Source organism: Nematolebias whitei, chromosome 11, assembly GCF_014905685.2.
Source record: "Nematolebias whitei isolate Nwh7 chromosome 11, NemWhi1, whole genome shotgun sequence".
Taxonomy (NCBI): Eukaryota; Metazoa; Chordata; class Actinopteri; order Cyprinodontiformes; family Rivulidae; genus Nematolebias; species Nematolebias whitei.
Genome location: NC_056508.1, coordinates 28,765,121 through 28,872,285, shown reverse-complemented (window position 1 = coordinate 28,872,285; position 107,165 = coordinate 28,765,121). Strand labels below are relative to the sequence as shown.

Here is a 107,165-nt window from a genome sequence, read left to right as displayed (position 1 = left end):
GGGGGGGTTGTCAGCAGCTCAGGGGCCGGAAAGCCAGCAATTAAAGTCATTATGTAAATAAACCAAATTTTACAATGATCTGTTACCTTTTAATTGTGTTTGTTGTATTGCATTGACTCATAAATGCAATAAATACAATAAACAGAGCCCAAAACCAAAACCCAGAACCCCCGCCCCCACCCCCCAATAAATATTTTTTAATGAACTCATTGGTGGGCTGGACTGAAGTCACGTGGCCACTTCCAGCCCACAGGCTGCCAGTTGAATGAACAGACTAACACAGGGCTGTGTTAGTCTGTTCATCACCAGATCAAACAAGAAGGTGCTCAGAGCTGATCCTTGATGAATCCCACCTCCACCTTGAAGCTATCTGTCACTCCTACAGCACATCTCATCACTGTCCTGCTGTCCTCATACATGTCCTGTACCACTCTAACACACTTCTCTGCCACTCCAGATTTCCTCATGCAATACCACACCTCCTCCCTCAGCACCCTGTCATGTTTTTTTCTAAATCCACAAAGACACAATGGAGTTCTTTCTGAACATCTCTGTATTTCTCCATCAGTATCCTCAAAGAAAAGATGGCATATTTGGTGTTCCTTCTCAGCATGAAACCATACTGCTGCTCACAAATCGTCACCTCTCATCTAAGTCTTGCTTCCACAACTCTCTCCCAGATCTTCATCGTGTGTCTCATCAACCTAATTCCCCTCTAGTTGCTACAACTCTGTACATCACCCTTGTTTTTTTTTTAATGGCACCAGCAGACTTCTCCATTCCTCAGGCATTTTCTCCCCCTTAGAAATGCCATTGAATATTTGAGTCAACAACCTCACTGCCATCTCTTCTGACTGGTATGTCATCAGGTCCTACTGCCTTCCCCATCTTCATTATTTTCAGAGCTTTCTGAACTTCACCCTTACTAACCTTTCCCACTTCTTGGTCCATAGCTCTATGACCTCTACTCTACTTTTTTCTTTCATTCTCTTCATTTGTTAGCAATACTCTTTTCATCTTCTCGTGATGGTCTCCTCACTTGTAAGCCTAACCTGTTGCACATCCTTTCCAGCCTGATCCCTCTGTCTCGCCAAATGGTACAAGTCTTCCTCAATCTCTTTAGTGTACAGCCTCCCATACAACTCATCATATGTCTTCTGCTTTGCCTTAGTCACCTCGCTCTTGCTCTATGTTGCATCTCCTTATTTTCCTGTCTGCTCTCTTCAGTCCTCTCACTCTCATATTTTGTCTTGGCTAACCTCTTTCTTTGACTAGCTTCCTGCACTTCACTATTCCACCACCAGATTCCCTCCATCTATTCTCTGTACAGATGACACACCAAGTGCCTTCCTACCTGTCTCTCTAATTATTGTTAAAATAATATCCCAGTAATCTGGAAGCTCTTTCTTACCACCCAGAGCCTTAAACAGCTCCTTTCTGAATGCCTCACAACATTCTTCCTTCCTCAGCTTCCACCATTTGGTCTTCTTCTCAAATTTTACACTTTTTGTCTTCTTCACCATGACAGTTATTCACACAACCATCCAATGCTGTCTGGCCACACTCTTCCCTGCCACAACCTTACAATCCCCAATCTCCCTCAAGTTTCCTCTTCTATACAGAATGTAGTCTACCTGAGTACTCCTGCCTACACTCTTATAGGTCACTCTATGTTCTTCCCTTTTTTAGAAATAAGTGTAGAGACTTTTTCATTCTCTGGGCAAAATCCACCAGCATCTGTACTTCCTGGTTTCTTTCCTTGACACCAAACCTACCCATCATTTCCTCATCCCATCTGTTTCCTTCACCATGTCCATTCAGGTCTGCTCCACTCACTACTCCTTCCTCTCTGAGAATAGTCTATAACTTTATCTACTGTAGATCCTTCCAATAATTTCTCTTTCTCTTCTATGTCACATTCAACCTGTGGAGCATAACCACTGATAACATTTAGCATTAGATCTTGTATTTCTACCTTCAGACACATCATCTTATGTGACATTTTTTTCCACCTCTACTACAGTCATTGCTACCTCCTCTTTCAGGACTACCTTACTCAATTTATTTCTGTCCACACCATGGTAAAACGGTTTAAAATCTGCTGCAATCCGATGCATTGGAGCAGCATATGGTACCGCCACCATCTGCTGCTCCAAGGCCCTTAAACCCCTAAGAGCCTTGCTCAAGGGACTGGAGTGGGGCAAATGAGGGTGTAGGCAGGTGTGGGTGCTTCACCTTGCCCACGCACATTATGATGTTGTTGGTCCAGGGATTTGAACCGGCGACCTTCCTATCACAAGCTTGCCATCTCTAAACTCCACGCCACCACTGAAAAGCCTGAAGCCCCTGAGGATCTGTGCTTTTGTTTTTAAACAGAATCTTTGGCAACATGATTTATTAACAGGAGCACTGCCCATGGCTTTTTATTATTATTTTTTTACATCTTTCTTCAGTCGATAAAGCAGTTATGGCTCACGACATGATGCATTCCACATTCCCTGCTGAGGATTTTATTGACCAATAATTTTTTTTCCCATACAGTCAATAAGATCCTCTGTACACTGAGTGAACTTCAGCACTCAGCACTCAGTCATTGCATCTACAGTAAGTTGGAGCTGTGACTTATCTATTGTATCATCTCAGCCATAATCATACAATCTGTAAGCAAGGAAATAAAATGGTGTAAGTGAAGGAATGATGCAGAAGTAGGGAGATTTTTCAAGTTTGTTTTGTTGGTCACTAGCTAAAGAAAGTGGTAAAGGAAACAATGTTGTACAGGGGAGAAATAAGAGCCAGGTCAGTTTGTATGCATGTGTGTGTACGCATACAATCTGAGGTGTGGATTGAGCCTCTCAATTGAAGTCTAGGATTTCTAGAGAGGCACTCTGTGCTGTGTGTCTAAAGGCCACGTTTGGCCACAAAAGGAATGAATTAATGGAGTCGTGATCAATGGAGATGCACACAAATGCATTTACTCTTGTATGAGTGCACACACACATGCAAATGGACAGGGAGAAATAAGGTTTAATTTATTCCCCTGAGAATAAAGATGAGTCCAGTGGCTAAACATGTGTATGTGTGCACTTGTGTATGTGAGTGTGTGTAGCGTGGCTTGTGGGTTGGTACATTAGTGCGTCTGGATGTGTGTTGCTGGTGCAAATGTAGGTGTGTGTGTGTGTACAATAGGGAAACTGAGAGCTTTCTCCACATAAGTGTCTCCAGAAGTGGATTAAGTGTAACCAAAAGTGCCCCCAAACACACTCAGAAATTGAGTTGGCTGGTAATAGAAGCACCGGTTCTCGGCCCTGAAGGAACTAGCATCTCAAGTTATTGATACATTGTGAAGCAAAGAATGGTCTGTTTTCCTCCCCCTGAACCCCTGCACACAACAGTACATTTGTAATACACACTCCTTTACACACAAAGCCAGGCATAGCTATCAGCATCCTGTTTTACTTTCTCAGAACATTGCAGCTTATTTTGATTGATCTCGAACTTCTGCATCAATAGCAACAAAGCCTCCTTCTCTTTTGACTTTTGTGTAAGCTCTCATATTTCTAGAAAGCCTTTGTGTTGCTTTCTGAAAGGTGAGTGCAGCTTAGAACAGCTATTTAGGTTGGCGATTTTTAGGTTTGAATCGTGAGCCATGTGTGACCAGTCTGTGTCTGCCTGGCAGGGCAATATTTTTCTGCACTACAAAACCTGCATGCATGAGTGATGCCACAAATAGGGTTGTTGTTTATTGTTGTTGATGTTTGACTTGTGAGGGATTTGGAACTAAATAGCCTCAAGAGGAGCGCTAAGTCGTATTGTTCTAGTCACACTGGGAAACACTGCTCAGACGAAAATGCAGTTAGAAGATCAAGAAGAAATGTCTGCCGAGTTGCATAGCAACACCTAACAAAAGATTTAAGCATGTGTCAAACACTTTTATCATTACATCACAACACCTCCTCAAAGCTGGCAAAAAAAAGAGGTCCCACTCTCCACTTTGTCACTGGAAAGGGGAGCGTACATTTGTTATACAATTTATTTGGGGGTGGATGAGTGATTCAGTAGTTAATTGCTAATTAAATTTTTAAAAATTGGCTATTGAAATTTAACGTTGGTTTATCTATTCAATTTTTTTTCAATAATCTTATTGCAAAAAAAATATACATAAAATCTAACTAAAGACAAGGTTCAAGATTCAAGGCTACTTATTGTCATTCGCATCACATGTGGTACATGAGGTGGAACGAAATTGTGTTCACAGGGTCCCAGTTACACCCAAAAATAACAAAAATGTAAAGTGTGAAAAGAAACACTATATATGGATCTAAGATATACGCAAAACACTAATAATGTAAAATAATACAGTCTATTAAATGGTATATTAAACAGCAGCCCGAACATGAGTCTGTAGTGAGCAGATGGGTATGAATACAATTCAAATCAATTCAGATTATTTATAATATAGTATAGTATAGTGTCAAGTCACAACATAAGTCATATCAGGGCACTGAACAAAAATATTCATATAAAAAAATAAGTTAACAGAAACATTCCTATTTAAAAATAATCATTTAACATTATTTATCTGAGGAACAGACTGCTTTGAAATTAACTCCATCACAGAACTCTCATCTTGACCAAACACAAAGGCAACTGTGGAAAATGGTAATAGTGGAAAAGCAAAACTCCCTCATGAGGAAGAAACCTTTAGCAGAACCAGGCTCAGGACAAGCGGCAAACTGCTTCGACCGGCTGGGTTTGAGAGGACAGGAAGGAGGAACAGATACACAATGGCAGGTCAAGATTCATGTTAAGATAGAAATAGTATCAAATTAAAACTATTCAATTTTAGCAAATCATTTAAGGAAATTAGATCATTTTGTCCTCTAGTAGTGTAAGCCTATGGCAGCATAACAAGCCAACCCTATACAGCAACTGAAAGGCAAGAAATCAGCAGCACAGATAACCATATCACCAATTAAAGTGGTATTACAATGATTTTTCTTTTTTTTTTTTTTTTCTTACAGTGATTTTACTGGTTAGTGATTTATGAGTCTAACAGCTTCAGGGTAGAAGCTGTTCCTCAGTCTAGTGGTTCTACACTTAATGCTCTTCAATCTCCTGCCTGAGGGGAGCGGGGCAAAAAGTGTGTGTGCTGGGTGAGTGGAGTCCTTCATGATGCAGGTGGCCCTCTTCCTGCATCTGGAGGTGTAGATGTCTGTGATGGTGGGGAAGCTGACTCCAACCATCTTCTGTGCAGCATTCACCACTCTCTGCAGAGTTTTCCTTTCTGCAGCTGTGCAGCCTCCATGTCACACGTTGATACTGGAGCACAGGATGCTCTCCACTGCACACCTGTAGAAGGAGGTGAGGACTGAGCTTCCCAGTCCAGCTCACCTCAGCCTCATGAGGAAGTAGAGTCTCTGATGAGTTTTCTCAATCAGACTGGTAGTGTTGTTGCCCCAGCTGAGGTTGTAATTCAGGTGCACACCCAAGTACTTTTAACTGAGGACCACTTCTACTGCAGATCCTCCTATGTTCATGGGGTGTACGTGTGTTTGCTCCTTCTGATATCCACAACCATCTCCTTTGTCTTCTTCACACTGATGTGAAAGTTGTTCTTCCTTCTCCAGCTCTCCAGGTGTTCCACCTTTTGCCTGTAACTGGACAGATCATTGTTTGTGATGCATCCAACCACTGCTGCATTGTCTGCAAACTTTACAATATGGCAACCTGGATGGGTATTTGCACAGTCATACATGAGCAGAGTGAACAGGAGAGGACTCAACACACAGCCCTGAGGGGAGCCAGTGCTGAGGGTTATGGTGGAGGACGAGAAGTTGTGGATCCTCACAGATTGCGGTCTGTTGGTTAAGAAATCCAGGACCTTGTTACATAGAGAGGGGCTTAGTCAGTGTGATTAGTTTGTAGTAGTTTGTGAGTACTACTGTGAGTATTAGTAGTTTACAAATAAAATATACAGAGAAAAAATAAGTAAATGCCTGGTAATTAAACATTTGTACATATACAGTACCTGTGTTTCAGGTGTGATAGTGTAAGTCTGACAAATGCATATTGTGATATAGTCTAGAAACTCTGTATCTCACAATAAAATCTATTTTAAAGCTCAAGTAAGGAAAATATATTTCAATACAGTATGATACAAACTTAAATGGCAAAACGAGATACAAGGACATGTTTATTATGCTGACAGAAATTTAGATCAAACAGTGTAATGTATATTTGGCTCATAACTTGTACTTATATCAGAATGTAAAGAAAACAAGAAACTTTTCAACGTTATACATTAAACTGTAAAAATTAAACCTCTATGCTATCACACATGCACAAGCACACCATCAACCCACCCATCATCCTTAGCAACATAGTAGTGGGACTCTTAAAAACCACCTTGGAACAGCTCAAAAATACATAAGAACAAATCTTTTATATTGAATGATCTGATGGTGTCTGAGGAAAGGAAAAACAAATCACAGGGACCAAAAGATCTACTGCTGACATTCCTGGACCAGGATCCATCTGCAAATAACTATATGTCAAACATATCTGGAAATTATGCATAATCAATTTGCTCAATTCATTATGCTATGTACACTGCTGTCACTTTGAAAAATATAGTCTATATTGATCGGCCTGACGTGTCTGATAATCTACTCTAGCAAAGATCATAAATTTTTCATATTCCCATGGGGCTAGTTTTGGTAGTAGTTGGAGTATGAACTATTGTTGGTTTACATATATTATATTTATATATATTATTACTTTTTTTTGGTTTTGGAGGATCACCTTCATATTGTTTATGCAGTTGTCATTTCAAAAATATAAGGAGTAAAGGAGCATTTTTTTAATGCAACACGTCTGAAAGCATTAGAGCCGTTTTGTCCTTCATCCAAAGGACTTCTTCAATCTGAGGAGCCACCAAACCAAACTGATTCTCACAAACAGCATACTCCATAGTGGAAAAAAAAAACAATTTGCTGGTGCTCAGATGGCCTCCGTGGCCTGCCCCCTCCCCCGTCAACTCCTCTGAGACAGTCATGCCAAAATGGTTCAAAACACCAAAGTTCATGCTCAGTAATTTTGATGGCTCCTCAGATTGAAGAAGACCTTTGGATGAAGGATGAAACGTCTCAGCAACAAAATAAACTTTCCAGATGACCTGAGTGAACTTTGATGGATTTCTACCTGGATTACTGAGCATGAACTTTGGTGTTTTGAACCACTTTGACATGACTGTCTCAGAGGAGTTGACGGGGGAGAGGGCGGGCCCCGGAGGCCATCTGAGCACCAGCAAACTTTTTTTTTCCACTATAGAGTATGTTGTTTGTGGGAATTAGTTTGTTTTGGTGGCTCCTCGGATTGAACAAGTCCTCTGGATGAAGAACGAAACGAGACCATCCAGATGATCTGACTGAACATTGTTGGATTTCTACTTGGATTATTGAGCATGAACGTTGTTGTCTTTTTAGTCTTTTACTAACTTCAGGCAAAAGAAAATACAAAGTAAAAAGTTTATTATGGCTTCTGACCAAAAAATGTTTAGTTTTTTTTTACTCAAAATTTTATGTCAGAGACCATGCTGGTAAGAAAAGTTATGATAAGTGATCCCCCCCCCCTCATCACCACCACCACCACCACCACCACCACCACCACACACACAAACACCACACACACACCAGTCATTAAGTACTGGTATGTTTGCAGATTGCAATACTGTTTTTCAGTTCAATGCATACAGTGTGTATTTGTTTGTTTGTTGTTGTTATTTGTTTGTTTGCTTGTTTGTTTGTTTTGTGGGGGGTGTCAGAAAGTGTTCCACATCAAGATAGACAAAGTAATACAAGCACATAAATAAAATCTCATAGAAATTAAAAGAAGTGAAAGAGCGAACTCATGCTGTTCTTCATAATATATTTTTCACAGTTTGCCTCTTGTGAGACTGAAAAACCATACACTTGTAAATGGAGCTTCATGTTTTATGCAACATACTTGGATAATATATTCATGATTGTTGCTTTTATTTCCTGCTTATGATCTTCTGCTTACCTCCCAAAACCTCTCACTTGGTGTCATGTGAAAATCTTTTTATTACAGTAATTTTGACTTATCCTTAAAAATAAAACAATAAATAAATAAATAATAATAAAACTTGCCTATAACCGATTCTTCTGGGTAACAACCACACACAAGAACCTGGCAGTGGGAACTGTGCCCATTCAAATGTGTATGCAACTCATCTACAGTTTCTGTTTCAGTCAAAATGTTATTTATATGAAAACACACTTGCAGGGGGAATATATATATATATATCACTATGAGTGTGCATGCAGTGAGTGTGTGTATGCCTGCTGGTACTGCCTCAGGCTATTCTGGTGTCAGAAAGAGCAAGTCTGACAGTCAGATACTGTATCCTTCTATGTAAGCTATATGGAAACACTCTGTTTCTCTTTCTAACACACACACACACACACCTGAGCACGCACACACACACACACACACACACAATTTAGTAGAAATGCACTCTTTGGTCCCTGTCCCTAAGGATGCACTTACCGTACTGTGTAAGACTTGCACATGTCCAGCCTCTAATGAGGGGACATGAACAGAGGACAAACATGGAAGGTGGTAATAAAAGGTGTGGAGGGATTGTTGCTTACAGTTCTGCAATGTTTAGAAACTGATGAATCGCATAATTCTGAGGTAGGTACTGTGAGTTGTGTTTGTGCTGCGTGTCTGTGGAACTGCTTCGTGAACTGGTAGATTTCATATGTGAAAAGGGGTTGCATTCTCTAGCTCTCTCTGGGCAGATGTGATGAATTTTCATTAGAAAGTTTCCTTTTTAAGCCTGTTTCTGGCCATGTGTGTGCCTTGCAGACATACACACGTGCACACACAGGCCTTAGATGAGAGCCACTCTTTGAGCAATGAGGGAATATGTGTTTCCAACAAGCTTGAAGAAGACCACATACTGGCTATTCTGCAGAGGAAACTAATCACACACACACATACATGCACACAAGCTATTAATATACTTTCTTGCTATGCATTCCTTACAATATGATAAATATTGATATTTAAAATAACAATCCATTCATGTTTTTTAACATCCTCTACACTTATCCTGCACAGTAATCATGTTAATTGATCCTTCATTTCCTTCTCCTTTCATCTCTATTTCCTCCCTACTTGTCTGCCATGTACGCACAATGCTTTCATTTGTCCCACTTTTATGCTGCAGCATCCTCATAAGGCCTGGGACCAACATCAAGCTGCCACGTGCGCCTCTCCAAATGGAGCACGCGGCAGCTCGTCTACTCAGGCAATGAGACCAATGTGGGGAAAAAAGGGCTTTTTTTCTGTTTAATGGCATTACATTGTCACTGGAGATGTTATTTGTAGGCCAAATTGATATTAATGATAGTACAGAAGTGCTTCCAGCATTGTTTAGAATATTCATTGGGTTATTACTTTCTAATTACACCAGGTGCAATTCTTACATAATGTCATGTATCTTGTGAAATTTCCTTTGAAGGATTTTAAACCCTAGGCAATCCTAATCACAGAATGTTAGTTTCAGTCACGTTTGATATTTTTTATTTCTGTTTTAAAGGGAAAGTTCAGATCTTTGGAAGTGTAGTATTGTAGAAAGGTCATGTACATTAGCATCCTACTTGTTGTAGTTATATTTTTGAATGACCTCCATTTGAACCTTTGAACCTCCCTTTCATTCACACACATTCTGCAAGCTTCTCATTTCTCTACTTCCAAAGCATACCTCCACCTCTCCATGCTCTCTTCAAACCTGCTCCCTACTCTCACTACAGATTTTAATGTCATCTGCAAGCATCATAGTAGCCCATGAAGACTCCTGCCTGACATCATCTATCAACCTGTCCATCACTCCAGCAAACAAGAATGGGCTTAGAGCTCATTCTTGATCGTACCACATCTTGATCTGTTTCTACTACTGCACGTCTTACCCCTGCCCCAATATCCTAGCATGTCCTGTACTTCTTTTGCTCACAGCTCTGCCACACCTGACTTCCTTATGCAGTGCTGCAATTCCTCTCTTTATGCTTTTTCAACACTCAAAGCAAACATTAAATTTCTAGTGCTATTTCTTGGCATAAAACTATACTGCTGCTCATTGATCATCACTTTACCTTATAAACTGAGTTTTCAACAGCTGTTTCCTGTATCTTTATGGCATGGCTCATCAACTTATCCCTGTAATCAGTGTTTCCACTACTGTTGTCCAAGGAGGGCACCACATTAACTTTTTATGAAGGGGACACGCTCCCCTAACATTAAAAAAATATATATTTGTTTGGACCTGGCTCCTCCATGAAACAGCAACGTTTCAACAATGTAGCTGTCTGCCACATACACCAAGATAGACTTGATCAGGTGGACATGAAGGAGATGTTCCAGACTTTTGTCTGTAAATGACAGAAAGGTGGCACATTTTTGGAAGCTTTGTCTAATCTGAGCAGGAATAACTTGTTTTGTCTCCTCTTTGCCCTAACTGATGGTGCTATGTAGATTAGAACACCTTAAAGGAGAAATATCATGCTAGTAAGAAAGAACCTAAGTAACACATGTTTTCTGGAAAGTAAAATTGGGAAAAATCAGTGTATGGGGAAGGAATAGTGGAAAGAAAAAGAAGGCAGATGGATGTTATTCCAGGTGGATTGTGAAGGAAAGGAGAATAAAAGTTATCTAGTGGTAGAAACTGTGGCTGCACCAAGGTAGGAAGAAACCTGTAAACATATTTTGTTTTAATAATGACATGCAGGTTGACAAAATTGATTTAAAAGTTTTTTTTATTTTGTGTCACTATTGCTTGGCACAGTGTAATTTTGTGTTGCAATGCATGATGCCATGCCATTTTTTTCTTATGAGTAGTCCTATCACTAAATCAGAAACAAGTAAAATGTCTCCCTAAATTCACAGTTGGTTATCAAAATTTCACCTGTTATTGGGTAAAAATATTCTTATTTTTAAACATGCAGTTCAGTGTCACCATTGCTTATCTACTATCTACTAAAATAGTTGATGATCAAGTGTTAGGTAAAACTAGATGTTTAACAACCTGTTAAAATACATCAGAATGCAGAAAATGGCAACTGTTTTATTCAGAATTTTCTGGGGGAGGACACCCACACCACCCACCAGTGTGTTCCCCCAACATTGCAAATGCTTCTGACGCAGCACCAAAGAGACGAGCGCCCTGCAAGTGACCTAGAGGAAACACTGCAGTGTAACCACAGAACTGCACCAACCCTTTGTCCTTCTAGTAAACAAGTGATACACTGATGTCTGCCTGTTGCTGAATGTTTGCAGTTTGGGAAAAGTGATTTTTCTAAACTGGAACTAAATGGGGAATGCAAGTAAACCTTAATGCTTTTGGTGCAAGATATTCTAGTGTGGAGGAGTTATACGGTGTACAAGAATAGAGATAGATTTTATATTTTTGTCTTTGTTTTTTTCTGGGTTTTTTTTTTTTTTTTGCTTGTCCAAGATGGTGCAGAGTGACAGATCCTGGCAAGTTAAGGGAGCAATTTTGTCTACCATCAGGTGCAATGGCAGAGCCAGGGGGTGTCCAATGGTGGCTTTTACCGTCATAGGTTAATCTTCAGCTATCACGAGGGTCACTTCAATTATTTGAGCAACCTATACTTTTGTAATATGTTATGTCCACCATGAGCTTAACACATTAAGGAGGACATGGGATACAAATATGGAGAATCAAACATTCAATTTATTTAAAAGGCTGCTACTTCCTGGAAAAAAAAAAGAAAAGGAAAAAGACCAGGAACCCCAGTTCCAGTGTCCACCAAATCACACACAAAAAAACTCAAAGTAACAACTCAAAGCTGGACCTGGTGAGCCGGCCAAACCAAACAAAAAGGTACAGCAGCAGGCCAACCCTATACAGGGCCGTCGAAGCTGCTGCTGATACCAGACTAAAGCTACAAAAAAACAACAACTAAAAAACACCTATTACAAAAGAAAGAGCAAAAACGGGACTACCGGTCCCACCAGGCCAAAATCACTACAAAAAACATTTTAAAAAGTTAACAAAAATTACCTGTGGTGGCTGATGCCGTCGGCAGCTGGCCACAGCTCCAGGATGAAGAAAAAAAAACAAAGACCCCAGAAAAAGAAAAAATAAATACAAGGGCAGCAAAAAAATAAAAAATAAAAATCTAACCAGAGGAGTCCAAAAACAGAGTTAATCTGTGAGGGAGCCTGCACGAAAGGCAGCTCAAAAGTGTGGGAGCCAGAGAGGAGCAAAGAGAGAGAGAGAGAGAGAGGGAGGGAAGGGAAAGGGGAGAAGAGCTCCCTGGGACCAGCCTATTTAATAGGTGGGGCTGAAAAGTCCACAGCCCAAAACAATTAAAGGCTAATCAGCCAACCCAAAACCCAAGACATGTCCCAAGGACAAAACAATAAGGCCAATGTGCCCCAGGCGCATAACACACAACATAAAAACTAGAAAGCATAGCTGTCTCAAATGATAGGGGAGCTGAGGCAAGCCACTTTTTGAAACAAACCTTTCTTATGCCTAGATGTAGCCACACATCAAAATTGAGATCGGTACTTGGCTTATTTTTCAAAGTATCATGTTTATAACAAGGTATTTCCAATTCCCCCTTTTTGTTTTGTGATGGGGGACAACAACCTCTTCATTCCTCAGGAATCTTTTCACTCTAGGATTGTGATAAATATTTTTGAAAAGTTTGAAAAGTCCATTTGCTTCTCTTCCACACAGCAACATTCATCCTTAGGTTTGTCAACTGGACCGATCTCTTTTCTTCACTTCAAACTCTTCATGGCTGCCCTTATTCCCTCTTTTCTGACGCTTTGCACATACCGATTCACTAACTGCTCTCCAGCTATCCTCTCACCCAAAAACCAACTTTTAAACAAATGTGAACTTTCCTTTTAGGTCAAACAGATCATGGGGGATCTCAACTGATCATTAAGGAGCAGAATGATGCTGTTACTCCTTGTAACTGATTCACATGCGAGAAATGTACAACTACATATCAAAGTGAAGACATCTTGCTAATCTTAATAAAAGACTGGAACTGGATGCTAATGTTGCGCTTAATTACAGATTTAAGGGCTTTTGGGACATAGACAATTTTCTTCTGTAATCCACTTGGTGTGTGCATTTGTTTAATTATTTCCCTCTCACACACAAACACAGTATTACAGAAATAGTTGGAAAAGACAAACTTATCTCCGAGTTCTCTGCGTTCCTGTCCGTGTTAAAACTGAAAGGGCCCATGCAGCTGTGAACCCTGGTGCCCCTCTCCGCTCCCTCAGTCAGAATGTGCCATGAATTTGCCGCAGAGTTCTGCTAAGTCAGGGTTTAGTAAAAGATGAAAGAGGTACCGACTCGAGGAAGGAAAAAGGTGAAAGAAAAGACAGCAAGAGAGGCAGGGCAAGACAAGAAGCTTTCATATAAAAGGATGATCCCACCATCTGTAATGACACACCTGTGTCCACAGCTATGACCCAGGTGGAGTGACTGGTAAAAAAAATAACTTTAATGAGGGGCTGATACAGTCGGTGTGCTTCTATGGAGGAAGCGAGGTGCATGTATCGTGTTTTCAAATGTGTGTTTGCATGCAACAAGGTTGTTAGTGCTGACATGGAGCCTGACATGTCAGGCCTGTCATCTCCTGTTCATGCAGACAGAAGCAGCTTCTAACCCTTCTCCCGAGGCAAACACTGACATACATGTAAATTACTTTTATACGCACACACACACACAAATCTTGTTATAGCCTGAGTCTGCAGTCACATCTAAACAAATCCACAGCTGCATCTCTGAATCACATTCTGTAGATAGCAGCCTTTATTATCAAATGAAGTTGAAAATAATTATGTTGCTTTATAAATATCACTGTGAAACTTCTGTCTTTGCAGAGGATGAAAAGTTTTCATACCACACATTTACATTTATTGACAGTTTTCTGAAGAGGAAACCCAGTGCAATTAAAGAAACAATGTACACCCTTGAAAACAAGCTGCCTTTTCCATTCTTCTGTGTGCTTTGAGCTATCTCAGATGCAGCAGTACAGGTAAGATGGAAAGTTTAAGAAAATATAAAATGCCTAAAGATCTGAGTGCCAATGAACAGAAGACATCCTTGAAGCTAAGAATTTTTAAAACACGTTCCATCTTAGCTGATAAAAAAAATTCCTTGTTCCACTTGAGTCATTGCTGCAGTCGATGCATAACACCTGTGAACAATGCAAAGACGTGCACAACGTATTTCATTTGAGGCATTGACGATGAAGTGTGATTATGCAGATAGCTCAAACGGCTCCACATCTTTGTGGGAGCCTGCGTGCATTCATGGGCTTGCACTTGAAAGGCATGATCAAATTGTGCATCAAACTATACAATTGTAATAATTCTTCATTTAAAAAATGCATGGCCCACTTCCTGTAGTCTTATTCATAACATAGTAAATTTAAGATCTGGGCAAAATATCGGAATTGAGCGTTAAGTTCTGCAGTGTGAACGTAGCCTTGGTTTCCTCATCCCATTTACTTCCTGTCACAGTTGGGGATTTTGTTTTGCTAGTTTAATGTACTATGTGTTTCCCAGTTTTGGTTTCCAAGATCTTTGCACTTTCAGTTATTCATCAGTGTGTTTTTGTATTGTTTTCTGTCAAAGTTTTTTGTTTCTTAACCATTTGTGTTTTCCTCTCACCTGTCAGTTTTAGGTTTTGGTTTTTGTTCCATGATCCTAGTTCTCTGCTCGCCTGTAATACCAATTTCTCTCTCACACACACACACACACCTGTGTCTCGTCTACAACTGTTCTTGCTCACTAATCACCCCTCCCAGCAGGTACAAGCTCAGTTTTCACTCTTTCTTTGTCAAATCCTCATATTTATGTCCCTACTATTTAAGTGGTTTGTTGATCCTGGTTAGTTCCTGGTATTTTTTACATACACAAGTTTGCACATTTAGATTTCCACCCTCCTGCGTATTGTTACCTGCTCCCTGCACTCTTGGGTCCACCTCACTCTCACCTCATTCTTTACATTTTCCTGCATTTTGCCTGTTGTTTTGATCCATTTTGATGTGTTCCTAAAAAACTGTTGTAAATGGGCTTCTTTATCTATTTATTTGAACAAAAGTTATAAAATAGCCAGTTCTGAAGCACTTAACATACTGCCATTATGACAAGTCAGCTGTTTCAGCCTTCAAACCTGGCTGTATGCCTCACTCTCTGTCTAACAGTTGCTCAGTGCTGACAAGTTTGGTGATAGTTAGCTTGCTTTCAAATGCTTTCAAACTTTGGACACTTTTCATGTCATCATGCATCACACAATCCACTATCAATGTCCTGTAGATACACTCTCAAATCCACCCACATACTGTATGCATTTACCAGCTCACCTTTAAAAAAAAAACTCCACACAGCTGTGGAGCTGCAAGGCTGATAGGTACCCTCAACCTGCCTCTGCTATTCTGCGTTTAACACTTTGTTCTTGTCTCACACAGTTTTCCTCCAACCACATGCTCACCCGGTCATAGTTCACTTCTCTTTCCCTGCCTTTTTGTTCCTTTATTCCACACTTCTTACCTCATCTTCCATATTATTCACTCCTTCTCTCTCATCTCATTTTCTTTTGAATCCTCCCATATGTCCTCCTACTCTTTGCCAGCTTCAAGGCTCACACTGACTCAGTATTCTGTGTGTGTTTTTTCCATGGATTCTGTAAAAAGATTTCACATGGAGTAATCATTTGAAAGTTCAACTAAAGTTAAACACTACCACACCACTAAAGTAGCGTGGCTTGAGGGAATCTACTGTATATGTATCACCCAAAACTTTGTACACCCAATTTTAAACTAAGACCTTATGTGAGGGTGGCATGGTGGCTATGTTGGTAGAGCTGTTGCCACGCTGTGAGAAGATCGCCAGTTCAAATCTCGGACAGGGGCCTTTCTGGGTGGAGTTTGCATATTCTCTGCAGGTGTGGGTTTTCTCTGAGTACTCTGGTTTCTTCCCACAGACCAAAAACTTGCATGTTATACTGATTGGTAACTCTAAATTGTTCCTAGGTGTGAGTGAGAGACTGAATGGTTGTTTGTCTCGTTTGTCTCTATGTGTGTCCCTGTGATGGACTGGAGACCTGTCCAGGGTGTACCCTGCCTCCCGCACAGTGACTACTGGACATGGGCACCAGTGACCCCAGTGCTCTGAAAAGGAAAAAGCGGGTAAAGATTATGGATGTGGATAGATTATGTGATTTGTTAGTGCTTGACTTACATGACTCGGACGACCTTCAGCTATTATAATACCAAGGTCTAGCTCAATATCTGCAAAACTGACTGAGTTATAGTCATTTTTTGTGTTTGCTAAGGTTTATTAGCTGTGGTGGCCATCTTTAATTAGTTGTAGATGCCCATCGCTTTTTGAGAGTTTCATTAAAATGTGTCCAGTGAGATATTTTACTAATGGACCAACAACTGACACAGACAGCTGCACAATTGTCCACCCTTCGTGTCTGTTGTTGATCAAACCAGATTAGTAAAGGAGAGAAATGATGGGTAACTGGTGTGGGCAGCACTCGCAGGTCTTTCTGTCTACACTAGTTTAAACTTTTCTCATCAAATCCTGTTTGGTTCTTGATGTGGCTGACATAGGCCTAATCAGTGCCAGAATGTCACATCAGAGCTTGTCATGATGTCCAGCTTTTAAATAGCTTAGCATGTTTTTTTTCTTCTTCTTCTAAATTTACTGTCAAAGACAAGTAAATAAATAGTTGTATCTGCAAAGCTGATAGTAAGAACACCTAAAAAGATGTCACAGTCCAAAAATGACTACCAACATGCCTCTACTCTCAAAGTTCTCTGCAAGAAGGCTGTTATTCTTTGACAGCCTAGAGATGGAGTGATGAACTTCTCCCCATCAGGGCCACAGATGGCGTAGGTCTTAAAATGACTGCTGAAGCCACACATCACTCTGTCAACATCAGCAACGCTTATCTGGATGAAGGCATACAATTACTTTGTTACTAGCAGATGATTTGTGTGGGACATGAAGGCATTGCTTTAAGGTTTCTGCAGGTCAACGATGAAATGCTGGCAACAAATGAGCTGAAGGTCTTTTTTTATGAAAACAAATCAGTGTTCATCATCATGTGAAATGAAAACACTGTTATATGAAGTTTGCTCCCAGCAAAAGGTGTTAAATTTGTTTTTATTTTTTTAAGTCAGACAAATCTTCAGGAGCCTGATGACAGAATGATATAGTTGGTATAGACTAAATGAGTTATGTGTCAGAGTTCAGGTTTTTGGATTCAGAATTCAGCCAGACAACAAGAGTGTAAAAACAAGAAAACAGATTTATTGATATTCAGCTGCTGGAGTGAGTCAGGACTCGGGATCCAGCTGCGGTGACAGGTCCTCACAAGCAGGAGGGAGAGAGCCACCTGTCAGAGTTTCTCAAGCAGGTGAGATGAGGGCCACCTGTTGGAGCTGGGCACTATCACTCGGTGAAATGCAGCTGCAAGGCAGAGCTGAGGAGAGTGTGGTCGGAGGAGAAAAATCCAAGAACAAGTTCCAGAACACAGGTGGAGATCATACACAGGGAGTCAGAGTGCCAATAACAAGTCCAAAAGGGTCAGAAATTTGTAGGAAGAAGAAGTACTTGAAACCAGGGTCAGATGGGCAGACACAATCAGGCGAGGAGCAGGCAGAGCAGTAAATCCTAATGATGAGGCGTGAGGTCGAAATCCAAAGATCAAGGCGTGAACGTCAGGCGTGAACAAGAACAAGAGCAAGATGGCTGGATAATCAGAAATATGAAGTGTACGATAATCTGGCAGGGAATTAGAGTGAGCATGGGTCTTATATAGGGCAGGTAACAGATGTCCGGCATGAGCGCTGATTAGGCTGAACGTAGAGAGTAGGCGTGGTTGGATGACAGGAGCAGAAAACATGACATGAAGGGCTGTGAGCGAGGCAGGGGACAGAGGATGTGATCATGACTTTATTTTTAAGAATATAAAACATTGTTCTCAAAGGCAGCAGGACACTAATGTTTTGCTCGTGTATCTGTGTTAATTTGACTGTAGCATGAGCAGGTATCTCATGAACAAGATGGCAGATTTCAATAAAACTCTCAGAAAGTAATCATTGGAAGTAGGGATGCATGATATTGGATTTTTGGCCAATATTCGATATGACAATATGTTAAAACTTAGTTGGCCAATAACCGATACCAATGCCGATTTTAAAAAATCACTAGACCTACCTACAGAGAATACATAGCTTTCTCTGCTGTGGAATTAAAATACTACATTATTCTGCATGGTCTTTGTCAAATTGGCCTGCTACCAAATGCAGATGCCAAAAAAAGGGTCTGAAAATGATGTAACACTTTATAAATATATAATATATATATATTTATTTTTTTTAAACCAGTGCCTTTTATATTGGTGAATTATTTTTGATGAAATGGCCAATGTCCTATGTTTAGCTCTATCGCTAATATCGGCTGATACCAATACCATGCCGATAATATCATGCATCTCTAATTAGAAGCTCATCTACAGCTGACTAACGTTTGGAAACACCCAACTCAAGATGGCCGCCTTAGCTAAGTAGTCTTGGCAAACACAAAAATGGTAATAACTATGCCAATTTTACAGATATTGAGCTAAAATTTAGTGAGGTCGTAACTGAAGAGTCATTGCCAACACACAGTAGGAGCACTACGCTTTATGGAACATCTGTGCTTAAACTTTGGCAGTAACTGTCAGTCGGCCCTCTCTGTTAGCAATTTATCTCATAAAACACTGAACAAGTTTTGATAAAACATCCTCCACATACTCCAACTATATGTATCTACGTAGATTTTGCTAAATTGTATGACATTGTGCATAACGTCATTTTCATGGGTTGCCATAAGAGCTACTACTCTGTTATTTCTCATCATAAAATGGTCTTGGTCTAAAACTCTGGCAAGAAAAGCTGCATGCAATATGTATTCCTTCAAGAAATTTGAGGCCTTCAGTTTGTGACATCTTTCCCCATTTTGCACCTTATCAGCCGTTGTACTCCATACACTATGTTACCACATGAATGGATGTGATCCTTTTCCACAATGCCAGCATCACCTTCACTGAACTGGACTTTGTCATGGGAATATTGTTGTTTTTACATAAACTTCAGCAGAAACTAGATCTTTTCAATCCACCGCTATGACCATCACATGGAAGCATCATGCACGGACACGCATATGGACACACAAGCATGCACCCTTCTGCTCTCACTCACATTTGCACATGTCACACATTTGAAACAACCTTTGCACTTGTTTAGTCACACACTCTCATACACAAGCGCATACACACACAGTGTATCCCAGCACTCTGGATTAGGGGTACAGATTAGAGATTAGGGCCAGCGGTTGGATTATACAGCACTCTCCCTCCCCTCCTCCACCTCAGGCACCGTCGGCCCTATCATATACACTAGAAATGCAACACATACCCTGACAAACACACACAATCAGGATTTTATATCACTAATGTCCATTTTTTAAAAGGCATCCTTAAAACGATGCCAACTTTTAAGATTTTTCACTTTTCTATCATTCATCCTTGGGGGTAAGTAGACTCCATTTTAAATTCTCCACTTTTTCCCCCTTCAGTTTCCCTCTCCTTCAGTAAAATACAAAAGCAAAACTATTTTTATGTTATCACTATCTCCTGATGCATTTTCTCTCCTGGCATACTCTTCCTCTCTTAACACCTCATTTGCAGCTACTATCACATCATTTTTTTTCAATTGCCCAGTTTTGTCTGGACGTCGCCCCTAAGCCCCATATGGGCAGAATATAAACAATATCCATCAACGAGATGCGAGTGAAATGAAAACATACAACGGGAATGGGTAAAGTCAGGTGTTTGGAGCTGCAGAAGGACCTTGAGGATAGATGACTGTATCTTACAAGCGATCTGCTTCCTACAGTAGATGGAGTGTTTAGAAGATGTGGGTGAGGAGTGCCTGAGGACTGTGCTGAAATGGTTTATTGATTGCTGATTCACTATCTTGATTCCTGGATTTCTACCTGGATGGTTGGAACCTCCTGTAGGGTCACACTCTATTTCAGGGTGAACATGATAAAAACAAAGTGTGTTTTCAAAATGCATAACCTAACATGCACAAGAAGTATGAAAAGATCTCCAAGGATTACAGTCTTTGTACTGTATAGTATTACATAAAGTGTGCAGCATTAACAGCGGGAATCAAACAAAAAGATTAACTCGTAGGAACGCTTGCAGCAAGTTTTAGATGTAAATCACATAACAATTTGTCATCAAATATCAGGAACTGTCAGCATTTCCTGCCACACCAGTGACGCCTAAATAAACCAGTATGGTGTGTGCAAGTGTGCATGAGTGTGTGTTTTTCAACAATGCCATTTATAGATAAAGTTTAATGTCAACTCAACAGACGTCGAACAGAATCTACAGACTTTAGCAGAGCATAGAGAAGCTTAGCGTGAAGCTTAGTATCTGTTGACATTGCTGGCACGCAACGAGGCTGCCAAAGGCATGGTATCTAGATTAGTCAAGAAACTGACTTGGTTGTAGCTTCGTTTTATCAGCATATAAAACAATAATGGCACTAATAACTACTCGCTTTCCTGCATTGATTTTGCAATGAAACTCTTAAGTATTTATAGGATGCACACCTACAACTAATTAACTTTTGTGGTCAGCCTGATTCACGGACTGCCACGACCAAGTGACTTTAAAAAACAAAAAAAATGACCATAACTGAGTCGGTTATAAAGGTATAGACCCAAAATTTGGTGCGGCAATAGCTGAGACTGATTTCTAACATATTCTGAGCATTAACAGATTGCACAAACATTTTGTTTTACATTATGCTGACAACTATGTCAACTTTGTCTTTCAGCAAAATACCTCAACTACTTGACAGATTTTATTAAATCTTTGAGGAAAAGTTTTTCTTGAATTTACCTCTACAATTCATTAATTGTTAAAGCCAACCCAATTCCCATGTTCCCATGTTGTTTGGACTGCTGTTTAACTGTTTACTTAATTAGTGTTTTAGCGTTTATCTTATATCTCTAACGTATTGTTTAGCATTCATTTAGCGTATTATTACTTATATACTGCTTCTTTTGTACTTTATATTTTTGCTATTTTTGGGTGTAACTGGGACCTTGAGTACGCAGATTCATTCCACCTCATGGCCATATTTGGTGCAAGTGACAATAAAGATACTTGAATTTTGAACCTTGAATTCAAGATAAATGCCACAGCAGCCGAACTTCGAAAACACAAATCTGGCAATAACTCAATAAAAGTTACATATAATGAGCTAAAATTGAATGTGAGTGGAATCAACAATCATTTACACTTTTTCTTTTTCTTCTTTTTGTTAGGTGAATGCCGTGATGCCATTTGGATGCCTTGCCCTGCGAGATGGGCGAACCTATTGCAACATATCTGACGTCACAGACAAATATGAGTTTGGACAAGTCCTTCGAGCGTAAGTGTCTTAAAACTTCATGCATGCGTTTCAGATTTTCTGTTCTGGCACCCCTATTTACAAATAATTTATTAGTTTTAAATTTTCAAGTGCTTTATTAACTTTGCAAATTGTGTAAAATTAATCTGAACTCTTTTCCCTGCACTTATTGTTTAGCTTTTCTTGAAAATAGCGTTGTTGGTTGTTTTTTTCCCCATTTAATAGTCATTTTTTAATAATAATCTACATCGCTTGATCATGTCTGTCCATTTAATACAATTTCCAAGGCGTTTGTTTCTTTTTCGCAGTTTTTAACATTTTTAATACAATTTTCATGCAGAGGTCTGTGATAACCATCATTGCTGGGTGAAAATGTATAATTTCTTTCTCCAGAACACCACAGCTCAAAAGACACACACATGCACACACAGACCATATGCACAAATACCAATTGGTGTAAGAGGCCATATGGCAACAACAACATCTGGCCTCAGAGGTTTTTGCTAAGAATTTACATAACACACACACACACAATGAAGAAAACATGAGATCAGAAAAAAAGTACAAACATTCATCTCTCACGTGCACTTCTTCAACAATTATTGAAGGTGTTACAGCTGCAGCGAAGTAAATAAAAAATGATTAACTATGTGTGTAAAAAAGCTTCCTGATCTTTTTTCTGTGCTGTAAGTGTTTTAACATTAATGAAACAAGCCAGTTTAAATGAAAAATATTAATGCTGGACAATAAAAAATCACTAATTATACATTTTTTTTGTAAGTATATTTGTTCATTAAGAAATATTTCTGTGTAACCTTTCTTAATACTGATTCTTTAAATCCATTTGCATGAAGTACAATTTGCCTCAGAGGCTAAAGAAGCTGATGACGCCCCGTAGATTTTTATTTACAGTCTATTTATTCAACCCAGCCGCTCACCTTCCAATTAAATTCTTTCACTATATTTCACCAGCCCAGCCAGTGTTCTGAATCTTCCTAATTTGAATATTATTCCTCATCTCTCTTGGGTCATTCTTGTCAGATGTGATTAAAAAAAACAGCCAAGCATGGTTTTTATGCTTCACTTAAACACACAGTTACCTTTTCATCCGTCATCTGACACATTATTTATCTTTTTTCCTCTCAGTCTGTCTATTTTCTTTTTTATTTCTTTCTGTGTAGGAAGGAGTTCTGCGAGCTGTGCCTGGCAAAGGACAGACAAACACAAAAGGTGTTTGTCTGCAAGAAATTCCTCAAGAAAGATGGCAAGAAAGTCCGCAAGGCTGCCAAGAACGAAATCATGATCTTGAAACTGTACGTAATTGGCCCGTAAACATTTGGAGAAATGAAAAAGTCTGAAAATAGAACAATAAAAAAAAAATGATGTATTCAAATTTCTAAATTTGAAAGGAACTGTAACAAATTTGCATGTGAAACCCTGTAGTCTGAAAAATCTGAATAATTTCTGCTCCAGGCTCAATCACCCAAACATCCTCCAGCTGATAGACACATTTGAGACCCGGAAAGAATACTTCATCATCCAGGAACTGTGAGTGTAGTTTTTTTATTTATTTTTTTTACATTTCCCTTTTCTGTAAAATCATTCTTTGACAATGCATATATTTGTGCCTCTGTGCATCTTAACACTCACACAAATAAACCCATCATTTCAGAGGTGGGAATTGAATCTTTCCACTTATTACTGTGTGCTCTGGTTCTCCCCTCAGCAACAGAGGAAGGTGTTAGGTTTGATGAGATATTTGCTCTCAGTAACACTCAACATTACTCAGTGGCCCTGAAGCATTGCTTTGCAATGGGAGACCTGGAACGAGGAGCTTGAAATCGATTTGCCGGAGCACGGCAAATATGCATCGCTTGTGACTCGTGCAATTCAACATTTGTAACTTTGTTTAAAAGCAATAACATGGACAAAAACGATGAGCACAAAGCATTTCCATTACTGAAACACCGGGAAGAGAACTTTACTCAAAGTGACGGCAGTCGTCAGGCGGCTAACGTGTAGCTCACAGCTCGGCCTGGGCAATAGTCATTCTATTGAGAGCAATATATGTGATAATCGCTCCCGTTGTTTGTCTCCAAAGTCAACGAAGTCTTAAAGAGTAATACCCAGCGCACTTTCTTTAACTGATCAGCTGTGCTAGGACTGGGGCAGTGAAAGCAACACACAAACAAACAAAAGAGCAACAACTTTGATGCAACAAGAAATTTTGTCGTGTTAAAAAATAACACTGACATACAGTGTGCAATTATGTGCAGCGCCACAGGAGGAGATGTGTTCGACTGGATTCTAGACCAAGGGAACTACACAGAGAGAGACGCTTCCAATGTGATCAAACAAGTTCTTGAGGCCGTGGCGTACTTACACTCCCTCAACATTGTTCACAGGAACCTTAAGGTACAACTGCACTGACTATCCACCACCACATCATATTAGGTGTGTGTATGCAAATATGTTTCACCTGGAAAGTACAAACTGGGGAGTTCATTAAAACAAATAAATAAAACTGTGTTAATCCCAAAGGGAAATGAAATGTTATTGTAACTCATTATCCTCGTTTCATTAAGAAATGTCATCGATACTGATGGCTGTAGGCAGGAAGGATCTCTCGTAAAGGTCCGTCCACAGCGGATCCAAAGAAACTGGCTGCAGATGCTGTCTGATCCATCCACCCAGACTCAGCTGACCTCTCGGTTCCTCCAGTCAGCAGGACCAACTGAATGCCGTGCAGAACTCCTCCCAGAGCGATGGTCGCTCCTCCCAGCAGCCTGCCGAGCTCCTTGTCGCTGCGAACAGCTGTCTGCAGATGCCAGGGGATGATCCCAGTCCTTCTGCTGTCACAAACTGTGGTTCCTGCTAGTTCCAGGATCTCAGTGGTCAGACAATTGAGCACATCCGGCAAGGAGACGGGAATGCATCTGCGGCACCTCCTTTTAAACTCATTTGAGATTTGGGGCTGTGGCTGATATATTATTTGAGCTTTTAAGATGTTAATCAGCTGCTCCTGGTTGTTAAAAAAAACACCTTGTTGTCATGGTTACGCATCATAACAAATGTCCAAAACTAGAAAAGTTTCAGTAAAAATCCTTCCAGCTACACAGCATCTGATGCCAGAGGAAATAATCATCTAAAAAAAATGTGATTTACATCCAGCAAAAGATGAATTAAAGTTTCCAAAAGCAATATCTCAGAATAGATGTAACGTACTCCAACATGCAGCCACTCCGAGCGGCGCAATTCAAGAACATCTCCCACAGAGACGTGAAGTTCTCGTGGCTAGACTTTTTTATGTTTAAGACTTGGAGTCATGGTAGAGCAGGGAGAAAGAAAAGGTGTTATTTTGAAGAAGTACAGTAATCCCTATGCGGATAAGAGACGAGGTGTGGCACCTACGTTTGTGCTTTTGTGTGTATACACTAAAATGTGTGTCTTTGTGGTGAGATTTGAATAAACTAATGGCCTACCTGTAGAATTATAAAAGGAAGAGAAATAAACAACTTTTTACTGTGACTTCACCTCTTCATCATCCCTTCCCAGAGAGCAATATTGAACATTTAGTCCACAGATTCTCTGTGGAGTGTGGAGACATATGGAAGCATTTCTCTGCTATCTGAATTATTAACTGAGTACTTGACTTTTACTTTGGGAGTAAACATGGTCTTAATGGCTTGGAACAATCTATGATACTCATGCTTGCAAACAAATGTATAAGTTTATCCCTCATTCTGAATCCATTAAAAGGGAACAACAGTATAACTTTGCCTTCAGACTCCACCTGCTGGTAGAAGGTAGAAATACATAGGATGGGACTTGTACAGCTTGTCCTAAAAACTTCAGTTACAGTCAGAGTCAGAGTCAGAGTTTCTTTATTGTCATTCGCACCTCATGTGGTACATGTGGTGGAGCGAAATTATGTACACAGGGTCCCAGTTACATCCAACAATAAAATGTATAAGAAAAACAGTAATAACATCTAAGATATGAACTAAGAAAAACATCAACTAAATATACACTAAGCACTCATAACATAAAAACATTGAACATCAGCACAAACATGAACATGAGTCTGTGAGCAGATGTGCACGCATGAACACATCAACATTGAAACAGATCAGCAGCAACATGAAACAGATCAGCAGCAACATGATATGGTTTTTCACAGTGATTATTCTGGTTAGAGATTCATGAGTCTAACAGCCTCAGGGTAGAAGCTGTTCCTCAGTCTAGTGGTTCTACATTTAATGCTCCTTAACCTCCTTCCTGAGGGGAGTGGGGCAAAAAGTGTGTGTGCTGGGTGAGTGGGGTCCTTCATGATGCTGGTGGCCCTCTTCCTGCATCTGGAGGTGTAGATGTCTGTGATGGTGGGGAGGCTGATTCCAACAGATTTCTGTGCAGCCTTCACCACTCTCTGCAAAGCTTTTCTTTCTGCAGCTGTGCAGCCTCCATGCCACACATTGATGCTCGAGCACAGGATGCTCTCCACTGCACACCTGTAGAAGGAGGTGAGGACTGAGCTTCCCAGACCAGCTCGCCTCAGCCGTCTGAGGAAGTAGAGTCTCTTACAGTGACACATACTGTGAGATTTGGGTTCAGTTCAAGAGGTTCCTAGATAAAAAGACAATTGTACTGCTTTGTTTTCATCACTAACCTACATGGTTTAACAGTAATTTAGCAATAGGATATTCAATAGTGCCACAATTATCAACCTGAACATGATTACAGTGTATTAGCTATGGTATGGTTTGCTTACTGTGTGTGCTAGGTTTAAAATATTTTAATCATCTATGACATTGTATATTAAAATAATTTGTTCTTCTCTATCAACGTATTGATGCAAAATATAAATCTGTCAAGAAAGTTCATTTTATTTACATGTTTAAGAATTAATAGACTCCAACATGAAACACTTCAATATGTTTGAACATGCATAATAGCATCAAGAAATGACATTCCATATAAAAGGTATTTTTGACTTATGCGTCATTAAAAAAAGAACATTTGACAGTGAATCTATCTGTATGGATGAAAGTTTTGATTTTTACAGCTATTTGTCTAGCAAAAAATGAAATTGTGGCTTATTCTCAGGAGATAGTTGTTCTTAAATTATTCTGTAAAAATCACTTGGATCAGGCATTTCAGGACTCTCTTGTAAATAAGTCCCCATGGCTCAGTGGAACTAACCTGTACAAATAAAGGTGGAATTAATTTTTTTTTTTCATAATTATCAGTCAGGTTTTGATATTGTTTTGCCAAAATTATTTATCATTATTCTATCTTTCTCCAGCTGCTAGACTGTTCAAAAATTTTGTGCATATTCCATCTGTTGAGAAACCTTACAGCATTTAAAAGCAACAATATTTTAAATTTTTTTTTACCATTTCTATTTCCATTTTACTTTTCAAAAAGAAAAAAAATACAATATGAAAATTAAGGACTGAAATCTTAAATATCCTATTAACTGTGTGGCAATGTCTGTTTTGTTCAAATAAAAGTGATAACTGGCTGCAGTTTTCATATGTTATTTTGCCAATCCGTATCAATTAATTTCTATAAATCTTTTTATCACGTTTGTAACAAATGTTTTTTTTTCTTCCTTTTTTCTTTTCCCTTTAGCTTGAAAACCTGATGTACTACACAGAAAACAATCACAACAGAGTAGTTCTGCGAGACTTTTACCTCTCCAGGTTTGAGAACGGCCCGATTACAGAGCCCTGCGGAACACCCGAATACTTAGGTGGGTTACACTTCATCTATGTGGGCTTTTGGTTTTCATTCATTTAGCATTTCTTATAGTTTCTTGCATTTTACTAATACTTTCACTTTCTGTTGTGCATCTAAACTCAGGGCAATATTTTGCCTTTTTGATGTCTGTACTTTTTGTGCTCTTGAAGATGACAATCTGACAAAAACTCTTACAGTGAAACATAAAGCCCTGAAAAACATAAATAGGACTGAAAGCATTCAGCACTTGCCCTGCGCCTCCTGTTTATCCTCTCTTTTCATCTGCTCTTTGATTCTGTGTATTGCCTCAGTCCTCTCTGTCTTTCTGAGGTTTATGTGAGGGCAATCTGAAGTGCAGAGCTGTGCTTTGGCCATGGTTCTCTGCAGTTTAAGACCAGTGCAATCATTCATAATGCTGGGCTAGGTAATGAAATCAGTAAATAATGAAAAGGAATAGAGTCACTGATGGGAAGAGGGAGGAGAAGCTAAAATGAGAGCTTCAGATGAAAGTTGTCCGAGTAGTTTTATATTCTATGCTGTGAAAGTGTCTATTAAAACCAAGAATTTATTTGTATTTCACATATTCAGGAGCATTTCACATATACAGTGTGGCTGTGGCTGAGTGGTTAGAGCAGCCAGCCTCCAATACAAAAGCTGGGGGTTCGATTCCACCAGCAGTCCGTGCCAAAGTGTCCATGGGCAAGACACCGAACCCCTCATTGCCTCTGATGTGTGTTCCATCGGTGTAGGGGAGTGGTGGTGCAGAGGTTAGAGAAGATGGGCCTGTGATAGGAAAGTCACAGGTTCAACACTGACAATATCAGAATGTGGGTGGGATAGGTGAAGCACCCACACCAGCCTCCACCCTCTTTTGCCCCACTCTGAGCCCTTGAGCAAAGCCCTTAGGCCCCACCATTTGCTCCCAAAAACAGGTTTCTCTTGAAAATGAGTTCTCGTGACTCATTGAGACTACCTGTATAAATAAAGGGTAAATGAAAAAAAAAGAATGTGATGAAGCACTGATTATTCTTTGTACAGAAATAGTAGAGTCCTGTATGAATGGGTAAATGAGGGCACAGATTGTAGTGTAAAGCACTTTGAGTGTCTTGATAAGATAGAAAAGCGATATAGAAGTGCAATCCATTTACATATATTTCTTTTTGTTGCATCGACTGAACTCTTTGCCATCAGCTCCAGAAGTGGTGGCTCGACACCGATACGGTCGTCCGGTGGACTGCTGGGCTGTGGGTGTGATCATGTACATACTGTGAGTGTCCACATTTAATTTCAAAAACTACATTTCAGCTAACAGTACAATATGTTCTAAGCTGCTTAAAACTTACAACGTAACAGATTCATGCATACAAAGTACATAATTTCTAGAAGTGTGCTTTGTGTTAATATAATCACCCTTTTATTTTTTGTGCTTCGTTTTTTATTTGTTTGTTTTGCAGCTTATCGGGTAATCCTCCTTTTTATGATGAAACTGAAGAAGAGAACACAGATCTACATAATCGCATCATCTTTTGTCGCATTGTTGCTGGAGACTTTGAGTTTGACTCTCCTTACTGGGATGACATTTCCCCTGCAGGTGTTTCTCTCCACCACTCGATGGCACTAAACACCCACTGCTACTTTCTGACATTAAAATTTTATTTCACTGCCTGATTCATTGTGTTTATATAACATCCCTCTCATTTTTAATTTATTTAAAAAAATTAAGCATCTGTTTATTTATCACCATAAATGACATCTTTTACTTTTTGTGCTCTTTGTCTTTCAGCTAAGGAGCTTGTGTGTCGACTTATGGAAGTGGACCAGATGCTGAGAGTCACAGCACAAGATGCACTTCAACATGAATGGTAGTTGTGTGTATATATTCACAACTTGTTGCACACACCTGGGCTTTTCTTTACTGTCCCACTGTCTTTGACCAGGATTGCAGGGAATGGTGCATCAGAGAAGAACTTAAAGGACGGTGTGTGTGCCCAATTTGAAAAGAACTTTGCCAAGGCCAAATGGCGGGTATGAGCTCTTTTTATTTCTTGCAGCACAATGAAATTTAGTAAATGCACTGAAATGAGCAGCAAAGTAAATGGAGGAGCAAGCTTTTTGCTTGGAAATTAATGTAATTGAAGCTTATTGCACAACTCTGCAGAGGTATGATTTAAATTAGCAAGCGATGCAATTAAATGCATAACGGGATAGACAATATTGACAATTAGGAAGAAGAAAAAAGATGCTGATCTTCAGTGAGAGTAACAGATGTAAACCTCTTCTCTCTTTCTCCATGTGATCCCAGGAGTTGAAGGTATTGTTGTTTTGTTATGAGTGAGAATGAAAGGACAGAGCATGAGATTAAAAACTCTCATTCAGTCTGGCATGATTAAACCACACATTTGTTTTAAATAAGGAACAATATTTTTTATTTAAATAGGGGTTCTTATTGGTAAAGTTAGCAAATCAGAATCGCTGACAACTTTGAAGTGCATCGATCATGGCGAGGCTGTTCAGGTTCTTCTCAAGCTCTGTTCCAGCTCATTGTCACTCTGTCTGTCTCAAACAGAGATCCATCTACTCCGTCCCACTTTTCTTCATTGGATTAGATCCAGATGATCAACGTGGCCTGCTCTGCACCTTTCTTTCTCCTCATCTGCACTAGTTTCTGTAACTCGACTAACAGAAAACATATAACAATTAGCAAGAGGAACCAAGTGCTGTTCTGTATTTGCATCAGTGTAGATAAGGAGAAGGAGAAATGGAAAGGAAATGAAGGCTGTTGGCCACTGTTGACTGTTGAACTGCAGTGATTTGGACTGTAAGGCCCTCTAGCATTCCTCTTACACAAATCCTGGCTCATTGTCCCATACTGTTGTTGCATTCAGCTCACACAAATAGAAGCTCTTCAGTTAAGCCATTGTGTATTTAGTGGGTTTCATTTTCAGTGAATTCAAGGGAATTCAACTCCCTGGTTTAGAAACAATTGCCAAGCTCTCACATCTCTATAACTCCTCCAGTGCTTGTAGACTAAAAGTAATCAGATTACTGTAACTCAAACAGGACATCCACATGTACAGTATATGTTTATCTTTTGCAATCAGCAAGTAGTCAAGGAGTTCCTGGAGAACAGTGAGTCTTGAGATTGATTTAAACCAGGGTATATAATATATTATACTCTCCTGATGGTAAACAACTGACACTAACATTTCTTTGCTCCACAGAAATTGCACCTCAGTGCTTGTGGTGCTAAACCATGGTGCTTGAACATGCAATTTGTCCAACACTTGTCTCTAAAGTTTGTTCATTATGTATACTGCATTAACTCTGTCGTCTTTACCTTGTTTTTGCTTTATCTCCTAATTACAGAAAGCAATCCGTGTAACCACCTTCATGCAACGACTGAAGAACTCTGAGGCACTAAATGACAGCTCAGCTGAAGTTCAGGGCATTGAAGGACGCATTTCACAGTGGACAAGTGATGAGGGAGAAAAAGGCACAACTGATGAGGGGGTCACATCAAGCAGCGTGTCTTTAGAGGTTACTGTTGAAAGTGCACAAGTGGGTACATACCAGGATGAGAGCACCATTAAAGTAGAGGAAATACCAGAAGAAGTAAACAAGGCTACAGGCCCATCTGTAGGAATTTCTCCATCAGATATTCAGGAGCCTCTCAGCCAATCAAATTCAGCCCCTAGACCTGCACAAGAGGAGCTTGGTAAGCCAAGTGTAAAAAAGGGAGCAGGGGATGGAACCAGAAGAATGGCTGCCAATTTAGGTCAAAATAAAGAAATACCAGAGGCCAAACATACCCCCGAACACTCAAAGCTGTTAGAAAGCTCTTCAGGCACAGATGTGAATAAAAAACATGCATTCACTTCTCCTGAGCCCAAAAGCAAACAGAAGATGGCTGCAACCCTTCACAGTCCTCCCTCTGCATCGTCTGTTATTGCAACATGCTCGCCAGAGAAAAGACCAGCTACCAAAAGTCTACAGAAGGATGAAACCGATGGAAGCTGGTGTCAGACACAAGTGCCTGAAGAAATGGCAGAAAGGTCAGTGGGAGCTCCAGTTACTTCAGCAGTGGAGCAGGAGACTGGGGTGGAAACAGGAATGGGAGTTAGGTTAAGGGGTGATGCTAGCCCTGTAAGTAGAAGAGATAGGAATGTCAAAAGAACAGACAGGCACAGTGCTGAGGTAAGCATGACCAGAACAGCTGTTTCTCCAGGACCAGGGTGTTATACAGCAGGCAGCTCTGCTAGTTTGGGTCGTCATGCCACACCGTACAATCCAGAATCAGTGACTGTGGGGATGGGGATAGCAGGGAGCTATGGGAGTCCATATAGTTCTTTGTATACAAGCGGAGGAGGGGTAGGGATGTATGGGACTGGTCTACATCACGGAGGAGGTGGGAGCAGTGCTGCAAGTGACTGGCAAATGGACAGTGTGATTGAACAGATTGAAAAGCAAATGGTTGCAGTGCTTGAGAAGATTGAAGGAGACATGCCATCGCTGCTTGAGCAAATAAGTGACTGTCCTGCTGAACCAATGCGTGCCAGGAGCGCACATGCCTCTCCTGCCACCTCTCGCGCACGTCCAACTCAACACTCCTCTATTTCGACGACGCCTCCACCACTTCCCACTTCTCCAAGGCCTGTTCTTCCATCTTTCCCTCACCTTGGCATACCGCCTCCGTCGTATCCCCCACCGTCTCCCCCCTCACAGGCCTCACCTCAGACCCTCAGAGAGCGGGAAGACAAGGATGGACAGAGAGGTGCTGCTCATTCAGTGCAGTCACCAAAAGCTGGAATGGGCAAGGGGTTATAAGGCTAGTGTGCATGAGGCGATAAACATGCAAAACACATAAAACTCTGGATTTATCATTAAAGTAAAGAGTTTATTGACACTGTTTTGCTAAACTTTACTTGATACCCCAAATGGAGAATTATACATTATTTAATTTGAATCAGATTTTATATCAAATAACTGAGAACTCTAGACAAGTAAAAGTAAAGTGCTATCTCTGAGTGACAACAACAAACCCTGATCGTGTCCCTCAGTATCAGCCACACAATCAATCCATTTGGACACGTCCAAGCACTCAGCAGATGTTGCAATTAGCCAACACAAGTAAGAATAGTAGGATAAAGTAACAGCTAATTACAACTGTTCATAAAAAAAATGTGTTTGCATTATTGCCTACAAACTGTAAATACATACAAAAAGCTAGTTTCCTAATGAATATTTTGATCCCAAGATGTTCTTCATGTTCTGATCACCTGTTTTTAGGAAGCTTATTCCATTTTGGTAATTTTAATTTCCTTTATTTATGTAGCTGTTCGTTTTGTTTCTAAGGGTCAGAGTCATGCAGTTGTCTCGGGGTATGTGAAACTGAACTGGTCAAGTATTTACACTGGTTGCTGGAAGTTTGTTTCATGTGAAATAGATAAAATGAAACTGTCAATCAAAGTTTTGGGAAATCCTTTGCAACTGTTGAAAAGCTGGCGAAAACTGGTTTAGATGCTAGATGTTATATAAAGGCATTTAAATATTTCACAAACTTTTTTCTTTTAAATTTTTCCAAAGATCTAGCTTACGAACATTATTTTTTTCCCCCCACTGTACATACATAGGTAATGCTAATTAAAAAGTACTCTCTATTTGCTCCTTTTTATTATGTAAAAAGTTGGATTCTGTTTCATTGTTTTTGGTGTAAGTGCTATTCCAGGTTTTGTGCTCCCCCCATACTAAGAAATCATATTCACCATCTATGTAAAATGTGCTCTGTTTGCAAAGACTTCAATAAAAGTATTTAAATTAAAAAAGTGTTGAAGTTATTTTTCTTTTCCATGTTCAGGCACCACAGGTACATTCTCATAAAAAAAATACTACAAGTCCCACAAAGCTCTGCGTCAGTTTTGGATTAGTCCATCCTTGTTAGTGGACTATCTTAAACTGCTTACATTTAAAGAAACACCGTAGTAGTAGGAAACTAAATACAAATTATCTTTGAGGTATTGTTAGCGAATGTTAAAAAATAATAATTTAAGCTCCTACGGATAATAAATTCATTGTAGATATCGTTCTTCGACTCCTGTGGATCTGAGACTTGGTTCCGCTTGTAACGTGCACATGTTGCTGCTTTGCTTTGCTTTTTCACTGAAATAGAGTGAGGGGGAAACGATCTGGGAACAGCCGGGCAGGGAGACGTTCAGTGGAAAAAACTCACACAGAGAGCCCGCCAGCTCAACCAGACACACTTTTTTGTTCGCTGTCAGCGGCTTTGTAGACTTGTCACTTTGTTTCCTTGATTTCTCGTTGAAACAGATTTTTAATATTACAAATCAGGCCGAGTAATATCGGATGTGGTAAGTTCTGCATACTTGTGTTGTGTAAGCTCTCGTCTTGATAACGTTAGCCCCAGCTAGTCGGCTAATGTTAGCCGGGTAGCTAACGTAGCGGCACAAGAAGGGGGGAAAAGTCGTTGAGTGGTTGGTTAGCATAAGAGCTAACTGGACACATGCTAACAACTACGCAGTCTTTCGATCTACGTTGATGGTACACGTTAACGTCTTATGCGGTTAGCAAACTGAACCTTTTCAGCTACCAGCTCTGCTAACCAACGCTATCAAGGCACTGTCACGTAACTGTTAAATTAGCATTTACATGTTTTGTGTGCACGAAACAGTTGGTTTTTTTTTAACACCGTGTGACAAATGGCAGCCGGAAAGCTATGATTGCTGCCAAGATTAGATGCTTTCCATTTTAGCGGACGTACTGGCCTCCCAGATCACGATATTTATTATGTTTTGTACGGATAACATTACGATAGCGTGACTTATCGGTGTTAACCATAGTGTGGTCAGTTTAGCGTGTCAGGCTAGGCAGCCTGTTATCCTGACCTCATTGTTTCAGGGCTAGCAGAATAACGGAAAATAGCTTTTGTCTCATCATTTTGTATTAAAAGCATGAAATTTGGGGATCCCCTCGACACGTGTACCCAAGATTATGCGGCCCAGTCTTTTCCAGGGCCTTTGTCATTTTGCTGGGCACCCCCTCCCCCAATACTCATCTGTAAGGAATGCTCACCCCTACCCTCAACCTCAGTGCCCAGAGGCGCAGCATCCATTCATTTTTCCACTAGTCCACCCAATGTACCTGTTTAATTCACCGCTGCACCTATATAACGCTTAATAGTAATTGCTCAATTCAATATGAGGATGGCACACTGCATTTTCGAACCTCAAGCTATGTTAAAGTAGGGTTTTGTATCTTTTTTTTATTTTGTATCTTTTTTTTATGTCTTTTAATAGCATTTTGGAGTCTAGGAAGATTGTTGTGCAGTCTAGCTCAACAACAGGGTGACATCTCTATAGAGTGTTAGTTAAACAAATGTTTTTTGTTGGATTCTTATCGGTAGAGTAAGCCTTTTAACTTTATGTGGAAAGATCCTAAATTTGTTTTTCATGCACTTGTTTGACATACTAGAGATTTGTGTGTGTGTTTGTGTGTATATGCATTTGTAAGCTGTTTCTTACACTGTTGGATGCACATCAGTTCATTGTACAGTATTGTACATAGCGTATATGCGTCCCCAGGAATCGGGGGCGGGTCGATGCGCTTTAATAGCCAATCAGATGAGAGCATGGCAGATCAGTGCGCTAACACTGTATGGAAAGCGAGTTTATCATATAACAATCAAACGAGTTACATTATTCATACCTCAGTGCTTGTCAATATTAATATTTCACTTGTCCAGACAACATTCTTGATGTTCATAATCAACATTTTTATTTTCTGAAAACGTAATCTTAGAAGTAAATGCATTATATTATAAGTTCATGTGTATTGGTCATTCAGCTGTGGCTGAGTGGTTAAAGCAGTCGTCCTCCAATGTGAGATTTAGGGGTTCGATTGCACCAGCAGTCACAGGCTGAAGTGTCCTTGGGCAAGACACTGAACCCCTCAATGCCTCTGATGTGTGTCCCATCGGTGTATGAATGTGATAAAGCACTTTGTTCTTTGTATAGATCTAGTATGAATGGATAAATGAGGGCACAGGTTGTGTTGTAAAGCACTTTGAGTATCTTTATAAGATAGGAAGGGGCTACGTAAGTACAAATATGTTTTTGTCCCACATGATTTTTGACTGTCAGTTTACTAGTTGGAAAAAAATGAAATTATTCAAATCAAGTAAAATCTGATAATTTTAGTAATTTAAGAGATCCCCAAATTAAACAAGAAATTTACTTGCAGTTTAATTAATGATTTGATTACTTTTAAAGTGTAACAAGATAGACAAGATGAATATGTCCAGATGACCTGACTTAACCTTGTTAGATTTTTCTACCTGGATTATTGAGCAAGCATAAGGATACTTTTAAAGTGCTTTAAAAGTTATTTAGACAACATGCAGGATGATCACAAGCTAGAATGTATTCACAAGCTTTTAAAATATAATAATATATATTATGGGGAGATAATGAGAATTTGACCAGATGGTATTTGTAACGTAAAATAGATAAAAAATTAAAATACTTCTAGTAATAAATATTGTAAAAATGCTATTTGAAATGCAAGTTTATCTTAAGTTAAAGTCCATGCATTATCGTTACCCACATTTTCCTTTTAGGGTCACGGGTCAGTGGTGCGCATATCCAGCAATCACTGAGAGACGGGGTACACCCTGGACAGGTCGCAAGTCCATCACAGGGACACATAGACACAAACGAGACAACCATTCACACTCTCACTCACACTTAGGGACAACTAATCAGCCTAATGTACATGTTCTTGGCCTGTGGGAGGAAACCGGAGCACCAGGAGAAAACCCACACATGCACGGAGAGGACATGCAAACTCCACCAGAAAGGTCCTGGGCCGGGATTCGATCTGGCGACCTCGCTGAGAAGCGACAGCTCTTCTAACTGAGCTACTGTTAAAATTGTATTTAGGATATTAGCCATGTGAAGTAAAGATTTTTCTCCAATACATTAGTAAGGTGTGAAGCTTCAAACATTTTTCTTAAAAAAAAATGTTGACATATGTTTTCAATTGCAACTACCGGTCTTTAGAATGTAATTTTAGACTTTAAATGTGATCAATGTGGATATGAAGGCGGTATGACTAAATGTTACAACGATCTGCCTTCGGTCGACCGTTTCCTGTTGAATACTTTACCGAGACGTCACAACTCCGCCGCCCCTTTCTCCCCATCTGCCATTTTGGTTTTGTTCCCGTCTGCAGTCGCAAAGCCAGCAGCGCAACTGCATAGGAGAGGCTTTTCTGTTCAACGACATAGTGACTCGACAATATAGAGCACTCCGACCCAAACCCACGTCTCGTTTCTTTACTTGATAAAAATCGTCGAATTTGCCATCACTGTTGCTGACTTTCACACACTGCGGGAGAGGAGCGGGTTCGCTTAGGGAAGGGACCGGGAAGGATTATTGGTAAGAACACAGAAATCAATGAAGCACGAGTGTAGTGAGCTTGTCTTTTTATTTCGCTTACTTTATTCCGTTCATTGATCGAGTGAAATGAATTTTTCGTGTAGAAATGAAGAAGTAGTCGTGCTGGTGCTGTGCTCGTTGGCTGTCAAATCGCTCCTGTTTGCGAGGGTTGTGTTAAATAGCCACAGCTGCTAGCTTGTAAAGTTGTGTTCCGCACTGTGGGCCAGGCCTACACCGAGCTGCTAATGGACGGGCTGGCAGGCTGGTGTTTTCTTGCCTTTAACTTATTAATGTTCGTCCATCTTCCAAACCACTTAACTGATTATTGGCTCGCCACATGACTAATCGCTTTCCTTTTCGAGGTGTTTGACCCAAAGTCGATGTTTATTTCTTGAACGTCCAAAGCTTTAAATCGATTGCTAGCAGCGAAGGTGTTGTGAGGTTTTGAAACTACGGTAACAGCCGGTGACTTTGCTGTATCATGCTGGACGCTTTCGTTTTCAACCAGGATTGTTCTGTCTAGTTGGTTCTAATTGTTGAAGGTTTTACTCCGCGTGTTCAATCGATCTGAAGCTTTAAACCTTTTCTAGACGATGGCTCGTTTATCTGCATTTGATGCGGAAACTGGCTGAGTGTTCGTTGTGAGGTCAGTGAAGCTTTTAATTTGACATCCTACGGCCTTTTTTCATTTTAATATTGAACTACTTTGTCCAAATTGAGTAAGCACACCATGAACTAAACTTGTATATTTTTCGCTGTTAAGCCTGTCGTTGTTTAATTTGAGGTAGTTGGAGCAGCACAGCATGGGACTTGCCTTTACCGCATTGAAATTTTAATGATTCAGCTGTTTCTGTTGAAACATTTATGTCAGCTAGCGTATAGTCATACAATAAACAATAGAAGTACATAAACCAGTGTTGTTAAGGGATGTGAAAAGGACGCATAATGCTGCCATTCATGTCTCTTCTTGGGCTCAGTTTTTCTAGCAGATTGGCGTTTGGCCTGCACCATACCCATCTGCTCTCTAGACTAAATTTCCTCCACCTTCAGCTTGGACTCGCATCATTATAGAAACCTTAGAATTCATTCATAAACATGATTTGAATTTATTGTATCTTAAAAACGTTTCATTGCATGCACATCTTTTTTTTATACTCCTATATTTGTGCTTAATCATCTCCTAGCTTTAAGATTGAGGTCAAAAGAAAAATGTCAGCATTATTTGGCTGATTAGCCCTAAATTATTATTCTTTTTCTCCTAATAAATATTGTTTGCCATTTTGCAGATGTCCAGCTCGCCGCTGTCCAAGAAGCGCCGCTTGTCAGGAACAGAGACGAAGACGGGATCCCACTGCTCCTCCTCTAACTCTGTCAGAACTGATCTATCCCACACACCTGCAAACGTAAGTGAAAATGGCTGTCAGTAGATAAAACAGTAGATAAAACTTATAAGATGAACTGATTGCATCACTTGCTGTTTCTCCTCAGGGCATGGCTAAGAATGGCAATGATGCTGAGATTGATGAGGGCCTGTACTCCAGACAACTGTAAGATGTCTTTACAGATCTATACAAGTGGTCGCTGGTTTCTGTCAGTGCATTGTTGTTCTAATTGTATTTCTTCTCCAGTTATGTTTTGGGCCATGACGCGATGAAGCGCATGCAGAACTCCAACGTCCTTATTTCTGGCATGAGAGGTCTAGGTGTTGAGATTGCCAAGAATGTCATCCTGGGTGGAGTTAGAAGTGTCACTGTGCATGACCAAGGAGTTGCAGAATGGAGAGACCTCTCATCTCAGGTATTTGGAAAATGTTTTCCTTGTTGTTGTGGAAAGTTGGTACACTTTTATATAGATGTCATCCCTGGCATACACATCCTTAATTTCCTTTAATCATCTTTAATTAGGTTTATTGTTTAAATCACAATGAGTCATGTGCATTGTTGCCTTTTTCATTCATTCATTCATTTATACAGATTAGTCTCATTGAGTCACAAGGACTCATTTTCAAGAGAGACCTGTTTTAGATAAACAACATATAAAGTCCAGACAACAATATAAAACAATAAAAAGCTATTAATAATATAAATAGAAAATGACACTGACCCCCATTCTACAAAAACATTGGCTGACCCAGATAGATGGCCTCTTCCAGGGTGATAATCGGAGAGCAGCTGAAGCCTCTGAGAGGACATATCCCATCAGCTTGGACCACTATTTTGGGTTCTGTTTTAGACCAAGCAGCAGAACATTCAAGTAGATTCTGCAGGTTTAAATTCAAGTTGCAGGTTCAACTCCCGGTACAGTCAACATCAAAATGTAGGTGGAAAAGGTGAAACATCCACACCTGCCTCCACCCTCATTTGCCCCACTCTGGGCCCCTGAGCAAAGCCCTTAACCTCCACCATCTGCTCCCAAAAAAGAAGTCTCTCTTGAAAATGAGTTTGTGTGACTCAATGAGACTACCTGTATAAATACAGGGTAAATTGGGGGTGGGGGGGTGGGGGGTTGTATTAGAGATGTCTTTGACAGTTATCAAATATTTCTAATTCAGGCAACTGGTACACATTGTTTCCCAATGTACTTATAAATGAATAAATTAAACTGTATTTTATTTTTTGCCAGTTTTTATTCTATTGAGTAATACAATCTCATTTTCACCCCTTCATGCTGTTTCGGTTGGCATTTGAAAACAGTTTGCGCTCAATAACTCATGAAGTTACAGAAGAACCCTTTATAGTCTAAAATGGCATGAACTAAATGCAAAGATTTTTAACAATTCATATGTCCAAAAGCTGCTTTATCCTGACCACATTGTTTCTGAACTAGTGCGCATGAACCATTTTGTTTCTCGTCTGTGATACCGTGTGTTGTTGTGTGGTCAGTTTTACCTTCGAGAGGAGGACCTGGAGAAGAATAGAGCTGAGGTGAGTCAGCCCCGTTTGGCTGAACTCAACAGCTATGTTCCTGTGACTGCCTATACTGGAGCACTAACTGAAGACTACCTTACAAAGTTTCAGGTAAACTGTAAAAAAATAATTAAACAGCCCCTGTTATCATTTATTTAGTAATGAGGAAAGTAGTTTTTAATCTGAAAAAATTAAATGATTTTTTTAACAAGGTGGTTGTACTGACCAACTCGACTGTAGAAGAGCAGAAACATTTGGGGGAGTTCTGCCACAACAAAGGAATCAAGCTGATAATTGCAGACACACGTGGCTTGTTTGGGTAAGATTCACAGTCTTCTTGTAGCATTCTCTTAAGTGCACGGTCAATTTTATATCAGCATCTTACTTGAATTTTTTGTACATTTATATCCTTTTGTAGTCAACTTTTCTGTGACTTTGGAGAGGAAATGATTGTATTTGACACCAATGGAGAGCAGCCACTGAGCGCTATGATTTCCATGATTACCAAGGTTAGCCTATTCACGTGTTCTCTGGAGCTAAATAATATTAATAAAAAATAAATAAATCATGTTTTTTCAAAATACTAATTCTGATGAGGTACTTACTTTTTTTAAGGACAATCCAGGTGTTGTTACGTGTCTTGATGAGGCTCGGCATGGGTTTGAGAATGGAGACTATGTCACTTTCACAGAGGTTCAGGGCATGACGGAGCTCAATGGCTGTCAGCCGGTGGAAATTAAAGTTCTAGGTAAAGTTTTGCTTATTTTGTTTTGTTTCCTGTCTGCCAGTTTTTATTTTATTTTATTTTTTACTATTTTCGTGGGGTGTTTGTTCTAGGTCCGTACACCTTCAGCATCTGTGATACAGCTGGCTTTTCAGACTATGTAAGAGGAGGTATAGTCACTCAAGTTAAGATGCCCAAGAAGATCAGTTTTGTAAGTAGTTTATGTTATATGAACTTATCTTGACCTAAATGTGTAGTTAAAGAAAATATACAGCTGTCTCGTTGTAGTTCCTCTGGCCTTTTTTTTCTTTCTGTTGTAAAATGTCTACTTAACATTTAAAGATTTCTGTAACCACTGCTTCACCAGTGGAAATGTTTAAACATAGAGTTCATCCTCACAAACATGCATGTTTTTCCCCATGCAGAAATCAATTTCCTCTTCAATGGCTGAGCCAGAGTTCATGTTGACAGATTTTGCCAAATTTGATCGTCCAGGACAAATGCATTTAGGCTTCCAGGCTATCCATGCCTTTCAGAAAAAACACAACCGCCTTCCTGCACCTTGGAACCAGGTATGTAACATGGCGTGTATTCAGTTTCATCAAGTTTTAGTTATGGGCAGCACGATGGCTTAGTGGTTAACACTGTTACCTCACATCTAAAGGTCTCGGTTTCAATCACTGGGTTGGATCTGGGGTCTTCTCTGTGGAGTCTGCATGTTTTTGACTTTTCTCCGGGTATTCAGGTTTCCTCTCACAGTCCAAAAACATGCATGTTAGACTTGTCTTCAGGTCCAGGCCTCCTTTACAAAAGAGACTTGTGATTTTAATTGGATTTGCCTGGTTAAATAAAGGTTAATAATAGTAAGTATGATCCTGGATAAACTCCGACATATTTTGATTTATATGGAACATTTCTTGTCTTGAAGCCTCTAATAAATTTGCAGAAACTGAAATCACTGCAGATTTGAATTGAAATGTCCCAAAGCATAGCAAACTTTGTAAGCAGTGCATGTCCGCATTTTATTTAGGACTGTTGTTAAAGTGCTGAGCTCTGTGTTTTTCAGGCTGATGGGGATGAACTACTGACTTTGGCCAAGGAGCTGAACTCTGCCCAGACAGGATCTGCCAAAGTGGAGGAGCTGGATGAAGCTCTTATCAAAAAGATGTCATATGTTGCTGCTGGTGACCTTTCCCCTGTTAATGCCTTCATTGGGGGTGTGGCTGCACAAGAAGTAATGAAGGTTGGTGAAAAGCAGAATAAAAATTCAAACTACTGGTAGTAGCATACAGATGGCATTAAAAAAAAACGTATTACTAATCAAGTTTGTTTTTAGAAGGAAATTGTAAAATGAACAGTTCACTGTCATCAGCAATGATTCGTGTTTGTACTCTTTCATCATGTTTTGATCTTTGTTGCATGATTCTATTTTTAGGCCTCCACTGGAAAATTTATGCCTGTAATGCAGTGGCTGTACTTTGATGCTCTGGAGTGTCTGCATGAAGAAGGAGCCATGCTCACAGAGGCAGAGTGCAAACCTGTAGGTGTTGAGATCATTTAAATACATTTTTACTGAACTTTACATTACAGCATCCAAACTGGGTGTGGACCTTATTTTTTATTTTGTTCTGTCTGCAGAGGAGCTGTCGTTATGATGGGCAGATTGCAGTGTTTGGCTCGAAGCTACAGGATGTTCTCGCTAACCAGCGTTATTTCCTGGTGAGTCAGTTAATGGACTTTAACCTCTAGGGGGTTGTTCTGCGTCATGAGGTTTGGTTATTGTTGTTGGTAATTTTTTTTTTTTTTTTTATGTGAATCCTGACAGATTGTTGGTACTGCATACTAAAACTTTTTTTATACATCTTCTTCCCATCTGCTTTAGAGGTTACTCGCACAAATACAAATTAAACAAACTTGAGTCAGGGATCCTTTGCTCTAGTTTTACTAATATCACTTTGTAAAATCAATGAGGGAGGAAACATCAAGTGTGTTGGTAGTGGAAAAACCAGAATGTCAACCATTTGTTTTCTTACATTTTGTGATACACAGTAAAATCTAGAAATATTGTAGCTTGTTAGCTACTCTGCGCTTAATCTGGATTTTTATTTTTTTTTTTCCCCAGGTGGGAGCTGGTGCTATTGGCTGTGAGCTGTTGAAAAACTTTGCTATGATTGGACTGGCTAGTGGGAATGGTGAAGTCATTGTGACTGACATGGACACCATAGAAAAATCCAATCTCAACAGGCAGTTCCTCTTCAGACCCTCTGATGTCACGGTCAGTATCATCAACTTTGCCCAGTAGATTGAAATATAAACGAAAAATCCTTTTAGTTTTATTGTGTTTAAGCTTTGCCAATTCACAAGCCCACATATTGTCAACAAAGTTGAGAGGCATTCAAAAAATATTTGACTATTCAATTGAAAACAGCTTTAGCTTGAAATTCTCCTCCCTAGATTATATTCGGGATTATCCTATTAAGGTGAGGTTGTGGAAAATTATTTTGTCAAATGTAGACTGAACACCAATAAGGTAATTGTACTTCACCAGGAAGGTGAAGCACAATTACTGAGGTTCCAGTTTGTACTGTTCAATGTTTTATTTATTTTGACAATATACACAGAAACAACAGGTCTTGCAAGTTTGAGGCTGCATTTCTGAACTGGCTGATCAAGAAAAAAATAGAAAATATGAAGAAGAAGAAAAATCTCTATCCCTGCCCCTTTTTAAAATCAAATGATACTAATAATTTTTACTTTGGTAATTCAAAGTGGGGAAATTCTTTCTCTGCCTTTTCCCCAGTACACAGATCAGAGGAGGGTTAAGGGCCTTGCTCAAGAGCCCACAGTGGGCCAAATAAGAGTGGAGGCAGATGTGGGTGCTTCACCTTTCCAACCCAAATTTTATGTGCTGGTTTGGGGATTTGAACTTGCGACATCCTGATCACATGCTCATCTTCTGACATTTTACACAATTAAAATGATGCATTATAAACATCTCATTGGACAATGGTTTGTCTTGAGGCTACGTTTAAATAGGACTCTATTAAGGATGCTCACAGCAGAGGAATCAAATGACTTTTTGTACCCATTTTTCTTTCTTAGAGGGACCATCAGCCTTCTGCCAGATGGTACCAACCTGAATAGTGGTAGCAGTGGATAAGTTGGGTCATTGTAAACCTGGATTGCCCTTTTTTCCCCCCAGAATTTGATTATACAGATCTGGAAGATTTATTTGTTGACCAATTATTTTACTACCTAGTTTGACCACCTTGGACCACTTGTTCCTGTTTCTGGCTTAGAGTTGCACTCTGGTCCAAATAATCCGACCCGGCCCCAGCCCGTAGCCGTCATCTCCGAACCTCACCCGATCCGACGAATGAACAGTAATTACAGGTCTGAATCCTGTGGGGAGGGGGGGGAATACATTTTTAATTAAGCTTTGACTGCTTATACCACCGACTATTAACGGTTGGCAGATGCGCGCAACTGAGGGGGCAGAAGATCAGAGCTGAAGAGCCGTCAAAGCGCATTAAATGCTTCTACCTGCATCCTGCTCTGACATGTCGGATATTTTGTGATCTCACCTGTTTGAGTCGACGGCTGCGTGCGTCCGCTGAGTGCAGCGGCTGAATGAACGTCCATTTGGGCTGATGGATCACTGGCAGTAGTCCATCTGAAGCTTAACTGAACTTTTTACCTCTTTTCAACCAGCCCGTCAGCGCGTGGTCAAATAGCCATGTGCTGCAGGTGCAGTATGGCAAGCCATGTTTGCATATATTGGATCGTCAGCCGCACGCATTCCTGACACAATAAAAAGCCCGACACCGACCCAGCCCACACATTAAGCACATTATTATGGCCCGGTTCGAATCCAGGTGGGGCAGCTCTGGGTTCGGGTTAGAAATGACAGCTCTACTCTGGCTAGGAGGATATTATACCATGAAATGCTGTTAAAGGAAACAGCACTTTCAACCAGTGACCTGAACACCAGTTGTAAAGTGTGTTTGCTTGTGTTGAAACTCCTTCGCTTCCATAGAAGGTGGAGATGATGTCTGGCTTTTTATAACAGAAAGCCTGAATACAGGTCTGGTACTGGCTGCACTCAATCTGCAGACACAACTTTTTAAAAGTATCAGAAGGCATAGAGGAAAAATTGAGTCAAAAGTTTTTTTGGGGTTTTTTTTTTTTTGGGGGGGTGGTGTTCTGCCCGATTTTTGACTGTTTTCTTTGTAATAGGTAAAATATCATTCCTTTACAGTTTTTAATTAATCTTGTTTATGTGTTTTGTGCTTGAACTTATTCAAAATGTATGTATATTTTGTGTGTGGCAACAGAAAATGAAGAGTGACACAGCTGCTGCTGCAGTGAAGCAGATGAACCCCTCCATCAAGATCACAGGTCATCAGAACAGGGTAGGCCCTGAAACAGAGAAGGTCTATGATGACGACTTCTTTGAGAGCCTTGATGGGGTTGCCAATGCACTGGACAATGTTGACGCACGTAAGACAGTGACATTTAAATTGAATCAAGTAGCATTTATTGTGTTATGGTGGTTATGTTTCAGGTAATGTTACAGCAAATTGTTGGTACAAATCGTGACTTAATGTTTCAAACGTTTAGGTATGTACATGGATCGGAGGTGTGTCTACTACCGTAAGCCCTTACTGGAGTCAGGCACATTGGGCACCAAAGGAAATGTCCAGGTTGTGATCCCCTTTCTCACAGAGTCATACAGCTCCAGCCAAGACCCACCTGAGAAGTCCATACCCATCTGCACTTTGAAGAATTTCCCAAATGCGATTGAACACACACTGCAGGTCAGTAGAAGCACAAACAGTTTTACATGTCTTGGAAAGTACCACTGTTTTTGCCTTACAGTAGACATTAGTCATTTGAATAACTAGCACAATGGCTTAGTGGTTAGCACTGTGACCTCACCGCAAGAAAGTCCTGGATTCAATCCCTGGTTTGGACCTGGTGTCTTTCTGTGTGGAGTTTGTGTGTTTTGTCCAGGTGCTGCAGTTTCCTCCCATCATTTAAAACATACCTGTTAGGCTGCCTTCAAGCCCAGGCCTCCCTTGCAAAAGAGATGTATGATCTCAATGGGATTTGCCTGGTTAAATTATTATTTATTAACTTTTTATTTAACCAGACAAATCCCATTGAGATCACAGATCTCTTTTGCAAGGGAGGCCTGGGCTTGAAGGCAGACTTAACATGCATGTTTTTGTTCTGTGGGAGGAAACCGGAGTACCCACGCAAGCAAGAACGTGCAAACTTCACATAGAAAGACCCCAGGTCCAACCGGGGATTGAACCCAGGACCTTCTTGCTGTGAGGCAGCTGTACTATAATGTATAATATAATAATAATAATTTTATTTAAAAAGCGCCTTTCAGGACACCCAAGGACACTTTACAGTAAGAAACATATCAGAAAGATTGTGTAAAAACCAACAACAAGCACAGTTCAAAGATCAACAGGAATAAATTGATATATTAAATACATAAAGAATATAAAATACATAGAGCAAAGTTAAGGATAAGCGAGTCTAAAGAGATGTGTTTTCAGAGCAGTCTTGAATAGAGAAAGAGAGGTGGTGTTTTGTAAGTCGGGGGGTAGAGAGTTCCGGAGATGAGGGGCAGAGCAGGTGAAGGCCCTGCTCCCCATGGTGGAGAGGCGGGCAGAGGGCACATGGAGGTGTAGTGAAGAGGAGGATCTGAGCGAGCGAGAGGGGATGGAGATGTGTAGGAGGTCAGATAGGTACGGAGGGGCAAGGTTGTGGATAGCTTTGAAAGTGAGAAGAAGAATTTTGAAGACGAAGCGTGATTTAACGTGGAGCTGCTGCAGGACAGGAGTGATGTGGTTATAGGAGGAGGTTTGAGTGATGACACGGGCAGCTGAGTTCTGGACCATCTGTAGCTTCTGAAGAGATTTGTTGGGGAGGCCATAAAGAAGGGAGTTGCAGTAGTCAATCTGGGAAGTCACAAGACTGAACAAGGATGGCTGTGGAGCGGGGTGTGAGAGAAGGGCGGAGACGGTTAATATTTCTGAGATGGAAATAGGCAGACCGAGTGACATTGTTGATGTGTGAAGTGAAGGAGAGAGTGGTGTCGAGGATGACACCAAGACTCTTGACCTGAGGCGAGGGGGAGAGCAGAGAGTTGTTGAGGGGGATGAGAAGATGTTCTGATTTTGAAAGAGTTTTTGGTTCCAACAAGAATGATTTCTGTTTTGTCACTGTTTAGTTGTAGGAAATTGTTTTGAAAACCAATGATTTAGCTCACTGAGACAGTCTGTGAGGATGGAGGGTGGGTGGATGGGTGGATGGAGTTTGGTTTTGTTGTCAAGTAAAGCTGTGTGTCATCAGCATAACAGTGACGATGGACACCAAATTCATAATGGTAATAATGGCATAACATTTTGATGAATGTATACAGTTGGAGAAATGTCAGCCTTCTTCAATGTAAGAATTTGTTATGTCCAGAAGGTTATCAAATGGAACATTCTTTGATGAACTCCACCTTGATATTCTTGATTTGATCTGCACCACACGTCTGTCTGTTTATTTATATTTCCAATTCAGGTAATGACGTTTTGTCTGAGACTTGTCAGATTATGTAGTCACTCAAAAACACTTGTTTTTTTTTATTTTGTAATTCTCTAAATTGAGTTTAATGCTGATCAAACATTCTTTCTCTGTTCAGTGGGCCCGAGATGAGTTTGAGGGACTCTTCAAACAGTCTCCAGAAAATGCTATGCAGTACCTTACGTAAGTTTCCTCCATTTTTTTGTTTCACTGCTTAGTAGGCTAGCAATCCCTCCAAACATGTTGGGGTTTTTTTTTGTTTGTTTTTTTTTTGGCCAAACTTTGCTGCTGTCAAACTGTTTTTGGATTCTAATAAATTATGAATACAGTGCGTACAGTTGATATTTTATAATGGTGATCCTACAGAGATTCAAAGTTCATGGAGCGTACTCTGAAGCTTCCAGGAGCTCAGCCTGTAGAGGTGCTGGACGCTGTATACAAGACGATGGTGACAGACTGTCCGCACAGCTGGGCTGACTGTGTAGCCTGGGCTCGCAACCACTGGCAGTGCCAATACAGCAACAACATCCGTCAACTATTGCACAACTTCCCCCCAAATCAGGTAAGCTCTGAGATTACCTCAAAATATTAAAGAGTTGCTTGATTGAAGTCTTTAGCTTTTTCTCGTTTGCTTTTTGGCAAGTCGATCTCAAACTGCAGAAATGCAGATTATAGAGGAGAAGGAAAATAAAATAATTTAACAAATCTTATAACTCAAACCACTTACATTTTGAACATGTTTAAAGAGGTCACAGTTTACATTCATTTGTTGTTACACACTGAATGTGTAACTTGTACTTAATAAAAAATCTACAAATGCACATTAACACCAGTGCTCGCATCGATGTTTATACTGTTCTGTCGCTTCGTTACTGTATTTTATTTAATACTTTGTTGTTTATGCAGAAACTGTAGTTCAAAGTTATATAAAATGAATTCAATTACAAGAGCTCTTATTGTCTTATTATAAGGTGCACATATGATGTAAATGTGCTTTTCCACCTAACATTCACACTTGTGCAGTCTACAGTAGGACTTCAGGTAAATTAATTTAATCTTTCAGAAAAAAGTTGTTTTTTCAGAAGTTTGCTGAGCCCTTTTCATCATTCATCCAACTATACTGGAATTTTCTGACCCACTCTGCAGCACTTTAAAACATTATTTCTTGTCCTTGAAAATGAATGTGTTGAATGATCCCAACATGCCACAGCACTTTAATATAAAAATTTTTTCTTCCTTTTACCAATTTGACAGCGTTTAATCCTCTTAAATCTATAAATTTGGAGAACAGTAAAAATGCATCAGATTCTCAATCCTTGATGTTGCCAAACTGCAGTTGACTTTTTTCCCTCTCTTCAGCTCACCAGCTCGGGCGCCCCCTTCTGGTCCGGCCCAAAGAGGTGTCCTCACCCTTTAGAATTCAGCACTAGCAATGTAAGTGTATTCTCTGTTTCAGTACCTATACTTGGCAGCAATCTGTTCATAATTGATACATTGAAACCTGAATGCATTATTGATTTTGATCCTTAGGACCTTCACATGGATTACGTAATGGCAGGTGCCAACCTGTTTGCTCAGACATACGGCCTGCAGGGCAGCACCGATCGTGCTGGTGTGGTCAAGATTTTGCAGGAGGTCAAGGTGCCAATTTTTACCCCTCGCTCAGGAGTAAAAATCCATGTCTCTGATCAGGAACTACAAAATAGCAATTCTTCTGTTGGTAAGACATGCAAATCTACTTCTAGGAGCAGTTAGGCATTTAAAGTCACTGTTTTTCAGGAGTTGATTCTTACCTGAATCTCTTAATTGACAGATGACACCAAACTGGAAGAACTGAAGTCCCATTTACCATCAGTAGAAACGTTCAAGTACACACTCAGTCCCATTGATTTTGAAAAGGTACTCTATTTTTTTGTGCGTTTTCCTCTGGAAGCAGTTGTGAGTTCGTACTGGTAGTTCATGGAGTACGCTCCATGAACTATGTATGAGCTTCTACTGACCTGCAGTGTGTGTGTGTTTTAGTCCCTGCGCATTGTTACTTGCTTCTGCCCCTCATATGTTGGTCAAATTATGAATGAGGATTAAACGGTGCTTTGTGTGTGAGTTTATACAGTGGTGGGGTGGGGGTATTTGATACACTGCCAATTTTACATGTTTTCTCATCTACAAAGAATGTAGAGGTCTGTAATGTTTATTAACGTAGGTACACTTCAACTGAGAGAGACAGAATCTACGAAAAAAATCCAGAAAATCACATTGTATGGTTTTTAAATTATTACTTTGCATTCTATTGCATGAAATAAGTATTTGACCACCTAACAACCAGCAAGAATTATGGCTCTCACAGACCTGTTAGTTTTTAGAAGCCCTCCTATTCTGCACTCATTAGCTGTATTTATTGCACCTTTGAACTCATTATCTGTATAAAAGACACCTGTCCACCCACTCCAACCTCTCCACCATGGTCAAGACCAAATAGCTGTCTAAGGAAACCAGGGACAAACTTGTAGACCTGCACAAGGCTGGCATGGACTACTGGACAATATGCAAGCAGCTTGGTGAGAAGGCAACAACTGTTGGCACAGATATTAGAAAATGAAAGAAACTCAAGATGACTCTTGTTTTTCCGAGACGAGTCTCAAAGAGGACAATTAGTAACACACTACACCCTCATGGTTTAAGATTTTGCAGGGCGCGCAAGGTCCCCCTGCTCACGCCAGCACATGTCCAGGCCTGTTTGAAGTTCGCCAATGACCATCTGGATGATCCATAGGAGGCATGGGAAGGTCATGTGATCAGATGAAACCAAAATAGAGCTTTTTGGTATCAACTCCACTTGTCGTGTTTGGAGGAAGAAGGATTGAGTACAACCCCAAGAACACCATCCCAATAGTGAAGCATGGGGGTGGAAACCTCATAATTTGGTGGTGCTGTTCTGCAAAGGGGACAGCACGACTGCACCATATTGAAGGGAGGATGGATGGGGTCATGTATCGCAAGATTTTAACCAAGCACCTCCTTCCCTCAGTAAGGGCATTGAAGACGGGTGGTGGCTGGGTCTTCCAGCATGACAGTGACCTGAAACACACAGCCAGGGCAACTAAGGAGTGGCTCCGTAAGAAACATTTCAAGGTCCTGGAGGGGCCTAGCCAGTCTCCACACCTGAACCCAATAGGAAGTCTTTGTAGGGGGCTGAAACTCAATGTTGCCCAGCAACAGCCCTGAATCCTGACGGATCTGGAGAAGATCTGTTTGGGGGAGTGGGCCAAATCCCTGCTGCACTGTGTTCACACCTGGTCAGAAACTACAGGAAACATCTGACCTCTAACTCCAAGCAAATGTTACTGTACCAAATATTCATTTCTGTTTTTCTATTGTATCAAATACTTATTTCATGCAATAAAATGCAAATTATTTAAAAATCATCCAATGTGATTTTCTGATGATTTTTTTCTTAAGCGTCTGTCGTTCACAGTTGAAGTAGGATAGGATACACCTAGGATAAAAATTAGACCTTTTTATGTAGGTGGGAAAAATCTTGCAAAATTGGCAATGTATCAAATACATATTTTCCCCATGTGAATATATCTCAATATTAAGCCCAGATATTCTTAATAGAAAAATATACAATAATTGATTTTTTTTTTTAAGGCAACTCATGTTAGAACTAATAAATGCACTGCTCCAACATTGCATTTGATAGACTGTTGACAGAAACCCATTTGAATCAATTACCTTAAACAAATCTCATTTCAAACTAACGTCCACTCCTTCTGTGACTTTATCCTGCTTTATGTGATCGTTGTCCGTGTTTCAACAGGATGACGATACAAACTTCCACATGGACTTCATCGTGGCTTCCTCCAATCTGAGAGCTGAGAACTACGACATTCCCCCTGCTGACAGACACAAGGTAAGGCCGCATTAGTTTTAGGGTATGCATGTTCTCTTTTTAAACAAACTTCTCATCCCTCTTATGTAGAACTTGTTTGTGATAATTGTGTTCTTTGAGTACATCTGCTTGTGTATAAAGGCAGTCGTGCTAATTTCACAACTTCAGAGTGATTCAGATCACAACAGTAATTCTACAAGTTTTCTACATTCGCCTAAGAATCTAGCTGTTTTTTGTTACCTTTTTCTTTTAGACATCCTATTTGTTTAAAAAAAAAAAAACTGTAGTATGACTTTTATAACTGTTTATTGTTATCGTTCTTTGTTGAAATCAGGTCTCTCTTGTAAATGAGTCCTCGAGGCTCAATGGGATTTACCTGTCTAAATAAAGGTTGAATGAATTCAGGACAAAACATCAGACTTCAGTTTGTGTAACATTTAAATATATGCAAATGACTTTTTCTGTTTATTCTTGCATTTGTCTCTACAATCAAGAGCAAACTGATTGCTGGCAAGATCATTCCTGCTATTGCCACTACTACGGCTGCAGTGGTTGGTCTGGTGTGCTTGGAGCTCATCAAGATCGTCCAAGGACACAAGAAGCTGGAGTCGTACAAAAATGGCTTCATGAACTTGGCTCTGCCTTTCTTTGCTTTCTCTGAGCCCATTGCTGCTCCTAAACACAAGGTGAGTGCATCTGTCCTATTTTGAGGTGTAATGTATAATAATACACTGTTGTTGTAGGAAAATGATTATATTCCAACATGTTGGCAATCTCCAGTGATGATACAGCCATGCTAATACTGATGCATTAGGCAGATGTACTGAGTCTGCCTGGGTGCATGTGAGTTCAACTCACCTTCTCACACTGATTGTGTCAGTGTGTGCTGAGGAGAAATATGACAAGTACAGTAGTCCCTCTTTTCTTGTGGTGGATCCGTACCCTGAAGCCCCGCGATAAGTGGAAAAACTGCGAAGTAGGGATACAGTAGTTTAAGTTCAAATACATAAAATTTTATATTAAGGCTTTAGAAACCCCACATTCTTGGAATGTTGTAAACGCTTAAACCTATGACTTTTTAATGACATGTTACTAAATTTTGCTTACTAGCTCTGCAACAGCTCTGGTTCTGGTCTAACTCTGTTTTATTCCAACTAGTTTGTTTCTGCAGACCTATCCTGCAGCAATGAAGCCCACAAATCAGTCCTCTAAACTCTTAAACCTACTAATTTTAACAACATTCAGTACTTGTATGTACAGGAGCTACCACATTTTACTTACCAGGTTCTGCAGAACAGAAGCGGCTCGGTTCCAGTCCGACCGGATGAAAAAGTCTCGGTACAGCATGACTGAAGCCCACCGCTCCATCCAGCTTGATGAGTGCATGCTGCTGCCCAGGATTTAATCTACCACCTCTGGCCCAGTCCGGACCAGCACCATGCAACCTGAACCTGACTGAACCCTGCAGCCGTCTGTCGTCTGCAGCTCCCAGGATCCGGGTCACACTGAGTCCAGATCAGCTGCAGCCCAGCTACTCTGTAGTTAAGATGCAACTTGAAGGATGAGGTCATCTTCAGAATTATTTGTGACTTTCCTGCCAGTCGTGAGCTTATCCTTACAGAACTTCTGACTTTGCATTGCAAAACTGTTCCCTCCGTTTGCAACAAGCAGTGGTTGAAAGAGCTGTGTTGACTTCTGGGAAGTGAACTGATGGCTTCTGGGTAGTGTAGTTCTTTAGACTGGCAAAACAGTGAAGGCTTGTCATTCCCCTATCTGTTACGGATGCATGATCCGTAGTGTACTTCCGGATCGCATGGATGCCGTTGTTTATGAATAAAAACTGTCTTAATTTAATTAAAGTATGTGCTCTATCTCCACCAACCTTCATGTAGCTAATTTATGCCACTTGTATTTCCGTTACAAATCATTGGTTAAGATGATATGCGATGCATTATTCCTGACTCCCAAACTGCAGGTCCCAAACATATCATTTAAACCATGACGTCAATATGTCAATGATTTGAACAGAAATAGGAGTGGAGTAAATTAGCAACATCGACATGAAAATAAACAGAGATAAAGCACATACTTTTCTAAGTAAATTAAGACGGTTCTTATTCATAAATGGAATTATACTAGTACATTTTCCTTAATCTACTATATTTAATGGTGATCCGTGTGACCCGGAAGCATTCCTTTTAGCGCATGCGCAAATGAGCAACACTACGGATCGTGCTTCCATAACAGATATCGTAATGACAAGGTTTAATGAAGGAAAACTACAAAATGGCAGCATATTTTTATTTTTTGAAAATATTATGTACATCTACAGTACTTAAACCCACGATAGAGCGAGTCCGCAAAAAACGAGCCGCAAATTATTAAGGGACTCCTGTACTGTTTTGTTACAGACATTTTAGGCATCTTGATGCATTTTAGAAAAAGGCAGTAGCTATGGTATAATTGATTTGTCTTACAGTTTTTACTAAGAACTAACATTATTTATTTGCAGTACTATGAAATTGATTGGACGCTTTGGGATCGCTTTGAGGTCACAGGGCTGCAGTCCAATGGGGAAGAAATGACACTCCGACAGTTCCTGGACTACTTCAAAGTACGTTGAACTAATCTTATGTTGCACCAACAGTTTTAGTTTTTTTTTTCCCATTCTTTTGTTCACCACCGTTTGTTTTTCTCCAGAATGAGCACAAGTTGGAGATCACCATGCTTTCTCAGGGAGTGTCCATGCTCTATTCATTTTTCATGCCTGCTGCCAAACTCAAAGAGAGACTGGACCTACCGTGAGTATATATATCAACTACATTTCCTTCATAACGGGTATTTAATGTTCTTTGTCTCAGTGGTTTCCCTCTTTGTTCCACAGGATGACCGAAATTGTGACTAAGGTGTCGAAAAAGAAGTTGGGCAAACATGTTAGAGCCCTGGTGTTCGAGCTTTGCTGTAACGACTTGTCAGATGAAGACGTGGAAGTGCCCTATGTCAGATACACCATACGCTGAGCTCTGTACTCAGCCCACCCACAGCAGGGTGGGAGGCAAGGGAAGGGGGTGTTTTAAGTGGGTCGCTGGGCTCTACTGGATCAATCAGTTTCTTCTTTTTATGTTTTTTTTTTTTTTTTTTAGGCCTGTGGTTTTGTGTAAACCTGTGCCTGATGTACATAGCCCCAGTAAGCTGACTACAGGATACCTGTGTGTGCGCAGAGGGATCCAGGTGGTGCTTTGTTGTAGGAACATGGGTGTCGTTGGAGGAAAGGAGCATGTGTTCTGGACATTCTGATGTTTCGCATTTGTAGAATATCTAAACCTAAACAAGCCTGTGTTTTTTTTGGGTAAACCAGAGCCCAAATAAAGTCCCTGTGTAAAGTTAACATCCTCTTTAGCAGTAAACAGTGGGTTTCTTAAATCCAGCTTGGCACCTGTATGGGCTCATCACTCCTCGTCTTGACCTGGTTCCACATGACTTCAGTTTTTGTTTTCCCTTTGTTTCTTTTGAAGATGTACCACATTCATTAAACCAGTCTGACTCAGAAAACTGATAACTTGTCAACCTTCTTCTCTGAATATAAACACAAATGTATCACAGTTTGAAAATGCCCTTTCCACTTTTAGACACCCCTACCCCCTCACTTTAAGTGTTCTGTGGCTTCTGAGGGCTTCTTGCACATGACATGTTTTTGTTCTTCTCTTTTTATTTAGTTTTTGTTATATTCTATTTTATTTCTGGGGGGGCGGGGGGGTTGAACAAGTTTGACACATCTGCTAGATCATACATCGTCTTTCTACTTTAACTTCAAACGACATAACGGCTTAAGAGCAAGGCAACAGGGATGTATCTTGAAATGGGAGCACTTAGTGTGATAGTGAATAAACATGTAAAAGATGCACTGGCTGTGAGTGGTTATTTGATTATTGCGCAGTGTTTTTATCAGTGTATTCGTGTAACATGAAAAGGTTTGACGGTGTCTCAGACTCGTGTTTTTCCTGTTTTGAACCGATCATATTTCACTACAGAGCACATCTGGAACGCTCTGCCTCTTATCTAAACACCAACCTACTAATTCGGTGGAAAATCCCTTACTGCATTCTAGTTTTATATACTTAAATCAATAGGTATAACGTTTTAACTGTACCTGTAGCAAATGCACTTGCGATACAGGAGCACATTTAATCACTTCCTCATGTGTCTGCTGTTCAATGTCAGGGTTTTTTTTTTTTTATCCCATCAGGTTTTCTTAAAGCTTAGAAAATCCAAATGACGGGTTTTGGTGAGACGTTTCACCTCAAGTTTAAAACGCTCTATAAGAACGGATACGCGATTATGTGCAACCGTAAAGGATGTGGTCTGCTGCAAGATGAGGAAGAGCGCGAGGAGGAAGAAGAGCACTGAACTTTTAAAAGGGCTCAATGCAAACGGCTCGCTGCCTGAGCTGATATCGTTTAACGCGTGTCTCGAATTTGGATTATTTCTCCTTTTGAGAATCTACGTTTATGATTCTGTGAAGATGCATTGAAGAGGGAAAAGATGGAAGTGGAGGAGACTGGTGAAACGAGGAGTTCCTGGTATGATGGCTCGTGCATTATGCTGCTTTCTTGTTTTTATGGTCCTACTGATGAAAATGGGGACAGTCAGAAAAGAGATGGATGCTTTGCAAATGTCTGACTTGGGGTGAAAAACATTTAATACATCCTGATGCAACAAAGCTGTTTTATCCACAATGCTGTCATTTAATGTACTATTGTGAATGATTTGTACTTGAAAATGATTTGTCCTTTTTAGGTCAGGAGAGACGCACACTGTCCTCTGTGATCATGCCGGGGTAAGCTATTTGGATTATTATGCATTTAAATAATCCAGGAAACTAACTTTTTTATAAATTCTTTATTTTAGAAGAAGAGAAAACAAGACCCGGCTCCTGAACCTGTGATAAGAATCATAGAGGTGAGTAATCTGAAATGCACCAGAGTCATTTCTGCTGTTTTTCCTCAGCAACTAGCGGAAGTTGGTCAACCTTACCTTTGTGACCACAATGCTGAGAGCAGAACTAATGAGAAATGAACATTATGCTTGAATATATTCTTGCTGATGGGATGTTTTGATTCTAATTTCCACATTTTTACATATTTTTTTTTTTTGCCATCTTGTCACATTAAATTAACAGATGTGGTTAGTGGAGGTAAAACCAGGCCGACATCTTGTATTTAGCTATACCGAGGCACAGTTTCAACCTTCTTCCTCTTTGAAAGACTCACACAGGAAATGAGAGATCTGCACCATGCAACATCTCTCACCCCCCTCTCAAACTCTCTCGCTGTCTTTGCAATTTTTTTCCCCCAAAACTTTTCCATTTCAAGTTGGCTTACAGTTGTGTCTGACCCTCAGGATGAAGAGGAAGAAGAGGAGGGTGAAATGATGCCGGGGCACATGAAGGATTCGGAGGTCAGGTGTTTGGTAACTTGACGGCCCTGATCAGCTTGTGAACAATCTTGATTATTAAATTTCACTGTTCTTTTTTTTTTAGGAGCCAAGTAACAAACGTGTTAAGCCTGTATTGAAGTCCAACAGCCTGACGGGGGTCATAACCCCAGTGAAGACCCCCGCCCTGAAACGCATAGGCCAGTCTATTTCGGTACTACACCTTAAAGCGCTGTGCTTAGTGACACAAAACCTAATGCCACTTATTTTGCAGATGATCGACCCCTCCTGTCTTTTTCACAGCGGTCTATAAGCTTTCGCACAGATGCTCGACCTTTGCCCCCTGCTCCTCTGCGCAACCGCACCAAGGCCTCATCGTTTCCACGTAGACGCAACAGCCAGTGTTGGAGTGACACGGTGGAGAGTCACGACCTCACCGCCAAGGAAATCAAACGACAAGAGGTGGGATGGACGATGCCCAAAACACACCTTAAAATGTTAATATTTTTAAAACTATATATTTAACCTAGTGGGGGCCGTGAGGGGTTGAAATGTGGATGGGATGACTGGCTCGGTGTTTCTCTGAAGCTGCGCTGCAGGGTATTATGAAAGAGGATGTGAGCTGGCACCAGAGGCTCAACTTCCTTTATTGAACAATCAGCTGTGAAAGCTGGCCCCTGCACTCTTTCTGTGCACTTGGTGTGCAAGATAAATTTATTTATTCATTTCGAACAGACAATAAAAAGTAAAAACAAAGAAAGACAAAATTAATAATAATAAAAACGTATCGTCATGCCAACTGACGTGCAATTTGTTCGAGACGGAGCAGGTAGAAGATAAAGATCTTATGATTTCCTGTCTCTGTCATACACATCACACTCATTTTAGTCTCCTCACACCAAATGCACCTTATATTAAATGACGCTGTACACACATTTTAGATAATTTACACATTATTAATATCAACAATAGCATTTTTGGCCTTTGAGACACCCATCCTATACAACCTATTTTTCAATAAGCTCATTTTTATACAGTTTTTTTTAAGCTGGTTTATATTTGTGCTTTATTTTAGCTCATCATTTAATCCATTCCATAGATCTACCCCACACACTAATGTACAAAAACACTCTTTGGTTGTTCTGATATATTGTTTGTTAAAATTCCCTTCTCTTAAATTATAATCCCCTTCTCTGCCATCAAACATTTTTTGAATGTTGACGGTTTCTTACTTTACTTTAACATAAATTGTGCAGTTTTGAATTTTACAAGGTCCCAAAATTTCAGTACATTTGATAAAAAAAATTTAAAAAAAGGATTTGTATGTTCCCAATATCCCACTTTATGCAATATTCTGATTGTTTTTATTTTGTATTGTGTACAGCGACTGCACGTTTTTGTATGTATTGTTCCAAACTTCCACACTAACTCAAATATGGTACAATGAGATTATTCTATAAAATAAACAGATTTGCAGAACAAATCTTAATCTCCTCAAAACAGCAACACTTTTAGCTAATTTAGATTTTACTTTGCAGATCTGTGGTTTCCAGCAAAATTTATCTTCCACTATGACACCCAGAAGTCTGATTTCATGAACTTGTTCTAAATCAGCACTGTCAATAGTTATTTTGATTGCATTGTTTTCATGTTTATTGTGGTTTCCAAATATCGTGAATTTTGTTTTATCTGAATTTAGTGATAATTTATAATGTTTGAACCAATCTTTTTTTTTCTTTTTATTTTCATTTGCGTTGTGATCACCTCAGAGAGTTGTTGGATGTTTTCTGCAGTGCAGAAAATGCTATTTTCTGCAAATAGAATGTATTTTAGCTGGTTTGATTTTGAAATTGTCTTTATTTTCATGAAAACATTTGAGCACCTGTGTTGAACCTTTCTACAGGTCATCTATGAGCTCACTCAGGGAGAGAAACAACTTATAGAAGACCTCAGTTTGGTCAAGAAGGTACTTACTCGCCTGGATGCAGCATGTTTTGTCTGTTGCATCATTTTGTTTGTTTGAAACGCTCATGTTCCCTCCCTTTGCTGCCAGGTGTACTACGAGCCCATGCTAAAGTTGGACATAATGACGGAGAGCGAGCTCGGACAAATCTTCGGTACTTTGGACTCACTCATTCCTCTGCATGAAGGTAAATTCTTTAAACTTTCTTTTCTCCACCTCTCAACTCAGTCCAATTATATTTCAACATGCCTCTTCATTTCCTGTTCAAGTCCGTGCAATAAATAATGCCTTTAAACAACAGACCTGAAGACTTGAGTACAAACAGGAGGGTTGAAATGTATTTAACTAATAAAAACATGTTAAATGTACTTACAGTGCCTTGCGAAAGCATTTGGCCCCCTTGAACTTTTTAACCTTTTGCCACATTTCAGGCTTCAAACATAAAGATATAAAATTTTAATTTTTTGTGAAGAATCAACAACAAGTGGGACACAATCGAGAAGTGGAATGAAATTTATTGGATGTGTCAAACTTTTTTAACAAATAAAAAACTGAAAAGTGGGGCGTGCAATATTATTCGGCCCTTTACTTTCAGTGCAGCAAACTCACTCCAGAAGTTCAGTGAGGATCTATGAATGATCCAATGTTGTCCCAAATGACTGATGATGTTAACTAGAATCCACCCGTGTGTAATCAAGTCTCTGTATAAATACACCTGCTCTGTCATAGTCTCAGGGTTCTGTTCAAAGCGCAGAGAGCATCATGAAGACCAAGGAACACACCAGGCAGGTCCGAGATACTGTTGTGGAGAAGTTTAAAGCCGATTTGGATACAAAAAGATTTCCCAAGCTTTAAACATCCCAAGGAGCACTGTGCAAGCAATCATATTGAAATGGAAGGAGTATCAGACCACTGCAAATCTACCAAGACCCGGCCGTCCCTCTAAACTTTCATCTGGAACAAGGAGAAGACTGATCAGAGATGCAGCCAAGAGGCCCATGATCACTCTGGATGAACTGCAGAGATCTACAGCTGAGGTGGGAGAGTCTGTCCATAGGACAACAATCAGCCGTACACTGCACAAATCTGGCCTTTATGGAAGAGTGGCAAGAAGAAAGCCATTTCTCAAAGATATCCATAAAAAGTGTTGTAGTTTGCCACCAGCACCTGGGAGACACACCAAACATGTGGAAGAAGGTGCTCTGGTCAGATGAAACCAAAATCAAACTGTTTGGCCACAATGCAAAATGATATGTTTGGCGTAAAAGCAACACAGCTCATCACCCTGAAAACACCATCCTCACTGTCAAACATGGTGGTGGCAGCATCATGGTTTGGGCCTGCTTTTCATCAGCAGGGACAGGGAAGATGGTCAGAATTGATGGCAAGATGGATGGGGCCAAATACAGGACCATTCTGGAAGAAAACCTGTTTGAGTCTACAAGAGACCTGAGACTGGGACGGAGATTTATCTTCCAACAAGACAATGATCCAAAACATAAAGCCAAATCTACAATGGAATGGTTCACAAATAAACGTATCCAGGTGTTGGAATGGCCAAGTCAAAGTCCAGACCTGAATCCAATCGAGAATCTGTGGAAAGAGCTGAAGACTGCTGTTCACAAACACTCTCCATCCAACCTCACTGAGCTCGAGTCGTTTTGCAGAAAGAATGGGCAAGAATTTCAGAGTCTCCATGTGTAAAACTGATGGAGACATACCCCAAGAGACAGTAGCTGGAACTGCAGCAAAAGGCGGCGCTACAAAGTATTAACGCAAGGGGGCCGAATAATCTTGCACGCCGCACTTTTCAGTTTTATTTGTTAAAAAAGTTTGACACATCCAATAAATTTCATTCCACTTCACGATTGTGTCCCACTTGTTTTTGATTCTTCACAAAAATTAAAATGTTATATCTTTATGTTTGAAGCCTGAAATGTGGCAAAAGGTTGAAAAGTTCAAGGGGGCCGAATACTTTCGCAAGGCACTGTATTTATTTGTGAATATAATGTGTATGGCATACATTATGCATTTAATAGTGGCATTTAGGTTGCTGTTAACTACACGTTAAAGCAGTGGGTATCAAACCCACTTACAAAAGGGGCCAAAATTAAAACCTTTTTCAAACTAAGGGCCAGTTTCAGAATCTACATTAACTCAAGTTAGATACCCAACATCTTTTCTTGTTGCAAGTTCCTGAACAAGAATTTGATTGGACTCATTTGACGTTCTTTGTTGCACTTTTGACATCATAATCAAAGATTACTGAAAAAGTTAAAGTGATAAAGTATTTTACATTTAAAATAACATCTTGGAGGCTAGATAAGATGTCAAGGAGGGCCACATTTGGCCCACGGGCATTGAGTTTGACACATATGCATTAAAGTATACACTGTAAAGCTAGAGCTGACATACTACAGCTCCTAATTTATTTTTTCAGGCCTGTAATTTGACTATCTTAAATATCTAACTGCTAAAATAACACAAAATTCAAGCTTCTTTATTGTCATTTGCATCACATGTTGTACAAACAAAATTATGTACTCAGGGTCCCAGTTACACCTAAAAATAGCAAAAATAGAAAGTATAAAAAGAAACGGTATGTAAGGATCTAAGATATACACTAAACAATAATAATGTCAAATAATACAGTATATTAAACAGCAGCCCGAACAGGAGTCTGTAGTGAGCAGATGGGTATAAAGTGTCCTGTTTATATTTCAAACCAGATCTGCTGGATCGTCTCGAGCGGCTGAGGGGATCGGAGAAGACGGTTGGAGAGGTGGGGCCTACTCTCTTGAACTGGGTGAGTATCTCCATGGAAACCGAGGACCGGCCATCGTTTTAGTTCTGAGAGAATCTCTGCCTCCGGCTCTGCGTTTCTCTTAAAGCTCCTGTTCGTTCCTCCTCGCAGTTCCCGTGCTTGGGAGCCTATGTCACGTATTGCTGCAACCAGGTGGGGGCCAAAGCCCTGCTGGACCAGAAGAAGCACGAGAAACGAGTGGAGCACTTCCTGCGCCTGTGTCAGGAGTCTTCATTTAGCAGGAAATTGGACTTGTGGAACTTTCTGGACCTCCCTCGGAGCCGTCTGGTCAAATACCCTCTGTTGTTGAAGGAGATACAGAAGTGCACACCTCCGGAGCACCCGGATGAGGACACGATTCCTGAAGCTGTGAGTTGTGTTACTCTGTTTACATTGACAGTTTGTACGTACACACGTTCAAATACTCACCTGCTAAATTTCAGACTTTGAACTTGTATTGTGGTGCATCTATACGCTCATTTTCACTATAATCACACTCAAAAGTTCACTCATCACCACATCAGAAATAATCATTGGTTGTTTTAAGTGAGCCACTATCTTTATTATTAGCGGCAAATCTTCAGTTAGTTGATTTTTACGTCTGTTTCATTGATATAAACTCAGATGGAGGCTCGTGTTTTATTCTAGAAGCGACCTGCAGACTCCTGAGTTTCTTTCAAACTGTATAAGAACCACAAAAACACTGCTGGGCTGCACGATATTACGAAGGTTTAATACTGCAATATTACCGCCGAGTGTTGAGAATATCAGTTGCAACTAATTCACATTTCCGTCACTCTTTCTCTTCCGTCGTCGTACTTCCAACACTCTGGGTGGTTTAGCATCTTGGCAGCTATAATCTGAATCAGGTGAAATTTAACAGCCTGCCCAAAATAAGATGTTACTGTCTAAAATAACTGTGCATACCACATAAGATCAAAATATAATTGTGACCTAAAAAGGTTATTGAAAATCCCTTGTGTCTGATAACTTGAAGGCACTGGAACTAAACAGATGTTCTGTTTGTGCTACTATTTTTGTTTTCTGCTTTGGATATTTGTCAGTCTTAAAGTGAGAGGGATGTCTTTGTTGTCTTAAGCTGGACATGATTCATGCCATCGTGGCCGAAGTGAACAAGAAGACGGGGGAAGCAGAGTGCCAGTTCTACCGGCGAGGTCTCATCTACCTCGAGGAGAGTCAGAGACTCTCAGAGATCCAGCAGTCTCGCTTCCTGTACTGCCACGGAGAGCTCAAGAACAATAAGGGACAGGTAGGTTTAGCACCACTAACCTGACGGTGACGCTTTTACAGAGCCATCCGTGAGTTTTAGACTCGATGTCCCTTTGAAACATTAGTTTGTCTGCAACACACACTGTTTTTATTAATTGGGGACTGCCTAGTTAGAGGCAGCACCTATTATTATCCACCTGACAGGGTTTTTTAACTTTATTTCTTACTCTTCCGTAAACTTCAAAGCAGCCCGAACTGCAATGTGTACCCCCACAAATGTTATATCAAAACGACTGACTCGGCACCGTGATGTCCGCTATTACTTTTACTGGCGTTTCGAGTTACCATGGTGACATAATTTGCAGGCAAAGATGCCGTTTTTTCCCCATACAGAACGCCTGATGGAACACTTGTCACTAACTGCGCAGTGGTTCCCAAACCTGGTCCCTGAGGAACACCATCCCGCATGTTTTAATTATTTCTCTATTCCAACACAACTGATTTGAATGAACAGGTGATTAACCGGCTTCTGTTGAACTTAAGGAAGTAATTAACCCACTGAATCAGGTGTGTTGGAGCAGAGAAACAACTAAAACGTGCAGGATGGTGTTCCTCAAGGAACAGTGCTGGGAACCACTGACTTAGTGTACAGCTCCCTGGAAAAAAAAACTCTTTAAAAAGTCATTTTTGGATTTGTTTGAAACTCACAAAAAGTAATCAGATGTATCTCTAGAACTGATTAACGTTTGGAGCCATTTTGATTCAAGATGGCTGCCACAGCTACCTCAGCAAACACAAAATTGACTATAACTCAGTCATTCTTTGAGCTATTGAGCTGAAATTTGTGTTGGTCGTTGCTGACAGCGAGTTGTTATACATTCCTAATGCAAATCAAATATCCAAGATGGCTGCCTTAGCTAAAAGGGAAAAAACATGATAACTCAGCCATTTATAGAGCTATTCAGCTAAAATTTGGTGTTTTGGTACTTGACAGCAATGCCCATTAAATACTGAATTTAAATCTAAAAATTCAAGATGGCCATCAGAGTTCCATTTAAATAGCTTTAACTGAGCTATTTTTACACATAGAGAGCAGAAATTTGGTGAGGTTATAACTGAGAACGTTCCTCATCGCTTACTGAATCCAAATCAAAAATCCAAGATGGCCACGTTAGCTAAAAGGGGGGGGGGGGGGGATACGATAACTCAGACATTTTTTGAGCTATTCAGCTGAAATTTGGTGTGCTGGTAGCTGAGAGCTAAATCCCAACACATAGTACTATCAAATCAAAATGTTAAATTGGCAGCAGCGTGGCAGTCCCCGTCAAATGTTTCTCCAGGAACGTTCTAGTTTCTTTTTTAAAATTGATCTCTTACGTGTGCCCCTTTGTCAGCGGCTGCATGTGTTCCTGTTTGAGCTGGCTTTGGTCCTGACCAGACCGGGGGAGGACAGAGATCTCGGGCAGGTGTTTCATGTGTACCGACAGCCGCTGCGCAACGCTTTGATAAATCTGGAGGAGATCCCGGATGGTGAGGCTGCGGGGGGAGGAACCTTCAGAGGAGCGTTCACCGGGGGAAATGATAAAGGTAGCACATCGCAAGAGTACCTTAATTACTTAAATGTGAATACATTTATGTTGTCAAACTTGAAATATTGTATTCTTCAGCCCACATACAATGTGCAGCAACAAAAGCAACACCACTCTCTTGTTTTTTTCTCTTCTTTTGTGGAACTGAAACCTACAATTCTGCTTTCACTCAACTTCCTTCCTCTTTCTGTCATCTGGTAGTGAAGAACTGTTTCCGCGTGAGCAGCAGAGGGCGCTCCAAGGTCAACCCTTACTGCCTGCAGGCCAACGACTCCTTCAGCAAGCAGCAGTGGATCACCTGCCTGCGCCAGGCCATCGTGCAGTCCCGGGACAGGACGGCCCAGACCAGCCAGTCGCAGCTCCCTCTGCCCCCCGATCCCGCCCTGTGTCACATAGCCGACCTGAGTCTGAGCTCAGACACAGACATGGCGGATCACAGCACCTGCTGACCGTTGGACTGATCGCCAGGAGGAGAAACTAAACAGAACTGCTTGTGGAAAAAGAAGGCGCATATTATTTTTATACCTTTTTTTTTTATTATTATTATTATTATTATTATTATTGCTTTTTGTGAATGATATGACAGTACATACTGGGAAACAGCATTCTTGAATGTGAATTTGAAGTGGAAAAAAGTTGACGTTCTGCTTTCTTTTTTTAATAAACTGACAGTTGAAATATTTGTTGGGCTGCTTGGACACCACGACACCTCTGTTAGCCAACACAATCCACAGAGAAAAGATTAGAGATGATTATCCTCCCTCCCCGCTCTCCGTTTGTCACTCTCGCTGCCTCTCGGTCTTTCTTTCTCTCCCTCTCTCTTTGACACTAGTGACAGGACGGACGAAGAGAGGTAGACTTTCACTTCTAGCACACAAACAGTGAAACCGTAGACGTCCCCTTATGCATTTTTAACAGCTCAGCAGACGATGGGAACAGTTGGGTTCGGACACTTTGTCCACAGATAGAGAGGCGCTCAGGTGAGTCCAAATCGCTCTGATCTCTTAATGCTGCAGATTTGTCAGAAATAGTTTGTAAAATAATATGCATTGCTTAAAGGTTACTTTAACCTGCTTAAATGTGGACATTAGTTGGATAAATGGATGTGTGGTGCTCTCTAGCTTCAAGGTTACATAACGATAAGTATGTTTAAGTGTGTTCAGTTAAATCAATGACCGCTGAGTGCAAGATCATCAAATATTTTTTTTTTGTTTTCAGTGGCAGGTGTTAATATTTTGATTTGTTAATCTCCTTTAGACTCAACTTTACACGTGATAAATGTGAGGTGAAGTCATCTCAGTTTAGTCAAAAGGATTTGTTCTTTTCCTTGCAGCTGTGATTGTCACCTCTTTGACTTTCACCTGGAAGAGTATGAGAAAGTTGAACAAAGGAAGCGTTTCTCTTGGGTTCATGCACGGCCTCTGCATCCTGCTCACCTTTCACCTTGCAAGTGAAAAGAATTAGGAGATACAGCTCAGCCAATGTAAGGCTTTTTTTTTTTTTTTTGAATACTTTCCGTCAGGGGCTGCCCTTCAGAGGTTAGGTAATACAGGATGCCTGGCTCCAGTGGCGTCAATGTGGAGGGTTCCTGTGAGGCCCTGTGTCGAACCCTCGTGTCTCAGAACGGCCTACAGAGAGAGACCACCGACATCTCCCAGTCTGTGCTCTACACGTCGCTGATGGGCCTGCTTCTGGTCGCTGACGACGAGGTGTGGACACGCAAAACTTCAGTTTGTGGGTTGAAATGGAAACCATTGAGATGGGAGAAATCATGTAACGGCATTTAGACATCGGTTCGCACGTGTTTACTCACCCGTCGGTACTCCTTGTGTTCTCTAATTGGATGGACTCTTCAGACTGACCTCGTTTGAGTAGCTCCTGTTGTGCTAACGAGATAAGAAGGCTAAATCTGTCCAGCCAAAGTTAAACACAGGCCAGCATGGCAGGGTTAAAAAAAGACACTGCCACATGAAGCACGGGTACAGCCAGGGGTCAAATAGGACGCGTGGCATACCAATTACACAACACGATGCAGTTGTTTGGATCTAGTTTTACTTTACGTGTTTCTTGAAATTATTATCTTTTTTAGAAAGAGCCACTTGCTTTGGGAAGTGGAAGGCTTGGCCTCAGAAACATCGGAAACACAGTAGGTGTTCAGATGAAGCCATTAAAAAGATTTATTTACAAAAAACGAGAATCTTTTTTGCTTCAGCTCATCGCTCTGTTTCTGTTGTGTTAGTGTTTCCTGAACGCTGTGGTCCAGTGTTTGTCTCACACACGTGTCCTGCGAAACTATTGTCTCCTCAAGTCTTACAAGCATGAGAAATACTCCAAAGAGGAGGCCAAGCTCATGGACGGTGTGCTGCTTTCTCTTCTTTTGCTATTCATTAATCCTATTTAAAACTTTCACTCCCTCATATTGATCATTTCTTTTTCCATACCAGCTTTTTCTCAGGTGCTTTCAGGTCTCTGGGACGTGCCTGAAGGTGACACGGTTGTAAATCCTCGAGAGTTTTATAGTATTTTCAAAGAAGCAGTGCCTTACTTCAACAGTTACAGGTAAAAGTATTCCCCCCTTTTTTTTACAATGTTTATATCAGCAAAAACTTTTACACATTCAGCATGAGGTGTTAGGACAGTGTGCTCCGTCACCCAGGACAGGGTAAATTCAAAAAGGTTTACGACAAAAACAACTGGACTTTATCTTGTAACGGAAGACATTTCGCTTCTCATCTGAGGAGCTTTCTCATTTCAAAGAACTGATTGTGTGGGATTTGAGTTCTAAAGCTAATGTAAGATAAATACATATTCGGATTGCCCTATCACTCCTCGCAATCAGGGTTCATTTTTTTCATTCATTCATTCATTCATTCATTCAACCTTTATTTATACAGGCTAGTCTCATTGAGCCATGAGGACTCATTTACAAGAGAGACCTGTTCCAGACAGAACATGTAAAGTACAGACAACAATAACGGTAAACTACAGTAAAATGCAGTTAAAAATAAAAGTAGTGTTGTAAAACAATCAATCAAAGTGCCATAGAACAGGGTGAAATGCTAAAAACAAAAACGTATTTGCTTTGATTTTTCTATTGACATCATCAAATGCTTAAAATCCCCTAAATAAGTCAAGGAGGACAACTTCAGTTCCTGTTGCAAGGTGTTGCAGGAGCAAAGTAAGAAAAGGCCTTTTTTGCCAAGTTCAGTCCACACTGAGGGAACACTGCAGGTAACGATGGACAGAGAGCGCATGTTGTAACTGCACTGATGGTGTGACATGTGGTAGGAGATATAAGAAAGTAGCAGACCAAGGAGTGATTTCTAGATGAAAATGAACCAATGTGAGAGCCTACATGTAGAAAATGACCAACTGACCAAGGAGTACAGAGTACAGTGATGAGTACAGTAGTTGCAACCAGTTATGAATCTTAGCGTGCCATGGTAGACAGCATCCAACATCTGCAAGGAGCTGGCAGGGGCATCCATGTTAGTGATGTCACCACAGTCGATGGCTGGTAAGAAGGTAGTGGTACAAGGTGTTTTCTCGCATTCAGAGTTGAGCAAGATCTATTTCTGAAAAAGAAACCCAATTTTAATTTCAGTTTCTTTCTGGGGCAGCTGTGGCTGCGTGGTTAGAGCAGTCGTCCTCCAATGCGAGAGTTGGGGGTTCGAATCCACCAGCAGTCACATGCTGAAGTGTCCCTGTGCAAGACACTGAACCCCTCATAGACTCTGATGTGTGTCCCATAAGTGTATGAATGTGATCTAAAGCACTGATTAGTCTCTTTTTTTTTTTCAATTAGCTTTGTATAGATCTAGTAGAGTGCTGTATGAATGGGTAAATGAGGACACAGATTGTAGTTTAAAGCGCTTTGAGTATCTTGAAATAAGATAGAAAGGTGCTATATAAGTACAGTCCATTTACCATTTCTTTATCAAGTTTTTGATATGTGGTTTAAAATAGAGATGTGCATTGACCAAAATTCCTAAGTTTTTTTTTTTTCATTTAGCCTTTATTTATCCAGGTTAGTCTCATTGAGCCACGAGAACTCATTTTCAAGAGAGACCTGTTTAGGGAGCACATGGTGGGGTTAAGGACCTTTCTCATGGGCCCAGAGTGGGGCGAATGAGGGTGGGGGCAAGTGTGGGTGTTTCACCTACCCCACCCACAATTTTTTTGATGTTGTCGGGGCCGGGACGTGAACCGGCGATCTTCGGATCACAAGCCCACCTCTCTAACCTCTGCGCCACCACTCCCCACAAGATGTGCATTGACCAAAATTCCTAAGTATTTGTAAGAATCTACGAACACCATGCATGGATGAGATAGGAGGAAGAGTTGCTGGCACGGACTTCCTGTTGGAAAACAACATCCCTTTGGTTTTTTCAGCATTTAGCACCAGCTTGAGATGGAATAAATCTGACTGAATGATGTCAAATGCAGACTGTAGAAGATGGAACACCTTGGCAACCGTGTTAGCTCAGCAATAAGCAACTGTGTCATTGGCATAGAGATGCAAGAATGTGTCAGGAAAGTTTTGACCTACATTATTTTTATAAATTGTAAAAAGAGTGGGACTTAAAACTGAGCCTTGTGGCACACCATTATTGATCGTTAGGTAGCTAGATGAGGTACCGTTAGCTCAAACACATTGCCTTCAACCTGAGAGATATTTTGAGAACCAGCCAACAGTGTGATCTGAGAAACCAACATCTGAGAGCTTGTTGTATAAGATGTCATGATCTACAGTATTGGGGTCATTAAGGTCTTTGTTAGTCTGACTCATGTTAGGACAGTGCTACCAAACAACCTAGGAAACGCAGCACAGCATTCATTTTATGTCAGTTTTTTTAAAATAAGTTCATAAATGCTTTTTGTGCTTTTTGTGTCTGACACATAACTAAAAGTTTTGAATGAATACATATCACCTGCTGCAGAGGTTCAGACTTAGTTCAGAGAAAGTATGGAGTCATAAATTTTTTGGAATGTTATTTTCAATCTTATGTGCTGTAAATGACTCAAATACTACCACTTCATATTTTAGCACAGTATCTGTAAAGCTGCCTGAGTTATAGCCATTTTGTGTTGGCTGATGATGAATAACTGTGGTGTCCATTTTGAGTTGACTCCAAATGTTTATCAGTTGAAGATGTACATCTAATGAATTTCTGGGAGTTTCATTCAAATTTGTCCAGTGGTTCATGAGATTTTTGGCCATAGGCACACAAGGACACTGGCAGGACTTCAGCGGCGGGTGATGATAGTGAGTTTGTGTCTCTTTGCAGTCAACAGGACGCTCAGGAGTTCCTCAGGTTTCTGCTGGACAAGCTCCACACTGAAATAAACCGCAGACCAAATGTTAGGAGAATGGTGAAGGAGCCCGAGCAAAAATATGGCCGATTTAGGTGCGTGGCGGGGGTGGGGGGGTGAATGACCTCTGTTCTTCTCTTGTTTCCTGTGAGAACGTATTTTGCTCTTTTTTTCATTTTTGTGAAGAATTTCGGAGGAGGCAGCAGCCGTGTGGAAGAAGCACTTGGAGAGAGATGACAGTGTGATCGTAGGTAAGGAGGGTTGTTGGTTCACTGTCCTCCATCAGGTTCGTTTGAGGAATCAACTCAGTCTTGTCTCTTCTCCGTCACAGAGCTGTTCTCTGGCCAGCTGCGGAGCTCGCTTCACTGCTCGGTTTGCTCGCACTACTCCACCACGTTCGATGTGTTCTGTGACCTGTCGCTGCCTATCCCCAAAAGGAGCTCTGGGGGGAAGGTCACTCTGCGGGAGTGCCTGGACCTCTTCTCTCAGGAGGAAAAACTCGATAAAGAAAACTCACCCGTAAGACATCACTAATCCCTACTGATGCTTTATTTTAACTCTACTCCAAAGAATACTCTGGAGAAAACCCAAGCTGTTTGTTTCTGCATTTTCCAGATGTGTGAGAGGTGTAGCAGGCGGACGGAGTGCACCAAGAGGCTGTCCATCCACAGGTTTCCTCAGGTCATAGTGATCCGTATCCTTGGCAACACTTCCTGTGGAGACAAAACCAAAAGTGGTGGTTATGTACAGAAATGTTTGACTTAACACTCTCAAACAGACCTCAATCGTTTTACAACATCCCGGTGGTCGATCAGTAAAAGCACAGTGTATGTGTCTTTCCCCCTCACAAACCTGGACCTTGGACGCTACGGACCCATCGACTGTGGTAACTGTTTTTTCATCTTTGATTAATAAGCAAACTCACCAAGTGCGAGTGTTTGTAACAGTATAGAGTAAATGCTGCTGGAAAGGTTGCACAAACTTTCTGACATTGATGGAGTAGAGAAATTAAAATGTTCGAAATTTGTGTGAAGGTATTTGATTTAAAGAAGGGGTGGGGGGAGTCAAGGCTTCCAGCTGGACCACAGTTATACTTCAAACCAAGAAGAACTACCATAACTATTTTTTCTGATAGATTTGATTGATGTTTCATTTAAGCATGATCAATATTTGACCAACAAACGATGAGGGCATTTAATTGGTAATACAATTGACTATTCACATAGAAAAGCTAAAATTCAATGAAATACACAATTCTTTGGCTTCTATTCTGCTGCTTTTCAAAGCAAATGTGTACCTTGTAATTTTGAAGCCCACAGTTGTTTAGTTGTGAAACCAGAACATATTTTTCTGAGCAGAAGTGGCAACAAAGGTGAGGACAAAACCGTTTCGTACAGACCGAACAACAAAAACTAAGACGGAAGATGATTCTTGCAGTGAACTGGTCCTATATGAACAAACTGAATCAATGATAAAAGCCAGGCCACATGCAGAGCAGCATCCACTGGACAGATGAGCATGAACATTTGTTCAGATCCAGACTAAGCTTACATGACTGTTTTTGTTTCTATGTAAATCAAACATTGTTTTATCGTAGCCAAGTAAATCAACTAGTCTCAGCTCCACTGAGCTCAACTGCACTTGCTGATTACAAGAGTTTTAAAAAAGAACCAACGCAGAGGTGCACATAGAAAGAAACAGACTGCTGACTTCAGCAAAAGATTCTCTAACCCACAGACCTTCAATTCTCAATATTTAATTTGAATATCCTCAGTTTTAAAATAAGAGTTTGTGCTTGGTTCATGTTGCAACATGAACATGTAAACAGCTAAAATTGTTTGTGTCCAAATCTTCTGAGCTTAACTTTAGTTCTGGTTGAAGTCCCTGTATCTTTTACCTCCACAGGTTCTGTTCTGTATGACTTGTATGCAATATGTAACCATGCTGGGACCGTAAACATGGGCCATTACACAGCCTGCTGTTTAGACGACAATGGTTGGTGCTTCTACAATGACTCCAGGTGGGACGTGTCCTGCTGCAGAATGGGTTCTGGACTTTTACTCAGCGGTGCTTTGCATATCAGTTATATGTCGGGGCATCTTTTCTGTGATTCTGAACCTGTTTCTTATCATTTCCCTTCATTTATTCCCTTACAGTGTGACCCTGCTCACAGAGAACCAGCTTCAGACCAATCAAGCTTATGTGCTGTTCTACCAGCGCAGCAACAGCACCGCCGTCAGCAGGAAATAGTCCTGCGAATGAACGACTGAGCCAGGCAGCCAATCAGAACGTCTTTCCTGTGTCCATAGAAACTAATAAAAGCTGCAGTGTTGTTACCTGGACATCTACAGTAAAAACGTCTCAAATCTCAATGAGCACAACTTGTGACTACAAGGAAGAGACAGAGGTCACGCTCAAGGTCACGTGGACTGGATCTGAGAAGGAACACGGAGAGCTCAGACTGTAGCCTCGTGTCTAACTCCCTAATTCTCAGGCAGGAGAGAGTCGTGAAGCTGTGATGCACCTCATGGAGAGCTCCTGTATCTCGTACAGTGATCATGATGTATGCACAATAAAATGTTCAGAGACATGATTCATGCTCGCTAATCTGAGCATAAATACTAACGTTGAACTAAGTAGAACAAAGTGTATGAAAAGGTCATATTTGTGCAAAGACTATTTTAAAGCCGACTTATTTTAAAAATTAAAAGATTTTATTAGAAAAATGTCAAGACACTGTAATTTCTGTTTTTTGCCAAAGTTAAACACTGAAAGATACAATTTCAGGTAAATGTGCACATTTTGCTGAGAGGCTAAAGATTTTTTTTTTTACTTTCAAGGCAAATGGTTGTCAGGAGAGAGGCGAACGCTGATGCACGAAAGCAATAAACATTGAACAGATCAAGCCTTGCCTCATCAGTCACTGTCTGAAGTATGAAAATGAAAGTCAAAAGGACAAAATTCATCCATCCATCCATCCATTTTCTTTACCCGCTTATTCCATTTTGGGTCACGGGGGTCGCTGGTGCCCATGTCCAGCAATCACTGTGCGAGGGGCGGGGTACACCCTGGACGGGTCGCAAGTCCATCACAGGGCCACATAGAGACAAACGAGACAAACAACCATTCACTCTCTCACTCACACCTAGGGACAATTTAGAGTTACCAATCAGCCTAACATGCATGTTTTTTGGACTGTGGGAGGAAACCGGAGCACCCGGAGAAAACCCACGCATGCACGGAGAGAACATGCAAACTCCACCCAGAAAGGCCCCTGGACCGGGGTTTGAACCAGGGACCTGCTCGCTGAGAGGCAGCAGCTCTACCAGTTGTGCCACCGTGCTGCCCGGACAAAATTCACCTTTATAGAAATGAGAGCCATGAATGGGAGTCATTTATTTATTTGGTTGCACTGAAATTTGCAGCCGTCACAAATTCAGACAAGAAATCAACAATAAACACCCCAAAAAGAAAGAAAGAAAACCTGTGACATCTATGACTTGAACATACAGTAGATAATGAAAATGAAAGTCTGCCTGCATGACAGACCTGAAAATGTATTGTTTTTTTGTATAAGGAGGTGTAAAAAAGGGGGGGGGAAACAAAAAATATTCAAAAATCTGTTAGAATGGGTATATTTAAGGTATACTAAGTAAATGGACTGTACTTGTATAGCAGCTTTCTATCTTATCAAGACACTCAAAGCTCTTTACAACAATCTGTGCCTCATTTACCCATTCATACAGCACTCTACTAGATCTCTACAAAGCTAGTTGAGCAAATCATTCTAAAGAGACTAATCAGTGCTTTATCACATTCATACACCGATGGGACACATCAGAGGCAATGAGTGGTTCAGTGTGTCTTGCCCAGGGACACTTCGGCATGTGACTGCTGGTGGATTTGAACCCCTAACTCTTGCATTGGAGGACGACTTTTCTAACCACTCAGCCACAGCTGCTCAAGTAGGTCACTGCTCCATACTGCAAATACAAAAATAATTTTGTTCAGGCCCTGAACCTTCTGAGCATTCGGTTAATGAGTAAAGTGGTTGTTTAAAGTTAAATATGTAATTGTTACACACAATGAGCTAGTTTTGTGAAAAGGTGCAATCACTGCTGCAATTGCAATATCCAGGTTTATTTTCATGTCTTGCTGTTGCCCCTATTTGACGCAAGTTTTAGATCAAACTCAAAGCCCGGGGGCCAAATGTGGCCCTCGTTAAATCTTATCTGGCCCCCAAGATGATATTTTAAATGTAAAATACTTTTATCACTTACATTTTTTCTGTAATCTTTTATTGTGATGTCAAAAGCACAACAGAGAGCATCAAATGAGACCAATCAAACTCTTGTTGAGGAACCTGCAACCAAGAAAAGATGTTGGGTATCTGATTTGGGTTCATGTAGATTTTGAAACTGACCCTTAGTTTGAAAAAGGTTTTAATTTTGGCCCCCTTTCGTAGGTGAGTTTGACACCCCTGCTTTTGATATTTTCTACTCGTTACACAACAGTTTTACCTTACAACACATGTGACCCAAGTCTGTGTTTGTAGTAACTTATAAAACTGTTCAGATTACAGTATATTTGAGATAAATTGTATGTTAACCTTAAAAAAAATATGTAGTGTTTGGATTGTCAACAGATTAACAAAGGTTTGAGACTTGAATTGAACCCAAGACAAACGATGCTGAACACGAGTGCATGCGTGCTAGAGATGTGCGGAGAAACAGTCAAATGGGCAACAGGTGAGAAAGTCTGCCAGCCTGCTGCACAGCTGAGAGCTAAAAGAGATTAAATGTGACTTGTGAAGTTCTCAAGTGTTGAGAATATTAATTGTGAATCTTATGTAATATCCTGATGCATGCTCAATAAATCTAACAAGGTTAAGTCAGATCCTCTGGATGGATTCTTGTAGAATTCGTCCAGGCGACATGACTTAACCTTGTTAAATCTTATGTTGTAAAACAAAAAGATTTCAGTGTGAGGAAATGGCCCTGTGATGGACTTGCGACCCGTCCAGGGTGTACCCCGCCCCTCGCACAGTGATTGCTGGACATGGGCACCAGCGACCCCCGTGACCCAAAATGGAATTAACGGGTAAAGATAATGGATGGATGGATGGATGTGAGGAAATGCTTTCAGCTCAAGGCAACATTTATTAAATATTTTTACTAGTTGGATCAAGACCAGAACTGAGGATCAGTTTAATTGAACAAGAAACTAACTTGCACGCAGACTTGGCAATTGTCTTTACAGCAGATGCCCTTCCTGACACAACCACAGACCCCCGAGCTACCACAGCCCTCTGTGGAGCAGAGAGCTGCCATCTAGGGTGCCCGTGGGAGCAGATAGTGGGATTACAGACCTTGCTCAAGGGCCCAGAGTGGAGCAAATGAGGGTAGAGGCAGATGTGCTTCATCTTTCCCACAGACATTTTGATGATGTGGGGTCAACCCAGCAACCTGCCGATCACAGATTGTTGCTAGTATCACTCAGCTCTCTGTGAATAGCAAGCAGCCATCAGGGCACTAAGGTTGTTGGGCTGATCCTCCTTTTGCATGTGAACAACTAGTTTTGGATGTCACCAGCAAACAGGTTGATCCACTATGAGAAGGTGCTGTTTATAAGACTGAGTTTGTTGCAGCTCCTCATACTGAAGAAGCATTTTGGTTAAAAGATTAAACGTTTCAACTAAGAAGAACCCGTCCAGAGGACCTGACTCAACCTTGTTAGACCTGAGAAACACTAGTCAATATTTATTGATTGTATTTGAAACATAAATTAATATCAGTTGTAAATTACTACTTTTTTTTTTTTTTTCATTTTTCCCTAGAAAATGTTCCTGAAAAGTGGAATCCTGAAGTGAACTTTTACCCAAATGTTCCCCTTATCCTGTTTGGGAACAAAATCAATTTTCTTAATAATGAGCACACCAGATGAGAACTTGCCAAAATAAAGCAGGCATTAATAGTGCACCCCACTTCTTTAATTTGTTCAAAATTGTTCATTATTTGTGCTCTGCCAAAACCAAAGATGGTGTGAGGGAACTCTTTGACATGGCAACTGCAGCAGGCATTATGTAACATTGCACTGCATTGAGTGTCACTGTGACTATACAAGTTAATTTAATTAGGAAAAATACGACGATCCCAGTTAAATGATAAATTTTAATTTATGGGCTTAGATGTAATGAATGCTAAATGATCACAAAGCAAAGTTGACTGCATAGAAACAGACTGTGTTCAACATTTATTTCTGTTTAGAGTAGGTCTTGGATGGGCAATAAAAAATAACTAAGCATGGTTAAATTGCACCAGACTAACTGAACAAAATACATTTCCAAACATTTTGGAAACCATAACGCTTATAACTTAAAATGTATGACAAAAAATAAAAATCCAGGTTCGACTCTTTGAGTTCACGTATTTGTTTCGTCCAATCATCTTTTACGTAACATACATTCAACTGACAACCAATCAGTCTTCAGAGCTTCGTGTTTTGGCCCCGCCCACTTGTATATTTCACTGTGGCCATTTTACGCTAATTTTACACAAAATTAAACGCTTCACTCACCTGGATTTTAACGTGACATTTCCGGGAGGATTGTCGGTTTCACGCGTTGCTGGTAAATGTTGCTCCAATTCTGCTAAAGGCTCTTTGTATTTTAACAATGACAGCTGTGTGCGTATTGTTTATCTAGCTTAGGCTTGCTAGCTAGCCGCAGGCTAAAAGAGATAGCTTGGCAGCTAACAGAGAGATGACCGCCATGCGACATTGTTAAAAACTCACAGTTAAAGAGTAAAAAATTACGTATGCATTGCGTACGCATCCTATTGATTACTTATAATCAATATAAATAATGCTACGGCACTTTTTGCTAAGTTTTGTTTAGTACTGTAATTTGGTTAGCATCGATAGTTGTAGAAGTCTGCATCGTGCAGCGTTTATTTGTACTATGCCTCTTATTTTAGGAGGTTAATTTTAAAATATTGTTTCTCATCTAACAGTGTGAACAGAAAAAGAACAGAGTCTTGAAGCTGAATTATTGGGTCGATATGGACTATGAACTGAGGTAAGTAGAAGTTTTTATTTTAAATTGTCTTATTTGGTTGCAGAAAAGGATCACGCAATATATATAGTATCTATATATTTTTATCAACAGAGGCGGGCGAGGTGATCGCATAGGTCGCTATGGCAACATGAACAATGACCACAACTTTCGGGACATGGACTATCGAGATTATGAAGAGGATGAGGAGGCAGGAGCAGAGGATGATGGAGTATACAGCCACCACGAGGGGCCACCGGGTGTACCTGATTTCTCAGCTGGTTTTCCCCAAGATGGTGTACGATTTCACCACCGAGGGAATGGCAGAGGCAACATCAGGAGGGATAGGAAAGGCCACATGTGGCCCCCTTTTGCTCATTCACACCCTGCTGTGGCCCATCTCATCCACCAGAGAGAGAGTGGACCGAGGTCTGAGCCACCACATGTGTTTTTTCATGAAAGGGGTCGACAAAAAGGTGGAAGAGGCTTTTTGGAAAAAAATGCTTCACGCTCAGAAGGTAGGATGGGCAACTGGGATCCCGCTGATACCCATCCTGAGCAGATGGAGTTTGGCGCAGGTAGACGGAGGGAGGAGGACAGGTTCTTACGTGGAGCTGGACGGAGGAGGGTAAGACATAGATGCATGGTCTGCAACATATTTTACTGTTCTAGTTCGATCATTAATAGTTATACAATCAATTCATAGACTTTCCCAGTGACAGCAGAGGAGCATGGATGTGGAAATATGATCCAAGACCTGTCAGCTGAGGATCTGGATCCAAGGGACCAGGACTACCGTATCGATTTGGATCACAACGAGAGGCCCAGTAACATTATCATGCTTCGCATGCTTCCACACAGTGCTACAGCCAATGAGGTGCATTTTATTTGAACAAGACTGTGTTGATAATTGGATTTTCTTCTTTTTTATTGTTGTTGATTTTAAATCTAAACTTTTTTTTGTTTGTTTCTATTTAAAGATCCGAACACAACTCCAGGAGCAGGGAATCCAGCCAAGAGAGGTTCGGCTTATGAGGAATAAATCTTCAGGTGAGGACATGTCCACAGGCCGAGAGTTTTACTCCGTTTCTTTCCTCCTTGTGTCAGTGTCATTGACTACCAGCTTTGTCAGTTTTACAGCTCTTAATGTTGACTTTGACCTGCCTCTTAAATCTACGTCGTGTTAGGAGTGAGCATCTTCACTTTCCATTTTTTATTCTTATTCTTGCTGTTGCAGTCTTTCATAAAACTTGAGCTTCTGGCTTAACGGCTTGTGCAAAGCAAGAAAACTTACAGGTTTATGCTCGTATACAGAGCAAACCTTCGCTTAGTTTCCCAGTTTTATTACGTTGGTTTTCTGGTTTCTGTACCTGTGCTACGGTTACCAGGGCAACATCCACGCAGTCTTAAAGAAGCATCCTAATAATTTAGGTTTTCACGTTAAAATGCAGGCATACAACAAAGTTCATTTCATAGCTTCGATTTTTTTTTTTTTTCCTTTGTTGCTCACATTGTCTTTACCCTTTTGTGATTCTGCTTACCATCCTGAAGTTAGTTATGTATGAGAAGTTACCGTAAATTCACAAACTAAATGTGTCAGATCAGAAGTTAGCATTTCAAGCGAAGTGTGTTTGTGTCATTGTAGTTACGTTTGGGTGTGTGAGCAGCTGAATTCAAACATCGCAGCTAATGCTTGGCTACATGGGTGTCATTACTATTCAATTTCTTTTCTCTAATATTTTTTCAATTAAGGTCACTGTACAGTAATACTGGTCTCTCACAATGCTAACTTCCTGGTTGTCTATAAGTTGTGCTTCTCTGACGCTGGCACTCTTACACTCCCCAACACTACACTCCTTTTTTCTACGTTAGTCATTCTCTGTTTTTAAGCCTCAGTAGTGCGGTTGTATAGGTTTTAGTTTTTTTAATTCATTTTGTTTATATATATATATATAGATTACTGTTTTTAATGAAAGATGCTAGCTAAATATGTTGTACAATGTTATCAGTCATGTATATTCATTCATCACAGTTGTAGCCCGGCAGACGATTTTTCAGAAATGTATGTGTGTATTTGTTTGTGTGTGTATTTTGTTGGTGCCTGAGTGCTTCATCATTCAAATCCAAAGATCTCAGACCCAAATTGATGAGTGGGTAGGCTTCTCTCTCATTCCTTTATCCTGATGAGTAACGTAACGTTGCATCCTCCCACCTTGTGCGGGCTACTTGAGGGAGAGGAGATGTAATGATGAATTTTATTAGAGCTGATTTAGGGTCTCTCTTTTTCTCTCTCTTTATCTCCTCTGTACATGAAGCACTAACCCAAACACTGCGTTGTTGTTATGTTGTTGTTCGGTTGCTGTGGCGCTGGGCGGTGTCCAGGTCAGAGCCGAGGATTCGCCTTCGTCGAGTTTAATCTCATACAGGAGGCCACGCGCTGGATGGAGACCAACCAGGTCACTCTCTCCAACACAGACACAAATACACATTCAATAGATTAATTCTGAGGGACAGTAGTTATTATGATACACAAGCCACAACACGCCATAAAGTTTTCCAGTGAAATGTAGAAACTCACTGGAAAATGATAACTGCCTGAGGTAGGTTGGATTTCATATAGAGTATATATTTTATCTTTTTTTTTTGTTTTTTATATTCATACAAATTCCACAAACAGGCAAATTTATGTATGCATTGTGCTTAAGCTTGTCTGTCAGTTTATGAAGCCCTAGTCACCTTTTTTTTCCAGTATAACCTCCTCTTTTAACAGAGGACCCCCACTTTCTTTGACTTTTTTTTTTTTTTATGTCTGTGTCCAGATTTTACAATACCACCTCTAGAATAGTGTGCCAATTTGTCACAAGGTCTTTTTTTATATATATAAAAACAGAAACAGTGTTTCATTTTATTTTATTTTTTTATTTTTACTGGGTTTGTTTTCCAGTCATAAGAAAATTAGGTCAAAGCTACTGTCTCTGAGGGGTGAAGGTGATGACACTTGTATGACGTGTTGTATACTGTGGAAGGTTTCCCCTTAAGGGGGGAGGGATAACAATTGATCAAAAACACGGGTGTCCTTAAAAATGGATGTCCACGTCACTACACGCACACCATCTCAGTCCGTCCGAATTTTCTAAAGCTGAAGGTTGCAGTTCTCTTGTTCTTTCTTTCAACCTCGGCTATCCCCTCTTCCTCTGTTTCTCTCCATCTCCTGCCTTTATTTCATTTTTTTTCTCATCTCTTGTGAGATGAGGCCTCTCTGTGGCATGTGGCCAAATTATGGGTGATATTCATTCTTTGTCCTTCCTACTTCTCTTTATTTTCCATTCAGGGAATGTTGCTGATCCTGGGACAGAGAGTGTCGATGCACTACAGTGACCCCAAACCGCGGGCCAACGAGGACTGGCTCTGCAACAAGGTTCTGTGTGTTAAATTAAGCCTGTTAGACTTGGGCCTGATGTGAAATTTCTTCTGGTCCTGCTTATACAGCTCTCACTCTGACCCATTCAGGAAGTTTTCTAACAATAGCTCATTTGACATTCTAACAGTGTGGTGTGCAAAACTTTAAAAGAAGGGAGAAGTGCTTCAAGTGCGGCGTGCCTAAATCAGGTAGTTAATTGGAGCTGTTGTAAATTGCTGAGATAATCTCTTTTTTTATACAGTAATTACATTATTGCATAACTGTGATGTTCCCTTTCTGTAGAGGCTGAGCTGAAGTTGCCACAGGCGCAGAGGGATTTGCCTGTCAGTCATCAGAAGGAAGGAGCCCAAGGTTTACTGCCTCTACCGACATCCTACCACACAACTGGTCCCAGTGTCCCGCCGGGCCATGCTGCCCAGCAGGCTGATGTTGCTAATGACAGTAAGCCTGTCAGTTTATTGTTCTTGCCACAGCAGTTTTTTCTTGTTAGACCTGGGAGGAGCAGCTTTGTTTACAACGTATATGTTTTTGTTGCACAAGTAACATTTTGTGTAGTGTTTTTAGTGTTATTTTGTAAACAAACAAACAAAAAAATCATATTTACTGTTTATTACTAAATCAGTAGCAGAAATAATTAGGGATGCATGATATTGGATTTTTGGCTGATATGCCGATACGTTAAAACTTATTTGTCCGATACCGATCATTTATACACTTTCCTTTGTCAGAACATAGCCCTCTTGTCTTATTTAGGCTTATTTGCTACAACAGTTGTGTAAGAGCTGGTGACAGATATTCAGTAACAGCCATATGATATACATAGCACTTTAACTTATATTAAATGAAAAGTGTTAAATGTTATTTATTAGCATTAGTCACCTGCGATGCTGTCTCACTTGTGGAGGCTTGTTCCAGGTTCCTAGCTGCAGTGTGGGATCCTCTGCACTCCTGTGCATGAAGGACAGACTTTTTAAGTTCAAAGTTTTTATCTATCCATTGTGCCGTAAGACTAATCATGCTAACGGGGCTAATACGACGTCCAAATGTCTGTGGTAAAACTCACCTAAGTGCTGTCGGCTATTAACTTCTCAATGATGTTGGAAATGACGGCTTGTAGCTCGGGTAAGGTTAAGTCAGAAAAGTATCTCCGACTGGGGACGATGTAGCGAGGCTCAACGTAGTCCATAAATCTTCTGAATCTGACATCCTCACCAACAAAAAATAAAACTTCCACACCACCGACATTTTGAATTTTCCTCTCCGCCGTGAGTTCAGGTAGGCGCACGTAGCGTCGTCATGTTGTGCTGCCACTGCAGGCAAAACGGCGCCTTTTATATCGGCGAGTTATTTTAATGGAATGGCCGATGTCCGATATTGAACTTTAACGCTAATATCAGCCAATACTGATACCATGCAGATAATATCGTGCATCCCTAGAAATAATTTGTTGCATGGTTTAACACAGTGGTTCTCAAACTGGGGTCCCGGGACACCCGGGGATCCGCGAGCTGGTGATTGGGGGGTCCGCAAAATTTTTATTTTTTACAAGCACGTAGATGTTTAACAGCCCATTAAAATACACTAAAATGCAGGAACCACATCTACTTTATTCAGAATTTTCTGAGGGAAGTCCGCCCCTACCCCTGCCCTATATTTGCATTCTGGCATCAATCGGTTTACAAAGGAAGCCCTGTTACTTGGTATGACTACTGATGTCAAGAGCTTTCTGTAATAATTTGAAGAAGTGGAAATACTTTTATGTTCGTTAAGTGAATAAGTAAAGTTTTAAAGAGATTTTTGATTCTGTTAATTTTCTCAAAACTGTAATTTTTGGAAGTTGAAATTAAAATTTTTGCTAATTAAGTGTGTCTTGAATGAAAAATACCCTGTGTTTAAAAGTATAAAAATTGTATTAACACTATTAAAGAACAGGTCTTAAGTATTTGTTGCACAAATATTTCCATTGCATTAAAGAAACGAAGACAATTATTTAATAAACATGAGGGTTATGAGGGGGTCCCAGAACCCAAGAAGTTTGAGAACCCCTGGATTAACAATTATTATTATTATTGTTTACTTTTACAAATATATAATTTGTACACTTCTCTTTTACCAGCTCTGATTCTAAGAAACCTTGGTCCTCATACTTCAGTGGAAGCCATTTTGTCTGCTTTGACTCCATTTGCCACTCTCTCCCCTTCCAATGTTCGTCTAATCAAAGACAAGCACACACACCTCAACAGAGGCTTTGCCTTTCTGCAACTCTCTACAATAGTGGTAAGAATTTGAAAGACACATATTCACATAGTCTCTGCAAATAAAGTTGCATCTTAAAGGCTTGGCATACTTACTAATGTAGAATAAGTAACTTGGCAAATGCTGATTTATTTATAACAATAATGTCTTCAGATTTGATGAATTTGTGTTCATAACCTTCTTGAAGATATTTTGTAGATATAGTTTGAAACAATAAATGCATCGACCGTTGCTTATGTGAAAGCTCTGTGTGCTTTATGAACAGGAGGCTTCTCAGCTGCTCCAGATCCTGCAGGCTCTCCAGCCACCTCTGTCTGTCGATGGCAAAGTTGTTGTGGTGGAATATGCCAAAGGCTCCAAGCGGTAAACCCTCACTCGGATTTAGCCGCAACAGAAACATTGTTGTTCACATTCAGATGTTATTAAATGAAATTCAGCAGCCATAAAATTTAAAATCCTGTTTTTTTTTTTGTTTTTTTTTTGCATTAGTGATGTCTTTGCAACAGACAGTAGCAGAGTGAGCGCTGCTACAGTGGCCAGCACAGCTATAGCTGCTGCACAGTGGGCCGTCACTCAGGTAACTTATCTGACCCAACCTCACATTACTGCAAAACAGAGACTTCAAGAAATAAATAAATAAATAAATAAATATATATATATATATATATATATATATATATATATACACACGTTTGTATTTTATTGTGGTTTTGTTGTAGCATTGTGTGGCATGTCTATTTTTCTCTCAATTCTCAGAACGCATCAGGGCAGGATGTAGATGCAGCAGTCTGTCAGCAGGGGGCAGCAGTAACCTACAGTCAGGAAGGACTCAAGTATTCTGGACCAGACAACATGACAGACTCCAGGGTTGCTGCCTTGTCGATTGCAGGAGCGTCTTTAAATGGGGCATACCCGGGAGGAGGGACCACAGGTTCTAATCAATACCAGATCAATATTATTTCAAGATTATTTTATGATCTACACAACTGAACGCAATGGTTTTTGATTGAGTTTATTTGCTTGTTGACAGCTGTCACTTCATTGGAGGCATTAAAGTCTGGTTCAGCAGCTGTGCAGCACTCTCTCATTCACCCGCAAGAGGCTCTTGTCACCCCAGCCACCACACAGGTACAACAGTACTGTTTGCTTTACCTTTTAACATTTTTTATTTTGTGTATATACATGTACCATATGTGGTGCGAATGACAAATAAACTTTGACATGCCCAGTTGAATGCTGTTATTATGTTTTAAAAGCTCTGTCTGCTTACAGGTTGAGATAGTGGGAAAACCACAACCAGCTACTTCTAGCCAACCTGCAACTCCGGGTACTGAACATGAGCTAAAACAGTACCGTAAGTTTCATTTCATGTTTCTAATGACTGCAAATAAATAAACTATGAAACAGTATGAGGTTGGCCGAAGCAGAAGTTATTTTATTACCCAGTAAGACTTGAAAAATCTAAAAAAAATAGTCACACTGATGTGAATTTTGCTTTGCAGCTGTTCCAGATGTGTCTACATATCAGTATGATGAAAGCTCTGGTTATTATTATGACCCATTGACAGGACTTTACTATGACGCAAATTCTCAGGTAATTATTGTGTTAAACAGATATTTGTTTATGCAGATATTAAACTGGTATCCTTCCTCAAGTTTAACTTTCTGGTTTTGTGTATTTCTTCCCTGGGCAGTATTACTACAACTCTCACTCTCAGCAGTACATGTACTGGGATGGAGAGAAGCACACTTATATTCCTGCTTCCAACCAGTCCGACTGTGAAGGTGCTCAAACAAAAGATGGTGCAGCCTCTTCAGACTCGGCTCCATCTTCCTCAGGAAGCAAGGAGAAAAAGGACAAACCAAAGAGTAAAACTGCTCAACAGGTACTGTTCAAAGACAGCCACACACAGAAAGCTGACTGTAATTTTTGCAAATAAATATGCACCCAGTCTTTCTTTTTTTTTTTTAATTTTAATGTATTAATTTAGATTGCCAAAGATATGGAGCGTTGGGCTAAGAGTCTCAACAGACAAAAGGAAAACATGCGCTCTGTCTCTTCGTCCCCTGCCGCTGGCCCTTCTGCTAACACACGAGCACCTGGGCAAAGTTTATTGGATGACTACAGAGAATCTGCAAGCGCTGATGCAGGCTATGCAGTTCTGGAGAAAAAGGTGAGTGACCCTAAGATAATTGATTTTGAGTGTTATGGCATCAAAGCACATTGGAAGACTGATTAACAAGCTTGTGCAGATTTTATTAACTGAATGTTCTTTTACAAACTTTTTTTTCTCTCTGTTCTGCAGGGCGCACTGTCTGAAAGGCCACAGAGCTTCCTAGACCAGATTCGACTAAGTACAGAAGTAAGGATAAATAGGTTTTTCTAACTTTTTTTTATTACTAACAGGTGTAGCTACGTTGTTTTCCACCCTGTAGCATATTGTCATTGTCACTCTGATTTTTTTGTGTAATCTGCCACAGTCGCCTCCTCGGCAGTCTGGTCTCGTCCCGGCGTACAGTGCAGAAAGTGACAGCGAAGATGAAGGAGGCGACAAAGATGAGAAGGAAGGGAAAATGACAGACTGGGTTAAACTGGCTTGTCTGCTGTGCAGAAGGCAGTTCCCAAGCAAAGAAGCTCTCATCAGGCACCAGCAGCTCTCTGAACTGCACAAGGTAAATCACATCACATACACAGATTGGATAGTTTGTTTACAGATTTTGAGGGTACACTGCTGGATATGTATGAGCAGCAAAACAGAAGTGTAACCGTTTGAAACAAAGCATTAATGATCATTTTTCAGTGCTCGTCTGTTCAAGCAACAAGCATTCTGACAGCAACCACAGCAAAGAATGCTCTCTACAATAGTTACTATGCTTTATTAGAACACAGCAGTTGTGCTAATCTGTTATTTGGCATTTGCACAAGTGGATTTATGAGTAGCTCAGTCTATTCTGCATGGACGCTGTGTATGAAACACCACAAGGAAGGCAATTATTTAGTTACTAAATGGTATTTTTTTATCTTATTGTTTCTTGCCCCTCTTTATCTGTTCTCTCAGCAAAACTTGGAGCAGAGAAAAGGTCAGATGGAAGCTCTTGGCGTAGAGGTTAGTCAAGTGTCAAAGGCTGGTTTGAACCGCTCTGTTTAGATTTACTGTTCACTATAGTGTAAATGCACTTTTTCAAATCTTGTCTTTTTTTTATTTTTGATGCAGAGACGAGCCGATGGATCTCCTGAAACTAAGAAGAGAAAGTTTAGCCCTGTGTAAGCTGTAGTGATGTCAAAGATGCTGACCAAATTATCAAGTCTTAGTTTGATTTTTATTTTTTATGTTTATCTTTTTTTTTTATAGGGTTGTTACTTTTTGTTATTTGCTTGCTTGTGTCTTCATCTATTTCTTCTCTCCTCTTTTCTGTAGTGATGGAATCACAGGCACTAGTCTTGGTGCAAGGATGCTGCAAGGAGGCATGAAAAAAGGACTTTTGTTGCGCAACAAGCAAGTGGAGTGACCACATTCTTTAAACTTCCTGACCCAGAAAACACCGTAACCCACATACAATTCTTCACTGTTGACATCTTTAATAAAACCTAATTTTGGGTAGAAATTATAATTACCTCAACAGTGGTAATGCTCGGTGGTGGTAATCCCATGGACATATCCTCCTGTAGCAGTAGATATTGGAATATTGCACAAATTGCACAATTTTGCTTGCTTTCTGATTGATGCAGTTTTCATCGAACAAACTCTTGTGTATTATTCAGATTTTATGTGGTTTGGAAAAACACTTTCTTTTTTTTTAAATAAAAGATTGATAATGGCAGCAAATGAGAATTTCCAATATTAATGTCTATGCACCGTATAATTTTAAGTTAAAGCTGTGTTCCTTTCCATTCAGTGAATGGTTGTTCTGGGCATAAACTGTATATATTTTAGAATGAGCACTTTTCTACAGTTGAGGCAAAAGCGATTGTAACCTTTGGAAATAGATAAGGTCACATTCACTACCATTGTGAGATGAGAAGTGTTTCATTATCAAACTGGAATTAACATTGTAATAGATACCCATGTTTGGAAATTATTTTTCATTTATGTATTTGTATAATAATGTGACTGTTTCATCAAGCTAATGTAAGTGAATTAAACACTTTCATCTACTTTGATGTCTTGAATGAAATTGCCTGTAAACGGCAACTTTTTCAAACTGTAGTTTTATTTTTTACATGAAAACTATATTAATATGATAATACTGGCATTAGATTTCAAATACAATGTCTCATCCAAGAGATTTAGTTGTAGAAAAGTAGATAAGTTTCTTCTTGGCATCCTTTATTGCTGCTGCTCGCACAAAGGCTGTGGTTTCCATGGTAACGGTAAACAGCTCTCGGTTTGTTCCTGGACAACGTGAAACGGTTTAAACAATCGATAAAACTACACACTTCGTTAACTAAGCTTATTCAATACTTGGTCGTTTGTTTTTTTGTAAGTTTGGAGCTATTGAGATATACTAGTTAGAACGCACGTCTAGCTGGTTTGGTAGTGGTACACAGTTCGCTTTAGTAAAAGGCTAGTTGGTAACCAGGATGTTTGATGAGGATGACCTGTCGGATGTGGAAGGAGCAGATAGTTCAAAGGGAGTCGAAGAAAGCGAGAAGGTAAAGTACTCATGATATGGCTAGTAAAAAATGGTGACTGTTGGCATAAGGTTTTTTTTTTCAGTAAACTAGCAAAGTGTGTTTCTAGCATGAAATTAGCAGTCATGCCCATAATTTACCAATGACTAATGGGTAATTATGTGTGATTGTTGACTGATCGTTGTCTATAAATGGAGAAAGAAGATATTCCAAGATGTTCTATAAAGTTTGCAGCTAAAGTCAAGTGTTTATTAAAAACTGAGTATTGCATATAAAAAAAAATACTATTTTTATATTTATAATATATGTTTATATTTTTATAATGTTGTATTGACTAAATTGACTATTTTAAAGCTAATTAAGACTTTGCTAAGATATTACCAGTAGGAACTCAACAATAATCAGATCCAGGTTTAGAAGTTCAACAATTATTTATACCTTGCTTCTCTAGACTAAATATGAAGACCAGGTTCAGACACTGAAATTTATATTAAATGCCTTCGGCCAGTATTATACACATAAATATATATATATATTTATTTATTTTTTTTCCAATGATTGATTATTGTCATTCACACCACGTGCATGAAGTGGAACAAAACTATGTACACAGGGTCCCAGTTATCCAACCAAAATACAAATTGTAAAGACAAACGGCAATAAGATCCAAGACATGAACTAAGACATACGCTAAACTAAGAATACACTAAGTACTAATAGTACAAAACAATGTGCCAAACAACAGTAGCACAAACATGAGTCTGTATCAGATGAGGATGAATGAACACAGCAACATGAACTAAATCAGCAGCATGAGATCATCATCATAGTCACGTATCAACAACTAAGTGGCATTACAATGATTTTTTTTTCACAGTAAATTTCACAGTGATAATCCTGATTAGGGATTCATGAGTCTAACAGCTTCAGGGTAGAAGCTGTTTCTCAGTCTGGTGGTTCTACACTTAATGCTCCTGAAGCTAATTCTGCCTGAGGGGAGTGGGGCAAAAAGTGTTTGTGCTGGGTGAGTGGGGTACTTCATGATGCAGGTGGCCCTCTTCCTGCATCTGGAAGTGTAGACGTCTGTGATGGTGGGGAGAATGACTCTAACAGTCTTCTGTGCAGCCTTCACCACTCTCTGCAAAGCTTTTCTTTCTGCAGCTGTGCAGCCTCCATGCCACATGTTGATGCTGGAGCACAGGATGCTCTCCACTGCACACCTGCAGAAGGAGGTGAGGACTGAGCTTCCCAGTCCAGCTCTCCTCAGCTGCCTAAGGAAGTAGAGTCTCTGATGTGCTTTCTTGATCAGGCTGGTAGTGTTGTTTAGATATATATATATATATATATATATATACATATATATATATATGGAGAGAGATGTATAAAGATCGCTCTCTCTCTGTTACAGGTTGCAGATAAGGTAGTCTTCAAAAGCTCTTTAGATAATAACATGCAGTTTTACATGTGCCTTACAGAACAAACACCCCCACCCCCCCAAGTTTTTCAGTGATTTTATTTCTATAATCATACAATAAACAAGGCTATACCTCATTAAAATTCCCTCTTTGTTTTCCACAGATACAAGCTGTCCAGCTGACCAAAGAAACTATCTGTGACGGGCTGTCACTGCTGTGCCGGACAGGAAATAGATTAGGGCACGCATTTATCAAACTGCACCTCAATAACAAGTGAGATGCAAAGCACGTGAATTTAATGACATGTTTGCCCCCAGATTACAGTTTATGGCATTTAGCTTGTTTGTTTGTTCCCCTTGTGTTTGTCCTAACCCTGTACCCCTCAGAGGACTGGATAGCATAGCTGCAATCAGCAGTTATATTCACATACGCTTTCTGGACTTATCCAACAACTACATCGCTGATTTGTCTCCTCTGGCAACTTTGAAAGATTTACTTTGGCTAAAGGCAAGAAAGAGACTTCTCCATGTATGTCAGTATTCATCAGCTTAGTTGGTTGTAAAGTCTGACTTGCATCTCCTTTGCAGGTTGACAATAATGTTGTGGCATCCTTTAAGGGACAACCCTTTCCTGAGCTTTCCTTCCTGCAGTGGCTGAGTATGGCAGCTAACAGACTAACAGACCTCGATGGTCTAGCTGGGCCCGCCTTGGAGAGCCTCGATCTTACAGGTTTTTGATTTGAAGACAAGTCCACACAAACAGAGCAGAGAGTTATTTTTGTTTGATATAAGTTCGCATTTTCATTTGTAGTAATTCTTATCAGTTTTTACTCAAATGTCACGAATCAAGAATTCAATATGATATTTTGCAACTTTTCTCTCAGGAAACCGTATTCAGCAACTGAACGGTTTTCAGAGTAGCCATTTTGCAAATCTGGTGACACTGGAGCTAAGGGGAAACCACTTGGATACCACCGATGGCATTAACCTTCCAAATTTGCGAAAACTATATCTGGTAATATACAAAAAATAAGATGAATCCAGTTCCGTCAGACTTAAACTAGTGGTTGAAAATACAGCCTGCTTATGATCATTTTTGCTTTTTTCAAAGGCCAAAAATGTTATCAAACGTCTTGAGGGTCTGGAGAAGTTGGAGCGCCTCACCGTACTTCATCTTCGAAACAACCAGCTTGAATCTCTGGATGGTCTCAGCCCCAGTATGAAGTGTCTTCACTACCTCAATGTCAGGTACACTCGCACATTGTGACATAAAAAACATATAGCCATTGTGGTGTTCATGGGTTCCTATGTAGTATGGGGAAATCTGGATTAAAAAATAGGAAATATGTGGAACGTCTGTATTATAAAACACCAAATAAAATGAGTATTTTTGTCTCTATGTCCCTTCTTTAGAGGCAATTTAATCTCAGATGAAAAGGCCATACAAAGTGTTGGCCATGTGTCACAAACCCTGCGAGCTTTGGTCCTTTCTGAGAATTTGCTGGCTGAAATATCAGACTACCGCCTGAGTGTGCTAATAATATTGCCACAGTTGGAGCGACTTGACAAAGATCCTGTCTCCTCTGAAGAGAGAAGTGAAGCTCAGATAATGTTCAGAGTAAAAATACATTTATATTACATATATATATATATATATATATATATATATATATATATATATATATATATATATATATATTATTTTTTATATTTGTGTGTGTGTGTTTTTTTTTTTTTTAATAATAAATCATTTGTATATATTTTATTGTGAAATGCCCCCAAAATAATAATAATTTCATGCATCTCATTTCAGGAACTTAACGAAGAGGAAATACTTGAGCCATAAGTTTTCAAAATATGAGCAGAAAAGGGAAGTGTTGGACTGAGCTGACTTTCTTAAAGAGTAAGACTTTTGTGTATAAATGAGGAACTGTGATTATGCCTCTGTTTGAAATAATACAATATAAAACAAAGAACAACTTGTTTAATTATTCATCTTTCAAATATTTGTATTCTCACACCCACATTTAACAATTAAAATGCATTTTTTTCTGGTATAGGAGGATATGGGATATATGCATGGACATGGGCATGTGGGACAAAAACTTGAACCTTGTATTGTTACACATTTTTATTTGCCTGTGTTAGGATGAGAAAGCAAAATGGGCCAACACTTCCTAGTTGGCAGCCACCCAACTGCAGCCTTTAAAGGTACAGTTGCATTACTTCTGTTCATTTACAGTCCACATATACTGTACACAGAAGCCATTGGAGACAATAAGTTGACAATGAATTTCTGGAAAAGGTTGTTCACATTCAACCTTTATTTAGACAGGTTAATCCCATTGAGCCTCGGGGACTCATTTACAAGAGAGACCTGCCAATTCAATTTGTTTATACAACCACTACCTCTTGGTTATTTAAAGCAAAAGTGAATTGTATCTTATAAAAATACTAGTGCTTTCCGATTTCACCATTGATAATACCTGGTTTTATGCCCACACATACCATAGTGTTTATGAATTTGCGTCAGGTTGTGAACTTTAAAAGGAAGATGAGATAAACTCAGATGTGTAAAGCTGATATCTAACCGAAAAGATTTTGTGTGGAGCGACACCGGCATCTACGCAACATGCGCCACTTCTCCCAATGCTTTGATTGGATAGGAGTGCCGCCCCGCCTCCCCGTGACGTCACTCACCGTCCTCTTACTTAAGTCATTACTTAACTCCCGCCTATTTAACTGGTCAGCTCAGCTAGCTAGAGCCCAGGACTCCGGTTAGCAGCCGTTCGGTTCAAGCAGCAACCTCCATTAAACTCTCCAAGCCAACCCGACTCGAGTTGTCCCCCATTACAAACCATGACTAGCTACCATAAACCCGACGAGAAGACTCTGCAGGGTCTGAAAGACATCGCTAACAAGCTAAGGATCAACTCCATCAAGTCTACATGCGCTTCTAACTCCGGGTAAGTCATTCAGACTAAATGGGAAGTATTCGAAGTCCTACTTAAAATAATTATCATTCATTGTAGCTTGCAGCAGACGCTCGCGCTACACACAGGGCCTGGTTGCACGTGCTGCATATTGACTTTGGCTGTAGCGCGAGCAGCAAGTTAACAGTTACTTAGCTAGCATTTTAGCATTCACGGATGTGTGCGGATTTTAGGTGTTTAATGTACACATATGTGTAATGACTATTTTATAAGTACAAATACACAGTTATATCTCTAAGCAGTTTGTAGTTGAGCATAGTCGCCTGCTTTTACTTGCTAAATACGTTATGTTGGTGATGGTCGTAAAGTTTTGTAGTTAGTTTAATAATAACGCTATATAACCCCCGAGGGAACAAATTATGTTCCATTTTATTATAATCCTAGTTTGACACTAAATATTCACGATATCTTGTCGTTTGGCTTCTGTTGATCTTCATTCAGAAAAACCTGTGTTAATATTAACAGTGATCAGGGTGCAGCTTTATCGGTCACCTTTCTGCTCCTAGTTTTTTGAGGATTGTAATCGCATTTAATTGTCTATCACTCAACACATGGATGGTTAAAATCAAGATTCCACAATGAATGACAAAATGTCTCCTGTGGCTGCTTCTCAGCTAGTCATAAGGGAGGGTATCACATGTACCATCATGTCTGTCTTTGACAAGTCAAGTTGTTGGTTTTGAACCAGTTTGTTGGGTCAAAACAGCATCTGCCAAGATGATTCTACATAAAAGACTTCCTGATGGATTATATTTGCAGTGCAACCTCATAAACTCTGCACTGTGGTTTGGTGCACATTGTCCAGTCTTAAACAAAATGTAGTCGATGAACCAGTTTTGCTCTTCTTTTTGTTTTCAACAAGGAAATGATGGTGTTTTGACATTTGACTGCTCTCACAATCGGTTAAATAATCCTTTTTTTTTTTTGTTACTGTTCATGCCCAACACTTTACATAGATCCTCATTCTTTGACCAATGCGGAACATCACCTGTTTGTCTGAAAATCTGATTTCTTTTCCCAGTTTTCTGAATTTACCTTGCTTTATTTTTCAGCAAGTTACCTCTCGACATGAGGACAAGTGGTAAACCAGAAAATGGGTCTTGTATTGTATAAAACTGAACAATAAACTGTTATAGTAACTCTTTGCAGCATGGTAGAAATTGTAGTAACTTAACCACAAAGGGAAGTTTAGATCTGTTGAGTAAATTTGGATTTCTACAAGTACTGATTACAATACTCCCAACCATTTGCAGCAACTAACAGTTTCACAAGCTTGCTTACTTTTTTAGTCCTTAGAGCTCAAGTGTGGTAACCCAGGGTGGTTTGGTTAAACATTTACAAACTATTGACTATAGGAAGTTTCTAATCCCAAAACCTAGTTATCTTCAAAAGCATCCTTATCTGTCAAAAGTAGTGTTTTTTGCAAGGTTGTTTCAAGTTGTCACATACTCAAAAAGTAAAAAGTGTGATTTCACTTTGAAAAAAATCCCAACATAAGTTTTGAATTTAACAACACACAAACGTGCATGTTTTATTTCCGATTACTAATGCAGCTGTAGTTGTACTGTCACCTTTTTATCAATGGGCTCTTTGATTCTTGCTCTTCAGCCACCCCACATCATGCTGCAGTGCGTCTGAGCTCATGTCTGTGCTCTTCTTCCACACCATGCGCTATAAGGCAGATGATCCTCGTAATCAGTGTAATGACCGCTTTGTCCTCTCAAAGGTTAGTGCTTTTTTTAATTTGAAAGCTGAGTTGTATTTGTTTTAAGCCTGCTAAAAGACACTGTTACCACCGTTTCTTCTTATCAGGGTCACGCAGCACCAATCCTGTATGCTGCCTGGGCAGAGGCAGGTTTTGTGAAAGAATCTGATCTTCTGAACTTGCGCAAGATTGACTGTGACCTCGAGGGGCATCCCACACCAGTGAGTCTGCAATCCTGACTTTGTTCTTCTTTTTTTTTCATGTTTATGATGTATTATTAAATTGTGCTTTTATTTATTTATTTTTACCTTTTTTTTCTAATTCAACACAGAAATTGGAGTTTGTTGACGTGGCTACAGGATCTCTTGGACAGGGTCTTGGAGCTGCCTGTGGGATGGCCTATACTGGCAAATACTTTGACAAATCTAGGTCAGTATAGGTCCAAAATGATGCAAGTTCACGAAGAAATTAAAATGAAAAGTTGGTATGTGCTGTGATCTTAAACATCAGTCCGCATTGGTTTAAAATATTTGGTTAGATTGAATTTAAGTTGCATCATTTTAAAGGGGCTTGACAAGTCTCATTAGTTAAATCATTACTAGCGGTACAATGTTTACCTTTTTGTTTCACAACAGCATTGCTTATGAAAGCATTGTTCTCATGTGTTTTGAGTCTTTTCTAATCTTTTAGAGACCAGGATGTGTCAGCAGTTCTGCTGAAGTGATGCAAATGTCTTACAGACTTTGGCTCTTTCTGTGGCTTGTTTAAATTTTTTTTATTTCACGGCCAGTCAAATGTTATTTATTTAAATTTTTCCCTTTTTTGTCCCATGTGTAACGTAAACTTTTATGTCCTGCTACGAGTTTAGTAGTATTAAGTTGGTCCACAATTTAGGGGTTTATCATAAACTCATTCCAACAAGTACATCTACTGCTATTAATGTTTGTTACAAAATGTGTTTTTAAGAGCATTAGGTCTGATTCCCTGTTGTAAACCTAAACTATTATAATTTTTTTGTATACTGATATTGATTCCTCAGTCACTCTTTTCTTTTCTTGTTTTGACACTGCAGTTACCGTGTATACTGCATGCTGGGTGATGGAGAGTGTTCAGAGGGGTCTGTCTGGGAGGCCATGGCTTTTGGCTCCTACTACAAGCTGGACAACCTGGTGGCAATCCTGGATATCAACCGACTGGGTCAGAGTGAGGCTGCACCCCTGCAGCATGACATGGAGACCTACCGCAAGCGCTGTGAAGCCTTTGGGTCAGTAACAAATGGAAACCCTCTTTAAAAACATTTTTATTGTATGGGATTGTACTGCAGTCAAATTTTAAAATCTGTTTGTAAAGGTTGTGAAATTTCTTGTGAGCAGCTTCCACCACTCTGCATGCATGAATTCCCATTTTTGTCATAAGTCGCTCTGAGTTGGTTAACAGGACTGTTTGCATTTTTGCTTTTGTGGTTCATATTTATAGTAATGAGTGGTATTCTGTAAAATCTGTGCAGGTGGAACACGTATGTTGTGGACGGACATGATGTGGAGGAGCTTTGCAAAGCTTTCTGGCAGGCTCAGCAGGTCAAGGATAAACCCACCTGTATCGTTGCCAAAACATTTAAGGGAAGGGGGCTCAAAAGTATGTGTACAGAAGCATGTTTTTCAAATGTATATTTGTGATGATCTATCATTCTTGACATGTGTCATGTATACAAGATATATTTTATAATGTTTTAATTTACACAGGACTTGTTCATTTTTTTTAAATTCTAGACATTGAAGATCATGATAACTGGCACGGAAAGCCCATTCCTAAGGACAAGTTGGATGATATCCTGAAGGACTTGCAGTCACAGATTCAAGTCCCCAATAAGACCCTGTGCCCTGAGCTGCCCAGTGATGACACGCCACCAGCTGATCTGAGCCTCATCTCCCTGCCTTCACCGCCAGCTTACAAGAAAGGAGATAAGGTACCTTAAGTTGCTTTTGCTGATGCAGCAAAGGGCTTTAAAGGGCAATGGTGACTGTTCTTTAATAAGTTCAAACCCACTGACACACTCCGTGAATGAAACGTCCTAAAGTTAACAGCTCAAGTCTTGTCTTCACATTTTTTAGGTCACTGATTACTCTCAACTCTTGTTGAATGTTTATTCATTGGTAAATTGTTGACCTTTTGATTGTTTTTACCTCAACCGTTTCTTGACTTTAGATGGCAACAAGGCGAGCATATGGGATAGCACTGGCCAAGCTGGGCCAGGCAAGCAAGAGAGTGGTCGCTCTTGATGGAGACACTAAAAACTCTACTTTCTCTGAACTCTTCAAGAAGGCCTTCCCTGAACGCTACATTGAATGTTTCATCGCTGAGCAGAATATGGTAAATATTGTTGTAGAGTCTTGGTGTTTGTTTGTTTTCCCCAATGCTTGATGCTGATTTAATCTTTTCTTTATATTTATAATCACTATAATTTGTTAGAATATTTCTAATTTGTTGCATTTAAGGGAGTTGTTGCCTCACGACAAAAAGGTCATAGGTTCGTCTCCTGGCCTTTTTGCGTGGACTATGTTCTTTCCATACATGTGTGGATTTATCCACGTAATCCGAATTCCTCCCACAGAACAAACATGCATGTTGGGTTATTTGGTGACTCTTAACGCTACAGTCACACCGCAGGGTTTAATGCTCAGTTACAATTTTGTGCTTGCAAATTTGTCTTTTTTTGTTAATTAAAAAAAATTCCATTATAATTTAAATGCAACTGTCTTCACACTCTAGTTTGAACACTTATTGCACTGAAGAGACCCACGTATGCAGAAGACATGACGTCACGTGCAGCTCTGTTAAGGAAGTAAATACGGATGCTACACGTTAGCACGTGTGTATCAATTCTGAAGTTGTGCATTTAGAGCCAACTAAATTATCTGACAGGATTGTTTGGTCCAATTTTTACGTTGGTTCTGGTCTCTTCACGGTTCCTCTGCAGAATTGCATCTCTGGAATGGGAGCCACATGCCTTCACGTTGGTGTTGATACAATCTGACAACAACTTTGATATACAGTATATTGCTCTAGATTCTTAGTTATTCAGAACAAGAGGGGTAAAAAAAAAAACACAACTGGATTTTTGTTCTGCAGCTTAAGGTGTGCAGAGTTACAATCTTTAAACTACAAGACGTTGGTATCAGTATTTGGATTGATTGAGGTAGATGCCTTTACCTCATTGACATGAAATGGGACAAGACCATCCAGACTGGGGTCGCTATGAAAAACTTTGAATATATATCTGAGTACCATACATGAAAAAGACCCAGAGTAGATTAGAAAAAAAATCAGATTTGTCATGTTCAGACTGTCATAAAAATATCTGTTATGAGTCTCATATGGAGAAGAAAAAAACAAAACAAAAGGAATTGGATCACTTTTTCTTTCATTGTGAACATACCAGTAGCTTAAATTTGTACCAAGTGGGAATGAGAGTGAGCGGCTGTCACGTTCATCTTTATAGGTGTCTCTGTGATGGACTTGCAATGTGTCCAGTGTACCCCGTCTTTCACAGTGCCTGCTGAAGACGGGCACCAGCTGCCTCACAACCTGGAAAGGAAAAGTGGATAAAAAAAAAAAACTGGATGGATGTTGCTCTTCAGTCTTATATCGGATAATTCCAGCTTTACTACCCGAGTCATCAACATTTGTTTCTATAATCTTATTAGTTCTAATTTGGACTAACCAGTGGAACTGTTAATAATTGCAGGTGGGCGTGGCCATCGGCTGTGCCGCCCGTGACCGCATGGTTGCATTTGCCAGCACATTCGCTGCATTCCTCTCCAGAGCCTATGATCAGATTCGTATGGGAGCCATCTCTCAGACGAACGTCAACCTCGTAGGATCTCACTGTGGCGTCTCCATTGGTAAACATGAAGCTGAAACCTCTCGTTTGTTATTTGGTTATAGATGGGTGCAGTCTGTTCTTATCAGTTTCTGTCTTCAGGTGAGGACGGTCCATCCCAGATGGCCCTGGAGGACTTGGCCATGTTCCGAGCCATTCCAACATGTACAGTGTTTTATCCTAGTGATGCTGTGTCGACAGAGAGGGCTGTTGAACTGTCTGCTAACACGAAGGTTCGAAGCTTTTCTCACGATATTCCAGAGATTATCCTCATGTGTCGTATAAATAACGCAAATTGTTTTCTTCTCAGGGAATCTGTTTCATTCGTACCAGTCGACCAGATACTGCAGTGATCTACTCTCCTGACGAGAAGTTTGAATTGGGCGTTGCTAAGGTAACAGTATATTTAATTTTTTTTCCCCAATTATTTATTTATATAAAAATTAAAATAAACCTGTTGCATTTTACCTCATGAATGAGTATGTTGCTCCAGGTGGTGCGTGAGTCTGACAGTGATGTGGCGACTGTGATTGGAGCTGGTGTTACTCTACATGAAGCCTTGACGGCCTATGATATTCTCAAAAGCGAAGGTAAACGAACTAGTCAAATACTGTGCATCTGTAGCAAGGTTCATGCTCAATAATCCAGGTAGAACAATCTAACAAAGTAACAAACACCTGGATTATCGAGCATGAACCTTGATCTTTTGAACCACTTTGGCCATGACTGGTGGATTGATGAGAAGGCGGACTCCAGAAACCATCTGAGCACCACCAAACTGGTTGACCAACTATGTAAAGTGCTATTTATACGACTGAGTTAGTTGTGGCTCCTTGGGCTGATGAAGTCTTCTGGATGAAAGATGAAACATTTCAACAAAAGGAAACTGTCCAGAGGACCTGACTTAACTTTGTTGGATTGTGCATCTGTATTTTACTTCACAAAGAACTGGATCATTAAATGATTTAGTGGGTAAGGACTAATCTATAAATCTGAAACCCTTTCCCCCTACAGGAAAGAACATCTGTGTAATTGATCCGTTCACCATCAAGCCTCTGGATGCCTCCACCATTTTGAGCCACGCCAGAGCCACAGGGGGGCATATCATCACAGTGGAGGACCACTACAAAGAGGGTAAGGTTTTTTTTCTCCCTTGGGTTCATTTGCATTTACGTCATTATGTGGTTTTACCCACTGGAGCTGTTTGAAAACTTTTTATTTTTCTAAATCACAATGAAAATTTAGTCTTAAAAAAGTCATTGTTTTTATTTTAAACTTTGATTCTGACTGATATTTAGATTTGAAATCAATATAATATGTGGGTGTTTATGCATTTTCTTTTCCTTTTTTTTAAATTGATTTGTTTCGTGTGTCACGTTGTGTCCAGGTGGTCTTGGTGAAGCGGTGCTCTCTGCAGTGGGAAGCGAGCCTGGAATCGTTGTGACCCGGCTGGCAGTTTCTGGTGTTCCCCGCAGCGGGAAGCCCCAGGAGCTCCTGGACCTCTTCGGCATCAGTGCCAAGCACATCGTCACTGCCGTTCGCCAGACCTTCGCAAACTAAAGCGCTTTTAAATTTTTGCACTTCCGTCACAATCGACTGGTCCTAATGTTAAGACCTGTTAGGCTCTCTGCTGCCACCTTGTGGCTTTGAATCTGCAGTTCACCAGCCCTGCATTGCTGTTTGTGTTGGAGTGCAGTGTGGTCAGCGCCCGACGCACATTCTGGTCCACATTTCCCAGTCCTTCCTGCCCAGCTAGATGCACTAAACAAACACTTTGAATACTGTAACAGGTTTTGTCAGTAGATCAGAACTTCTCACACTCAAAGCATCATTCCTCAGATTAACGATTCCTCTCCCCTGTCTGTTCATTCATTGTATTAGATTGCATCCATTGCTTTGTCGTGGCAGCCTTAAATGTTGAAGCTTTGACAGAGGTGTTCCATTTTCACCAGAGTGAACTTAAAACATGCCGATATGAGTTTTACTGCTGTTTAAAATAACCAGAGTCCTCCTGTCGTTGCTGTGATGTGCTGAATACAAACATTAGCTACTACTGTTGCTTGTCGTTTCACATTGCGGTTATCAAATCTGTCAAACGTTCTAATAAAACTATTGAAAACTGTAATGATCATTTCAGTTTTTTTATTACCAGATTCATGATTATAAACTTTAAAACGCATAAGACACCAAACACTGGCTGGGTTCACAACATTTTTATAGCTTGTTACAAACCAAACCTGCAGAGAAACCTTGTGTTCAGGGAATGCACAGGCCTCAGTTTTGTCATTTTACATCTTTCCCACCATTAGATAATCTAGGTTGCATTTTTATTAGTTTGACACAAATGTTAATGGTTTCAGCCCTCCTAACCTCAGCCTCCAGGAACAATCCCCCGTCAGTGCTCGGTGAGTATGATGGTGGACATGATGTGTATTTCAAAACGGCTTTTGAAAATTAATTTTCTTGATCTCTCGTTTTGTCTCATGTTTCAGGTCCGGTTTCGTTTTATCCATTTCTGTTTGAGAAGTCCTCAACAGAAAACTCTTGTTTGATACTTGTTTTCTACTTAAAGTTAATTTTTAAAGAAATTTATGGTCAAATATTTCGTTTATTAATCATCAAGCACATTTAAAGATTCAAAAAGCCTCAGTAAAAATGTTTTTGTGAGACAAAAATCTCATTGATTCACAGAAATGAAGTCCCTTAAGCATTTGTGTGAACAAATGACTCGTAAAGCAAATTAAACTCAAGGCAATATTTCTTTTATTTTTGAACAACCTTATATAAACATTTTCAATGTCAAAAGAAGTTATGACACAAACTAGCTTGCAAAGATGGATTTAGATAAACAGCTTAGTTAAAATGAGGGGAATAAACATTTTACTGAAAAATGTGATTGTACACATCATCTATTTATTTAATAAATATTGTAATTTTTAAATCTTGCTCACAAAAATCCAAAACACAATGGTCATTTTAGTACACAAACTATAAATGACCTAACGGACAAATAGACAAGACTTTGTCACCTTCCAATCTGGTTGCTGACATTAATTAAATAAAAAATAAAGTTGCGCTCTGCTCGTCGGAGTAACCTTCACTGAGACGACATACAGCTGTAACCTCGAGATGCGCTCCCCTCACCATGACCTCTGACCTTTAGCTTGTCTTCCAGATTCACCCTGAAGTGTTTTCTTTAAAGTTACTTTTGAGTTGAATTATGTCGCATGCTTTCACACATTCACTGTTGGACTCAGATATTTCAGAATGTCCCAAAACATTTCTGAGAGCTGAGAGTTCAAAGCAAGTTTCTTAGTGTGACACTTTTCAGTTGGTTTGTTTTCCCCGTCCAGATGTGTCCGTCTGATGTCCGGCTTCACAGTCACAGTAACGTTCGGCTACTTTGGGCAGTGCCTGGCTAGTCCTGTCCTCGTGGTGTGTCCTGGTCTCATCAACCAACAAAACTGTGGAAATGTGAGATAATTCGAGGCCTCAAGGCTGACCTGTAAGGAGCTGAGACCTTCTGACATGAACACAACTTTAGGTCTTCAGCTGATGCAACTTGATAAATCATTTAACAAATGACTTGATCTGGTCACATTAAATAACTTATCTCATCCAACTTCCAAAGTAAATTATTTATCAAATAATTAGACTTTGTCTAAATTTGTGTGCGTATAAACACCAAAACAAATCCTACTCAAAAAATCAATTTTACCTTTGATAAAAGAAAATGAATCCACGACTGATTAATTATTGTTTAACTTGTTAATTATTGTTTTTGTAATTTATTTTCTTTTTCATACTAGATATTATTGTAATAAAACCTCAAAGACAAATTTGGGCTCATGTGGAGGAAAATTCATTTGTTCGAGAATTCCTTTTAATAAACAGATTCTCCTTCAGTGACTGAGTTCTGATTATTAGAGGATGAAAACATTAATTAAGTTGTTGCTGGTCAGTAACTGACCTGCTGGTGCTGTAACGAGCTCAAAACAAGTCGGTAAGTGGAGTAAAGTGAGGAACAAGAGTCACGCTTCTTCCACCATTCATTCTTATACTACAACCACGGCGCATGATTTACTATTTGGGTCACAACTCGTTTTTTTTTAATCACACGTTTTTTTTTTTCCCCATGCCAAATAAAAATAAAAGTTCACATTAAAACAGGTTAATTTGGTAAGAAGGTATTCCTGATCCAATCTAGTGACCTCAGTGAGAGGATCAGGACAGACGCAGTGTTTTGAGTTTAACACTTTCAACTTGATAACGCACTAGAAAAATCTGACACAGCTATTATTATTATTATTATTTACACATTATGATATAACAAACAGTTGGCAATTTCTGTGACAAACACTGCCTTTATACTTATACAAACTTAATATCAAACTGAACAAAGTGAGATTTTGGCATTGTGGACAATGTTTTCTTGTTACAATTTTCAATCCAAATAAAATAATTTTAAAACATTTTCATTTTCTGTGAAATGCAAAAAATATATGTATATTTTTAATGCGAATCTACAGAATATTACAGCAACATAGGAGTTAGAAAATCACCTTCTGATATTATATTTACTTAGAATTATTGAAAAAAATCACAATCACTCACAACTGAACTGACTTAAGCTTGTCCTCTCCTAAAATGTAACCATTAGCAAATAACCTAAAACCTTGCATTTTACTGTCGACAATGGTTTTCTGCTGGTTGTCCTGTATATTTATATATGATATATACAAAATCATAACTTTGCCATATTTTTGCACAAAAAAATAAGTTTTATATTGATGTTCTAGTAATCTCAAATAACTAAGGTAAATTAAAATGCACACTAAGCAGGAGAAAGAGAATCAGACAAACTTTTTTTTTTGTGGCCATTGACTCTGTGGGTGGTTATGGAAGCTGTCGAATGTGGATTACTGCACGTTCCTGTCAGGATGGAAATAAATCACCTCACTGTTGACCTCGGAGGGGTGCGTCAGGGCCTGAGTGGGTCTGTGTTTAGTGTGAAGTTGTCAGTGGGCCATTTGGAACATGTCTGCACTCAGCACACAGGTGAACAAAGCCCTTCTCATGGCCATAAATGATTCAAAAGCTTAGAAAGTCATTTTGAAGCACTTTTAGACACATTTCATGTAATAGTGTATATATAAAAAGTTGGTGTCAGCATGTTTCACCCCACAGTGAAACTCCCATCTTGGCTCCACTTTCAGCCAGGAGCTGCAGGGTGAGTGTGAGGATGAACGCACGCCACAGTTCATGATCAGCATGGATGTACAGAGCGAAAACATGGCAGGTCATGTTTGTCTTCATATGTAGATGCTACTGGAGCTGAGCCAAACAAGAAGGGCTTGAACTGCCTGTCAACCCCGTCCCCGGCTGGACGAGCTCCACGATCAGTCCCCCACTCTCACTTTGACTCAAAAGACACACGTGAGAGAGGATTTAAAAAATGTTTCAGTCACAACGTTGCAAACTTTATTTATTTTTTACTGGCGTATCAAACTTATTGATCTCCAGCGTCTGTTCCCCATCGGTTTATTGTGTCATTTTTTAAAAAACAAGTATTTTTCCACTCTCAGCTGGCAGACGGTTATGAAGGAGACTGAGGAGACGAGGAGGAGCAGGGGTGTGTCTGCGGATTTCACCGTATGCTCGAAGGCTTTTATTAGCACCGTGGGAGTTTATTTGGCCAACCTGTCCTCCTCCTATTCTTTCCATCCTCATTTCATGTTTCTCCCTGAGTAGAGGTTGTTGCTTTACACGTTCTAACAGAGCAAGTGCTGTTTTTGCTCCCAGTGCTCAATATCCCAAAGACTTTTTGGATTTACATCTGCTACTCCATGCAAAGATTCCTCCTTCTGGATTAAAACCAGCTGCCCTCTGTGGATTCTGGTTCTGAGGAAGAGTTTTGGACATTTGTCTCCAAGTGAAATAACTTGACGTGAGCAAACACAGTAATGAATATGCCCAGGGTGTGGATTGTTATTGTTTGTCTGATTGGCTCAGCTTCATTAGGAAAAAGCCTGGATTTATCGTACGACATGAAAGGAGTCTCGAAGATCTCCTCAGGGACAGCTGAGTTAGAAGACCCCTCCAGTCCTCCTCCAGAGGTGGATTCAGGAGGGAAGCTGCTAGATGCACATGCTGCTGGTAAGACTCTCATGTTTGTTTCTTCTCAGTCGTAGCTGGCACTTGTTAGACTTTGACAATTTTTGAGTTCGTCCAAGAGAAAACCCAAAGGTCTAAAACTTTGTTTGTTTGTTTGTTTGTTGTTGTTTCATTAAGAAGAGAGTGGAGATGCACGGCCACAGAAAAAAATGGAGCAGAAGAAAGTTGGTTCCCTAAACATGGAGGCTGATAGGAGGAGGAGGAGAAGTGCCTGGGGCAGGAGGAAACATGCAGCCACAGTCGAGTCCATCGCCTATAGAATAGTAAGAATATTATGATTACTGTGATTATTGTGATCATTATTTATTTATTTATTATTCTTATTATTATTATACTGATTAGGCAGGGTTGGGGCGACCCCTGGTGGGCTGGAGACAGTCTGAGAAGGGAGAGATGAAGAGCAGCACTCTGATGGCTGCACTCAAGGAACTTCATGAGGACAAGAAAAGGCTGATGGATTATGGGAAAACACACCCTGAGGAGGAGGAGGAGGAGGAGGAAGAAGATGATGACGAGGAGGATGATAGTGATGAAGATGAAGAGGTTTCATTTTAAAAATTAAACTGTTTCGTTCCCAAAATCACTCAGAAAATGTCATGAGCCAGTTTTATTTTTTTGTATGTTAGGAAGAGGAAGAAGAGGAGGAAGAAGAGGAGAAGGAAGAAGAAGAGGAGGAGGAAGAAGAGGAGGAGGAAGAAGAGGAGCAGGAGGAGGAGGAGGAGGAGGAAGAGGAAGCAACTGAGTCTCCCATCAACCAAACAGAAACTCAGTCCAACTTTACTCTTTTTGGATGTCAGAGTGGCAGCATAGAAATCAGCTGCAGGGGGGTGGGCCTGACCCACCTGCCCGTCTTCCAGAACCAGGAGGCAACCAAACTGGACGTGTCAGGTGTGATTCTAAAAACAAGCAGTGTGTCTAATGGGAAGGTCCAAAACAATGAATTATTATTATTATTCATTCAACCCTTATTAATTCAGGTTAATCCCTTTGAGCCTCAAGGACTCATTTACAAGAGAGACCTGATTTCAACAAAGAATGATGACAAAAGCAATGTGAATGCTTATTGCTGAAAAACAGCTGAAATGAACTGAAAACATGCTGAAATGTAGCTGAAATGGAAAAACAAGCCTAAGTTAGCAGAAGTACGCAGAAAGAGCACATAATTGCTGAATTAGGTTTAAATAAGCAGAAATGATCACAAAATAGGAAATTAGTCAAAAAAAGAAGAAGAAGAAGCTGAAATTAAAAAAAAAAAAAAGCTGAAAAGTAGCTGAAAAGGCAGAAAGAAGCTTAAACTACCAGAAGGAAGTGGAAGGAGCTGAAATGAGCTAAAACATGTGGAATTAGCTGAAAAAGCTAAAATTGGCATAAAACAGCTAAATAGTAACTGAAAAAGTTGAAACTAGAATAAATAAGCTGATAAGGAGCATGAAAAGCTAAAGTTAACAGAAAGAAGTTGATTAGGCTAAACATAGCAGAAATTACCCCCAACAAACCCTGAATTTATCTTAAAAGAGCTAAAGATTAGCTGAAAAGCAGGCTGCAATGTGACTGAAAAGGTAGAACAGGCTTACATTAGCAGAAGAAAGCAGAACAAACACATTTACTCATTTAGGCTGAAAAAATATCAAAAGTTAGCAGAAAAAAATTGGAAAATATTTGAAAAATGTAGAAATTAGCATAAATCAGCGGAAAGGTAGCTAAAAAGGCAGGGAAAAACTTAAATTATCATAAGGAAGTGGAGAGAGCACATTTTTTCTCAGTTAGGCTGAAAAAAGTCGAAATGAGCTAAAAAAAAGATGTGGAATTATCTGAAAATCTAAAATTTACATAAAAAAAGCTGAATAAATGCTGAAAAAGCAGAAACTTGCCGAAATAAGCTGAAAGGCGCAAAACAAGGTGAAATTAGCAGAAGCAAGTTAGAAGAAGCACAAAGATGTTGAAGTTAGCAGAAAGAATCTGAAAGGAGCTGAAACAGCTAAAAAATCAGCTGAAAAATATTACTATTATTATTGTAATACTTATTTAACAAAAACCAGGACACACATACAGACTTTTAATGTGTACATTTTATAATTTATCTTTAAAGAAAACAACATCCTGATCGTCCCTCCACAAACCTTTGTTGACCTGCCCAACCTGGACACGCTGGACCTGAGTCAGAACAAACTGGGTGACGAGTCGTTCAGCCACAACTCCCTGTTCGTAAGTTTTACTGCGACTTTAATTTTTTCTCTGTCAAGGTTATAAACTCACGAGTGTCTTGTGTTCTCTGAAAGGTACTGAGCATCACAATTATTATTACTATTATTTTAGAATTAGACACAGAAACACAGATAACAAAAGAACCAAACATTAATAAACACATTAAAGACACAGCCAGCAATGTGATGTCACCACAGTTAAGTTCAGTCTCACGAGCTGTTAAATTAAGAAATGAACTGAAATATAAAATGATCTAAGACTTTGAGAATGCACGAAAAAGCTATAATAAACTTTTTGCTGATCTGACCTTAAACTAAAGGGTAAATTTAGCCACTGGTATAGAATCCCGGCTGCTAATTCTAAACAGAAAACTTCAATACAAATGTGAACATCTGAACTGGTTTTATGAATGAGAGCATCTATTAAAACAAACCCAGACGTTCCTCTGCACAAATAATAAAGTTGGATGACCAGATGCTGTCCAAGTAAAACCTCTGAGTGAGCAGATTTCCACCACAGCAAGGCAACCACTCCATGGCCAATCAACACACCCCTCCGCTGATTTACTGCCACTCTATTGGTTGGACAAACCGTTCAGAAGAAAACGTTTTATAGGACAAAAGGAAATTATTTTCGGCAGAATATTTCTCTCCGTTTTCTCCTCACCTTACCATAATGACAGAGGGCTGATGAACTGGCACGGCTCCTTTCCTCGAACACAAACCACCTCTCACTGTGGAGCCTCCCTGAGCGGGTTCTTACCAAAAATAAAACAGGACAAATGTGCAGCATGGAAATTTCTTCATTTGGCGAATCTCCGCAATCTCAAGTTAGAATAGAAAATTATGGACTCAGTGACACAAGTAGCCATTTTGCCTGAGTCATCAAGCTCCATCACTTTTATTCCTGTACTTCACGCAGAACTTGACCTTTCTGAAGAAACTCAATCTAGACGACAACCAGATGAGCAGGGTTCCTGCATTGCCTCCATCTCTGGAGGAGCTCAGGATGAACAACAACAAGCTGAGGGCTCTCACCCACCACTTCTTTAAAGGTACAACTTGTGCAGAGAATGTTAAAATTATATCGAAATGATGACATTCATCGCTCCCTTTTAGGTTTGAGAAATCTGCTGAGGCTGGAGCTGAAGAAGAACTCCCTTCGGGAAGCCAGTGTGTCACTTTTAGCTTTCAGACCTCTTCAGAAGCTTCTGGACCTGCAGCTGGACAACAACCACTTCCGTTCACTCCCGCTGGGCCTACCATCCTCTCTGCAGGTGGGTTGGAGAGTCCGGGTGCTGGAAGACTGTCTTCTTCAAAGCAAGGAACAATGGTGAAACTTTATCGCAGTGAGTGTTTGAAGCAGTGGTTTCCAAAGTGAGGCTGGGGACCCAGAGTGGGACAGGAAACATCTAGTGAGGGGTCCTGAGAGGATCTCCAGTAAAAACAATGACTGATTGCTAAAGCAGTGAAATGTACTCATTGCAAAATATGAAAGCAAATATTAAAAAAGTTATTTTGAACTATATCAATTGGTACAGTTTGAAAGGGTTGATGTTCCAGATGTACTGATAAGTGATTCTGAAAGAGGGTCCAAATTCTTGTTGCTCGTGTGGAGTAACAAAGATGAAACAACACAAATGTGTAACTTTAACCAGATGTGTACGGGTGCGTGATTTGTGTCACTGAGAGTCAAACCTTGTGTTCAGCCTTTAATTTTTGGGCCAAATAAACTCCAAACATTTCACGCACTCGGCACTAGAGGTGCTTCATGTTGCAGATGATGCATCTAAACAAACTCTTCCTCCGTTTCTGATGTTGCAGAAGATCAACATGAGTGAGAATCTGATGGAAGAGGTGACAGAGGAGCCACTGAGGGGCTGCAGACACCTGAGAGTCCTGGACCTGAGTCACAACAACATCCATGAGCTGCACATGGCTACCAACACCTGGATCCATCTGAAGTACATCCATCCATCCATCCATCATCCATCATCCATCATCCATTCATCATCCATCCATCATCCATCCATCCATCCATCCATCCATCATCCATCATCCATCATCCATTCATCATCCATCCATCATCCATCCATCATCCATCATCCATTCATCATCCATCATCCATCATCCATCATCCATTCATCATCCATCCATCATCCATCCATCCATCCATCCATCATCCATCCATCCATCATCCATCCATCCATCATCCATTCATCATCCATCCATCCATCATCCA

General features: G+C 40.1%; 8 protein-coding genes and 1 non-coding gene across 12 annotated transcripts; all 9 read left to right on the top strand.

The window, feature by feature from the left end:
* The first annotated feature begins 21,483 nt into the window (after nucleotides 1-21,483).
* camkvl (CaM kinase-like vesicle-associated, like) lies at nucleotides 21,484-32,431 on the top strand. The gene is made up of 11 exons (XM_037684109.1): nucleotides 21,484-21,584; nucleotides 22,745-22,876; nucleotides 23,037-23,111; nucleotides 23,840-23,978; nucleotides 27,195-27,315; nucleotides 28,494-28,569; nucleotides 28,757-28,893; nucleotides 29,086-29,164; nucleotides 29,240-29,327; nucleotides 29,605-29,613; nucleotides 30,669-32,431. Exons 1-11 carry the CDS (start codon nucleotides 21,490-21,492, stop codon nucleotides 32,124-32,126), a joined length of 2,409 nt encoding a protein of 802 aa, XP_037540037.1. The 5' UTR covers nucleotides 21,484-21,489; the 3' UTR covers nucleotides 32,127-32,431.
* Nucleotides 32,432-33,463: 1,032 nt separating this feature from the next.
* Nucleotides 33,464-54,763, top strand: uba1 (ubiquitin-like modifier activating enzyme 1). 3 transcript variants are annotated; one of them, XM_037684839.1, is made up of 27 exons: nucleotides 36,522-36,751; nucleotides 38,038-38,154; nucleotides 38,240-38,298; nucleotides 38,380-38,548; nucleotides 39,634-39,768; nucleotides 39,870-39,976; nucleotides 40,076-40,166; nucleotides 40,273-40,405; nucleotides 40,495-40,592; nucleotides 40,807-40,953; nucleotides 41,448-41,624; nucleotides 41,817-41,921; nucleotides 42,020-42,100; nucleotides 42,504-42,656; nucleotides 44,716-44,881; nucleotides 45,002-45,198; nucleotides 47,088-47,152; nucleotides 47,336-47,531; nucleotides 48,329-48,403; nucleotides 48,500-48,689; nucleotides 48,783-48,868; nucleotides 50,790-50,882; nucleotides 51,356-51,547; nucleotides 53,374-53,475; nucleotides 53,562-53,662; nucleotides 53,746-53,909; nucleotides 54,005-54,763. In XM_037684839.1, exons 2-26 carry the CDS (start codon nucleotides 38,038-38,040, stop codon nucleotides 53,879-53,881), a joined length of 3,171 nt encoding a protein of 1,056 aa, XP_037540767.1. In that variant the 5' UTR covers nucleotides 36,522-36,751; the 3' UTR covers nucleotides 53,882-53,909; nucleotides 54,005-54,763. The 3 variants fall into 3 exon arrangements, with proteins under 3 accessions (XP_037540766.1, XP_037540767.1, XP_037540765.1); XM_037684838.1 differs by lacking the exon at nucleotides 36,522-36,751 and adding an exon at nucleotides 33,464-33,667 and having other exon boundaries at nucleotides 53,746-54,763; XM_037684837.1 differs by having other exon boundaries at nucleotides 53,746-54,763.
* On the top strand, nucleotides 51,636-51,756 carry LOC119417815. Its single transcript, XR_005187166.1, has one exon. It is a non-coding gene; the product is annotated as a small nucleolar RNA U6-53/MBII-28 (small nucleolar RNA).
* A 640-nt stretch (nucleotides 54,764-55,403) lies between the features above and the next one.
* arhgef3l (Rho guanine nucleotide exchange factor (GEF) 3, like) lies at nucleotides 55,404-64,383 on the top strand. 2 transcript variants are annotated; one of them, XM_037684107.1, is made up of 13 exons: nucleotides 55,404-55,441; nucleotides 55,659-55,698; nucleotides 55,770-55,820; nucleotides 56,262-56,318; nucleotides 56,401-56,508; nucleotides 56,598-56,756; nucleotides 58,198-58,260; nucleotides 58,348-58,444; nucleotides 60,987-61,063; nucleotides 61,172-61,429; nucleotides 62,160-62,330; nucleotides 63,685-63,877; nucleotides 64,081-64,383. In XM_037684107.1, exons 1-13 carry the CDS (start codon nucleotides 55,404-55,406, stop codon nucleotides 64,326-64,328), a joined length of 1,560 nt encoding a protein of 519 aa, XP_037540035.1. In that variant the 3' UTR covers nucleotides 64,329-64,383. The 2 variants fall into 2 exon arrangements, with proteins under 2 accessions (XP_037540035.1, XP_037540036.1); XM_037684108.1 differs by having other exon boundaries at nucleotides 55,404-55,453.
* A 1,049-nt stretch (nucleotides 64,384-65,432) lies between these two features.
* On the top strand, nucleotides 65,433-71,442 carry usp21 (ubiquitin specific peptidase 21). The gene is made up of 11 exons (XM_037684106.1): nucleotides 65,433-65,588; nucleotides 65,969-66,025; nucleotides 66,119-66,236; nucleotides 66,324-66,438; nucleotides 69,168-69,287; nucleotides 69,379-69,443; nucleotides 69,524-69,711; nucleotides 69,808-69,886; nucleotides 69,971-70,078; nucleotides 71,098-71,212; nucleotides 71,349-71,442. The coding sequence occupies exons 1-11, from the start codon at nucleotides 65,433-65,435 to the stop codon at nucleotides 71,440-71,442; spliced, it is 1,215 nt and encodes a 404-aa protein (XP_037540034.1).
* A 4,282-nt stretch (nucleotides 71,443-75,724) lies between these two features.
* Nucleotides 75,725-85,621, top strand: rbm10 (RNA binding motif protein 10). The gene is made up of 23 exons (XM_037684836.1): nucleotides 75,725-75,820; nucleotides 76,203-76,267; nucleotides 76,358-76,871; nucleotides 76,950-77,120; nucleotides 77,224-77,293; nucleotides 78,626-78,699; nucleotides 79,575-79,661; nucleotides 79,792-79,852; nucleotides 79,947-80,105; nucleotides 81,781-81,941; nucleotides 82,186-82,283; nucleotides 82,410-82,497; nucleotides 82,677-82,851; nucleotides 82,951-83,048; nucleotides 83,193-83,274; nucleotides 83,423-83,514; nucleotides 83,615-83,806; nucleotides 83,912-84,094; nucleotides 84,227-84,283; nucleotides 84,402-84,593; nucleotides 84,980-85,027; nucleotides 85,136-85,185; nucleotides 85,340-85,621. The coding sequence occupies exons 2-23, from the start codon at nucleotides 76,251-76,253 to the stop codon at nucleotides 85,428-85,430; spliced, it is 2,760 nt and encodes a 919-aa protein (XP_037540764.1). The 5' UTR covers nucleotides 75,725-75,820; nucleotides 76,203-76,250; the 3' UTR covers nucleotides 85,431-85,621.
* Nucleotides 85,622-86,402: 781 nt separating this feature from the next.
* Nucleotides 86,403-89,813, top strand: lrrc23 (leucine rich repeat containing 23). Its single transcript, XM_037684105.1, has 8 exons — nucleotides 86,403-86,574; nucleotides 88,132-88,241; nucleotides 88,355-88,475; nucleotides 88,556-88,697; nucleotides 88,852-88,982; nucleotides 89,079-89,215; nucleotides 89,381-89,585; nucleotides 89,781-89,813. The coding sequence occupies exons 1-8, from the start codon at nucleotides 86,503-86,505 to the stop codon at nucleotides 89,811-89,813; spliced, it is 951 nt and encodes a 316-aa protein (XP_037540033.1). The 5' UTR covers nucleotides 86,403-86,502.
* An 848-nt stretch (nucleotides 89,814-90,661) lies between these two features.
* On the top strand, nucleotides 90,662-98,670 carry tktb (transketolase b). The gene is made up of 14 exons (XM_037684835.1): nucleotides 90,662-90,933; nucleotides 92,569-92,686; nucleotides 92,773-92,886; nucleotides 92,997-93,094; nucleotides 93,738-93,929; nucleotides 94,173-94,300; nucleotides 94,435-94,631; nucleotides 94,871-95,035; nucleotides 96,411-96,567; nucleotides 96,648-96,778; nucleotides 96,856-96,939; nucleotides 97,039-97,135; nucleotides 97,560-97,679; nucleotides 97,933-98,670. Exons 1-14 carry the CDS (start codon nucleotides 90,827-90,829, stop codon nucleotides 98,103-98,105), a joined length of 1,881 nt encoding a protein of 626 aa, XP_037540763.1. The 5' UTR covers nucleotides 90,662-90,826; the 3' UTR covers nucleotides 98,106-98,670.
* A 7,044-nt stretch (nucleotides 98,671-105,714) lies between these two features.
* Nucleotides 105,715-106,260, top strand: si:dkey-32e6.6 (extracellular matrix protein 2). Its single transcript, XM_037684471.1, has 3 exons — nucleotides 105,715-105,753; nucleotides 105,846-105,978; nucleotides 106,043-106,260. Exons 1-3 carry the CDS (start codon nucleotides 105,715-105,717, stop codon nucleotides 106,258-106,260), a joined length of 390 nt encoding a protein of 129 aa, XP_037540399.1.
* Nucleotides 106,261-107,165: the final 905 nt, after the last annotated feature.

What these genes read in the sequence shown, in the direction of transcription:
- lrrc23 (XM_037684105.1), top strand. Translation starts at nt 86,503, where the DNA reads ATGTTTGATGAGGATGACCTGTCGGATGTGGAAGGAGCAGATAGTTCA. An exon ending in GGAGAGCCTCGATCTTACAG is followed by an intron (nt 88,698 to 88,851) that starts GTTTTTGATTTG and finishes CTTTTCTCTCAG; the next exon opens with GAAACCGTATTCAGCAACTG. An exon ending in ATTTGCGAAAACTATATCTG is followed by an intron (nt 88,983 to 89,078) that starts GTAATATACAAA and finishes CTTTTTTCAAAG; the next exon opens with GCCAAAAATGTTATCAAACG.
- uba1 (XM_037684838.1), top strand. Translation starts at nt 38,038, where the DNA reads ATGTCCAGCTCGCCGCTGTCCAAGAAGCGCCGCTTGTCAGGAACAGAG. An exon ending in GACACACGTGGCTTGTTTGG is followed by an intron (nt 39,977 to 40,075) that starts GTAAGATTCACA and finishes ATCCTTTTGTAG; the next exon opens with TCAACTTTTCTGTGACTTTG. An exon ending in ACTGGACAATGTTGACGCAC is followed by an intron (nt 44,882 to 45,001) that starts GTAAGACAGTGA and finishes TCAAACGTTTAG; the next exon opens with GTATGTACATGGATCGGAGG.
- tktb (XM_037684835.1), top strand. Translation starts at nt 90,827, where the DNA reads ATGACTAGCTACCATAAACCCGACGAGAAGACTCTGCAGGGTCTGAAA. An exon ending in TCGAGGGGCATCCCACACCA is followed by an intron (nt 92,887 to 92,996) that starts GTGAGTCTGCAA and finishes AATTCAACACAG; the next exon opens with AAATTGGAGTTTGTTGACGT. An exon ending in TAAGGGAAGGGGGCTCAAAA is followed by an intron (nt 94,301 to 94,434) that starts GTATGTGTACAG and finishes TTTAAATTCTAG; the next exon opens with ACATTGAAGATCATGATAAC.
- camkvl (XM_037684109.1), top strand. Translation starts at nt 21,490, where the DNA reads ATGCCATTTGGATGCCTTGCCCTGCGAGATGGGCGAACCTATTGCAAC. An exon ending in TTTGGACAAGTCCTTCGAGC is followed by an intron (nt 21,585 to 22,744) that starts GTAAGTGTCTTA and finishes CTTTCTGTGTAG; the next exon opens with GAAGGAGTTCTGCGAGCTGT. An exon ending in TTGTTCACAGGAACCTTAAG is followed by an intron (nt 23,979 to 27,194) that starts GTACAACTGCAC and finishes TTTTCCCTTTAG; the next exon opens with CTTGAAAACCTGATGTACTA.
- arhgef3l (XM_037684108.1), top strand. Translation starts at nt 55,404, where the DNA reads ATGGAAGTGGAGGAGACTGGTGAAACGAGGAGTTCCTGGTATGATGGC. An exon ending in AGTTCCTGGTATGATGGCTC is followed by an intron (nt 55,454 to 55,658) that starts GTGCATTATGCT and finishes TGTCCTTTTTAG; the next exon opens with GTCAGGAGAGACGCACACTG. An exon ending in ACTCATTCCTCTGCATGAAG is followed by an intron (nt 58,445 to 60,986) that starts GTAAATTCTTTA and finishes ATTTCAAACCAG; the next exon opens with ATCTGCTGGATCGTCTCGAG.
- usp21 (XM_037684106.1), top strand. Translation starts at nt 65,433, where the DNA reads ATGCCTGGCTCCAGTGGCGTCAATGTGGAGGGTTCCTGTGAGGCCCTG. An exon ending in TTCTGGTCGCTGACGACGAG is followed by an intron (nt 65,589 to 65,968) that starts GTGTGGACACGC and finishes TATCTTTTTTAG; the next exon opens with AAAGAGCCACTTGCTTTGGG. An exon ending in GGAGGCCAAGCTCATGGACG is followed by an intron (nt 66,237 to 66,323) that starts GTGTGCTGCTTT and finishes TTTCCATACCAG; the next exon opens with CTTTTTCTCAGGTGCTTTCA.
- rbm10 (XM_037684836.1), top strand. An exon ending in CACAGTGGGCCGTCACTCAG is followed by an intron (nt 82,498 to 82,676) that starts GTAACTTATCTG and finishes CTCAATTCTCAG; the next exon opens with AACGCATCAGGGCAGGATGT. An exon ending in AGCTCTCTGAACTGCACAAG is followed by an intron (nt 84,594 to 84,979) that starts GTAAATCACATC and finishes CTGTTCTCTCAG; the next exon opens with CAAAACTTGGAGCAGAGAAA.
- si:dkey-32e6.6 (XM_037684471.1), top strand. Translation starts at nt 105,715, where the DNA reads ATGGAAATTTCTTCATTTGGCGAATCTCCGCAATCTCAA. An exon ending in GCGAATCTCCGCAATCTCAA is followed by an intron (nt 105,754 to 105,845) that starts GTTAGAATAGAA and finishes TACTTCACGCAG; the next exon opens with AACTTGACCTTTCTGAAGAA. An exon ending in CACCCACCACTTCTTTAAAG is followed by an intron (nt 105,979 to 106,042) that starts GTACAACTTGTG and finishes GCTCCCTTTTAG; the next exon opens with GTTTGAGAAATCTGCTGAGG.